Source organism: Schistocerca americana, chromosome 3 (genome assembly GCF_021461395.2).
Source record: "Schistocerca americana isolate TAMUIC-IGC-003095 chromosome 3, iqSchAmer2.1, whole genome shotgun sequence".
Lineage (NCBI taxonomy): Eukaryota > Metazoa > Arthropoda > Insecta > Orthoptera > Acrididae > Schistocerca > Schistocerca americana.
The window spans coordinates 493,153,494-493,297,672 of NC_060121.1; the positions used below are offsets into that span (position 1 = coordinate 493,153,494).

Here is a 144,179-nt window from a genome sequence, read left to right on the forward strand (position 1 = left end):
TTCAGTTGATTGATGAAAGGAGGAAGTACAAACATGTTCCGGGAAAATCAGGAATACAGAAATACAAGTCGCTGAGGAATGAAATAAATAGGAAGTGCAGGGAAGCTAAGACGAAATGGCTGCAGGAAAAATGTGAAGACATCGAAAAAGATATGATTGTCGGAAGGACAGACTCAGCATACAGGAAAGTCAAAACAACCTTTGGTGACATTAAAAGCAACGGTGGTAACATTAAGAGTGCAACGGGAATTCCACTGTTCAATGTAGAGGAGAGAGCAGATAGGAGGAAAGAATACATTGAAAGCCTCTATGAGGGTGAAGATTTGTCTGATGATGTGATAGAAGAAGAAACAGCGGTCGATTTAGAAGAGATAGGGGATCCAGTATTAGAATCGGAATTTAAAAGAGCTTTGGAGGCCTTACGGTCAAATAAGGCAGAATGGATAGATAACATTCCATCAAAATTTCTAAAATCACTGGGGGATGTGGCAACAAAACGACTATTCACGTTGGTGTGTAGAATATATGAGTCTGGCGATATACCATCTGACTTTCGGAAAAGCATCATCCACACAACTCCGAAGACGGCAAGAGCTGACAAGTGCGAGAATTATCGCACAATCAGCTTAACAGCTCATGCATCGAAGCTGCTTACAAGAATAATATACAGAAGAATGGAAAAGAAAATTGAGAATGCGCTAGGTGACGATCAGTTTGGCTTTAGGAAAAGTAAAGGGACGAGAGAGGCAATTCTGACGTTACGGCTAATAATGGAAGAAAGGCTAAAGAAAAATCAAGACACTTTCATAGGATTTGTCGACCTGGAAAAAGCGTTCGACAATATAAAATGGTGCAAGCTGTTCGAGATTCTGAAAAAAGTAGGGGTAAGCTATAGGGAGAGACGGGACATTTACAATATGTACAACAACCAAGAGGGAATAATAAGAGTGGACGATCAAGAACGAAGTGCTCGTATTAAGAAGGGTGTAAGACAAAGCTGCAGCCCTTCGCCCCTACTCTTCAATCTGTACTTCGAGGAAGCAATGATGGAAATAAACGAAAGGTTCAGGAGTGGAATTAAAATACAAGGTGAAAGGATATCAATGATACGATTCGCTGATGACATTGCTATCCTGAGTGAAAGTGAAGAAGAATTAAATGATCTGCTGAACGTAATGAACAGTCTAATGAGTACACAGTATGGTTTGAGAGTAAATCGGAGAAGACGAAGGTAATGAGAAGTAGTAGAAATGAGAACAGCGAGAAACTTAACATCAGGATTGATGGTCACGAAGTCAATGAAGTTAAGGAATTCTGCTACCTAGGCAGTAAAATAACCAATGACGGACAGAGCAAGGAGGACATCAAAAGCAGACTCGCTATGGCAAAAAAGGCATTTCTGGCCAAGAGAAGTCTACCAATATCAAATACCGGCCTTAATTTGAGGCAGAAATTTCTCAGGATGTACGTCTGGAGTACAGCATTGTATGGTAGTGAAACATGGACTGTGGGAAAACCGGAACAGAAGAGAATCGAAGCATTTGAGATGTGGTGCTATAGACGAATGTTGAAAATTAGGTGGACTGATAAGGTAAGGAATGAGGAGGTTCTATGCAGAATCGGAGAGGAAAGGAATATGTGGTTCAAAATGGTTCAAATGGCTCTGAGAACTATGGGACTCAACTGCTGTGGTCATAAGTCCCCTAGAACTTAGAACCACTTAAACCTAACTAACCTAAGGACATCACACACATCCATGCCCGAGGCAGGATTCGAACCTTCGACCGTAGCGGTCGTGCGGTTCCCGACTGTAGTGCCTATAACCGCTCGGCCACTCCGGCCGGCGAATATGTGGAAAACACTGATAAGGAGAAGGGACAGGATGATAGGACATCTGCTAAGACATGAGGAAATGACTTCCATGGTACTAGAGGGAGCTGTAGAGGGCAAAAACTGTAGAGGAAGACAGAGATTGGAATACATCAAGCAAATAATTGAGGATGTAGGTTGCAAGTGCTACTCTGAGATGAAGAGGTTGGCACAGGAAAGGAATTCGTGGCGGGCCAGCATCAAACCAGTCAGTAGACTGATGACAAAAAAAAAAAAAAAACACAAGAATAATTAAGTTAGAACAGATTAAGGTACATGTTGAGATTCCAACGCACATCAAAATTTTCTTAAGGTCATGGCCAGAAACTAACGAATACAAATTCAGAATTATTCCAAGTATAAACTTGAACAGGAACATTAAGTAGTGCGGCTGCGGTTGGAGGAAACGGCTCGAATGGCAGACAGCGGCGAGAGCTGCCGAGTGTGTGCTCCCCAAATGATGTAAACACTCGGCAAAGCAAGCCGATGGGCCCTGATCAAGTGGGGCCCGATCCTGGGTAATACGTAACAGCAACGAGATATAAAAGATTATTAACGACAATTCCCTACAGCACAATTTTAATCAGCCGTGCATCAAAGAGAGTAGAATTTTTTTAGCAAACCATTAAAGCAGCCACGAGGACATTCATGACATTCAAAACTCATCCGTACACACATTAGTCCATAGCAGTTCGGAAAGAACAGATGCGTCCTGGAACAGACTAAATTATCTGAGCCTCTTAAATGTAACAGACGCACTATGTAATGTCTTAGCCAGCATAAGCCTTTAGGATTAGCTTCAAGGAAACGAGAACAATAGCAAATTATAAATAGACGAGTTAAATAGCACAACCGACACACATTCTGACATGAACAATTCAACACCCGTGATAACTGGTAATTCTAAACATTTCACTGCCCCTCCAATTGGAAATTGTATGAGCAATGATTTATTTTAAAGATCGGAAGAATTAATGGGAAGCGGACAGGAACAGGTACTCACTGGCAACCTTCCAAATAAGCTTTCTTCTGGAACATGGCTCTGTACACTGGCTAAAGGTTCACCAGCACCAAGCGTACCTAACATATACAATAAATTGTAATAAAATATCAGCCTATGAATCAGTGTAAAATATGTAACAGATACTGGAATCTCATTGCCCTTCGAATACCATGGATGCACAGGCGTCCATACCCAACAAACAGACGGAAGACAGACCAAAACGACAGTGAACACAGCCCTGACAGCTCGGCGCCCTTCTGATAACTCACACCACAAGTCACGTTGGAACTCAATAATTTACACGGGATAACATGACCAGAATATTGGTGGCCCGCCAACAGCTAACACCACGGCGAAGCGGCCGCACAGAAAGCTCGTTACAGCTTCGTTCCCCTGTTCATACTGCCCAGAAGAACAGCCACCACGCTCGAAGCCGCCACACCAAAGGGCGCTGCGCTCCAACAGCAACATATTAGTCAATGATCATAAGAACAGTGAGATGTAAACGTCGCGAGAAGCCACCGTGGCTCAGTCATAGGCTGCTTTCATAGAGCGCCCACCTCAGCAGTAGTAGCGGAGGAATATCTGAGGAGAAACGAGAATATTCCGCGTAAGTTTGCTGGTAATGTTACTGTTTTAGGTACAGATTTAAACCTACCAGCTATATACTGGGATACTCAAGTGAGTAGGATGGGTAGCAGCGACACAGTTGTTTACAGTTGTTCTAACTTCCTTACACGGAAATTACCTTCAGCGGTTAATTAGAGAACCGACTGGTGAAGAAAATATTTTAGACCTGCTGGTGACACCGAACCAAACTTTCGACTCAGTTAACGTATATCATCAGTGATCATGAAACGCCAATAACACGTGCATTTTACAGTACGGTCATGGGAGGCATGCAATAGCTAAACTGGAACGACACGCTAAGAGTTCACTTACAAGATACAACACAGTGTCAGCATGACGTCAAAATCACTGTAACGGCCCACTGTCTATTCCAAAAGATGTAGATAAGTTAAGATTACAGATGACAAGTCACACCGATACGACCAACCAAGCACAAAATACAACTTCGACATCCTCTATCACAGTACTCACAAAATGAAAAGCAAAGTGCAGTCACAGTGCAGTACTTTATAATTCACTGCTAGTTAACACACGACGTTCCACGGACTGCTTAGCGAAGCGCCACAAATCATACTGTCCACATTCGTGCTCTCCCGCACAAAAATACGTCAGTAACTGACAACTGTTATAAAGGTCAGTCGATTCATCACACTGTAGTGTAAAGCATGTCGATTTCCTTACTCTAGAAACCAAGTTGCTCCTCGATAACATTTGACGTTTGTCGAGTTCAAGCTCTTACTACGTCGTTCGATAGATCGATAGATGTGTTTCTTTTAGCTCTGTACTCTTCCTATAAAAAATAAATAAAAATAGAAAAGGCGACTAAAATTTATGTGGCAGTTCTGATCAGGTAAGGTTTCACTAGTGTTTCTTGCAAGGTGTGAAGCTTTTTGGATTCCGCTATCGATCTTGATATCCCAAACGACGTTACTAATGTTTTTTTCATTGAGACATCGATCATTTACCATCCTCCTCCTGTTGCACTGAGTTATTAATTTCAAACGGACAAAAGTTGGAAATTTTAAATGTTTCGCGGACACATTTTAGCTCTTGCCAGCTGCTGTCGTCACCAGAGCAGCTAACTGGATGAGGCGGAGCAGAAGTTGGTGGCATTACAGCAGCGCTGGCAGCCAGCTAGAGGCTAGGACCAGGCTTGAGTGTCGTCCGTTCCTGTTCGCACAAATGGACCGCACTTGCTTCCTGCGACTGCCCTGTCAAGTTATTATTAGCCGCAGTATGTGTTCGCCTATGGAGTTCAAAGGAGCCTGTCGGTTGTGTTCAGTCAAAACCTTTGCCGCGCCGACGACTTTGTCTGGCTCGACTAAGTTAAATTCTGCAAGAGGTCACATTGCTATTATGGAGAGGCCGCTGTAGGGTCTAGTGTGATCAGTCCTGATAATGTGCTTTTTTATTGCTTACTAGGTGCTGTGAAGTTTGATCTGTTTTATTCCTGACGTTGACTGAATTGTTCTCTCATTTACTGTGGGTTGTGCTGAGCACTAGGTGACTTGTTTGGAGTCTATAATTACTGAGCTCTGTTGTCGTATTATTTGTTCTAGTTGGGGTTGGTGGCCTTTTGTGGGGCATATTTTGGGATATTGTTTACTGAGTTAAGTTTTGGTTATTGTGTTTCTTCTTGTCATGGTTTTACCATTTCTTTATTATGTATGGCACATTACATTGTTCTCTTCTTTTTAAGGGTGAAGACATTCTGAGGGGATTAATATTTTATCGTTATTTATAGTGCGCTAGACCGTAAGTTGTTTGCAAATTGAGCCATGCATCATTTGCTTATGATCCATCTTGTGCACCCGCTCGGATGTGCTGAGTTCTTTTCATGTGAAGTTTGTTAAGGATTTATGTCCATGTACCCGTAGCCACTGTCCACTCGCAGCGTTCCCTGCACCGCGTAGTTCAGTTGGTGAGGAACTGACTTTCAAAAACCGCCAGTCATGGAAGTCTTGAAGGAAAGGATATAGGCCTAGGGCTATAGGTGGTAAGTAGATGTCAGGATGTATTTTTCGGTCAGGAAGGTAGAACCTATTGAGGTTTTCTTGGAATAGGATACGTAGGACTTGGAGGTTGGGGTATATTTATATATTAAGGTGGCATCTGTTCTTTCGGACATGTCCGAAAGAACAGATACCATCTTAATATACATATAGGTAAGGCTAACCGGCCACTTGACCATCTTCTTCTTCTGTGCGAATGCACAAATAGTGCCCGAACTCTTACGGGAATCGGCAGCGCGCCGCGAGTAATGAGTATAATGGGTGGGGGGCACTACGAATGTAGTACGGGACAATACGTTGAGAATGTGGGTTTCGCGGGAGGCGTGCCAGAGATATATCCCTTCAGTCGCGCTATCCTCTGTGTCCTCGGTGGCTCAGATGGAACCGGCACGATAGCTCAGCGTGTTCGGTCAGAGAGCTGGTTGGCGTCTGTAATAAAAAATTGATCAACTGATCAACAAAACGAACTTTAACGGATGTCATGTGCCGTCCGCAACGACCAAACCCAACGAAAAAAAAAAAGATGGATAGAGCGTCTGCCATGTAAGCAGGAGATCCCGGGTTCGATTCCCGGTCGGAGCACATATTTTCATCTGTCCCCGTTGACGTATGTCAACGCCTGAAATCAGCTAAGGGTGTTCATTTCATTGTATTTGAGGTATATTTATTTATTATTTATTTTTTTATTAATTCCTTTAACTCCTTATGTGGAGCACAGGGCTGCAATAAAGGATCACCATCTTGTTCTGTCCTCTGCTAGTATCTTCATTTCTTCCCATCCTATTCCTTGCTGATGGCCTTGTGCTTCAACTGACCGTCTCCATGTCATTTTGGGTCTGCCTCGTCTCCGTCGTCCTTGCCGGACCCAGTCAAGTGCTTCTCTCGCAATATGTTCATTTGGTCTTCTAAGAGTATGTACTAACCATCTCCACTTCTTGCTTCCGATTTGCAGATCATTTGGCTTCTGGTTTGTTCTTTCCCAAAGAGTTTCGTTAGAGATGACATTTGGTCACCGTATCTCTAGGATGTTCCTCAGGTATCTGTTGTTGAATGTCTGCAGCTTGTGGATTAACTGTTTTGTCACTTTCCATGTTTCACATCCATAAAGGAGCACAGATTTTACATTACTTTCAAATATCCGCAGTTTGGTCCTCAGTGATATTTCCTTCGATATCCAGATAGAGCGTAGAGTTGTAAAAGCTCCTCTTGCTTTGTTGATGCGGCTGTTAATGTCCTCTGTTGCATCGCCATCTGGTGTAATCATGCTTCCAAGGGAGCAAAACTTATCCACCTTTTCAATTATATGGCTTAAGCTCTGCAGTGCTGTTATCATTTGCCCCCTTGTCTTTAGTTTTTTGGGCGTTAATTTTCAAGCCAACTTCCTTCGTTGCAGATTTCAGATCTTCTAGCTTCTCTTTCACGTTGTTGAGGCTGTGGGATAGAAGGCAAAGGTCATCTGCAAGATTTAGGTCTTCTAGATGTGTCCCATTACTCCATTTTATACCTCTCACTTTATCTACTGCATTCGCCATTACACGATTAAGTACTATGTTAAAAAGCATCGGTGAGAGCATGCAGCCTTCCTTAATTCCTGTTTTCACTGCTGTTGGATCTGAAAGCAGACCTTGATGTTGAATCTGGCAGTTTTCACACATACACTTGACGAGAGCTATTTCTTGGGGATTCCAAAAGTTCGAAGTGAACTCCAAATTTTTGTTCTAGTTATACTGTCAAATGCCTTTTCAAAGTCTACAAACAGCATGCAAAGTGGTGACTGGTATTCATATGAATGTTCTGTTATTGTTCTCAAGGTGTTTATCTGGTCAATGCAAGAGCGACCTTCCATGAATCCTGCTTATTCCCTTCTTATTTTCTTTTCTACATGTGCTCTTATCCTATTTAGGATTATTCGTGAAAGGATCTTACTTGCGATTGACAGCAGGGTGATGCCTCTCCAAAGATCACAAACGGATAGGTCTCCTTTCTTGGGGAGCTTGATGAGCAAGCCTCTGTTCCAGTCCTTTGGTCATTTGGTACTTGTTCATTCGTTCATATGGCTGTCAGCAGTGGATGTAAAACTTCTGCTGTTATAGAGGGATCTGCTTTAAGTAACTCTGGGTTGATGTTGTCCAGGTCAGGAGCTTTTACGTTTTTTATTTGTTGGGCAGCTTTGGCGATTAAGGTATATGATTTCAGGTAATTAGGAGGTAGATGAAACTTATAGGAGAGTCAGAATGGATACAGCAGGAGAAGAGGGGTGAATGGTGTTCTAGAACAAGCTGTGGTAAAATTCTGAGGGTTCAGAGGTCCAGGCTACATTGGAAAAGGTGTGGATGAATCACATAAAGCTTCTGTTGGTGAACAGATGTGATTTAGGATAGCGTCCTTAACTAGTAATCGAACAGTCGCAGACTCGATCCCATCTACTGCTTAATTTCTGAATATAGCTCATCCACAATGGTGGCAAAAGACCTCTACTCTAAGGAGTGACCCCCGTTCTGCCAGCGGCCTTCTCAAAGAATACAGAGGAGCGAAGTTTGAAGCACCCTCTTCCTCTTACGATGGGAGCCGCCCCAAAAAGTTGGATGAGTCAGCAATGATCAAGGGCGTGAGGATGCAAAATCCATGGAAATCACTTCATTAATGACATACAATGTGTATCCATAGGACATGTGGCCTGTAGTTGAAAAATTATAATAATTATCTCTCCATTGACAAACGATTTCGAATTAGTTCCTAATTCAGATCTCCAGAACTGCGGAAGCGGAGGTGACTACGCCAAAAAGATAGCGTAACCGACAAAACAGTAACTTTCTAGCAGTCAGAAGTAGGGCAATAAGAAAATCTCACAACGGAAATGTATATTTTTCAATCATAAATTAATAGCTTCTCACTGAAAAAATGGCGCTGATTTTCTTCAGTCACCAATTTTTTCAGTCAGGGACTATACATTCACAACTAGAAAACTGTCATACGGCTGCGTAACCACCATCCACTACGATGAAAAGTGGATATGTAAATACTCAGTCTAGATACAGTGAGGGTCATTGAAGTGAAATAGGAGGAGGATAAGGATTTCTAGTGTGACGACTTTAAGATACATTCAACAGAATCAGAATGTGGTGTAACAGGAGTGGGATTAGCTATGAATAGAAGAATAGGGAAGAGACCTTGAGAACAATTCGATGGCAGGATAATTCTCATAAGATTGGACAGTTAATCGACGCAGACAACAATACTTCAGATATACATGCTGACGTCACAAACAGAAGATGAAGAGATAGGGAAAGGTTGAGGGCACTGAACCAATAATTCAGTATATGGAAGCATGACTTACGAAAAATCAAGACACGTTCATAGGATTTGTCGACAGAGAAAAAGGTTTCGACAGTTTAAAATGGTGTAAGATTTTCGAAAACCTCAGTAAAGCAAGTGAACGTTATAAAAAAAGACATATAATGTACAACATGTACAAGAAAGAAGAGGAAATATGTCCTGCAGGGAGACAGATAACAAAGTTCTCGAATTAGAAACGGCATAAGACATTCAAGAAGCGATGACGGAAATGAAAGAAATATTCAGCAGTAGGATTAAAATTCAGGGTGGAATGGTATCAATGACATTAGCTGATGACATACCAACCCCCAGTGACTGTGAGCAGTAATTGCAGGACCAACTGAATGGAACGAAAAAATCTAACGAACACACACTATAGACTGCGAGTGAACCAAAGAAGACGAAAGTTATGAGCAGTAGCAGAAATGAGATGAACTACAAAAATTCAAAGCTGCGTAGTAGTCTACGTGAAGGAATTTGGTTACTTTGGAAGCAAAATAGTGCAGGATGGACGAAGTTAGGAGGACATAAAAATAGGCCCATAGGCCAATAGGGTATTCCTGGCCAAGAAAATTCTACTAGCATCAGATGTAGGCCTTAATTTGACGAAGAAATTTCTGAGAACTAAGTTGGGAGCACAGCATTGTGTGGAAGTGAATCATGATCTGTGGGGACAGTGGAAAAGAAGAGAATCGAAGCGTGTGCTATAGATGGATGTTTAATATTATGTGGACTGATTAGAAATAAGACGGTCCTCTATATAATCGGCGAGGACAGGACTGTGTGAAGAACTGTGACAAGAAGAAGGGACAAAGTGATTATACATATGACAAGACATCAAAGAATAACTTGAGGGAGCTGTAGAGAACAAAACCTATTAGGGAAGAAAGAGATTGTAATATAGCCAAGAAATAATAGAGGACGTTGGGTGCAAGTACTAGGAAGAGATAGTCATAGGAGATGAATTCGTGGATGACCGCATCAAACAGGTCAGAAGAAAAAAAAGTAGAGGGAAGTGGAAACTTGCAACTCCTGTAAACATCATGTTAATAGTTCTAGTAATTATGTCTTTTATGGGCTTTTAGTTGATTGTTTAGCAAAGAAGAAAGCTAGTTTCACTGAAAGCTGAAGTATTAGGATAGATTAGATGTTTTCTAGAGTGGGAGGGAATGAATATATGATAGAGATCTCATGGATAGTATCGATGGAGAAGGTGTTGAAGTGTATGTTGGAAAGGAGCTTGGGGTTTTGCTACAGTCATAATATGAAAGGGTATGGGAGTATGAAAAGGTGAGGAAGGGGGGACTGGATAAAAGGAAAAATGAGAAGGGGAACGATGAGGTGAGAAGTGGGATAGGTGATGTGGAAGTTTAGTTGGTAGGATGGTTAAATATTGCTACAGATCTCATTATCTGGAAGAGAGGTGCGATTCAAATGTCGTAGAAGATTGTGGAGTGTCTTAGGTGTAGCGTGGGTGGAATGGCAGCGCACCAGGATTGGAAATTAGAGGTGAGACGATAAGACTGACAGAACCCAGTTCTCGGATCTTGTAGGTTCTTCAGAGATGTCAATTTGAATGAGAAGAAGTGGAAATTTTGATGAGATGATTATTTCGCGTTTTGAATCTAATCTCACTAGATATTATAGTACTTCTTATTGATATAAACACATTTCTACCACAATGGTCGACCTATCTTTGCGAACAACATTTCCGTCGCAGTTTAGAAGTTCATTGCCGTTGATATCTGGTTTCAGCCAGCTTTCTGTCCGTAGTATTATTCTGTAAGCGAGACTAGTTCTGGGACATTTCCATAGACGCTTCTACAGTTAGCTAGTACTACGATTGTATTAAATTTTCCCTCTATGATCTTCTATGACGACAGATAACCTGGCTGGAGTAAGAATGCATCTTATAGGGCCTTTGGAGGGATTCATATAGCCAATAAAACCTATATGGGCACACCACACGTATTGTGCTAACCTGGTAGCCGCTTCCTACGTGTAGAGTGCGTCTGACCTGTTAAGGCGGTCCTACCTTTCTCCACCCCATGGTGGAGACCGAGAAATTTGCATCCGATAACGTGGCACAATCATATGAGCCTCCGGTTTAGACCTTCCACTCTGCTCCAAACCAGGGGACCACAATTTGTATTGGGAAGGATGGTGCAAAACGATAGCTCTACTCCCGCTACGTGGGCGAGGCTAGCTGCCACCAAATTTGTCAGATGGCTGGAGGAGCCGAGCACGACCTCTGAACCCAGGCGACAGGCGTATTCGTGCCGACATGAGCCATGATTTACAGCCGTGTGCACACAGTGCACTCACTGATTGCAGTCAGAGCCTCTTCCTCATCTCGGACAAGACCCCCTGGCAAGCAAACAGCATTGACACTGGCCTTCTTTCCCAACCTACCCACTATTTCCCTGAGCTCTCAATGATAAGCCTTCCCACTCTGTGCGCTTGTCCAGACTTCTCACGAACACAGGACACTGTCTCATCAGGCGAGGTACCCTGCTCTGGCTCAGAAGTATTTTCAACACTGGGCAATAACTCAAAACTTGTTTTTGAGTCATAACAGGACATATGTGCCGCTGGTACCCACTTTCGACTCCCACTCATTCACTATCGGGCGTATGTCGACTATCAGGGGTGCGCGAAGCAAAGCAATCATAGATGCAACACTTGCAGGTATGCATGATAGTGAAGGGGTGTAGTCCCAAATTTCTGCCTGTTAGTGGTTTTAGTCTATTCTCAGCTTCTCTTGAATGCTCAGCAGACGGTTTACCATGTTAGTTTCCATTCGAGTGTTAGTTCCAAATATTTTAATGCGAACTACCAAGATCATAAATGTTAACGTAGAAGCCATTGGGGCAGAAACCGCAGGTGGTTCATTCTCCAGTTTTTGCCTGGGTTCGGAATAATTTGTCTTGAAGAGGCATTTGCTACATGAGGATAAACTGATTAAAGTAGATTTGGAGGCACCTTCGCTATTTTTGGAATTTAGGGTACAGGGCTAGGAAAGTGATGTCATCAAGATATGAAGGAAGTGAAACAGTGGAGCTGATTTGGGTATATCAACAATGTAGAGGATATAAAGAAGAAGAAAGGTGATAGAGCCATAGGGATAGAAAGCATGTAAATTCTTATTGTTAATAGTGACAGAGGATGAGCGATTAGATAAGAAGGATGCGATAAGGCGGACGCAGTTAATTGGAAGCGGATAAGTCTGGAGTTTGGAAAGGTGACCACAATGCTGTTTACCATCGTACGCTTCCTCCAGATCAAGGGATGAGATACAAAAATAACAGACTTCTGATTGCAGAGCTAGTGGGATAGTAGATGAGTTACAAGACTTGGTTGTTGGAAAAGAAACAATAGAAGCACACAGGTTAACATGAAGGAGTTGGAGTTGGGTCAGGGATTGATTGATGTACTAGGAGAAGATTGACTCAGAGACTTAGTTAAAAACTGATCAGGGTGGTAAGAGAAAGTAAGAGGTTTGGTCGGTTTGACAAAAAAAAGGATTTCGAAATTTTTCCTTATTTAGGACGGTAAATTGAGGAGAGGAACGGACTTGTGGTCTGGACGTAGCGTCTTTGATTAGTAATCAATACGTCATTGGTTCTGGGTTCGAAATTCGCCATCGCTTAAATTTTTAGTAACAACCAACATTGGCAGCCGAAGACTTCCGAGATAAGAGGTCACCCTCTGTCTGCCAACGGCGGAGCAGCAGAAAGTGGTTCAGGGCACTCTCTTGTCCTTGGTGTGGGAAACTGACCCTAAAGGAGGGTGAATAGGCAACGATCACCAGCATGAAGATGTAGAAGGCAACTGGAATCACTGCATTAAAGACACATAACGTGTATCGACAGGACTTGTGGCCTGTAATTGAAGAAGTGTTATAATGATCTCTCCATTTGCAAAAGATTCCTGATTAGTCCTCCATTCGGATCTGCGGAAGGGGACTGCCAAGGGGGAGGTTACCACGAGAAAAAGATTGAATAATCAATGGAACAATAACGTTCTACGAGTCGAGGCGAGTTATGTCAGAAGCTTGAACGTGGTAGGGAAGCCAGAAACTCTACAAGGGAAATGCACAGGCTCAATCTAGATATAGTAAGGGTCAGTGAAGTGAAACGGAAAGAATACAAAAATGAGTATAGGTTAATATCAACAGCAGCAGAAAATGGTATAATGGGAGTAGGATTCGTTATGAACAGGGAGGTCGGGCAGAGACTGAGTTAAATGAACAGTTCACTGACAGGGTTGCTCTGATCAGAATGGGCAGCAAACCAACACCGACAACGATTGCACAGACGTGCCGACGTCACAAGCGGAAGATAAAGAGAGATACAGGATATTGAAAAGATAATGTTGTGTCTAGACAAGACAGCCTAGACACAATGAGAGGAAGCCGAAAGGCACGCGCTACGCTCACGCAGATGGGCGTGAGGTCTGAAACAGGATACGTAATGAATGCTATAAAGAAAAGTACGTAGCTTCTGGAATACTCAACTTTAATCAATCCTTTTGGTACATCTGGAGATTGTGGCGATATAAGTGAGACTCTTTAGATACATGCAATGTTACTAATGGCGCCTTGCTAGGTCGTAGCCATTGACTTAGCTGAAGGCTATTCTAACTATCTGCTCTGCAACTGAGCGAGGCTTCGTCAGTGTAGTCGCTAGCAAAGTCGTCCGTACAACTGGGGCGAGTGCTAGTCCGTATCTCGAGACCTGCCTTGTGGTGGCGCTCGGTCTGCGATCACACAGTGGCGACACGCGGGTCCGACATGTACTAATGGACCGCGGCCGATTTAAAGCTACCACCTAGCAAGTGTGGTGTCTGTCGGTGACACCACAGATAACACAGTGCGTAAAGGGATATGAAAATCTACAAGCAATAGTCATGGGGGACTGGAACGCAGTCTTAGGAGTAGGAGTAGAAGAAAAGGTTACAGGAGGAGAATATGGCCTTGGGACAAAGAAAGAGAAAGGAGAAAGATAACTGAGTTCTGTAATAAATTTGAGGTAGTAACAGCGAATACTCTGTTCAAGAATCACAAGAGGAGGAGGTATACTTGGAAAAGGACAGATGATACGAGTAGATTTCACTTAGATTACATCAGGGTCAAGCAGAGATTCCGAAATCAGGTATTCGATTGTAAGACGTACCCAGGAGCAGACAAAGACTCAGATCACAATTTAGTAGTGGTGAAGAGTAGGTTGAAGTTTAAGAGATTAGTCAGGAAGAATAATTTGTAAAGAACTTGGATACAGAAGTACTAAGGAATGACAAGTCACGCTTGAAGTTCTCTAGGACTATAGATACAGCAATAAGGAATAGCTCCGTAAGGAGTACAGTTCATGAGAAATGGACGTTACTAAAAACGACAGAAAAACATTGGCACAAAGAAGGTAACTGGGTATAAACTACGGGTAACAGAAGAACTACTTCAGTTGATCGATGACAGAAGGAAGTACAAAAATGTTCAGGGAAATGCAGGAATACAGAACTAGAAGTCACTGAGTAATGAAATGAACAGGAAGTGCAGGGAAGCTAAGATGAAATGGCTGCATGAAAAATGTGAAGAAATGGAAGAAGAAACGATTGCCGGAAGAACTGATTCAACATATAGGATACTCAAAACAACCTTTGGTGAAATTAAAACCAAGGGTGGTAACATTAAGGCTACAACGGGAATTCCATTGTTAAATGCTAAGGAGAGATCGGATAGTTGGAAAGATACACTAAAGAGCGCTATGAGGGGGAAGATTTCTCTGATTTGATAGAAGAAGTATGTAGAAGAGATAGGGGATCCAGTTTTAGAATCAGCATTTAAGAGAGTTTTGTAGGGCTTCAGATCAAATACGGCAGAAGGGATGGATCACATTCCATCAGAATTTCTAAAATCACTGGGGGAAGTGGCAACAAAAAGAATATTCAAGTTTGTATATAGAATGTATGAGTCTGGCGACATACCATCTGCCTTTCGGAAAAATATCATTCCGAAGACTGTAAGAGCTGACAATTGCGAAGATTATCGCACCATCAGCTTAACAGCTCATGCATCCAAGTTGATGACAAGAATAATATACAGAAAAATGGAAAATAAAATTGAGGATATGTTAGACGACGATCACTTTGGCTTTGGGGAAGGTAAAGACTCCAGAGTGGTAATACTGACGTTGCGGTTGGTAACGGAAACAAGACTAAAGAAAAATCAAGACACGGTCTTAGGTTTTGCTGACCAGGAGAAAGCTTTCGACAATGTAAAGTAGTGAAAGATGTTCGAAATCCTAAGAAAAATAAACGTGAGCTATAGGGAGAGGCTGGTGATATACATTATGTTCAAGCGCCAAGAGAGAATAATAAGAATGTACACAAAGAACGAAGTGCTCGGGTTACAAAGAGTGTAAGACAAGGATGTAACCTTTCGCCCCTACTGTTCAGTCTCTACGTAGAAGAAACAGTGATGGTAATAAAAGAAAGGTGCAGGAGTGGAATTTAAATTCGTGGTTGAGGGATATCAATAACAAGATTCGCCAATGCTACCCTGAGTGAAAATGAAGAAGAATTACATGATCTGCTGAATGGAATGAATAGTCTAATGAGTATAGAGTATGCATTGAATGCAAATCGAAGAAAGACGAAAGTAATGAAAAGTAACAGAAATGAGAACACTGAGAAACTTAACATCAGGATTGATGGTCATGAAGTAGATGAAGTTAATGAATTTTTCCATGTAGGCAGCAAAATAACGCATGACGGACGAAGGGAGGAGGACATTAAAAGCAGACTAGCACTGGCAAAAAGGGTATTCCTGGCCAAGAGAAATCCACTAGTATCTAACATAGGCCTTAATTGAGGAAGAAATTTCTGAGAATGTACATTTTGAGCACAGCATTGTATGGCAGTGAAACATGAACTGTAGGAAAATCGGAACAGAAGAGAATAGAAGCATTTGAGATGTGGTGCTACAGACGACTGTTGAAAATTAGATGGATTGATAACGTAAGGAACGAGGAGGTTCTGCACATAATCGGAGAGGGAAGGAATATGTGGAGAACACTGACAATGAGAAGGGGCAGAATGAGAGAACATCTGTTAAAACATCAGGAAATGACTTCCATGTCTAGAGGGAGCTGTAGAGGGTAAAAAATGTAGAGGAAGACAGTGACTGAAGTACATCCAGCAAATAATTGAGGACGTAGGTTGGAAGTGCTACTCTGAGATGAAGAGGTTGACACAGGAGTGGAACTCGTGGTGGGCCGCATCAAACCAGACTGAAGACTGAAGACAAAAAAAAAAGTTGAGGAGAGGTCTGTGTTGTAAAGTGAAGGCATATTGTAGTGCTTTACATTTCTTTTTTTATTGGAAGAGACAGGTGTTACAGAGCTGTAGTTAGTTTATTCTCCGACGTAGACCTGCTCACTTAACCGAAAATGGTCAACGTAAGGTTGGATAATAAAATTAACTGGCTTCTTCATAACAGTTGTGAACGTCTGATGCAGTACTAGGAAAACCGAAAGGCACTGAAGTATCCCTTAGACTACGAGTTGACCCGTAGAATGCTGATGTCACTTAAGGTCTAAACATCGGCCATGAAAACACGCAATTTGCGAAATTAACAGCCATATAAGTTTCCTGAACGTTATACATCGGCTTCCATTCCATATAAGTGTAAGAGATTAAATAATCGTCTTGATCACTATATGATATCCGTAGTTCCGAGGAAGTCCTTATGCACACCGTGGCGAGATGCAGTCAGGAAAGCTAGGAAGAATTTTGCAGGGGAGGCTGTGCTGAGAAATATGTGACACATTGTACCGTTTCCGAGTTATTTATCATTGAAATTAACCAGTCAAGTTGTAAAGAGCACAAGTTCAGTCAGCCTGCCAGAGACACTGTTGCCAAACGCGTTCTTCTTTTGGCTTCCTCGTACCCAACAAACGTAGCTTTTGCTCACCTACCTTATATTCCGAATAAGGCACATTTTAACAACTAACGAGCATTTGAACAAGTGGTAACTCACGCACCCACAGATGTCTGTGCTTTACAACATTCTAGCGTGTGCAAGTGCTTCAATTTGCGCTGGCAACGATCTGATGGGCTAACCTCAATTACAAATAACTCGGAATCAGCGCATCGTATCGGATTGTCTCCTTAACAATTATTTTCTCAGCACGGCCTTTTAAAACTGTTTCCAAATACTCGGTATATTGTATACAACAGCTGATTGACTTCGGTCCTTATACTGGAGGAACGTTAGCACAGAAAGGATGCCCAAAATGGTAGTGCAACTTGTTCGTTATCACATTACACTGGGGTAACAAAAGTCATGGGTTAGCGATACATACATATACAGATGTCAGTATTATCGCAGACACAAGGTATAAAACGGCAGTGCATTGGCGGAGCTGTCATTTGTACTCAAGTGATGCAACTGAAAAGGCTCCCGACGTAATTGTTGTCGCACGACGAGAATTAACAGACTTTGAACACGGAATAGTAGTTTGAGCTACACGCAATAGATACTACATTTCGCGAATCATCAGGGAATTCCATGTTCCGGATCCACAGTGTTAAGGGTGTGCCGAGAATATCAAACTGATTGTAGACATCACCTCTCACCACGATCAAAGCAGTGGCCGACGGCCTTGTTTTCAAATGTGTGTGAAATCTTATGGGACTTAACTGCTAACGTCATCAGTCCCTAAGCTTACACACTACTTAACCTAAATTATCCTATGGACAAACACATACACCCATGCCCGAAGGAGCACTCGAACCTCCGCCGGGACCAGCCGCACACTCCGGGACTGCAGCGCCTCAGACCGCTCGGCTAATCCTGCGCGGCTACCGACGGCCTTCACTTAACGATCGAGAGCAGCAGTGCTTGCGTAGAGGTGTTAGTGTTAACAGACAAGAAACACTCACTCTTTGAAATAAACGCAGAAATCAATGTGCGACGTACAACGAACGTATCCGTTATGACAATGACGGGAAATTTGGCGTGAATGGGCTATGTCAACAGAGTATTTACGCGAGTGCCTCTGCTAACAGCACGACGTCGCCTGCAGCGCCTGCCCTGGCTCTTGACCATATCGTTTGGGCCCTAGAAGACTGGACAAACGTGGCGCAGTCAGGAGAGTGCTAATTTCAGTTGGTAAGAGCTGTTGATATGGTTCGAATGTGGCGCAGACCCCACGATGCCATGGACCCAAGTTATCAACAAGCACTGTGCAAGCTGGTGATAGCTCCATAATGGTGTGGGCTGTGTTTACATGGAATGCCTGGGTCTTCTGGTCCAACTGAATCGATCAATGCCTGGAAATTATTATGTTCGGCTACTATACAGCCATTCGTGGATTTCATGTTCCCAAACATCGAAGGAATTTTTATGGATGACAATGCAACATGTCATTGGGCTACAATTGGCCGCAATAGATTTGAAGAACATTCTGGATATTTTTGAGCTAGTGGTTTGGCTGTCCACATCACTCGTATGAATCCCATCGAACATTTGCAGGACATAACCGAGAGGTTAGTTCGTTCACAGAATCTGGCGCTGCTAACACTTTCACAATTATGGCGGCTATAGAGACAGAATGCCTCAATATGTCTGCAGGGGCTTCTAACGACTTCTTGAGTCCATGCCACGTCGACTTGCTGCACTACGCCAGTAAAAGGAGGTCGGGCACGTTATTAGGAGGTATCCTGTGACTTGTCACCTCAATGTGTATTGCGGAAACCACATTCCATAAATAAATATCAAAGTATGAACCTATTTGGAGACTTTTTTGCAGGAAATTTTAGCCACCAAATTCCTGTAATACATTGTTATACTCTGACTGTTTTCTCCCCACAAGTACAGTTTCCCTCAAAACATTACCGAGAAATATATTAGTGAATCAAAATATGCAGTATTAACTAGCTCATTATACAAAATTGTTAAGGTTTTCGTGGCCACTTGTTGACAAACTGCCTATTGGCTTCTGTCCCGGGTTCTTCGGCTGACGTTCATCTAATGATTTTTCTGACGTTTCACTAGCACGAGTGGCTGGCATTGTCAAAGCTTCACCCTCCATTGCCGGTGGTGAACTGGAGGCGAGCTCGCGGCCGCAGACTATATGCACCTGGCGCGCCAACGTCCGAGGGCTTCTCCGCGGTCATTTCCGGTGCGGTTCTCCTCTTGCTACCTGCGACGGTCGTTCGCTGCAGTACGGGAAGCCAGGATCCGTTTACCTTAAGGCTTTCCTCTTTCTTGTTGAAACTGTTCGCGTGTTTTTGGATTTCTACACCTTCTCTGAGCAAGCGCGTGTGATAGTGCTTCTCTACAGCCAGAACTTCCGTGTAGGCGAATTTTATTACGTGGTCGGTCTCATTCAGTGCGTGCTCTGCCCCAACCTGCAATGTCGCTTATGCTCTTTGATCCTGGTGTTAATTGATCGTCCAGTAATTCCGACATAAACTTTTCCGCATGTGCATGGTATACGGTATATTCCCGACGTTGCAAGTGGGTCTCTTTTCTCCTTCGCCGATCTAAGACACTCTTTGATCTTCCTTGTCGGTTTGAAAATCGTCTTTACGCCGTGTTTGCGCAATATACGGCCGATTCTGTCCGTCACTCTGGGAATGTATGGCAGAAAGGCCGTACCCGACATTCCTTTTTCTGGTTCCTTACTTCGCCAAGTGTTTGGCTCTGTTACACTTCTAATGTAATTTGTGGAGTACCCATTGCTCCTCAGAGCAGTTTCCAGGTGTTGCATTTCTCGTTCTTGAAACTAAGCTTCTCAACATTAATCTTGGTGCATCTATTTGAGTGTTGTCGAATTTGCAGGATGGGTTAAGTGACGAAGAGCTGCACTCCACCGAATTGCGTTTTGGACTGTTAGCGGTAGTTACTGTCTGTTCTGTTCAAGTAACTTCTTGAATGGAGACTAGTTTTTCGACGTGTAACCACTTCTCAGATCTTGCTCTTGGATTTTTCTGAGTAGTACTGAGTTTGTCTTCCATCTTTTCGCGTTGTTTCTAAAAGATCTTTAGGTCGGTGCTAAGAGGAGGTTACTGTGATTGCGAACGTAATTAACGATGCAATGAGACCACTTCTTTGAATCATCATTGTAGGTGTCGTCAGTGAATGGTACATTACTCCTTTGTAAGGTGCTGTATATTGAGCGAAAGCTAACTCAACTGACTGCTGTGCTAGCTGACTTAAGATGTGGGATCATAGAGGTGCACAGTATGTGTAATAAACTACTTCTAAGGAATTATCTTATGTACAGGGTGTACATAAAGTCCGGGAACACTTTCAATTGCCGGCCGGGATGGCCGAGCGGTTCTAGGCGCTTCAGTCTGGAACCGCGCGACCGCTACGGTAGCAGGTTCGAATCCTGCCTCGGGCATGGATGTGTTTGATGTCCTTAGGTTAGTTAGGTTTAAGTAGTTCTAAGTTCTAGGAGATTGATGACATCAGAAGTTAAGTCCCATAGTGCTCAGAGCCATTTGAACCATTTTTGAACCCTTTCAATTACTTATTGCACAAGAACCAAACATTGTACAGATATCAGACATATATTTCATTTTGAAGAGAGACCCTGAAAGTTGTTTTTTTTTTTTTTCATGTATACCGCCACAGCGCAGTTTGGAAATTTGCAGATAGTCGGCGCTAGTCGCAAACATGGCGAGTGCAGGTGCGGAGCAAGCTTTTTGAGTGTTGGGGTTCCACAAAAACTTGGAGATGTTGCAGCAATGGCTGATGCCTCAAATGCAATCGGACTCTCCGTTCATCTTTAGGCAGAATGGGGCTCCACCCATTTTCATCGTCAAGTTCGTGGGTACCTGATCACGAAGCTGCCGCATCGATGGATCGGCCGTGCTACAGAAGGGGACAGCTGTTTCATGAAATAGCCTCCCCGATCACCAGATCTCACTCCGTGTCACATTTTTCTGTGGGGACACATTAAAGATCTGGTGTATGTACCGCCTCTACCATGGAATGTAGCAGAGCTCAGGCAGAGAATACGGGAAGCGACTGCCACGATGCCATGCCGGGACGGTTATGGCAAGAATTCGATTACCTTATTCACGTCTGCAGGGACAATCATAGTTCGCATATCGAATGTTTGTAAAAAAAAGACTTTCAAAGTTTCGCTTCAAAATGGAATATGTATGCAACCGGTACAATGTTTAGTTCTTGTGCAATAAATAATTGAAAGTGTTCCCAGACTATGTACAGCCTGTAGTTACTTTATGTATTTACTTTAAGCATTTGTATTAAGCAATTTTCTGGCGTCAGTTAACTGATTGAAGTGTGGCTCACTCAGGGTTCGAAGGATTCTTATGCCATTCATATTAGTTATTTTACGAAGAGTATTTTAAGGTGTTTCACTGACACGTGTGTTAAGCTTTATATCCGAGTTGGGAGTCACCTTTCAAACAATGTGTATATACTCGTAATATGTCTGAAAGGTTTGTATGTTTGGATTGGGACTGAAAGCTTATATCGTGGCGAAAATCTAATGTAGCCTCTTTTTCAGATAAGCATAGAATCCATTGTGTATAATTTTTCAGTGGTTAGCAAGGACCACATATATAGGCTACCTATAAACTGAGAAGCAACGTTCATGCCCCAAAAGTGAAGGGTTTGAGAGGTTTGTAGGTTTGACACTGAAAGCTTATATCATGGGGGAAATCTAATGTAGCCTGTTTTTTAAATGAGCAGAGAGTCCATTGCGTATAATTTTTCAGTGGTTAGTCAGCAAGGACCAATATATAGGCTACCTATAAACTGAGAAGCTACGTTCATGCCCAAAAAGTGAAAGTGACTGTTCATTGTTTTTGAAGCATCTGTCTATTATTATTATTGTTCTGGCATTAAAGTGTTAAAATTTTCATTCTCTGAAATTGTATTCTTTATTAATAAATGTTAATTAGTCATTCCGCATTTATTTACCCAGTAATCGTTCCTACTACCAACCCTCAATATGATTTTCTGGTGATACCTGTCTGCATATAGGCGGAATTCGTTCTTAATCACTATACGCTGCCAGACTATAACTCTTATTTACTCGTTGACGTAGCACCGTTCGATCATTTGCTGGTGATGAGAACCGCAAATGATGCGTCGCAATCGGCACTGCCTTACTATGCTATCTCGTTGCAGTGATAAAATTAAGGAGCTGATGTCCCCTCTGGTCTAGAGATGTTTGAAAATAAGGACGATCGCTGATCCAAAGCGTTACGGATACTCCTCGGTTCCTCCCTGCGTCTGCTTTGTGCACGTCTACCCTCTCGAGTTTAGCTAATCCTATCATAAGCGAACATTCCTCTGAAATATATTCCACGACAGATGTATCAGATACAGATCTTTTGCAGCTGCTGAGTTTTGTAGTGGGTTTCCTTATATCATATTTGTAACAGAGGATGTTATTGGTATAAGTACGGATATTATGATTATTGTACCTTAAAATGTACCCGCCTCGGCGTTTTAGTTGTTTTTCTCTGAATCTAGCAATCTTTCTGCAAACACATCGCATAATTACATGATGTTTTCTGCACGAACGTAATTGTGCTGCGAAGTGGACTACGCCTGTCGACATACACAATCCGTTTTGCGTCCAAGAGTCCACACTTCAGTATCTGACTTGCTCTCCAGAGGATACAGAAACATTAATGGCTTGCTTGTGCCACATGTACTTGTATGTAGCAACCAATCTAAATCAACTAATCGTAATCGCTATAACTATTAGTCTGCAAATGAAGTAAATAGCATTGTAACGTTTTGAAGTACACTGTCCTCGGTCATCAATAGAAATGTCTACATTGATAAGCCTATCACACTGTATAACAACGTTTGTAAAATCTTCTAGGATATGAGACTGTCGCAGTTTCGTGACGGATTGTTTAAGCTCTGTAAAAATATTCTTATTTTCAGCACCACTTGTCGCAAGGTATTACTCTCATTTCTGGGAATGACGCCTGTATCCTAAACGTTCTGAAATATTTTAACAATTATTTCTAGAGAATTCCATTTAGATTCCTGCCACTAGTCAGTTCCAGTTGAGTTACCCAACTGTGTCTCAAAAAGTCGTTTCCTTGACTTATTTTAAAGCTTTAATGTGTAACATAATCGGAAAACCATTATGGATCAAAATACGTTGTCATTCTGTAGAGTATGAGAGTGATGCTAGAGTCAACAGAAAATAACTTATTTTTCTAATAATAGTTACGTGACATTGTGCTAGTTTCTTTTGTATTCATCATATCAGATACGTTACTTCAATTACAATTTCTGAAAAATATTGCTGGTATTAGACTTAGAACACGTTCGTCTTTTTTACTGCATGTTAATAGTACAAGTAACTTGAAGACATCTGAGCAGCCACAGGGCTGCTGTGATGTAACATTTAGAAGGCACCAAATATACCTGTCCCTCAAAATACAAATGTATAGATTAGCGTCTTGGAGAGTGCCTCTGTTCCAACATACTATGCAACTATATTCTTCTTAAAACACTACTCATTCTCAGGTTACATGTTATCAATATCTTGTGTCGAAATGATTACACTGTCTCTATTCCGCTATTATTCTGTAAAATCTGTACTTTTTTCTTTTCTGTCTCTCTGCCTTGAGCAGTTCTAAATGGTCTTATACATACCACCTTTTAGATGAGCTATCTTATAGTAACACGATAGCATTGTATTTGTATGATTAGGTAGGTGCAGCACTGAAAATAAACGTCAATTGTAGTATTGAAAATGCTTATGGTAACACATGTAGGTAGTAAGGTATGGTATTAAATGAATTTTATATTTTTGTATTACATTTGTATATTTTATAAAAGATCAAATTATACATATAAGAGATATGAGTATGACTAGATTATACACTGATGATACTGTTAATCGTATTTAATTACAACATTCTTTGGCAAGACTCAACCGTCTTTGGTTCGAATTAAGTACAATCGTTTGATAGTTGTAATGGACAACAACAAGAGTGTTTGTGACGTACATGAATTTTCCAGCAGGCTTGCATTGCCCTATAAAAATATATTCTAAATTTATATAATCGAATTATAGCTCAAAACTGTGAATTTCGATGTACATGCCAAACAACAACATACATGTAACGTTTCTAATGTCCATAATATGTGCACTATATCTGACACAAACATCGTACAAAGATTTATTCTCAATGCGATGTAACAACAGGAATAACATCTATTTACCTTGAATACCTATGGCTTAATGTAATTAAACATTTATCAAAACTGCATATAATAAGATTCAAAATACAATTCGTAGCCTACAATAGAAACTGTTTATTTTCTGTTATCAACATGCCTAAACAAGTCACACATTTTTTCACTTTGGTAATTTTCATTTGGTGTTGTTTGTCTTTCTTCATCCTTAGTCCACCCTCAAAAAATATAAAAAGAATTCTATATACAGCACAATCCTATATAGTAAGTCTTTGGAATAACTTAAAATTCAGATACTGAATTATATTTTACTGCCCTGGCATAATATCACATATTATTCGAGAATTTACATATTTGTACATGTGCAGATAGATATAACACACTATAATACTTCGCAGTCGCTACAAGGGATCTTCATTTCTAAATTTATGACGTTAATAACGTCAGCGTCTGTGATTTGATATCCAAATTAATAACATAAAAAATGTCATTGTTGAGATTCGATGTTTATGTAAAGCGCCTTCTTGTACTCCTTTTGAGAATCTTTGATTTGCATATTAAATAACATGTGTATAATTCTTATTTACTCATGAACACTTACAGCTTGCCAATTTCATTAGTATTCAATTAAGAAACCATTTCCACCTTCTTTGCTTGCTATAAGTAATGTGAGGCAAAAGTGTAGTGTGCATTGTTAATTATGTACCTCTAAACATAATCTAGTGTCAAAACAATGTTGAAGAGCAGGGTGATTAAAAATTTCATTAAAGGTACAGTTGATAGTTGTCTGGAGTAAGTAGCTGAAGTTTATCTGGAAATGAAGATGATGTATTGAATCTTCTTTGCTGCAAACGAACTCTGACTTTTCATATCCTTACTAGGAATTGAGACGCAGTGCGGTTGTCATTATCCTTCCCACAACCAGAAAATGGTTATAGCTTGAACAGGCTGAAATTAGTTCTTAACAATTATATTTGCGATAAAACTTTGAACATAAAGTTGCCAAATTTATAGTTGACTGCATCCTGTATTAATATGGATTTAAACAGTCAGACAACAGGTTGTCTTTAGTAAAACCTGCTGCTTAAGGTTTCTGCAGTTATTTTTTTCCCTTGTCAGACAGCGAAAGAGGCCCTAATTTGCTACAGGTATGTTTTCAAGGGGCTACTGTAATAAAAGTAGTTTTGGTGGGTACATGGAACAATTGATGGCGTGAGTAAAGCGGTTGAAGCAAACAGACTTGGCTTACTGATCCATAAAAAGAGAAGTAGCAATTGTTGATGAAGGCGTGACTGACACCACTTCAAAAGCAGCTGCTAGGCAATGGTTATGAAAAATTGTGGGTAATTATCTATTTCAGGAAGTGAATGGATAATAGAAACGTACGCGATATTACCAACTGATCCAATCTTCCAGCAATCAGACCTCCTCAGACCTACTCACAGTGGATTTCACATCTAGTAGGAGACGCTTTGTGCACTTGTCACCTGTTCATAATGAACATAAGACACTCTAGTTCCGTTGTGAATACACGTAATGCTCCGAAATGCAAAGGGCTGCCAGTGTAAGTACTTCAGAGTTCCTTTTATTCTAAAGAGAAATTGGAAAGGGGTTGACAAATATATTACGTCATCAAGTTAAAATTTAAGATTTTTGATTTTGGCATTTTGTTCGATAATATGAATACATTCTTCTTGCTATAAATATAGAAATAGCCTCTGATTATATCACGTTAGATTTACTAAGTGTAACCAACGAGTCATCACTCTAAGGTCGACATTTATCATAAATTTGCACCCCACAAGACTAAGACGCTTCAGAGACAACATGCCATAAACAGAGTGCAAATGAAGAAAATGCCATTTTTATGTTACCGGTGCAGCTAATACTATGAAAAATAAATTCTCTTAGTATTTTATAACATGTACCACCGTTTCATATTTCTGCATTATCCCTGTTTCCAGATGATTCACACTCTGCTTGATTTTCCTGTAGCAGTGGCATTCGAACCACGAGAAGGCCTAGGAAAAAAAATTCCACATGATCCAATAACAGCCACAATTTTGTTTAGAGCAGTGACAGATACTTGGTTAACTGGCATCAGAGAAAGACCTTTTTACAGTTATAGTGCATACAGAATTTAGCTAGGTCACTAAAGAAAAATATTATTAGAAAGCTGCCACATAATCTTAAGACCGCAACAGTTATTAATCATTTCGCGAGAACAACTGTTCATAATCATTTACCGAGTTCTCAGTTTAAGATTAATGCACATCTTGGTGTATAGCAACAACATATCTGTGATATGAAGTATATAAATAAAAAGAATTAGTTATTTTCAATTACATCAAAAACATCTGTATTATACCTTTACGTTTTCATTTGAATTAGACGCTTACAAAAAGGGTTTTCTTTCGGACGGCTCAAACTATGCAAAATCAAAGATAATTCCACTGAACTCACCGCAGTTCTTCAAAAGCGGCATATGTGAAAAACTTCCGTTCACATTACTGAAAAACTGAATTTAATTCTTTAATTTATGAACTTCTTATATGTATGATCGAGAGAGGACTTAATCAAAAGATGACTACTATCCTGAAAGCATTGGTGAAAGCTCAATCGACCTATCCGTTATCATTCCACGGCGACTTAGTTCATTAGATAAAGCATAATCATGTTGGGATTGTGTGAAAGGCGTATTTGTAGTTTCATTTCAGATGCCGAAGGTGCAAGCTGGACATCAGCGATGTTAGCATGCGTACGATAATGTGAACTTTAACTTCTGATGTTTGCTTGTTGTAACACGGAGCGTATAAGCCATATCTTTTCTTCTGTTGTTTGTCCTGTAGAGAAGCTCCGTTATTTATGGTGTTGCAGTGTATTTTACAGAATTTTGAATTTGAAGAATTCGAGTTTATAGTCCATTAGAGCCACGCTATTAAAGTCAATAGGAAATCGCATACATCTAATGCAACATCCGTATGGTATTCACTACCATTGCATCGCACATCGTGAGTTCTCCAGCAAAATTCAAGAACAGTCCGTTATCAGTTTCAGAATAATCTGTCGGTAAAGTTTACGCCTACCTTGTAAGTTTGGATAAGATCTCCAGGTAAATGCGACCTTTTTAATGTGCGATTGTAGATTCTACCAGAATACATGCAATAAGATTAGATGGAAAAGGAACGAGGCTGTTCTGCTTCAAAAAAGAAATGGACTTTTGGTACCAACTAATTAAATTATTAAGTCAGCAATATTCAGATTAAATACTCCATACCCTTATTGGGACAGCACTTATTTGTTATGTGATAACTAAGACATTAATTTTTGCGGTAATTTGTGATCTCTTTGGTTTGTTGGTAGTTTTTATCAACAGTTTTTGACAAGTTATCAACGTTTGTAGTATTATGAGACACTTTAAAAATGGATTACAAACAGTCTCGACCGAAAAAACATTTATTTCGATGGTAACCGGGTGCGGTCAGTATTTGACCACCCTCAGACTCTCGTACCACGATGGTTGACGGTGGCGGTGAATGGAGCGGGTGTTGAGATTGCACGAATGTCAACAGTTGAACAGTTGACGTTCGTGGAGCCACAACAACCCCTACATTGATCGTCACCACCTACCACCATGGTATGAGGGTCTGAGGATCGTCAAATGCTGACCCAAACCTCATACCATCGAAATAAATGTTTTTGGGGTCGAAACTGTTGGAAACCCATTTTCAAAGTACTTTAAGCCAAATCACTAATTGTTCACGAGAAATGTTCTCAAATATTAATTATTGTGAGCCAGACGTGAAATCTGTGTGTGTGTGTGTGTGTGTGTGTGTGTATGTGTATGTGTGTGTGTGTGTGTGTGTGAGAGAGAGAGAGAGAGAGAGAGAGAGAGAGAGAGAGAGAGAGATATGCTTTCCTTCTGTTTGTTGTAGTATCCGCGGTCGTAATGCGAAATATTGCAGTAGTTTGGCTTAAATTACTGTATGAACTATCACAATGAATCCCTCTATAGGTCACTATTCCATCACTTTCTCTTTGTCTCTCAATCGAACGGTGAGGAACAACAAAAGGGTATCCGAATTTCACATATACTCTTCATCTATAGCTTATTGATGGTGGTTTTACATCAGTACAACCGATTTTAGCATATATGAACTTATTCTTTAGTGATCGCCTCACTAGTTTGGAAACTGCAGAAGTCGCAGTGTTTCGATCATCAGGTGTTTCTCCTCCTGCCACTGTTAACTGGAGAAATCACCTCAGACTGTGCCCAATCACGCTGTAGCAGCAATATTTGACCGCGTTATTTTGCTCCGGTTTCTTTACGGTGAAATAAATAATGAAGCAATTCCTGGTTCATCGCACGTTCCACTCATAACTCCTCCTTGAGAAGGTAACTCGACTATCACAGCTCTAATATTTGCTGGGTAAATCACTGAACACATGATGGCCGCCCTGCATGAGGAAATGGCAGTTTTCGCTCTCCAGGCCGCCTCTTTCCTTGCCACAGTCAACGCGCGGAGCTTGTCTCTTCCGCTACCCGCAACCCAGCACTGGCGCTCGTGAAGAGATGTGCAGTAAGTTGAAACCGGTAGAATAGTCGTCTTTAGTGTCCTCCTTACTTTCTGATCAATATTTTTTTTTCTTTTCTTGTATAGGCGTTCTCTTCCTTTCATTAGAAGAGGTGCATATGGGTGGCAGTATAAGAGTACTTGAGGCTGTGTGCAGCGAATGCAGGTGAATCTACACATTTTCGTCCATCGACACTTCCACGAGGTATTCGGGCAACGCTGCACGGAATCGGTCGTCAGTGTCGTCGAAAAACTGCGAGCGTGAAGGAGGCGGCTGCGGCGTGTACAGCAGATCCTCGTCGGCTCTGGAACACAGGACGCACTTGCAAGGACGGCGCAGCGTCGCGGGGGCGGCAGACGGCACGGGGGCGGGAGGCGGGGGCGTGGCAGCGCCCAGGGCCAAGCCTCACCAGGAGGCCAACCGTCAGGCGGGCACGCCGCCCCCGCCGGCGCCGGCCGCAATGCCGCCCCCGCCGCCGCCCCCGCCGCCGCCGCCCCCGCCCCCGCCGTGGACCCTCATGTGGCGGTTGAGGTTGCCGGACTGCGAGAAGCGCAGCAGGCACAGCTTGCACTGGTAAGGCTTCTCGCCGGAGTGTATCCGCAGGTGCTTGGTGAGCGTGCTCGAGTCGGAGAAGGCCTTGCGGCAGAGGCGGCAGCGGTACGGCCGCTCGCCAGAGTGCGTGCGCATGTGCGTGGTGACGGACGACGACTGCGAGAAGCGGCGGTCGCAGATGGCGCAGCGGAACGGCTTCTCGCCCGAGTGCGTGCGCACGTGCGCCGTCAGGTTGGCCGCCTGGCTGAACGACTTGTGGCAGTCGCCGCAGCGGTACGGCTTCTCCCCGGAGTGCGTGCGCAGGTGCGTCTTCAGCGTGCTCGGTCGCGCGTACGTCTTGCCGCAGATGCGGCACAGGTTCGGCCGCTGCGACTGAAAGCACGACAAAAAGTACATAGAATCGGTTATGATTGTTCCAGTACAAACGTGCCAGAATCAACAAATTTGTCGGTAAAAAAGAACTAATTCCATTAATACAAGCAGGTTTGCGCAAAGGACATTCCACCGTGGACTCAGTATTACCAGCAACACCACCCAGACATTAAATTTCGGACTTTGCTCACTGACATTAATGTTAGATATAGAATGCTCATTTGATAAAAGTGTGGCACTCTGGAATACGTAACAAATTGGTAAATATGGGCTCTCCAAGTAAACTACTCATACTAACAGCAAACTAACCCAACTATGGGTTACATACACTCAGGTGACGAGTCAGAGGACAGCGATATGCATATATACAGATGGCGCAGATGGCGGTAGTACTGCGTACACGATGTACTCGTATAAGAGTGAACTGCACAGACGAAGCTGTTACTCGTATTCAAGATGATTATTGCGAAAATGTTTCCAATGTTATAACGGCTGCACGACGGGAATTAACCAACTCTGAATGCGGAATGATAGTTGGAGCTAGACACACTGGACATTCCATTCGAAAATCGCTAGGGAATTCAGTATTCTGAGATCCACAGTTTCAAGAGTGTGCCGGCAGTACCATATTTGAAGCATTACATCTCACCATGAGCAACGCAGTGGATGACGGCCTTCACTTAACGACCGAGAGCAGTGGCGATTGCCTAGAGTTGTCAATGCTGACAAACAAGAGACACTCACAGAGTAAAATAACCGCAGAAATCAATGTGGGACATATGACGAGCGTTTCTGTTACTAAAATTCGGCGTAACGTGGCATTAGTGGGGCTATGACAGCAAGCAACCGAAACGAATGCCTTTGCTAGCAGCACAACATCGCCTGCAGCACTTGTTCTTGACAGCGGCCGTATCGGTTGGACCCTAGGCGACTGGAAAGCCACGGCCTGTTCAGATGAATATCAATTGGTAAAAGCTGATGGTAGGGTTCTAGTGTGGCACAGACCCCACGAAGGCTAAGACCCCACGAAGCAATGAACTGAAATTGTTAACAAGGCACTGTGCAAGCTGATGGTGGCTCCATAGTGGTGTGGGCGATGTTTAGACGGGATGAACCTGGTCTTGCTGGTCCAACTGAACCTATCGTTCAGTGTAAATGGTTATTTTCGGCTACTTGGAGACCATTTGCAGGCACCCATCGACTTCATTTTCCTGAACAATTTTCATATATGACAATACGTTATGCCACCAGGCCGCGACTATTCGTGACTGGTTTGAAGGACATTCTAGACATTTCGAGCGAATGGCTTGCCCACCCGGATCGCCCGACATGAATCCCATCGAACATTCATGGGACATAATCAAGAGGTCAGTTCGTGCACAAAATACTACGCAGGCAACACTTTTGGAATTATGGACGCCTATAGAGGCAGTCTGGCTCAACATGTCTGCAGACTCCATGTCTTCAGAGTCCATGCCACGCCGAGTTGCTGCACTACGCTATTATATTAGGAGATATCCCATGACTTTTGTCACCTCACTGTATGCAGCAGATCCATTCCAATAAAATGGAAGGAATATCTGACTTTGTACGCAGATGACACTGCCTCCTAGTGTCATACACCCACGGCAGAAAGTCTACACCGACTTACTTCTCAGTATATTAAACTTACGAAACCTTGTGTAGCTAAATGGAGAATACGTCCCAACTCTAAAAAAGCCAGTTTATAGTTTTCCATCACAAAAGCTTAACTCAATATAGGCCACAAAATACGAAGATATGGAGAAAGCAAATAGCATCAAAAAAACTCCGTAATGTGTCTTGGACGACGGTTGAACAGAAAATCCATTACTATATTATTTATGAAATCGAGGAAAATATTAGGAATTTATAAACTGATAAAAGGATTATTTAATGGTGCAACGACCCAGCACTAATTTACCCCTACTGCAGTTTTATAAGACCAACCCTGGAATACGTTGCACCAATATGGATGACATCAAAGAGTCATGCACCAAAAATTTTGAGCATGGGAAGAAGAATGTTACGAATAGCTGTAAGAACTAGTGCAAGCACCAGTAGAGGAGAACTGCATAATTTAGCCGATATACGGCCATTGGAGGGAATACTGATACCATTGACAGCAAACTATGTAATATCAACATTAACAACACAATAAGATAACAACGCAGCTATTAAAATAACCACCAATGAAACTTAATTTTCCAAGACGTAAACCTCCTTATCCACCATATACTATTGCACGAGCGATACATATAATACACCTGGGAGTACACAAGTTCAAGGGAATCCAGCAAGAAGAAGATATACTCCAGTATTTAAAGTACCATAATAAACAAGGAGATTAATTGAGAATATAATTTAACAACAAATCTACTGAGCTACGAATGCAGTTTCAGTGTTGAAATATCCACCTACCAGCTAACAGGAAAAATAAATAAAAAGTGCCACCACAAAACAAATAATTACGCTTGACTCAAACGAATTGATCGTCTGCTCGAGCAAGAAAGTCGTAAACATCACACTATTTTTTTTCTGGTACAACTTACCTCCTATTCCACATTGTCAAGGAGTGCTTTCTGCCATGACTAGTTGAAAAAGCGTACTGTTTGCAGGCGGACGAGAACTTGCATTCTGTCAGAGAGATTTCATCGTAGTTACAAGCGACTGGATCCAAAGTTTGAGGATTTTTCTGATTCATCTACGTCCATCAGTCTTTTATCATGAGGAAAATGTCATCAGTGAAAAGTACATACAGCCGACACCTGTGGCACAGTACAGGTCAGAATGGGGCAGGGAGGATTCATCTCAAAATGAATTATAGCGACTGTTCTTCTTCATCTTATCAGCTGCCAACCAGCAATCGAATTCTCGGTTTCTTCCTTGACAAAACGAAAAAAGGAGCATGTTGAAATATAACAGTGATACCTCACTTTTGAAACTTGCTAGTAGATTAAAGCTGTGTGCTGGACAAGGACTCGAACTTTCCCATTCGCCGGCAAGGGCCCTACCGAATTTTTTTTCTTTAAACTTGAAGGTAAAAGTCTTCTGTGGAACTAAAAGTTCTTCCTTTCTTAAAACAGAGACATAATTTCTACTCGTAGAAAAGGCGTACTTCTTGAAATTAAAATTTGTCTCGTACGAACAAATAAATCCTGGCTCCTCTGCCGTTGTGCATCTGCTATTTAGCGAGGAAAACAGATAAGAAAAGCTTGCCAACAGTTATTTCAAAAAACTGGAGACTTAGCCAAAACCTTTGTCCAGTTGCATGGGTCAGTATGGTAGTACAGCGGTCAAATATCAGGCAAAGTTATCTTCGTTTTTCGTACAGTGTAGTAGTTTGTTGTGCCCCGTTGTCTGGTAACAGGAGCAATCTTCCATATTCATTTCAGTTTTCTTGCTGATTAAGTAGTAGCTATCACTGGTTAGCATCCAGATAAATTCATTGCGTTGCATTTTGGATAAAAGGACTTGTCCAGAAATATAATCTCTTCTGAATTTACGTGGATGGCGAAGTACGTATTATGATTGCAAGTTTTTGTGTCGCCCCTTGCCATTTTTCAGCCTTCTGATAGCATATTAGGCGGTGAGGTATCTTATCCTCTACGTTGCAGTGAACACACATTGACGAGGCGCTAATCCCTCTGCATTTCGCTGTTTCTGGAACTCTTATGGTGGATACCCTTGTGCCAAAGAGTTCGTGAATTTGAATTGATCGGAGAGTAATGGAAATGTGCCCACATCTTTCTCCGGACCTTGCAAATTATACTCAGTTTTAATTTTACTCGTTTATTGTTACTCTTGAAATTTTCAAGGCGTTAAGAGTATTTCGTGAAATTGCGGGATTGCAGCCGGATGACGTCGACTTTTTGCCATGACATTTCGCTTGACAACTAGTCAGCCATGTTCAAGTGAGTGTTTAGCACTGGAAATTGCTGGTCCACACCGATAACTTTGTACCAAGAAAATGACGAGGAGACGCATACGCAAAGGCAGCAGCTCCATGAACGACCTCTGTCGAAATTGGCGCTCTCTTCGAATATTGCTGGAACAATGGTGAGCAGGTGCATGCGTAATGGTGATATTACATGCGTGCTCTCCATCGGAATTCGGGCTTGCGGAGCTAAAATTCAGATGTCAGATTAGATGTGTCCCTAGTCATAAAGTTTCCTCTCCGTAGATATTAAAGAAATCACGCGGTCCCGCCGTTATCCAACTGAAAGCCTCCATCACCATTAATAAGATCTCCCGATGAATGTATTTCCTCTTACTTCGTAATAACTGAATCCCAGGAGGATCTCGTCGAGGCCAAAATTTACGTGAATAATGAATTCCGCAGAATAATCCACGGAATGTGCTATAGAGGTACAAAGCTCAGCTACGGCTGACTTACGGGGCTGCTAAAGGCGAGTATGGCGACCATGTCAGCAAACGTTTCACGCCTAGTGCACGCTGTCTGACCAACGTGGGCTTTGCCACACTGGCAAGGCTTTCTGTAGATCCCAGCTCTCCCAAATCCCAGATCGTCCTTTGCCGAAAAGAGAAGAGCACAAGTCTTTGTAGATGGGAATAATGTTTTGACATGATGTTTCCTTAAGATTTCGTCCAATTTCGACGAAATATTGTCAGCATGTGGGAGGAACAAACTGAGTTGTACCGTTCCTTCTTCTCTTGATTTTGTGGGTGGTCATGTTTCTTCCTCCTCAAAGTTGTGCAGATCTGATGTGGAAAATGTCCATTCTCTTTGAAGACAGACTGTAGGTATTCCAGCTCCTTTGCAAGGTTGTTTGGATAGGATACATGTGGTTGGTGAGGCAACGTTCGAAGGACGCCCATAATTCCTGATGCTTGGTGGCAGCTAGACGCCTCCGAATGCAGGTCTGTCTGTGTGGGCTTCCAGTAAACGGAATGCCCCAATAATCCATCCATTTTGCGACTGACCAAGACATCCAGAATCTGCAGACAATCGTCCTTCTCCACTTCCAGCGTAAATTTGTTAGTCTCGTGGCTTAGTTCATGTGCCGCAGAAAGCGCAACAGTTCTTCTTCGCCATGGGAACGCACTACAAAGTTATCATCTAAATATCGTCAGAATACTTTTGGTTTAAGTTCTGCTAATTCAAGTGCTTTGTTCTCAAATCTTCTAGAAAAATCTTAAGAAAACATCATGTCAAAATAATCTTCCGTTCAGAGACCTGTGCTCTTGTCGGTTCGGCAGATGACGATCTGGGGTGGTGGAGAGTTGTAATCTACAGAACACCTCGGCATTGTGACAAAGCCTAAATTCGTCAAAGAACGCGCATATTGCGTTGAACATGATCTCCATACTCGCCTTTCACAGAGATTAGGTCAGCCACAGCAGGGCATTGTAGTCCATAGGACATTCCATTGGTTAGCGTGCCACGCAGATCTTGTCCTCGGCGAGATCCTTCTGGGGTTCAGTTATTAAGAAATCGGTGGAGATACATTTGGCGGAGGTTATTAATCGTGATGGCGGCTGTCAACTGGGTAAGGCGTGGGAACCGGTGATTTCTTTAATAGCTACAGAAAGGAAACATTTTATGACTACTGACACGTTTAACGACAATTAGTTTTCTTAATTTTACATCTTAATTTTAAATCTGCAAGTCCACATTCCGACAGAGTGCGCGGACGGTGTACCAACATTATGCATCGCCTGGGCGTCTTAGATGGAGCAGTATTCAAAGAGGGTGCAAAAGTCGTTTATGTAGCGCGGCTGTCTTTCCGCATGCATCTCCGTGGTCCGCGACAATTATCTGGTATAAAGCTAGCGATAAACTGTAAATGTCGTGTGACTAGGGCCTCCCGTCGGGTAGACCGTTTGCCGGGTGCAAGTCTTTCGATTTGACGCCCTTTCGGCGATTTGCCCGTCGATGGCGATGAAATGATGATGATTAGGACAACACAACGCCCAGTCCCTGAGCGGAGAAAATCTACGACCCAGTTGGGAATCGAACCCGGGCCCTTAGGATTGACATTCTGTTGAGCTGACCACTCAGCTACCGGGGACGGAAAAGTTACCGATCTCGACTAGCAATTTCCAGCGCTAAAAACTCATTTGAAGAAGGCTGAACGGCGGTCATCCGAAATACCGTGCCAAGAAGTCGACGCCATCTGGCTGTAGTCCCGAAACTGTATGGAACTGCACGATTACTGTTGGCATATTTCATTTTATATCTTCCTACCTGTTGGATTTCCTGCAATTGATTGTTTTATATAACTTAACGGAGGACGAGGATAGACATCTAAGATGGGGACTGGCCACTAAACTATCGAAGTACGACTCATGTGTTGCCCTCAAGATCGATTTCTGGAGTACTTTCCAAACTACACGGAATTTCTCCTGCATATCTTGTGGCACTAGCACTCCTGGAAGAACGGTTATTGCGGAGACAGGGTGTAACCAAAACCTGCGTGTTGTTTCCAGAATTAAATGGCTACGGCAGGCAAACGTCCCAGGTTCATGTCCCGGTCCAACACAACAATTTTTATCTGCCAGGAAATTTCAGATCAGTGCACACTCCGCCACAGAGTGTGAATTCACTCTCTGGATACTGCATGAAAGACTAGAGAGTACTTCGAAACTAGAATGTATTAAGTTAACATAAAAGCTTTCTGCATATATAGCCGGGTCCCATTGTAAAATAAGTATCACTGAATAAAACTGACGTTTCGCCCACGGTTGCAGAGGCCTTCTACCGTGTCGACGTGGACCCGTAAGGACCGCGGAGGCTCTCGTACTTACATTAGAATGTAGGAGACATTAGTCTGAGACATGACATAAATGGCGGCATGGATCAGAAATCTGTAGAACCATCAGATTACTGAGCCCTAGGAATGATGGCACTAACTTTTTCCCTATATTTAAAGTAATTTTTCCTGTAACAGATGAAAGCTACAGTAGATTAAATTTCAGCGTAAAATTTGCGGTGCGTGAGCCAATATGGAAGTTATCAGCTGTTTTCTCCATGTGTAATCTCATAGAATTTATGAAACTTCTTCTTTAACTAGCAGCGTTTTGTTGTTGTTTTTTACTTCAGTTTCTCGCGTATCCACTAGACAATCATAATTTGTCACCCAGCAGAAATAACGACGATTTACTTGCAATTCCCCAAGACATACAGGGTGAAAAGTATTTAAACCGACAAACTGTGGGAGGGTGTAGGGGACATCAAAACAAATATTTTTCCCTAAGGTTACTTAGGTGACCTCAGAAGTTGAGTCCCATAGTGCTCAGAGTCATTTGAACATTTTGAGCAAAATATAACTACAGGACAACGTGACGACCTTCAGGTAGAAAACTATACTCTCAAGAATACTCCTAACTTCAAATTAATGTAAATGATTGCAATAGAAGCAAGTCGAATACCAAACAAGACTACAGAACGCAAACAAAGTTTACTTTTCCCTTCAAAAACTTGTCCTCTGAGCCATGGTGGCTTTCTCGCAGTGTATCTATATCACTATTCTAATGATCTTTGACTAACACGTTGCTGTTGGAGCGCAGCGCCGTCTGCTGTGGCGGCTCCGGGCATCGTGGCCTGTTTGGTGGGCAGTATGAGCTGAGGAACGGAGCTGTAACGAGCTTCACGTGGGGCCTCTTCGCCGTGGCGTTTGTCGTTGGCGGGCGAATACACTGGGGTCATGTTATCCCGTATAAGCTACTAATTACCGAATGGCTTGTGCTGTGGTTTATCAGAAGGATACTGAGCTGTCAGGGGAGTGTTCACTGTTATTTTGATCTGTCTTGCTTCTGTTTATCGGATACGGACCCCCGTGTCTCCAAGGTAATTGAAGGACAATGAGAGTCCAAGATCTTTAGACGTTTCAGACTGAGTTATTGGCTGATATTATAATTTCTTTTATGTGTTGTCTTTATGTAACCGTGGTGATTGTCAACCTGTAGCCAGTGTAAAGCGAAGTGTTGCCGAAGAAAGCTTATTTGGAAGGTTGGTGGTGTGCATTAGCGTATGCGTTACCTGTTCTTGTCTGCCTCCCATTAATTCTCCTGATTTTTAAAGTAAACGATTAGTCATGTAGTTTTCAATTGGAGGCGCAATGAAATGTTTCGTATTACCAATTACCACGGATGCTTGCTTAGCTAGAGTTTACCTCATTTGAAGCGCATACACTCGGAAGCTCTCCCCGCTGTCTGTCTTTCGAGCTGTTTCCTCCAACCGCAGTCGCACTACTTAATGTACCTGTGGAAATTACTTTTGTACTTGGAATAATTCTGAACTTGTATCCGTTAGCGTGTGGCCTTCACCTTAAGCAGACTTTGATGTGCGTCGGAATCCTAACATGTACCTCATTCTGTTGTAACTTAATTACTCTTGTGTTACTGGGAAAGTGTTAAATCTTCAACAGATGTATGTTTCTGGGGTCAAAATTATGTTGCTTAGATACTGGAGATAAATTGCTTTTCATTGTTTTAGTTTTTTATTAGTCAAGTTTAAATCATGTTTTATTTTTGCATTTGGTACTTAAGGCCCTTCTGATCTGTTCTGGTAGTGTTGTTTAGATTTACGTCTGTCTTTATTACAACTTTATCCTTTATTTCATTCTGTGTCTTACGCAAGGGGTAAAAAATGGAAATGAGCATATGGCATCGTTGGCCGGGAGGTCCCATCAGGGTAAGTTCGCCCGCCAAGTGCAAGCCTTACTTCAGTCGACGTCACATTGGGGGACTTGCGCGCCGGTGGTGAGGACAACGCAACACCCAGTCCCCGAAAGGAGAAAATCTCCAACCCGGCCGGATATCGAACCCGGGCCCGCTTCCATGGGAGGCGAGCAAGTTACCACCTATCTAAGCAAGCAAACTATACAAGGGGTGCCTCGCCTTAATGAATGTTAAGTCATACTGCCTTAAAGTTAATTTTAAATTTTCTGTATATTATTTAAATTGGGATTGAATTTTAAATGAGTCTCATTACTTGGGCTTTTAATTATTTTAAAAAAGCCTTAACTGGCTGTTATGTGATTGAAACTGTGTAAAATAAGTTTGTGTTCTCCCAGTGAATGAAGTGTGTAAAATCCCCGCTGGTCCAGCCCTTTCCGGTTTTGCTACCTGGCTGAATTAAGAGGTCGTAATTATTACATTTCACCTCCAAAATCTTGGCCAGGAAACCAAACCGAAGCTCTACAACAAACTCACCAGGCTATTTATTACTGCTACACAGAGTCGAAGTGTGGGGCCTGACCGAAAAAGACCAGCACTAACTCTGTCTTCGGAAACAAAGTGTACAGAAAAGTCTTTGCAAAAAAATTGACCAAGAACTACAGACGCTGGGTTTCGAGATCCAACCAACGAAGAACTAGCAAAGCTAATCGACCAACCCTCGGAAGTGAACGTTGCCAAAGCGAGACGTTTTCAATGGGCAGGCCTTGTTGTCATAATGGACCATGGGGAATAGGCCTTCAGATATATGACAAGAAGATAGAAAGCTCAAGACCCTCTGGAAGACCAGGAAGCAGACGGCAAGACTAGTTGACCTCAGACTGCAGAGTGCTGGATATCACTGGACGGGAGTAGACCTTGTTCCATTTAATCTTAATACTATCAACTGAATCTTAATGTGCATGTTGCAGTGAGTGGCCTGAAGTCTTTGGGAGACACCCGATGTAATGTCGGTCGTCGGCTCGTGACTGCTTTGCGAAACATTTTTCTCCGCACATCCCTGATTAAAAAAACTTTCCTGAGGCCGCACATTCAAGTCGGCGGCGATCTGAGCCACAATAATGGTCGTTCGCGCAGTCTGGTTTTGTGGAGAGGACGTGATAATCTTCTGGCAAACAGTTTGGGCCCTCCTGGGCGACATTTAACGAGTGTGGGAAAAATTTTATTTGTGGCATTGAAGACATGCCCGAGACACCGTGGACCGCGGTAGCCCGAATTCTTGTGTAATCTCCGGTCTGTTAATATTCATGTGTCTTGCATCGATAATCCCACGTGCAACATCAGTTAACTACCGACGTACTGTCAGGTACAATATATAATTGTCTGCAACAGAATCTTGAGATATCGCGCCCCACGCCAACATTCCAGCATCATACCAGGTACATCTTCAATGGGAGAACCCACCTAGCGACTTTTGCCCACTTAGTTTAGTAACAATAACAAAATATAATTCACGTAGTTACCATGAAAAAGGGTTGCGAGAGGACAAATTTCTCCGCAATTTGACGGTACCAACTGAACCGAGAAGGCATGTCAGTTGTTGGAAAGGAATTGAGGGGAAGCGGACATTCGGCAGGAGTGCACCTGCCCTATCGCCGTGCATTCCCATACACCTTTTCTCTTTGGCGTGCCTCTGGGGTACAGGGTGGGGGATAGCCTGTTTGTGCGAAATTGCTGCTGCCGCTGAGGACAATGAACTCGTGTTCTGTCTCAGAGAAATGTGTCAAACACCAGCGGCATTAACATTCAGAGTGAACGGCCATCAGTGATAAGATTCGGTGATGAAATTGTTATTCTCAGAGAAAATGATTAAGAGATGTACTGACGGTAACTCGAATATAGATGAAAGTAAGGTGTAGAGGAAATATAAAACTAGGGATAAACCTAAGATCAAAATTGGGCTCCAAGAAATGTACGAGGCAAAGCAGTTGTACTGCACAGCATGGAAGAGTAAGAAGAGAATAAAAAGCACACTAGCACAGCTAAAGAGAGCATTTCTGGCCAAAAGAAATCTACTAATAGGAAATATCGACCTTATTAGGAAAAATTTCTGAAAATATACGTTTGGAGGAGAACATTTTATGGAGGTGAAGAATAGACTGTGGGAATACCGGAATAAAATGAGAACCGAAGCGTCTGGGATGTGGTTCTGTAGACGGATGTTGAAGATTAGGTGGGCTGATAAAATGAGAAACGAGGAGATTCTCCGCAGAATTGGAGAAGAGAGGAACATGTGGAGGACACTGCAAAGAGGAAGGGGCAGGGTGATAGGACAGGATGATACTTTAAGTAAAAATCGTACTCGAAGACAGAGATTGGAGTATGTGCAAGAAATCATCGAGGACAATGGGCGCAAGTGTTTCTCCGAGATGAGGAGGTTGACAAAGGAGAGTCCATCAAATCAGTCAGAAGACTGCTGACAAAGAGAAAAAATATTTCTTTTTTCAGTTACTGTCTTTGTTAAGCAGTGAATGTGAATGGTCAATACTAGTCCACTCTTTTCCTGCAATTTGAGTAAAAAATATTTGTACGTTGAACAAAACGTAAATCCTGGGTGCACAATATATTTTTTCAATTATTGATTCTAAATTTTAGATCTTCCCGGTCCGTCTGCTCGTTTACATTCCCTTTATTAACCTCTGATCATCAATGTAAAAATTGACTGTTTATTTTTCACTCCTGCTTGAGGATCTAGTACGTTGCTCTAGTTGCTGTACGTAACGGAAACTCTTACCCTGTGAATTTGTTAGACGGGCTGCAGGTCAGGTTAAAAGTCAGCGTGCCAATAAGATACTGCAGAGTAAATGCAATTGGCACGTGACAGTGTTACTTCAGTTTTTTATTGTTATTATAAGGTAGTGACGAACATTTCAGTCTCCACCACTATCGCCCTGGATATGTCTGAATCGTTCACCATGTAGAGGTCATAGTGGACCAAAGAGTTCAGCGAGGCGACGGTAGGTTTCAGGACGCATATCAGTAATATATATTTATAATCGATGCAGCTTTGTGGTCTTTCGCAATGTTAATGAATAGTGTATGGACGAGGACATGGTGAAAAATAATGCATCCGAATTTTTTATGTGAAAATTCTTTAAGACCCTTTAAATAAAACAAACGTTATTAACATTCTACATCCTTATTACTCATGTCTACGTGTTTATTTCTCAACATAGTCACCTTGGCGTCGAACACATTTCTTCCAATGAGAGACCAGTTTGTTGACACCTTCACTGTAGAAGTTTGACTTTGTTGGCGAAGCCACAACCTCACCTCTGATTGCACTGCTTCATCACTATCAAAGTGCAGTCGTCGAAGTTATTTTCGAAGTTTTGGAAACAGATGAAAATCGGATGGGGCGAAGTCGGAACTGTATAGAAGATGATCGATGACAGTAAACTCAAGGTGTCAGATAGTTATAGGTGTCAAATGCTCGAGTATTATTTGGAATTGTCACGCTGAAGAAGAGGGCGCTCTATGTGTGGACGAACTCTTAGAATTCGATAGTCGATTACAGGATGCTGTTTCTCAGGCACCTACATAGTTAAGTAACACACCGCCGTGTTCACGCTACAATTCGGTGCCCTCTGGAGGCAGAGGGGTTCAAATATGTAGACAAGAAAAATAAAGATGTAGAAAATAATGTTTGTTTTATTTAAAAAGGTGTATAAGTTTTCACATAAAAAATTCGGAGGCGATACTTTCCAGCACGCCCTCGTAATAGGCAGATACATGCAAAGCTTTGTATTCTCACTATAGACCGCTTGCCCTCTTACCTCATCAAGAACGTGGGTCGGCGGAGGCGGCGGAGGGGATACAGAGGCGGACAGCGTCATGGTGGCGGCCATCTTGCCCGGCGGGGGCGGGAAGCGGCGAGGGGAGGCGCGCGGGGCCACGCCCACCGACGCCCGCGACGCCGGCGACGCCATGTCGGCCGTCAGCACCGGCAGCGTCGGCGCCGCTCCCACCACCTCGCAACACACGACGCCCTCACTGTAGCAGCTCTCTGGGTCAGACGTGACGTGACAACACACTCTATGGACTCCACCTTCTTGATGGGAGAGAGGCTGGCGCTAACTTCACTGCACACTTGGAAAATAAAAGTCACCGTTGTACTTGTCAGAAAGCCCACTGATTTTGCTCCTACCATTTCAAACATAAATAATATGAGACAACACACCATTATCCCTCTCAACAGCCGCCCGCTGTGGCCGAGCGGTTCTAGGCACTTCAGTCTGAAACCGCGCTGCTGCAACGGTCGCAGGTTCGAATCCAGCCTCGAGCATGGATGTGTTTGATGTCCTTAGGTTAGTTAGGATTAAGTAGTTCTAAGTCTAAGGGACTGATGACCTCAGATGTTAAGTCCCATAGTGCTCAGAGCCATTTGAACCATTTCTCTCAAGAACTCCGTATTATTAGCAACAGGGTGACGATATCGTCGCTTTACACTAATCAGGTGATAAACATGAGATTTCGTGTTTAAGAAAAGCAATTTATCTATTTTACATGGTTTCATTCATTCTTTCCACGTCTACTGTGGTGTCACCGCCAGACACCACACTTGCTAGGAGGTAGCCTTTAAATCGGCCGCGGTCCGTTAGTACACGTCGGACCCGCGTGTCGCCATTATCAGTGATTGCAGACCGAGCGCCGCGACACGGCAGGTCTAGTCTAGAGAGACTCCCTAGCACTCGCCCCAGTTGTGCAGCCGACTTTGCTAGGATTGGTTCACTGACTATATACGCTCTCATTTGCAGAGACGACAGTTTAGCATAGCCTTCAGCTACATAATTTGCAACGACCTAGCAAGGCGCCATATTCAGTAATTAGAATGAATTCTGAACAGATAATATTGTGAATAATGTGCCGTCAAGAGCGACGTTCATCATTAATGGATTAAAGTTAAGTAGCAAACTAATTACGTCCGCTTTCTGAATTCTAATTCCTTGTCATGTTCCAGACCTCACGTCAGTATAGTTCTTTCCTCCTCACGTCAGCCTGCGTGAGCTAAAACGCGTGCATTTCGGCCTCCACTAGTAACACGGTGTTGGCTCTTATGCCAACGCAACATCTACGAGTTACGATCAAAAAGTAACGGGACATTTCTTTAAATTTCGTGAGCTTTATACATACGATTTCCGCTTAGTTTTATCTTGTTGGTACACATGGCCCTGATGTATGTTTGCATTTTAAGCTGTTTGAATATTTACTTTATTGCTGGCAGTCGAAGAGATTATACATGTTTTCAAGTGCTCGATTTTTACTTTCAAAAATGATGGCTCAAAGAATTTGAGTTAAATATTGCTTGAAAAATGGAATGAAGTGCAGCACTGCATTCGAAATGTTGACCGTGGCCTTTGGCAAATCTACTATGAGCAAGACACGAGCCGGCCGTTGTGGCCAAGCGGTTCTAGGCGCTTCAGTCCGGAACCGAGCGCAGGCTACGGTCGCAGGTTCGAATCCTGCCTCGGCCTTTGATGTGTGTGATGTCCTTAGGTTAGTTAGGTTTAAGTAGTTCTAAGTCTAAGGGACTGATGACCTCAGATGTTAAGTCCCATAGTGCTTAGAGCCATTTGAAAGCAAGACAAGAGTTTACGAGTGGTATGAAAGTTAGGAAGAGGGTCGAGAAGACGTTGAAGACGACGACCGTCCTGTACGCTGTAGCACATCGGTTGCTGACGACAATACGGAAGAAGTATAGAAAACGTGTCTGGAAAATCGCCCTATCACCATCAGAGGGATGCTGATGATTTCGGCATAGCCTGTGGTTCATTCTAATCAATTTTTCACATGTTTTGGGCATGAAACGTGTTGCAGCGTACTTTGTTCCGGAATTTTTCAATGTCGACCAAAAACGACGTTGCATAGACATCTCTCAGTAATTGCTGAATGACGTCGACATCGGTCCACAACTTATAAACATGGTTCTAACAAACGACGAAAGCTGGGTACACTGGTATTAAGTCGAAACAAATGCCCAGTCGTCCCAATGGAAACTGTCTGAAGAGCCAAGACTGAAAAAATTCGAGAAGGCTTTTCTTACCGTTTTCTTACATTACAACGAGACAGTGCATCATAAGTTCGTGTCTTATGGTCGTATGGTCAGCGAGGAGTACTTCTGTCTTATGGTCGTACGGTCAGCGAGGAGTACTTCCTGGAAGTTATGCGCCGTTTGCTTGAAACAATCTGAAGAAAACGACCAGCACTGTGACAAAACCATTCGTCAAAATTGCATCAAGATAATGATCCCACTCATAACCCGATGCTTGTTCGTGACTTTTTGGCAGAAAACAAAACCATTATGTTGCCTCAACATATTTGATGGGCATGGCCCCCTGCGACTTCTTTCTATTCCCGAGGCTGAAGAAAAACATGAAAAGACGTCCGTTTTGCCACTATTGATGAGATGAAAAGAGAATTGCTGATGGAACTGAATACCACAACGAAATGTGAGTGTGTTGTCGTCTGTCTGGAACATTATTACACATATGAAGATACAGACCAGTTCTAGTATCAAAACTGCTGAAGACGTCATTAGTGAGCGACTTTGTCTTTCGAAAACGTTGCGGGATTTTTTGTTTCCTTTATCTCTAAGCACATTCCACAGACCAAACTCATTGGAGTAATATTAAGTGAACTTGCTGCTGATTTTATAGTGGTAAGATGTTGTATAACTCCTTAGATGAAAACACCATCATGGTTCAATCTTCTATACATTTGCAGCGGGGTCACCAACCATACAGTACGGCCTGTTTATACAGCAAGATGCTGCTGCTTCCCAAACATATCTGTCTGTTTCACAAACTTCTTGCCGCAACGCACTTTGTGGGTTTTGCAAGTGTCGTCAAATAGAGTTATGCAGATTTAACTTTATCCGTTTAGTAGATAATTTATGATGAGTTCTGAACTGATCTCGAACTTTGTATTTCAGCATTGTAATTTCTTATTTCGACTAATAAATGCAGACTGCGTAGTTTCACGTGGTCTTTGTGTACAATCCGTCGGATCGCGAAATACCGGAGTATTTGCATTTTATTTCGATTCTGTACCACTGGGCAGCAAATAGACAACTTACTTTCTTTATTAGGTGCTGTCCTTGATTGCCCAATATGCCCTACGTCGATAACAGTGTCTTTCGGTCGATTGTTTCTTCAACCACTGGTCTTGCAGATTAAGATGAAGTCCCAAGGTGGATTGAAGAAAAATGTTCTACATCGAGAAGGTTGGAAACATTTGGTGCATTACGTAGTATTAGTTGCTAAGCAACAGTTAAAGAGAGTGACTTAGTACTCATCATCAGTGGCACACGTTTGTTTTCCTCTAGCAGAAAATTTTTGATAAGCATTCCTTTTGCTGTGTTACTATCCATTACTGTATTGAAGCCTTCATATCTGTGTCAAAATCGCTGTTATCAACTGAATGATATATAACGGACGAAACGTTTCGAACCTTCTTTCGGGCATGGATGTGTGTGAGGTTAGTTAGGTTTAATTAGTTCTAAGTTCTAGGCGACTGATGACCTCAGAAGTTAAGTCGCATAGTGCTCACAGCCATTTGAACCATTTTTGAACCGTCTTGCTATAGAAGGTGTCTCCTCCTCAACACCGTTAAGGTTTTCACGATAACTTCCAAAACGTAGAACTAGTACTGCCAGCTTCACTTTTGTATTCACTTAACATGTAAAGCAACAGCCAGAGATTAGAATGATCTGCAAAGTCATTTGAATGTGAATTATGAATCCAGTGCGTAACAGTAGTTGAAGGTTATTTCAAGCCTGAAACTGTTATTAAGATTTTAAACACGTTATCAACAGTTTGTTGTTTATATTTTGTTCCATCTGCAACATATTTTAGCCCTTGCTTACGGCTGTTTCCCTTATGGAACTATTTATCGAGATCATCGTGTTTTGTACGGCTGTAAAGCTTAATAATGTGACTTGGTGGATCAGTTGTAACATTCCATGCTATCAATTCAGAAGTCTTGGTTTCGAACCTTGGGTAGTCGTATAACTTTTATTTGTCAGTTATCATTTATTTTACGTCTGAAATTGCTAATGTGGAAAATTCCGAGTTCCACCATGGATTGGAGATCGGAGGAATTCAGCAGCCTAGTAAGGCATACTTGTGTTCAAACGAACCTTCGGGTTCCACAATGAAATTTTCACTCTGCAGCGGAGTGTGAGCTCATGTGAAACTTCTGTACGCCGGACACAGACTCGAACTCGGGACCATTGCCTTTCGCTGGCAAGTGCTCTACCTATTGAGCTACCCAAGCCCGCAAGTGAACAGTCGGCACTCAGTTGGTCGAGGTCTTACCCGCGAAAGCCAAAGGCCCCGAGTTCGAGTCTCTGTCCGGCACACAGTTTTATCTGCCAGGAAGTTTCATATCAGCGCACACTCCGCTGTAGAATGAAAGTGTCATTTCGGAAATATCCCCCAGGCTGTGGCTAAGCCATGTCTCCGCAATATCCTTTCTAGTTTTCCAAGGTTCGCAGGAGAGCTTCTTGAAGTTTGGAAGGTAGGGCACGAGTTACTGACGGAAGTAAAGCTGTCCTAATTCCAAATTTACCTTTGCCTTTCCTTTTCATACCCTTTATGAGTATATTAATAAATACAACATACTCAATATTACAGAGATTTATTTGCAAGTAAGTAACATAAAAACTGAAAAAAGATATTTCTGCACATGGACTCGACCACACGACCCTGTGATTACTGTCGTGCACTCTTTCCGCTGCACCAATCGCTGCCTGGATACTGCGAACATAAGTGACTGGCGCCTCGCCCGGCTCGCACCAAAAATGCTATTTTTTTCTAAACACTTGGCCATCTGAAACCGCCAGTTCCGTCACTTTCATTTTTGACCAAACTCTACATATTTCGTAAATTTAGGTGAAATCTGTGATGGGGAGTAGGTGCGATGCATTTGTGAGTTGAAACATCAGGGAATGATTAACCCATATCTATCGTCGCAATTCGGTTCGACTCGATGTCCAGTCGAATGAGAAACATTGCTGCTGCCCGAGGTGGCAGTCCCATGAACTATGTCTCGCATCCTGTATACCACTATAACATCTGAAAATTCAGTCATGTACATTATCCACTGTACTGTTTAAGCACAGTATGTAAACTAACGTAAAGTTTCATCCTTCCTGGCGTTACAGTTTTAACGGCTAGTGGCCTGTATATTCTATAACAGAATTTTTTCTCTGTTTCATATAATTAAAACGTCGTTGAATCTCTGGCGATTTTGTCTGCTGCGAGTATTACTATCCTGTTGGGGAAGAGAAGTAACAGAAAAGAGAAAAAAGAAGATATCGCAGCAGCAGCATCGGGCTCTTTCTGTCATCAACATGTCATTCCCATGAGATGTAGGAGCCATTCTCTCACTTTTCCCCCCCTTCTAACTTGTTTAATGCGGCTCGCCACGAATTCCTCTCCTGTATCAACCTCTTCATCTCAAAGTAGCACTTACAACGTACATCATCAATTATTTGTTCGACGTATTCCGATTTCTGCCTTCCTTTACAGTATTTACCCTCTCTAGGTCCCTCTAGTACCATGGAAGTCATTCCGTGATGTTTTAGCAGATGCCCTACCATCCTGTCCCTTCGTGTTACTCGCCGATTGTCCTGAGAACCTCCTCTTTCTTTACCTTATCAGTCCACCTAATTTTAACATTCTTCTGTAGCACCACATCTCAAACGTTTCGATTCTCTTCAGCTACGGTTTTCCCACAGTCCATGTTTCACCACCGCACAATGCTGTGCTCCAAACATACATTTTCAGAAATTTCTTCCGCAGTTTAAGTCCTATGTTTGGCACTAGTAGACTTCTCTCGGGCAGAAATGCCACTTTGCCAGTGATATTCTGCTTTTTACGTCCACCTTGCTCCATCCGTCATGGGTATTTTGCTGCCTAAGAAGCATATCTCTTTAACTTCGTCTATTTCGTGATAATCAATTATGATATTTAGTTTCTCACTGTTCTCATTTCTGCTGCTTTTCATTACTTTCGTCTTTCTTTGACTTACTTCCAATCCATATTCTGCACTCAGTAGACTATCCATTAACTTCTGAGGTCATCAGTCCCCTAGAACGTAGAACTACTTAAACCTAACTAACCTAAGGACATCACACACATCTATGCCCGAGGCACGATTCGGAACTGCGACCGTAGTGGTCGCGCAGGTCCAGACTGAAGCGCCTAGAACCGCTCTACTACTTACAACTGATTGCAGAACTCAATTAGTCTTTATACTCTCTCATTCACTCTGGCAAGTCCATATTCAACCATGACCCTTTCGTGTGCTTCTCTCCCTACAGCTGCATTCCTATCCCCGATGACTATTAGATTTTCATCTCCCTTTATGTACAGACTTACCTGTCCAGTATCCTCACATACTTTCTCTATCTCCTCATCTTTGGCTTGCAACGTCGGCTAGCATACCTGAAATATCGTTGCCGATGTTGGTTTGCTGTCGATTCTGATGAGAACAACCCTTTTACTGAACTTTTCACTGCAGTTCATTCATAAGAAATCCTATTCATGTTATTCCTTTTCCTCCTGCTGTTGATATTATCTTATGTTCACCTGACTATAATTCCTTGTCTTCTTTCCATTTCACTTCACTGACTCCCACTATATTTAGATTGAGCCTTTGCTTATCCCTGTTCAGATTTTCTAGCTCCCCACCACATTCAAACTTCTAACATTCCACGCGCCAACTCGCAGAGCGTTATCTTCCGTTTGCAATTCAGTTTACTTCTCATGGTCTCCTCTCCATTGGCAGTCCCCTCCCGGAGGCCCGAAAGTGGGATGGACCAGAATATTTTGCCAATGAAAAGATCATCATGACACTTTTTGGATTGCAGACCACATTTCCTGTGTATACAAATTGTGTGTGTCTTTACTTCAGTGGTTTCCATTGGCTTCCGCATCCACATGTTGTTGAACGTTGCAGCCTCTTCCGCCTTTAGGGGCAGTTTCCCACCCCAGGGGCAAGAGAATGCCCTGAACCTCTGCCCACTCCTCCGCCCCTTTTTCACCATGCCGTTGGCTGAATGACTGTGACTTCTTATGCTGGAAGTCTTCGACCACCGCTGCTGAAGGGCTTTATTCTAAATTTAAGCGATGGCTGGGTTCGAATCCCGTACCGAGGACATTTTGATTACTAATCGTAGACGCTACCCTCTTTTTTCCCAACAGCATTCGCAGATGTTTTATTGTCCTTCGTGCCGAAATATTTTATTTACAATGTATAACAGGAAAAACTAATGCCACCACCACGTTTCCCTAAATTTAAAAATGAGCCGAACCCCCCCACCCCCCCCCCCCCCGTCCCTCCAAAAAAAAAAAAAAATAATGCACCACTTCAGGCGTTGGCCCCTATCATTAAGACCCCAAGACGTCTACCAAAAACAGAAAACGATAGAAGGAAGGCCTTAAGGTCTTTTATTATTTTTTATTTTATATTTATTTTTTACTCATTTGTATTATATTATTAATCCGTCTCCCCCTCACCAGCACATCCTCGATAAGACTAGCGATCGCCTTCAACAGCAGCGGCAGAAACCCTGCATGCTGACGACGCATCAGTAGACCGTCGATGTACGGCTTCTCGCAAGGGTGTATGAATAACCATTGAGGGGACCGAACCTGTAAAATGGAAGAAGGTGTATGTGTCAGCTGCTCATAGCATGTATGATTCAGCTGCGAGGGGAGTTGTGGAAAGCACTGCGGAGAAAGTTCTTAAAATATTGTTGATATTTATCGTTCTTGACAACTTCACAATGTCAGTCATTAAGATTTTGACAGAAATCGAGGGCTGGTTTGGCACCAGCCCCAAACAGGTAGTGGACAACATGCCCGCTACTCCAAGTCACTGAGTGGCCAGGAAGAGAAGCATTTGTACGACGACGTTGTCAGGAGTTGTGCCTATGATGAACGTCAGCATCTAACGGACCAAACGTCAAACTTCGCTCGTGTCGCGGTAGGCAAGTCTGTGGCCATCTTCGTCTTGCACGCCAAGCGTGGTACATAATGGCGAAGCCGCCAGATCCATCCGGTAAAGACGTGACTAGCATACCAGATTGTCACGTACCAGGTGGACGCAAGAGTAGGGACGAGGGGGTGTTTTCCTTTAACCACATTCGCCGGAAGCTGCGATTGCAGCGAGGCATACGCTATCTTGGCCGTCCGTAGACGTGGAGCGAGAAGCATGGTCCGGATGCAGCTGTGTTCAAGAAATAAATTGCCCAAGCAGAAAACGGGCGCTGCGACGTCTGTCAGCGACTCTGGGGCCACGACTGAGGCCACTGAGACAAGTCGGAGTACGCCACATCTTGACAGGCGTACTTAGAAAGAGGGTTGTAGCTCGGTGACGGACTTGGTAGAGATCGAGGCCTCCTTTGATCCTCAGGAGGGTGAAAGACTCATAGCTGACTTTAAATAACATGACTGACAAAGAAACACAATGCGGCTAACATGCACCTGGCTATTGACGGCGGGATGGGAAAATTCTGGGCCACTTGCGATATTCGCGACGCGACATAATCGTTTGCATACCGTATCCTTTCCAGCATATCCAAGTTTCGGAGCCGATGGTCAAGGAGCTCCGCCCGAATTCGGCGAAAATGTGCCTACTGTTGTCACAGGTCACATCAAATCACCGTAAAATTGACATCTTATCACACCGTAGATCCTTGGGGAGCGGTGCATTCATCGGGCGATCCACATCCTATAGGCAGCGCAAGAGATTTGCGGATGTTAATGACGCTACCTGAAGCAGAGCCGTAGGACACCACTCATCCAGGGGGCCGTAAAGTAGCGGTCCCACGGAGAAAGCGTACAGGAACGCAAAAAAAAAGGTTCAAATGGCTCTGAGCACTATGGGACTTAACTTCTGAGGTCATCAGTCCCCTAGAACTTAGAACTACTTAAACCTAACTAACCTAAGGACATCACACACATCCATGTCCGAGGCAGGATTCGAACCTGCGACCGTAGCGGTCGCGCGGTACCAGACTGTAGCGCCTAGAAGCGCTCGGCCACCACGCCCGGCGAACGCAAAAAGAGGGCATCCTTGCCGCACTGATCATTGTATCAGGACAAGCGGCGTAACACGACCATTGTACAGGATCCAAGATGTTGCACACAGTAGCAGACGCATTATCACCTCCAGGAAGCTGTCTAGGAATAACGCATACCGCATCGCTTCTGCCAGATAGGAGTGATCAACTCTATCGAAAGCCTAGCTAAAATCTAGGGAGGCCAAAATCCCGCCATGCGCTGTGTCCGCGCAAGAGCGATCGTGTCACGGTATTGACGCAAGGCAGTCTAGATGTAGTGATCGCCTCCTAAAGACGCCTGATCGTGGGAGACCACGAAACGGGCGACACTTCAGAGACGTGCCACCAAAAGCCCCGTAAAGATCTTCAAGCCAGAGTTAAGGAGGGAGTGACGTCACTGTTGCAGGTTCCACCGTTTGGTTTATGGACAGGAACGAGCAGCCCCTCGACGAAGGTACCAGAAAGCTGTACCGCAGGAGACATCAGGTCACGGCATACGTTAGTCCAGGCCGGCGTCAGTAACTGGCAGTAGGTCCTGTAGAACTCGAACAGAAGGCTGTCGGATCTTGGCGAACTGTGGGGCACGCAGGCAAGTATAGCTGCAGTGACCTCCTCCTCCTCCATCAAGTCCTCTAATAATTCCATTTGCTCGTCCCGTGGTAACGTGCCATATGTAAGGCAAGACATCTCCTGTACCGTGTCCAGGGAATGATGGTGGTCTGCGAGCAGCTGACCGTAGTGCACGTGGAGAGCATATCCGATCTCACGCAGCAGCCGACGACCAAAGTTAGACTATGGATCAGCGCCCGTCGCCGACACCGGTGTCCAGCAATGGACCACGAGCGCATTTCCTCCGGAATTTCTCAAGTATATGCTATTGATTCTGGCTGGACTTGTTACTGTACTTTTTCGATGGTTGGCTGTTCTTCAACTACCTTTTATCCCATCAGTGATCACGATGTGCTCTTTAGGCAGGACAACAACTGTGCTATTCATTCAAAGAGGTCTTCGTTGACTTCCTTGAGCAGCACTTCATTGGACTTGTGCCCGACTGAGCATGGATGGAATATGTGTCGTAAATTTGAAATTTCGCGACACATTTTGTATTCCCTCCCGCCGAGCTAATCGCTCCCAAGGAGGTGAAAACAAAAGAGAGTTGGCGTTATATATGCTGTGCACAGACATCAGTTGAAGCCTGTCAGCCAAGTTGGGGAGTTTTAGAAAAGTTTCTCCATTAAAGCCCTATGTTAAACCAATCCCCTTAGCATTAATGCGTTGAACTGACAGTCAATCCTGAAACACAACGTACTTCCGTCGATGAGAACCCATTGTAAGACAGTTGGAAACTGAATATTTCAACTCCAGTTCTCACTCGAGCATGGCTTACGTCGCAGCTTAACAGCCGAACGCTTGATTTCCATTTTGAGTGAGTTCAAAGAGCAGCACTGCAATATAAATCACCAGACTCACATGGCAGACACAGGCTTTAGGCGCTCAAGTCCCGCGAGTGGGAGCTGTTGTCGGCTTATTGGAGGAGGCAGCGCCACGCCGAGTCTCGCTGTGACAACGCGACATGGCGATTGGCAGTCTTGTGGTACGACTTGAAAGCAGAAACAGTTTCAAGGCAGCTCCGGATCCCATGGGCAGAAGTGGCGGACGAGCTTTGCGTGCAGTACCGGGTCATGCAGAGTGTGACGCAAGGTCTTGTTTACCTCTTGCAGTCACTGACTCTGAGAGCCAACAGGCAGGTGAATCTGGGCAGACGGCTGGAGTCGGCTGCGGGCAGGCGATAGCATTTGGACTTGGAGTCCAGGGCGGTGGCTCCGACATCGGACTGTCATGGCGCATCATCCGTGCTTGTCTTTCTTATCGGCATGGCTGGTGTTAGGTGACTTGTTTTTTCTGAAACTGTCACCTAGCACATTTTGGAACATTTTTAAACTCATTTATCGTGATCAAGTAGTCTATCACTGACGCTGCATCGAGATTCAGTGCTCCCAGTGACTCTTCCATCTTTTAGGTACAGTGAAGGGACTGCGCAGTTGGGAACCTAAAGGCTGGCTATCAAAAGATAAGTATCCCTTTAAGAAGATCTGGCTACCATAAAAAGTTCAGAATCAGAGGCGGAGTCGCATCCTCAGAGATACAGACTGGTATTCAGTTCCCTCGTGCCACGCTCTGTGAACAGGACATGCGACGGCCTCTTTCTGTGGGAAAAGCGCAGTATTACTCGTAAAACCTTTCGGCAAGATAAGAGATGTCTCTCCAGGTGTCGCCTCCCAGAGCTCAGCATGTGAATCATCGTTACCTGAGAAGCGACGTCGCGAAATAGCGTTTGGTTTAAATTTTCGTAATACACAGTTATTTTCCATAGAACATACAGTTGTGCCTACCTGTTAGCCATCTCATAGATTAGTTTGGAAATTATATCACGTAGTAGGAGAGATTTTCTGTCTGCCTCCTCACCTCAGAGCACTATTAGCAGGAAACAGCAAATCAGAAAGAGGAGATTGTTTACAACTTTACTTGAGTTTCACTGGACGTAACTCACAATGTCTGCCACCACTGACCAACGAGTTCCTGCTCTGGCGAAAAGCAGCCAAGTTACAGAGCGTCAGGAAGATAACACTTCACACTAGGCGATGAAAAAGTAAAGATTTTATGTTAGGAGATGGAGGAGTAAACTTCAACGCCAAATGTCGGAAAAGACAAGTGACGAGGCAAGCCTTGCGGGCGCAGAAAACTTTGTTTCTTTTCGAGTTCTGAGGACAGAAAGCGAGCTGAACTCTGAGTATCCAGAGTCCATCGATGCTGCCTTCAGCATAATGCCAAGAGTATGATAAGGTACGGATTAGATGTGATCGGCAAATCCATAGGGACGCGATATTAGTTCATTCCCTTCAGGATCCAGCTATTCTGTTTTAATACCTCACAGCCTGCCCCTGTAGCAAAACTCATCGACAACCTTTAGCGTCCAATATTACAATTTATTTATATCAGTGATAGCTGTTTTAACAGTTTTAATTTTGTTGTATTCCTCTTATGATCTCTTTTTAAGACATTATCCACTCCATTCAAATGCTCTTGCAAGCCCCTTTTCGTCTCTGACTGAATTACAATAGCATCAGCAAACTAATGGATCTAACATTGCATACACCAGCCCGCAAAACGCCAGTTTTGTTTTTTCAGATGACAAAAACTTCCTGATTAGCTCCTTTCTGGATATCCAATTGACTATTTTAGCTTGGGAATAATTTATCCAAGAGAATTCTATCGTCGTTGAGCCATACAGTGGAGCTGCATGTATTCAGGAAATATAATGGTTTTAGGTTCCTCTTGTTTTCAGCCGTTTTCAATATCAACATAGAAAGGTCGTGTTAGCTAATGTTACAGGGCCAGATCACTCCAAAAGCAAAGATCCCTCTTCAGGAACCACATGTTTATCTGGCCTCTTCACAGTTGCCCCGCTAATGTGGTTGCACTTACAGTACGACTGTATGTGTCGTAAATATACGTGAGCCATCCTACCTCAATTGGATCCTAGTTCGTGGGGCCGCGAGGTGTGAGGTGGGGGTAAGCGGTCTACTGCTGCAGGACGGTAGTTGCTAATGCCCCACTAGTGCAAATGTGTGCCTGTACGAGGTTCGTATGCGTGTGGTACCTGGTGCGTGGGCTGGGTGGGTGCGGCAGCGGGGACCTGCGGCTGCTGCTGCTGGGCCGGCGGTCGGAAGTCGGCCGTGAAGGAGTAGGTGGCGCCGCCGCCGTAGCCCTGCGGACTCAGCAGCGCCTGCGCCTGCGCGGTCTGCATCGGGTACACCGGCGACGCCGTCGGCCCGGGCGCCCACTGCATCTGCAACCCGCGCAGCAAACACACCTGCAGCTACCGCCACAATCGAACGCACGTCACTTCAGCTAATAAATTAAGTCACTTGTTGATATTCACCTCTCGAATAAAATGGTCCGCAATAACAACCAACCTGTTTACTATCCAGCAATCAAATAAATCATTTGCCCTCATTCAATTACAGTTTTTCTTAAATTCCCCACAAATTTCCACAATCATTGCAGATTATCTACGATTATAGATCCACGCTAGAAAATAGTTGTTGTCATATCATGTGTTATCATTACTGCTTCAAGAATTTCAAACGTCAGATGAAATATTTGTTGTAATTTTCTTCTTTTTTATGAATGTCACGTACTCAGTAGCACATTGAACTTACGCCATAATCCACAAAGTTATTTAAGTGTATTGGAATAGTAATAGTCCTATAACACTTCCTAGGAGACCGCACGAAATTATTTTTGCGGTTAAATTTTTCTCTGTGTTCAAATGGTTCAAATGGCTCGGAGCACTATGGGACTTAACAGCTATGGTCATCAGTCCCCTAGAACTTAGAACTACTTAAGCCTAACTAACCTAAGGACATCACAGAACACCCAGTCATCACGAGGCCGAGAAAATCCCTGACCCCGCCGGGAATCGAACCCGGGAACCCGGGCGCGGGAAGCGAGAACGCTACCGCACGACCACGAGCTGCGGACTCTGTGTTCTGTTTACCAGGGACTCTTTAATCTGATTACACAACTGGTCTGATATTCCGTACTCATAATTTGTTCATTAGGTGGCAATGTAGATCCGTATCGAATGCTGCTGGACGCCGGCCGCGGTGGTCTAGCGGTTCTAGGCGCTCAGTCCGGAACCGCGTGACTGCTGCGGTTGCAGGTTCGAATCCTGCCTTGGGCATGGATGTGTGTGATGTCCTTAGGTTAGTTAGGTTTAAGTAGTTCTAAGTTCTAGGGGACTGATGACCACAGATGTTAAGTCCCATAGTGCTCAGAGCCATTTGAACCATTTGAATGCTGCTGGTAGTCAAGGAACAGGGCATTAACCTGGAGCGATTTGTAGTGCAACGACCACAAAAACCTAATCGCTGGTAAGGAAGGTGTCAGAATGAGATTAATTTGAAGAATCCTGAAGACGTGTGATACAACCACAAAAGAGGTAGCCTACCAAAACCTCATTGAACCACCATCCCAATACTGCTGTCAGTCTGGGATCCGTACCTGATAGAATCGACAGAGGAAATATAGAAGACATAAACAAGAGCAGTACGTTCCACCCATTACAGGTTCATTTGGTAACACGTCCTCAAGAAAGTAGTGCCCCAACAAGCGACGGGCTTCGCCGTTTGATAGATTCTCGTTTCCAGCCGCAGCGCCACAACAATGTGCCCTTTGACAAAACGACTTATATCAGTGGATTCGCTACAATGCCTATCCATTCGCCTCTCTCCCGCTTCCATTCTTTCCTTGCTGCCTCTCATACCCGCAACACGGCCAAGAGGCATTCAGCCTCGTCGTGGGCAGTGGGCAGTTTTGGATCATAAGCGTATTTTTAGTCCTGTTATTAATGATGTAGCATTTATTAATATTACTTTTTCGTATTATTTATGTTACCGGCAAAAGCAGAAGACAAACCGTTTTCCAGTGAAACTGGAGCAGAACACGACTTTCTATCAGATGCTGAACAAGCAATGATGTTTCCAGCAGTGGCCAGGCGGGGTAATGAGTCCTGGCTCGGATCAACATTGAAAAATGGTTCAAATGGCTCTGAGCACTATGGGACTCAACTACTGAGGTCATCAGTCCCCTAGAACTTAGAACTACTTAAACCTAACTAACCTAAGGACATCACGCACATCCATGCCCGAGGCAGGATTCGAACCTGCGACCGGAGCGGTCGCGCGGTTCCAGACTGTAGCGCTTAGAACCGCTCGGCCACCCCTGCCGGCTGATCAACATTGAAAGGCAGCTGTTTTCTTGTAAACAAAGTGTGCATCAGCTAAAACCTTAAAAGTGTAAATGTTTAGAAAAATAATTGTTAGTCTTACTTAGGTTCGACGTGTATGATGGAGGACATTGGTACACTCAGTAACTGTGATTAGATACTGTGTCGTCTATATTTTCCTCTAATTTGGGTTGGGTTTGATGTTTGTCCGTTGCACAGCTTACCACTACAATTACTCCAGTGTAGCCGAATGCGCCAGGAGTTATTATCGGTCACGACATTCAGTAGAACCAGCTTAGGTGGAAAGAATATCGTGCACGTCCCGTAGAAATGGACTGTATTGTAATTCTTCGTTTTCTTGTTATTATCAGGTGTTAATAAGTAGCGGTGTTCCTCGACATTTAGTAATGTGTAGACTGAATTATTTGGGTGAACTTTGCCACTTCTTTAACATTTAATATTTTTCGACAGTAATTCATACTAATGAAAGAGTCGCTTGTTTCATTCTACAGAAAGCATTAACTAACATAAAAGTTGAAGGAGACAAAAATAAACTGGGATGATAGAAAGGACGAGCTAGATATCTGCTGTTACTACGCCATTGTGGCGAGCTGGGTGAATGCAGCGTACCGTAATGGCTGGCGTCGGCAGCTGCCGTGCTGCGCGTCACCATTCCTGACCCGAGCACCAGAAATTAATTGTTGGTTACTATTAATGAGTGTTGGGAAGCTCTTATTAAACTTCTTCTGTTTGTGTATCCTGGAATATTCGATGTCTTTATGAGTAGCAGCGTTCTGGAATACTCCATGTTTGTATAAATACCTGCTCTCTACGGCCTGGAGGTCAGTTCCGTTCTGGCTGTGTAGGTGTTTTCAGTGCTAAGTGTTGTATTTCACTGACGAGCCTGCTTTCGGATTTGGACTAGATTCTGGTTAAGACGAGACAATATTAATACACGGTAGGTGTAAACTTACAAATCATTCAGTCTTGGTTTAAGATGGTTTGTTGTTTCTGATTCTTCTTTGTTTCTTCCTCAATTGTGTTTTACTTGGAAGACAATGTGAATCATTTCGTGCAATTAAATTTTCCACTGGGAAAAGTAAAATGCATCTGTGGCTGTGACAAGAGTAGTTTCCTCACGTTACGTGATAGATTGCGCCCAAATTTTCTCAGAATCTTTTTTAATACGCGGGTCCCATCAGTAAGCATAGTGAATTTTTAAACGCTACATGAAAACTGCCGACAGTATTGACTTCTGCCTATGACTACACTGCTAATTACGTACTTCTTCTCCTTCGCTTCCCACGTAACAGACGACATAGGAAAATTGTGCAAAGGCTTTGGCAAAGAGGATCAGGTCATTATAGTAGGTGGAGCAGGAAATACCCAGGCTAAGAACAGTAGCTACGGCATTAGGGGTGAGCTGGATAAAATAAGAGTAGCAACTACACGCACATATGCGAGTTTCACGGAGGTCCTGCAGTGCCATGACCAGCCTGGGGTTAATACTGCTGTGAGCCGTTTTGACTCTGAGCTGACCAGGTTACTGCTGACTGAATTCTCATGTGAATGCAGTGGCCGTAGCTACAATTGAGATATGGGTTTATGCTCGACATGGCGTGCACCTGAATAGGAAAGGGAAGGATAGGTTGGCTGAACCTCTTGCAGGAAATGTACGGGGGGCCACCATCACACAATGCAAGATCCCTGTGGTTACTGGTGTCAGAGGGGCACCTGTTTTAGGTCATAATCAAGTTTCAGGCACCCTGTTTTGAAAGAAGTCACTATAACAGAAGAGCGCCACAAGAACGCACAGAAAAGTGAGGTTAGCTTATTTCACCAGATTGAGTAATAAGATAGAAGAGCTTCTTGACTGCTCGCAAAATTCAGAGGGAAACATAAGCATCATGTGTCTGTTTGAGCACCACATAACCACAGGGTTACATATAAAAGATTACAGTCTAGCAGCTTACTCATGCAGAACTAATATGGGAAAATGAGGACTTGTTGCATATATTAAGGCAGAACACGAGTTTAAAACCATTGACACAAGTAGATTTTGTAGAGATCAGCACATAGAACTGCGTGCTTGTGAATTAATGCTGGAAAACAGATCACTTTTAATTATAACTGTATATAGATCGTCACTGGGAAATTTCGAATTATTTATAAGGAACCTTACTGTGCTGTCTGTCACACATCAGCAAGCAGTTAATAGTCTGTGGTGATTTCAGTGTAGATTTTCTAAAGGATTCTGATAGGAAAAATGATATGGAAACCTTATTTGGATTCTACAATTTGCTCTCAGTAGTTAACTTTCCAACATGGGTGGATAAAGACAATAGGTCCCTAATTGATAATGTTTTCTTTGATGAGGCACAAAGCAAGAAAATAACTGTTTACCCAGTAAAAAATGCTCTCTCTGATCATGATGCACAGTTCGACAGGATAAATGACATAGTGCCTTACAGTGTGAATACCCCTCGGTGGAAGTCAGTTTGAATCATTATTGACTACAGGGCAAATGTTTTTAAGATAGTTTACAAGAAACAACCTGGAATGAAATTTATAAAGACCTAAATGCCAATATAAAATTTAATATATTCCGTCATAAAATCACATCAGTATTTGAAAATAGTTTTTTGCATAATTTAATAAGATGGGCATTAATCAGCCATGTAAAAAACCACAGATCACTAAGGGGATTGAAATATCTTGTGAAACGAAAAAGGAAATACCTACTTTGGGATGAACAAGTAGAGACCCTGCAGTAGTTGTGCACTACAAAAACTACTCACTATTATTAAGAAACGTTATTAAAAATCATGAAACATACACATAATGTCAGAAATCAGTACGTCTGACAACAGAGTTAATGCAATAAGTAATATAGTGAAGCAAGAGGATAACGTTACTACTGAACTGGATGGAAGGTTTATAAATGACAGTCACAGGTAGCAAATGTATTTAACAATCATTTTACAACACAGTAGAATGATATGGACCAATTGTTCAAGAGAAAGACCCCATCAATATGCTGAAGAAGTAACTCTCATAAAATTACATCATATGAATGTACCACCAACTTGTACTTTTGAAATTAAGAGTCATACATTTTCTCAAGAATACAAGAATAAAACCTCTTCTGTTTCGATGATGTTTCCAATAGAGTACACAGCCTGGGGGATGTTTCCAGAATGAGATTTTCACTCTGCAGCGGAGTGTGCGCTGATATGAAACTTCCTGGCAGATTAAAACTCTGTGCCGGACCGAGACTCGAACTCGGCACCTTTGCCTTTCGCGGGAAAGTGCTCTACCAACTGAGCTACCCTAGCACGACTCACGTTCCGTCCCCACAGCTTTACTTCCGCCAATACCTCGTCTCCTACCTTCCAAACTTCTCGTTCTGGAAACATCTCCCAGGCTGTGGCTAAGCCATGTCTCCGCAATATCCTTTCTTTCAGGAGTGCTAGTCCCGCAAGGTTCGCAGGAGAGCTTCTGTAAAGTTTGGGGGGGGGGTAGGAGACGAGGTACTGGCGGAAGTAAAGCTATGGGGACGGGGCGTGAGTCGTGCTTGGGTAGCTCAGTTGGTAGAGCACTTGCCCGCGAAAGGCAAAGGTCCCGAGTTCGAGTCTCGATCCGGCACACAGTTTTAATCTGCCAGGAAGTTTCATATCAGCGCATACTCCACTGCAGAGTGAAAACCTCATTATGTCATGTTCAGTTCTGCACGTTCAGAGGTACTGCACCAGTAATGAGTGTAACACATGGTGATAAAATAATACAATGGGTGGAAAGTTCAAAATTCTTAGGTGTCCATATTGATGAGAATTTAAATTGAAAAAAAAAACACTTTTTGGAACTCCTAAAACAAATTAATGCAGCCACATTTGCACTTAGGATCACAGGAAATTTCGGAGAGAAATAAATCAGTAAGTTTACACATTTTGCTTATTTTCATTCGCTAATGTCATACAGATTAATGTTCTGAGGTAACTCATCTTTAAGAAAGAAGGTTTTCATTATCCAAAACCGTGCTTTAAGAATAATATGTGGTGCTCACCAGCGATTATCTTGTAGACATACGTTTAAGAATTTCAGTATTCTGACTACTGCTTCACAGTATATTTATTCCCTCATGAAGTTTGTTATACCTAATCCACTACAGTTCAAAAGAAACAATGAGGCACATAAATACAATACTAGAAGAAAAAATGACATTCATTATTCAACATTAAGGTTGTCTTTAGCACAGAAAGTGGGTGCACAACGCTGTAACAAACATTTTTGACCACTTACCCAGAAAGGTAAAATTTGAAAATAAATTGAAAAGGTTTCTCCTTGGCAACTGCTTCTATTCCGCAGAAGAATTTCTGTGTTTGTAATGTGTAAAAGGTGGTGGGCAGGAATTGCTAACTCAATCTGTATATCTTGTTTTCATTTCGGGAAATAATAATAATAATTAAATATAATATGTTGATTTTTAGAGTACAAATAGATGTAAAAATTAATCTGCAATATGAATGTAAATTGACTCGTTCCACATCACGACGATTTATCGTGCAAAATGAAAAATGGAACATGAAAGTAACTAACTAACTAACTAACTAATGTAGTGTCGATGACTTGTTATTTCTGCAGCCTTGGGGGCTTTCTTTAGACGGCTCACCACAGGGAACATAACACTGCTGAAAGTTGCCTCTGAGTAGGTATAAAACAGGGAAATGGCAGTCTCCCATGTCCACACAACAGGAGCATGCAAGAGGTTGGACTGCTTTCCGTAAAAACTGCATTGATCGAGACACTAAAAGAAATCCGTTTGGCTACGTATGAGCTGAATAGCAGGTGCAAACACAGAGTTTCACACCATGGGACCAGCTGTAAGACGCTACTGTGCCACGTAGGAATGTTTGTTCAGATACGAGTAAGAGGTTCTGTGATTGTACCAAAGTAATTATTTCAGCGGAAGACGAGATTTCCCACACGTGCCTACATGGAAGGCCTTTGGCTGGCCATAGCTGGAAATCTGTCATGTAGGGGGACACTTTTTCTGCTTTTTATCCTACGCCATACCATTATTAGTTAACCACGACAAAATCCGTGAGAGTATGTAATTGTTAAACTTGTTTATGAAGTTATTATTGATCGGAACTCACAAGGTCTACTGCAATAGGCCTGTGAGATTCCGATGCTGGCAGAATGAGCTAAGTTTCGCAACGTTAGAACACACTTGAGGCGGGACATCGAAGAGTACACTTGCTTCAGGGACGCTGAAGAATATACTTGTGGGGGCGAGATCATATCTCTTACTTAGAGAGATGTGCGGAGGCCGAGCAGGACTCAAAATTTCCTGCATATGTCTTTCATACTAGCACTATATGTCACCGATGCTGCGACCGAGGTGAGGGGGACGTGAATCTAGCCAGTTTGCATCAGGGTTTCATTGCGCAGATTTAACATTCACAGACAGCTAGCTGCACCCATCATACAATTTTGAGAAAGCGTTGGTGTTCGCTTTTTCTTTTCCAGCGATCATTCTTTAAATCACTAACCTTTCTCGTACTCATTGGCCATATCCACGATGTAGTTCTATATTATCCTCTTATGTGTCTATCTACCTTTGCCGAGGCTATAGTTGGAATCTGCAAACTCTTATCCATTCATTAAATGTTTAAATGCTTGCTTCAATGGGTAAATCGTATTATAATATGTCTCATGGGAGTAAACCAAATTGCAATAGTGACCACCTGTTTGCTTTTCTGGTTTGCTGAGTCTCTTTACTAATTTATCTGTGCGAGGTGTAGTATCCGTATTTCCGTGTTTAATTGAATCATCCTAGTAATTTTCTTTTACTAAGACGTTATCTCTTGCACGACATTGTTTCTCTTAATTTTGCATGCCCTTGCAGGGAGCCTGCCTTCCCTGTAGGTCATCGGGGCCCTACATCTATGTACTTGTAGATATTCAGCAAGTCAGAGGTTGCTGTCGTTTATCGTATAGTAAAGTCATAAGAATATCAAAACAAATTGCGAAAATTGGCAATAGACTTTAAATAATTCAAAGTGTGATGTCATCGACATGAGTGCTAAAAGGAATCCATTAAACTACGGTTACGTGGTGAATCAATCAAATATTAAGGCCGTAAATTTAACTAAGTACTCAGGAATTACAGTTACGAACAACAGACATTCGAAAGAACACACAAATTATTTGTGGGGAAGACTTCGTTTCATTGGCAGTGCTGCTGCGGGATATGGGATCCTTAGCAGATAGGGTTGATTGAGTACATCGAGAAATGTCAAAGATGGGCAGTGCGTTTTGTATTATCGAGAAATAGGGGGGGGGGGGGGGGGAAGTATTACGGACATGATATAGGATTTGGGGTGGACATCATTCAAACAAAGGCGATTCTCGTAGTAGTGTGATCTTCTCACGAAATTTCAAACACCAACTATCTCCCTCGAATTCGAAAATATTTTTTTGATACCCGCCTACATAGGGAGAAAAGACCATCATAATAAAATACGGCGAAATCAGAGCTCGCACGGAAAGATATAGGTCTTCGTTTCTTCCCCGAACTGTTCGAGAGTGGAAAAGTAGAGAATTGTTGTGAAGGTGGTACGGTGAACCCTCTGCCAGGCACTTAGGGTGATTTACAGAGTATCTATCTAGATGTATATGCAGATGAAGAGAAACAAATTTTTTTTATTTCTTTATAGAAAATAAAAAGAGAAACACAAAGAGAGCAGATGAGTTGCAAGGACCTTTGTTGTGCAACGAGAAAGTTCAGGGAATTTGCATATGACTCTTGCTGGGAAGACAATATACTACGCAAACCTGCAACGAGCGGAGCGAACGAAATTGATCTTCTGACAGCTGAACATATTTTACGCGCAGAAAACTTCCATCCACGTCACGTGTCACTTCATCAGCATATTAACCAGCGGGAGTGCAGGTGCATTTAATTCCGTCGCCTGGTTGTCGGGCGACGTGAGAACAATAGGTTTTTTCCAAATAATTCTCTTTACTGGTGGATCTACATTTATAAATCATGAGAGCTGAATGTAAGAAGTTCGCTTTATTGAATGGTTGAGAATGCGCACTGGCTCGGTGAGGTTGAACATTAGAGGCAATATAGAGTGAACTTTCGGTGTGGGACTATTGAAGACCACGACGCAGCGGAGAAGGGAGCTAAGTTTTCCCGAGCTGAGGCTGTCATTTACAGGGAAAAATACGAATAGTGGTCTAGTGATTTGAAGGGTATGACAGACAAGACAAGGGAACAGAAGAAGAAAATAAAATAACGTTACTTCACAACTCCTACTGACCAGTCACGTTTGCCTTAAATGAATGTAATTGCTAGTTTTCTACATTAGGACTGCATCAAAAGACGGAAAGTCGTAGGTATCTTTTCAAGAGTGTGAGTTTCTTTTCTTAAAAGTAGAAGCGAAAATGAGGCAAGTTATCGATTCAACAAAGTTGTTTGAAACTTACGAAGCAGCAGACAGTGAAATTCTTTTGTCATTTACTACTAGTACTCTCACTTTCAGTTCTCGTTTAATATTTGCTGGCACATCCCCTAGGTTTGTCTCTCGAGCTTATTTTCAAGTGCTTAATTTATATTTTTACGGCACGATTTTATCTACCTTCCTTTCCACAATTTTATCCTATTTTTAGTGGCTTGAACTTTAATAATTGGAATCTTCGATATCACTTGAAACACCGGTTTCATTTTCACACTTCTTTCCACCAGGGATACGAAGTCGTTATGAACGTTTGCGTCCGTTAAGTGAACGTGTATGCAATGTTTCATCAGATATTTGACATCTTTTACGAAGTTACCATGCAGATGGCGGCATTCTGTATGGGAAAGTTATAGTAGCACCAGTGAGCGGTCTAGTTATATTTGTTAAGTCTTTAGTCTTAGAGTTTTGTCTGACTCCCCGACATATTGTACCGGCGGCCATTTTGCAAACGTTGCTATGGCAGCAGCACACGTCACAAGCAGTGTAACTTCGTAAAAGCTGCTGTATTGATCACCCCAACAGTTTCCGACTAAGCCACCACTCGTAAATACAGTCGCGCGTCAAATCTTCGACTCATGTACGAAACATATCTACCTCTTTGTGCTACGTTCTTTGGGAATGATATGTGCCATTAATATAACAAGGTTAATTTAAAGAAAAATTGTATCAGACTAACGGAATTCATTCCCACAATGACCTTTGAATGAAAATTCTCTCAAACTGGCAAAATTCATTCCTATTGTGGATTTTGTTCGAAAATGAAATTCAACAATGCTAAACTTCGCTGGAATTCTTAGTCCGTTCAGCTGTCAAAGTGGAAGATTTCGACAATATCACCCAACACAAAAATTCGAATAACTTTAAATTTGAAACAAGAGTTTCCAGAATGTATGCACATTTTCGCTGGTGGTTCGAAACCATAGCTCACGGGAAAATTGGACGTGCAGAATATAACCCTGCAGAAAATTTACAGTTGAACATTGTCTGCTTATGAACCAACAACGCGTTATGTAGAAGACATCACAACTAGAAAAGCGCAGTTAAATATAACAAATCCAACACCGAACATTATGGTGAATTTAACCGATTCCATGAAGGTAGCGGAGAGTCTCGAAACCCCAAATGGCACTAAAACGCCTCGCCTGTAAATAAAGACATCATTACGAAATTTAAGTAAAAATAACGAAGATTCCGGGGAACATCAGCATTTCTCATATCGAAACATCAGCACATGCTCATTTTAATTTCTTAAGCGAAAAACTGGAAGATGAAATAGAACTCTGCCATGAAAATAATTACAGTGGAGTGTTTTAAGAAATGTCGCCATTGTTATGGTTTACTTTTTTGGGTACAATCAGGCAACGAATGACAACGATTAAGTCAATGCAATAAAATAATGGTAAATTTTCAAGTCATCTGTTCTCCATAGGACTGAAGAAACAATAAATATGCCATTTTCGCAACGAGGGAAGAGATTCAACTTCTCAAATTCATGTACTTGTCACAATAGATCAATTTTTTTTGTTTTCTTTGCATTTGTTAAGACGAGGTTTCCTCTTGTCACATTACTCGTAGTCTATCTATCGTTCTATGGCAAGTGACCCTCTCTTTCAGAATACTGTATTTTTATTTATTTATTATTCAATTCTCTTTCGTAGAGGTACCATTTGTTAATCATTTATCCCTATGTATATTTTTCGTAAATGGACTGCTGGGCGAGATACATGTTAATAATAGTTGCCTGGCAAATGCCAATGCTAATAAAAAATTGAAAAACTCATTTCTTCTCATTATTACATAGACGATGGGTAGTGGTAATTAATGTTGAGGCTCCTCCAATGAAACATGTATTTCTCTGGTATGGAGCTTAAGTAACAACATGACGAATGCGACAGTATAAAATGGTATTTTCTGTCTTAGAGGTAAAATCCTTCAAAACAACCTCAGAATATACCTCTACTCCTACATTCGAATATAATGTGAACAAATTATTCATTATATAGGTGTTAGTATATTATTAATTTTGCGTAATTAATGTGACGACTATAGGTTAATAGAACGACTGAACACTTTGAAAACCAAGCAGCGTAAGATTACTTACGAAATATCACAGTCTGCTCCTCTGATGTCTTATTTTATACAGAACGTCTTTTAGTCGCCATAGCTGAAGTTCAGTCCCACGTTAAGTACACATTTAGTTTCATGGTATCATCAGACATTTATAAATAAGATCAGTGTGCTCTCTGCGTTTATAAATAAGGCGCTAATAGCCCAAAACCATTGGGTCTGAGTACTAGTTTTTTATTCGAAAATGGTTACCGTTCGTGCAAACTGTCATATGCAATAGTTAAAACTTTGACATTTTCTTCATCGGTGTACACTGCGTCTGTAGACCAAATGTGCCCCCCCCCCCCGCCCCCCATATACAATTTTATGATCTTAAAGAGCCCGCCACCAATAGCAGCGCCGGCCACTGGTGGCCGATCGGTTCTAGGCGCTTCAGTCTGGAACCGCGCGACCGCTACGGTCGCAGGTTCGAATCCTGCCTTGGGCATGGATATGTGTGATGTCCTTAGGTTCGTTAGGTTTAAGTAGTTCTAAGTTCTAGGGGACTGATGACCTGAGATGTTAAGTCCCATAGTGCTCAGAGCCATTTGAACCATTTTTGAACCAATAACAGCAATAAATCCAGTCAGAGTACACTCTCTTTGCCTGCCACACAACCTGCAATTGATCAACGCGTGGAAGCAATGGTAATCACAGACCTTTCCTCTTTTCTTCTTGATTTTTCCAATATCAGTTACATCAAGCCACACCACCAACAATTTATTTATACCTTCTCTGCTCTGTTAGACAAAATGTTACAATTGCGAAATGATATTAGGGCATTCTTACGAACACAATGTTGATAATTAGTGTTTGAACACTCTTTTTTTTTTTTACAAAATTGGAGCTCCCCTTTATTTCAGTTTACTGCATATATTCAACTCACACAACTCACGATTTTCGCTGAGTAATTCTCTATTTATACTGATATGATATTTTCACAAACGATTATTTTAATGTGGTCGCTATTAATTCGCAGTTTTGTCTAGTGCAGACCGCACTAAATTTCTCGTCATTTTTACAATGGCTTTCCATAATGAAATTAAAATTAAATTTTTTATTTGTCACTAATAACTTGAGACAGGCTACTTTACTTATTAATGAATGAACGTTATTCGAGTAGCAAAGATATCTTGTAAGTTTAATGGTCAAAGTCAGTTATGTGTGACATGTTTACAAAAATGCCTCTGAGCACTATGGGACTCAACTGCTGAGGTCATTAGTCCCCTAGAACTTAGAACTAGTTAAACCTAACTAACCTAAGGACATCACAAACATCCATGCCCGAGGCAGGATTCGAACCTGCGACCGTAGCGGTCTTGCGGTTCCAGACTGCAGCGCCTTTAACCGCACGGCCACTTCGGCCGGCGACATGTTTACCTGCATCGTGTTTACGGGACATTGTGATATATTCTTGAATGGTTCTTGAGAAGAGAAAGCCGATTACCGAATAAAAAATACAGGATGATATTTATAAACAGAGTGCCACTGCTCACATCTTCGTAACCAAAGAATGTTTGTTTCATACGTATTTTCTTTTGCTTGTGGCGAAAGGTTATTTCGGCTAATCGTGATAAATGGCATGCACGGTATACTACGTTAGAGAATTCTGTGGTGCAGCGGGAAGATACCTTTTCATGTATATTTCATTTCGTTAACTTCGCCTAAGTGTCTGAAGATGACCGCCTAAAAGGCTTCGAAATCGATTCCAAATAAAGTACCCTACTGTTTGTGAAAATTGCAACACCCAAAAGGAATGGTCTGAATCATTCCAGAATCGAAGGATATGAAGAACAGGGGAACCATAACAAGTGATTAAGACTGTAGAGAGATGGCGTGCAAATAAGCGCAGCGGCGCTTTCTTTTGTGTGACCAGCCAGGTCAGCGTTACGCCAAGCTCATTGGGTGTAGAGCCATCAAACCAAGTGGAAGCGTCCAAGCAAATGCCGGTGTGCCTTCTACATCTACATCTACATCTACATGATTACTCTGCAATTCACATTTAAGTGCTTGGCAGAGGGTTCATCGAACCACAATCATACTATCTCTACCATTCCATTCCCGAACAGCGCGCGGGAAAAATGAACACCTAAACCTTTCTGTTCGAGCTCTGATTTCTCTTATTTTATTTTGATGATCATTCCTACCTATGTAGGTTGGGCTCAACAAAATATTTTCGCATTCACAACAGAAAGTTGGTGACTGAATTTTCGTAAATACCAAAAGGTGCAGTATCTGCATGTGGTTGAGTTCGAACGAGGCAGAATGACTCCTCCCCGGGAAAAGGGTTTTTCGTACCGTGACAGTGCGGTTCTAACGCGGCACGCTGGTGCAACCGTGACGCATGTGTGGAATCAGTGGTTAGGAAGAGGTGATAGACAGCGATGGGCAGGTACTGGACAACGCAACGCGATCACCGCGATGGATGACCGCCGCTTCGACCGCGCAATCGTAAACAACAAAACAGCTACGTCCAGAATATTAGCCTAACGTTGGCGCACTGAAACACGTGTCGACATGTCTGCGTTGATGGTTCAACGCCGTATGTTGAGGCTGGTGTGAAGACAATCAATCCACGGCGTCGGCTTCCAAAGAACAAAAACCAGTAACCCTTCAGCCACGTCAACGCCATCGCTGGCGTGCTGGGTGTCAAACTGTATTGCTTTTGAACGAATACTCTTCAACTTATCTTACATTGGTAACTACATACTTACTACACGCTGCCGTGGAGAACGCAGTCGGGCAGGCTGCATTTTGAGCGGCATAGCGGACACAAGCCAAGTTGATGGTTTCGGATTCCTTTGGCTAAAACACGCGAACTCTCCTCCTCTGTATTGAGGACAATCTGAACAGCAACTGCTGCATTGGGGACGTTTTAAAGCCCGAGACACTACTCCTCCACACGGCATATTCCAGCAGGACAATGTCTGGCCGCATATCTCAAGGAATGTGCAAACCTTAGAAAAACGACTGGTACAGTTACTTCCCTGGTCTGCACGTTCGCCTGAAATATCGCCAATCAAACATGTTTGCGATATGATCGATCGCTAATTTCTTCGTTTTGGTCCTCCTACAAACACTGTCGTTGATACGTGGATGCGCCTACAAACTGTATGCCAGCGTGCTCCTCAGCGGCACATCCAGGCATTCTTTGATTCCGTGCCACGATCTCCAGAGGCTCTGACTGCATTATGAGCCGACTCATTCCATACTGAATTGTCATTCTCAAATTGCATGTATAGTTTTGTAATTCTGATCATTCGTGCATTCTCATGTACCTAATCTGTGAAATAAATTCTATTTTAATAATATGTCTCCTTCTTGGTGTTCCAGTTTTCACCAACAGTAATGTAAACGGTATCTGTGCCTCGTGATGACTGGGTGTTGTGTGTTGTCCTTAGATTAGTTAGTTTTAAGTAGTTCTAAGTTCTAGGGGACTGATGACCATAGATGTTAAGTCCCATAGTGCTCAGAGCCATTGTAAACGGTAAACATAACTGAATTAAATGAAAACAGTCCGTGTGCTCCTAAATAAATATAATGTACACTGTATGCCCCCTTCATTAGGCGTCATGGAAGCAACACAACTAGGTAGTGTTTGGAGATGAGGTTGCGGTCTCACCTGTGAACAGCCCATGTTGTCGGGCGGCGGGTAGCCGTGCATGGTCATGTTCATGGAGACGTTGACGCTCATGCTGGGGAACATGTTGTGCTGCTGCGGCGCCGGCGTGGCCTGGCAGAAGCCGTTCTGCTCGCAGAACTGAGAGCCGCCGTAGCCGCCGCCGGGCGACAGCATCTGGCGGCAGGAAAAGCTTGCATCGGACGGTGAAAACAGGCAGCACCTGTCAAACGCTTCCTGAGGACAGAGCACACGGCGCGCGCCTCTCGTTACTGTCTCGCTGCAACAACAGGAAGAACTCACATCTAGGACTCACTGATTCACACATCAAAATTTTAAAAATAGGTGACTCTCGTAATGAGGTCGAGGACATCTTATTACGAGCAGCTTAGAAACGAAACTTTGTCTACTGACAGAAAATACTTAACCACCAAAGGCAGCTACGGTGATTCAAACATAACTGCTGAGTTATCCTTCTCGTGCGTGATGATAATTCAAATGAGCTGCGTCAGTTAACTGATATACATTACAGTACCTATTTACGGTACAAGCAGGCTTTCAATGAGTATGGGAGAGTGTTGGACCTAGTAGATAGAGTATATAAGAACACACGTTGTTTTTTGGTATATCAGTCTAGTGACTAATTTTAGAACCACAAAAAGGAAAGCGCACATCGGACATCCATAAGGGGTTTCCACCATTTTGTTAAACATGAGGTTGTTCGTTGTGCAGAATTTGTAAATATTTCGCGTTCTACACATTTAAGTGCTACACAATATATTAAGTGGACTAGTACGTGAATAAGTGTCAAAAAACCGATTTTTAAATTTTTGTCTTAAAAATTCCTTAGTTTTCTGAACAATAAATAGTTTATTTCGAGGAGACTGTACTGAAGAAAGCCCCAAAATTAAAGGAATTTAAAAGTTTTTGCACACATCACGACAGCCCCATGTCACGCTGACTGCTCTGCTACAAAAGGGTTTTGTTTTCACTTGTTTGTTTCTTACGACTTTTTAGTCTCTAATGAAACCGATGACGTCGCTGTTTGGTCTCTTCCCCCCAAATCAACTCTACCCAAATGAGAACTTGTACAACCGTGTATGGGAACGTACACAAAAAACTGTTCCCGTAGGACTAAGTACTTTGGAAATAGATGAGCTGGATGCTCTGCTATATTCCAGTGATGGTCAGTGTCAACGTTTAAGGTTATGGAATTGATGGGAGCGCTTGGTGGACTAAATATGCAAAGAACTTCATTTACCATTGACCGCTGAAGACTCTTAAAAGCAGAGAAATTAGAGTTGGAAGCCATCGGAGAAGCAAGAATAAGAAGAAGTAGTCTGAAAAAGAAAAGGGATGGAGAACAACACCAGAAACAAGATTAATATGTTTCGGGAGTTCGTTATTTTTGTGCTGAAAAGGTATAGAAACAAGCTTTAACTTAATTTCCCGGAAGTTCACTTTTTCGATGTTCTCGTACGCAATGGTGAAAAACTGCTACAGACTGAGGCCTGAAATTTTGCATACTGTTTTAAAACACTTAACTGAAAGCAGACTATTCTTATGACTTAAATTTGAAGATTAAAGACTTTTTAAAGTAAAACTATGAGCTAATTAATGGAATTTTGGTAATCATCATTAAAAATTTGTTTGAACCATAATATACGACAGCAACATATTTTTAAAAGCCTGTTTTAAACATAATAGTGTAAACAACTTACAGGAAAAAGTCGAGCTTCTACTTTGTTTCTTTTCTAGATTTCTGCATCTGTGCTGTACATAAATAATTAACATGTTTTATTTCACATGCAGCACAAAATACAATTCAGAAAAATGTGTGAGACGAAAATCTGTGGTTCATACATCAAATTGTTCACAGAAGGTCTCTTAAAAGACGGTAAGCATTACATGGGCTTACGAATCTTATTCTTTGAACTACATTATCCGTGAAACTGACAAATTTTTCAAGAACCAGTCCCCTTAATGCTACTTGGAATGCATTCTTGACTGATGACCATAGATGTTCAGTCCCATAGTGCTCAGAGCCATTTGAACCATTTGAATGCATTCTTAACTCTTCAGGTACAAAATTTTATGTTGATTAAACTGCTGTAAGTTATTGGAACTAATTACGTAACACGTGGACAGTTATGCCGTACTTTCTGTCTAGCAACTCTTGTACCTGCAGACAGAAAACGGTCTTTTACCACGGAACCTGTGAAGCTTGGACAAAATGTGCATCTCTTTAATGTCTCAACAAATTTATCTTTTTTTAAAAAAAATATTAATTATATGTCAGTTTCCTATAGTTTCCATTTCAAAAAGTATTAAATTTCTAACTGAGTTTTCATAATACGTCTGCTTAATTTGATTTCACTTACTGGTAATTGGTGTGTAGTAGAGCAGCAGTGTAACACATAGACTACAAAATCTAGTAGTGACAGTATTTTCTCGATTGCAACGCTTTTAAATTTCAATCGAATGTTCGTCCCTGGGTACATAACCATTTTGTACTTTGGAAAATGTTTTCCCATTAAAAAAGAAAGACATGAATTTTCCGGAGTAATATTTGTTATCCCCGAGTACGACTGCAGAACATAAAAAGGGAATGCCACCATTAGAAAATACATTAAACTTCTGTTGTAAGGCCGGCTAGAGGCGAAAATCTGAAAAGTGTATCTTCAAGCTGTGGGACACGACGTACTAAAACTATGTCATTAATAACTCCAGAAAATTTGTATGTTACTTAACAAAAGCAATTAATGCAAGAAAATATGGATATACCTCTATGTATTGGAAAGTAAACAAATGCACAATAACGTGCATTTCAACGAAAATACTTGCTTAAGTTTTTTATGCTATTTGTGAATATTTTTTAACAATAGAAAAAGGATATTGGGAGTAAGATTTACATAAAAAACGCACAGATAAAATTATACCAGTGTTCCAATTAACCACAGTGCTTTCCATAATTGTTAAAAACTGTATATGAGTCACCCAGTGAAAAAGGTTATCGATGTTCTGTATCGAATTGTTACGGTAGCATCGGGCCTTTTGCTTCCTCGTGTATTTGAGTTGCGAGCTATTACACAGATGAGTTTCCCGTCAGCTGCCATCTGAAGAGACTTTCGCGTATGGCAGCAACTGAATGGGACCTTCTGATATTCTACATCTATATTTACATACACACTCCGCAAACCACCGTGTAGTGTATGGAGAGAGTACCATGCGCCACTACTAGTCATTTTCTTTCCTATTCCATTCGCAAATGGCACGACAGAAAACGATTGTCTATATGCCTCCATACGACCCCTAATTCATATTATCTTGCCTTCGAGTTCTTATTCGAAATCTGCGCTGGAGCCAGCAGAATCATTCTTCAGTCAGCTGCAATTGCCTGTTCTCAAAATTCTCTTAATAGTTTTTCACAAATGAATTCTTACAGCTGGGCTACTCACATCAATAAAATCTTTCTGGCAGAAGACGAAATCAGTTCCATATTCTCCTGGGTTCTGCCGAACAGAGCAAAACAATCTAAGAGCATCAAGAAACAATTTTCTGTTGGCCACGACAAGAAAGACGCTGGGCAGGCAAAAGGCTGACTGGACGCGGCAGAAGGACCATACAAAGCATTGCGAACGCTTCACCAGACAAACATCCTGTAAGCTTTTAATTTGCAGGAAACTGCATGAACTCTCTATTGTGGTCCATTTTCTCAAATTTAATATAAATTCTATTCGCGCAGTAGAATTTACCACTGCGAACTTCATTTTTATTGCTCCGTGTGTTTTACGATTTTTGTTATTATAATACGCACATCTGACGACGAATAAAAGTATAATATCATAATACTATCTTGTAATTTTTTAAATCTTATATTCTATATGCAAAAATAAAAATGTCGGAGTCATGCCAAGAGTTCACCGAAGTTGCAGATCCAAAAATATAGGGATCTCAAAATAAAAGTGATTCGAAAAGTATTTTCCGCATGTCGTAGCAAATAAACACGGAAATGATCATCAGAAATCGAGATAACCATTGCTTAGAATCACAAAACCTCGGACACCACATGTAGGGGATACTTATTTCTCAACAAAACCGTAAAAATCTTCCGGGTCGGCTCTAATTTGCAAACCTTACTAATCCACCCGTAATAAAGTCTTTCGCTACGTCAATTCGCCATATTTTCTTCCAACATTTTTCTATCGGCTAATGCCGACACCATTCATGTAATTTGTCATTAATCACTGAAAAGCCCGATGCCGAGCATATCGTTTATCATTATTTCGTAAGATATCATGAGGTGATCTGAATTTTTCCTTCCTGCTGGTGGTCTGTGATTAATTTTTATTTAATGTTACGTTATTTATAACATCATGTGTAGTACCACACTCCCATGGAATTCCTTCCCTTAGGAGGATTAAGAAGTAAATGACTACGTCCTACCTCAGAAGTGGCCTCCAACAGAAATGTTTCGAGAGTCCAAATTCTTCATTCCGTGCTCGGGAATATCACCGCTTCTATTGTCGTTTTTACATACTTATTTCACTACACCTCTTGTTTAAAAGAGCTTAAATAGATCAGCCATGTACTAGGGTTGGCGTCTTTCACTACTAATCAGAACGTCCAAAGTCCCGGCTTCCCAACTCCCCGCTGATCATCAGCAATGGCGGCCGAAGATTTCCAGCGTAAAGAGTCACCATCGTTCTGAAAATGGCTTTGACAATGAGGACGGAGCAGCGGACAGAGATTCAGTGGACTGTATTGCCCTTGACGTGGGAATCTGCCCCTAAAAGAAGGAAGAATCACCAATGAGCAATGGAATGAGGATGTAGAGCGCAATTGCAACCACTGAATTAATGACACATAATGTGTATCCACAAGACACGTGCCTGTAATTGAAAAAGTGTCATGATGATCTATTCATCCGCAAAAGATTCCTGACTAGTCCTCCGTTCGGATCTCCGGGAGTGGGAGGTGACCATGAGAGAAGGACAGAATAAGCAACGAAAGGATAACGTTCTACGAGTCGGGGCATGGAATGTCAAAAAGAAATCTCAAAAGGTAAATGCTAAGGCTCAGTCTAGATACGGTAGGGTCACTGAAGTGAAATTGAATGGAGACAAGGATTTCTAGTCAGATGAATATAGGCTAATATCAACAGCAGAAAAAAATGGTGTAACGGCAGTAGCTATGAATGAGAGCGAGGGCCAAAGAGTTACTGTGAACAATTCAATGATATGTTTGTTCCCATCATAACTGACAGCAAACCATCACCGGCAACAATATTTCAGGTATACATGCCACCGTCGTAAGCAGACGGTGAAGAGATAGAGAATGTATATGAGTCTATTGAACGGGAAATTAAGTGCGTAACGGGAGATAAAAATCTAATAGTTATGGAGAACTGGAAAGTGGTTTCAAGGGAAGGATTAAAAGCAATGGTTACGGAAGAAAGTGGACTTGATAGTAGGAACGAGAAAAGAAAGAGACTAAATCTGCTCCACAACAAATACACTCCTGGAAATGGAAAAAAGAACACATTGACACCGGTGTGTCAGACCCACCATACTTGCTCCGGACACTGCGAGAGGGCTGTACAAGCAATGATCACACGCACGGCACAGCGGACACACCAGGAACCGCGGTGTTGGCCGTCGAATGGCGCTAGCTGCGCAGCATTTGTGCACCGCCGCCGTCAGTGTCAGCCAGTTTGCCGTGGCATACGGAGCTCCATCGCAGTCTTTAACACTGGTAGCATGCCGCGACAGCGTGGACGTGAACCGTATGTGCAGTTGACGGACTTTGAGCGAGGGCGTATAGTGGGCATGCGGGAGGCCGGGTGGACGTACCGCCGAATTGCTCAACACGTGGGGCGTGAGGTCTCCACAGTACATCGATGTTGTCGCCAGTGGTCGACGGAAGGTGCACGTGCCCGTCGACCTGGGACCGGACCGCAGCGACGCACGGATGCACGCCAAGACCGTAGGATCCTACGCAGTGCCGTAGGGGACCGCACCGCCACTTCCCAGCAAATTAGGGACACTGTTGCTCCTGGGGTATCGGCGAGGACCATTCGCAACCGTCTCCATGAAGCTGGGCTACGGTCCCGCACACCGTTAGGCCGTCTTCCGCTCACGCCCCAACATCGTGCAGCCCGCCTCCAGTGGTGTCGCGACAGGCGTGAATGGAGGGACGAATGGAGACGTGTCGTCTTCAGCGATGAGAGTCGCTTCTGCCTTGGTGCCAATGATGGTCGTATGCGTGTTTGGCGCCGTGCAGGTGAGCGCCACAATCAGGACTGCATACGACCGAGGCACACAGGGCCAACACCCGGCATCATGGTGTGGGGAGCGATCTCCTACACTGGCCGTACACCACTGGTGATCGTCGAGGGGACACTGAATAGTGCACGGTACATCCAAACCGTCATCGAACCCATCGTTCTACCATTCCTAGACCGGCAAGGGAACTTGCTGTTCCAACAGGACAATGCACGTCCGCATGTATCCCGTGCCACCCAACGTGCTCTAGAAGGTGTAAGTCAACTACCCTGGCCAGCAAGATCTCCGGATCTGTCCCCCATTGAGCATGTTTGGGACTGGATGAAGCGTCGTCTCACGCGGTCTGCACGTCCAGCACGAACGCTGGTCCAACTGAGGCACCAGGTGGAAATGGCATGTCAAGCCGTTCCACAGGACTACATCCAGCATCTCTACGATCGTCTCCATGGGAGAATAGCAGCCTGCATTGCTGCGAAAGGTGGATATACACTGTACTAGTGCCGACATTGTGCATGCTCTGTTGCCTGTGTCTATGTGCCTGTGGTTCTGTCAGTGTGATCATGTGATGTATCTGACCCCAGGAATGTGTCAATAAAGTTTCCTCTTCCTGGGACAATGAATTCACGGTGTTCTTATTTCAATTTCCAGGAGTGTACTTCGTTACGTAATCGCAAGAGAAAGAGATATATCTGGAAAAGGACGAAATATAAGGTCAAATTTCAGTTGGGTTACATCGCGATCAGAGATTTCATAATCAGATGTATTGTTAGGGGTATCCAGGTGCAAATATAGACTCACATCATAATTTAGTAATTATGAAGAGTAGGCTTAAGTTTAATAACTACTCAGCAAGAATAAATGTTCAGGGAAATTCAGGAATACAGAACTACGAGCCGCTTAGGACTGAAATAAATAGGAATTGTAGGGAAGCTAAGGCTAAGCGCCCGCATTAAAAATGTGAAGAAATCGAAAATGAATGCTTGTTGGAAGGACTGACTCAGAACATAGAAAAGTCAAAACAAACCTCGGTGAAATTAAAAGCAAAGACAGTAACCCAAAGAGCACAACGGGAATTCCAGTGTCAACTGCAGAAGAGAGAGCGGAAAGTTGGGAAGAGTAAACTGAAGGCCTCTATGAGCAAAAGAACTTGACTTATGACGAGACAGAAGGAATAACAGGAGTCGACAGCGAGGAGATAGGTGATCCAGTATTAAAACCAGAATTTTACAGAGCGTTGACTGACTTAAGAGCAAATAAGGCAGAAGGGATGGATGACACCCGATCAGAATTTCTAAAGTCACTGGGAGCAGTGGCAACAAAACGACTGTTCACGTTGGTGTGGAGACTGTAAGAGACTGGAGATCTACCACCAGGCTTTCAGAAAACATTATCCACACAATTTCGAAGCTTGCAAAAGGCAAAAAGTGCGAAAATTATCGCACTATAAACCTAACAGCTCATGTATCCAAGTTTATGAAAAGAATAGTATACAGATATACAGAAGAATCGATGTGTCATATGACAATCAGTTTGTTTTTAGGGTAGTTAAAGGCACCAGAGAGGCTTTACTGACATTGTGGTTGATAATGGAAGCAAGACTAAAGAAAACTCAAGACACGTTCATAGGATTTGTCGACCTGGAAAAAGCGTTCGACAGCCTAAAATGGTGTAAGATGTTCTAAATTATGAGAAAAATAGAGGTAAGTTATATGGGAAGAAGGGCAATATACAATATGTATAAGAGCCAAGAGGGAACAATACGACTGGAAGACCAAGAATAAAGTGCTCGGATTAAAAAGGGCGTAGGACAGGCATGTAGTCTACCGCTCTTACTGCTCGAAGAAACAATGACGGAAATAAAAGAAAGGTTCAAGAGTAGAATTGAAATTCAAGGTGAACGGATATCAGTGATCAGATTTGCTGATGACATCGTCATCCCCAATAAAAGTGAAGAAAAATTGCAGGTTCCTCTGAAGGAATGAACAGTCTAACAAATACAAAATACGGATTGAGTGTAAATCGAAGAATGTAGAAAGTACTGAGAAGTAGCAGAAATGAGAACAATGAGAAACATCAAGCCTGGTGGTCACGAAGTAGACGAAGTTACCTATGCAGCAAAATAACCCACGACTGACCGAACAAGGAGGAAATAAAAAGCAGACTAGCCAGGACGAAGAGGGTATTCCCGGCCAAGAGATGTCTACTAATGTCAAACATAGGCCATAATCTGAGGAAAAAATTTCTGAGAACGCGCGTTTCGAGCACAGCATCGTATGGTTGTGAAACACGGACTGTGAAAAAACCGGAACAGAAGAGAATCGAAGCATTTGAGATGTGACGCTACAGAAGAACGTTGAAAATTAGGTGGACTGTCAAGGCAACGAATGAGGAGGTTCTCCGCACAATCGGTGAGGGAAGCGAATACATGAAAAACGCTGAAATAAAGGAGGCACAGGATAATAGACATAAGTTAAGACTTCAGAGAATAACTTCCATAGCACTAGAGGGAGCTGTAGAGGATAAAATCTGTAGAGGAAGACAGAGACTGGAATACATACAGAAAATACTGCAAAAGTTGGAAGTGCTACTCTCAAGTGAAGAGGTTGGCACATGAGAGGAATTCGCGATGGGCAGCATCAGTCCAGTCAGGAAACTGATGACCCAACAAGAAAGTTGCACAGAAGTGTTTATCAAAGACTGCGACAGTTGTCACGACTGCACACTCACTTGTTGGAACGTCTAGCTGTTGATAGTTGCAGAGCCTCTTCAGGTAAGAATATGTCGAATTGTAGAATGGAAAATCAATGCATATTCTTCGTGGACTTATTTTTATCTCCGGCCGGTAAGGGAATCAAAATGTCGATTGCATGGAAGAAACGCAAGGAGTCTCCATCCTTAAGGTGCCAAGGGATAATTTTGGTTAAGCTCTTGAATAATTTCTGATTCTACAACACAATTTACAAAACGACACAGTCTGCATTCAGCAACAAACAATGAATTAGTTTCATCAATGCACATCACATACCGTATATGTCATTGGGAGCTTGAAAACATAGAAGGTTGCTCGCATTTCGTGCGGGGTGGTTGTGAGAATAAAAGAAGTTACTGTTCATTTTGCAGTTGGCAATCCACTACATTCCAAGCACCATAGCTGGCCCAACCAGACATCGGCGCTGTGTCCCACGTTGCCCTTGGCGAAAACCTGGTAATAATACCGTTTTGAAATTTGACTAGATCATGACCCTTAGCCATGGCAGACAAAAGTGGAATGCGGGATGACCTTCGTGTAGCTTCCCTTAGATACGTCTTTGGCCAATGTCTTCAATTGAAGTATACCGTAAGCTACCTTCTGTTGTCAACATCTTTACGATTTGCGATGTGGTTCCGAAAGTGACTGTAATTACTCCCCTGAGTGTTAAAATATATTTTCTGAGGGGTTAAAAATAAATTATTTAAAAGATTCCTAATAACCTAATACTTTGCTGGAACATAAATAACAAATCCTTGTCTACTGTAGGATAAATGCCTCCTTTAGACTTTACCACTCAAAAGCGTCTATGTCGCCTCTCCCTGTTTTCTGTCGGAACGTCACTGTCCTTCAGGACGTCATCTCGCTCGTTTCTTATGTCTTGCAATTCATCAACGACATTCCTTGGTCCATGTTCGCTCTATTGGTCTGGCTATATGTATCAGATTCGTCCATTTCATTACCTGTGAGATCATAAGTATGTCTTCGACTGCAGTCAGTTCCCAAGACATTTGTTTTTAATAGTAACTTCGAAAATGAATCTCACCATTTTTTACTAATAACCAATATTTTCGTGTGGTTTTCGCCTTAAACGTTCATGTCTCACTGTCACCAGTCAAAACTACTGATACATACTGTTTATAAACCTTTTTGGGTACACTGGAAGTTCGGTTTCCAAAATCCTATGCACTTTACTAAAAGTGTCCCAGTACATTTTTATTATTAATTTTGTTCTGTCCATCCAATCATAATACTGAATATACGATGTTGTAACTGCTCTTGTTATTGTGGTCTTCAGTCCAATGGCAGAACTGATGCAGCTAACCACGCTAGTCAGTCAAGTGCAAATTCACTTCATGTTTGCACAAATAGTGCACCCTAGATCCATTTCAACCTTTTTATTGTGGCCAAAGCCCTGGTCACTAATTACCCCCAGATTTATCCTCCATTCTCAAATTCACGAATCCCTAGTGCCTCAAGATGCGTTCTCGTATGAACGAATTCCACCTTTTAGTCCAGATTTGTTTTTCCTATTCAGTACTTTTTCACTACCCATCGACCCAGGTACACTTTTACATTCCTCTAAAGCATCACATTTTAAAAGCTTTTGTTCTCCTTTAGTCACGTTTCACTTCCGTACGAGGCTACACTCAGGACAAGTGCTTTCACTCAAAATCAATTATTATTTCTACTTACAACTGTTTTCTTGTTTTAGAAAATTACTATAAATTCGTGATCCACGACACCATTTTCAGTGAACAAAGGCTATTTTCAGATAGTGAAATTGAAAGCAATGTCAAACGCCTTGACGCCGTGGCAACACATTAAAAACAGATTCTGATAAGACATAACTAGCAAGAGCAGTCACTGACAAGCATTTAATTTTTATTGGAGAAACCCTAACATCTTCAATTCATTTCGTCACAACTTTCAGGTATGAAAGATTTTTGGTGCAATGCAGTAATGAAAATATGAGCGAGGAAATGAATGAACTTGGAGTATGACTTAACGATATGTATCGGTCGCTTGTTGTGGATCACGAAAGACAATATCGAAAGACATTTACAACTTGCACAGAAACTAGACCGCAGTTATAGAATTCGTAGGGTCCTAACGGCAAACAGCAGTTGAGAAAGGAGTAAAATAAGATTGTAGCCTATCCCTCATGTAATACTTGGAAATTTACCGATGACGCTGTAACTGGGTCAGAGTCGCCAAAGGGCCAGGGAGACCAACTGAATGGAATTTATTGTGTCTTGATATATCAAGTAAAACAAGGGTAATGGAAAGCAAGCGAAATAAATGAGGTGATGCTGAGGGAATTAGATTAGGACAAGAGACACTAAAAGCGATGTATGACTTTTGTTATTTGGGCAGTAAATTATCTGATGGCTGATGTTGGTAGGACATAAAATACAGATTGACAATAGCGAAAACTGTTTCCATCGAATATGAAATTAAGTACTACTAAATCCTTTCTGAAACTATATGTTTGGCGTAAAGCATTGTACAGACTTGAAACGTGGACGATAAGCATTCTCGAATGGAATAGCCGGCCGGAGTGGCCGAGCGGTTCTAGGGGCTACTGTCTGGAACCGCGTGACCGCTGCGGTCGCAGGTTCAAATCCTGCCTCGGGCATGGATGTGTGTGATGTTCTTAGGTTAGTTAAGTTTAAGTAGTTCTAAGTTCTATGGGACTGATGACCTAAGAAATTAAGTCCCGTAGTGCTCAGAGCCATTTTGAACCGAATGGAATAGCTTTTAGACTGTTGTATTGCAGAAGAATTATGAAGATTAGATGACTAGGTAGGATATGTAATGACATACAGAATCGAAAAGATATTTACGGCACAACTTCATCAAAAAGTGGATCGGTTGATAGGACACATCTCGAGGCATAAGGAAATTGTTTTATTTGATAGTGGAGGGACGTCTGGATGTAAAAATTTCAGACAGAAACCAAAACCTGACAAGAGTGAAGGTTTCGTCTGGATGTAGGTCATGCACGCTACGCAGAGATGAAGAAGCTAGCACAGATAGAGTGCCTCATACGAGTCTTTGGACTGAAGACTACAACAACAACAGGCAGAATTAATTAGGACCTGTAACAATATTTCTAGAAAACTGTAAGTGTTTTCGTCACATTAAATGTAGGCGTGTTTCTTTCTTAATTCGTTTGGGGACATTGGTTGAAATGTGACCACATTCAGGGGAATCGCTCTCAGAATAGTTGGGGGTACCACAGATCAAAGAGGTGCTAATAGTAGTAAGACTAGCCAGTGTACTTAAGCCATAGATCACACAGGCGACTTACCTGGTGTGGGTGTACGGTGTAGGAGAGACTGGCGCCCTGGTAGGCGGCGGCGGCGGCGGAGGCGGTGGAGGTGGGCGGCGCGGGCAGCCCCGGCGACAGCGGGCCGCCGCCCACCTGTCCCGGGTGCACAACGGCGTGCTTCAGCGACAGCAGCACGTCCGCCATGTCATGCGGCTGCTTCTCCGTCCTGCGGAACCACAGTGCTCTCAGTAGGGGTCGTGAGTATTCCTCCTACATCTACATTAGCATCTATATAACCCGAAAGCAGCCTTACAGTGTGTGGTGGAGGGTACACCTTGAAAGACTAATCTCATTGGACAAGAAATTAGTCACGCTCAAGTAACCTCATCCTAGTACCGTATATCTCCGTCTCAGTCCTTGACAACGGCCTCAACCTACGACGAAATGTACTGCTCGTCTTGTATCTTCTCTATCTCCCAACTGCACTTGGTAATGATCCTAGGCTGACGGGTATACCACCTTACGCATGGATCGGTCAATTCACTTTACACCAGATAGGTTACTAAGCATCAAACCGCAAGGAGCGGGATATTAACCATTTCAGTAGACATATTTATGCTATAATTTAAGCCTTATGATTAGACTTACAACCTTCTGACTTTCGCTTGTGATACGTGTACCAAACAGCATATCAGTTGAATTATTTTCTTCCGATCAGCAATAATGGGTTACAAGCAAAATTACCGCCACAGTTGAAAAGGCGCATTAAAGCAATACTAACGAATAACAAGGCAATAAAGCCCAAAGATATTCAGTAGAGCCGCTTATTGACTACAACGCGTAAATAACATTCAAAACTGTCACATAATGTAAGATACACATATTCATGGAACACATAATTTACTAAATTTCGTATTTCAATAAGTAATTATCTTTTCAATGACTTATATCTCGCTAGAAAGATTATGTGGTGGAGAATCCGGAAAACGTTCTGCATTTCGTCAAACTTCCTAGACTGGGGATTTACTGAAATAAGAAGTAATTAAACTGCGTCCTAATTCTCAGTTTTAAACCCCAAACGTTTTCTGATTTTAACAACAAAAACAAAATTATATCTTCAAATGGTTGAAATAATTAACTAAGAAAATTGACTCTAAAATTCATCTTTTGAGGAGGAGATGAAAAATTCACAATCTAGACAAATTACCTCGTTTTTAACAACAAAAATAGCGAAAACATATTTCTATAGTTAATCGCCAATTCACCAATATATATTTTATTTAAAATAATCATTCATATCTGTCCTATTTTTAACACTAACATTGTTTCCTAATAGACTCTGGTGCAAGGAAATCACATTGTACTTGATATTTTAGTACTGGTAGTTTGTAAAAGACTTCAGTCATTTCTGATGCGAATATTACATGTGATATCGATGTCCTAAAGTAAGGACATAAATGCATAGTTGTGAAGTTCTCTGTGGTTTACTTACTGTGCAACTCTGTCGAAGACTGTGCAGCGTACTACACAGCGTAAAGATTTTTCTACCAATTAATAAATAGAGACATTTCAAAATTTACCGAGCCTATGATCTTGTTTGCGACGCAACTAAGGGAATTAAACTTTTCTACGCAAATTCGAGGACCTAGGAACAAACAACGCAACTTTTCACCTAGGAACAAACTGCACAACTTTTCACCTCTGAAGAAAACATCGCAACTAAAAATAAGCATTAATATTTAAGTTTGGCCCCATTCAATTACCTTGCAGTAATAGAGTTTGTAATTCCAGTAAGATTGGACTCTAGACATCTGTTTTGGATGATACAAATTAAGTACTCTTCTAACAATAGTTTTCGTTTCAGTGTTGCATTTTGTTAGATTAGTGAACAGTGTTCGCTACCGTAAACATTTAGCCGAAATTACGAAAGTAGTATCAGTCAAACATTATGAGATGGGTTATCTATGAGTGTCTTTAGTAGACAATAAACAGGAATCTGTGAATGAAGTTGAGGAAGAAGCATATCAAGCAACATCGGAAACTGTTGCACCTGATCACTCATGTGTAGAGCAAGTAAGATACGCCAGGATGGATCAGAAAAAGCAAGAAAGGTCAAACTGAGAGTAATAGGGAACTAAGTTTTCAAGACGTATTGGAGCAAACGTGTAAATAAATTATATGGTTTCAGGCTCGAGTGGCTCATTTCCAAATAACTTAGCAAAATTAATAGCGAACTTTCAATAATAGACTGTTTCTAACGTTCAAAAACAAGTACAATTATTACAAGAGTGTGCTTATTCAAAAACTTACTTCAATTCTTACAGCAAGCAATGACAACATCTGAAGTCAGTGAGGCACTATTTAACCATTGTTTTCTTATGATTCTTAATATCATCGAACATTCTTGTAGTGATTCGTTATGTAAAGTAAATGCACTGTTGAATCGGAGAGAGAAATCTTTTTACATCATTAGCCAAGGTTTTAATGTAACTCAAGAAAAATTCCTAGAAGGGAATAGTGTATGCTTAGAAGAAATAATTAATAACTTGTGCTGTGCAAATCAAAGAGATCACATAAGCAAGAACTATAAGTAGAGAAGAAGAGAAGGTGAACATTTCAAGAAATTAATTGAGAAGAAGGTGTCTCTAGCTAATGGACTAGATGAAGTACAAAGAAACACTTTTAAATCATTAAAATGGAAGTATTGGCATATATTTAGCAATGGTCATTATATCATGAAAAATTCTGAGTGTATGCTAAAATTAAGGCCTCATAAACCATTATTCCTTAGACCATACAGAATACCTATTGCAAAAAGACCTGCTGTTGCCATAGAATTGAATAAACTTAAGAGCTTTGGCATTATAGAAGCAAGTAACAGTGAATACAACAATCCAGTAGTTGCATCTACTAAGTGCGATGATGGAGTCACACTGATGTTAGACTCCAGACATCTAAATAAGAGTATCCAATTAGAAAATCGAACATCAATGAATTACTTCATAAATTTTGGTGTATAAAATTAATGACTGTAGGGTTTTACCAAACACCTTTAGCCACTAAGTTAAGAAAGTACACAGTTTTCACGCACAAGGTAAAATGTTACCAGTATAAAGCTATTCGACATGGGCTGACTCTTTCACTAGACAAGTTTACTAGAGTCTTGGATTATGTGTCAGGACAAGAGTTGTCTAAATTAACCATTTACCTAGATGATATCCTTGCATGCAGTCAGAACTGGGAAGACTATTACTGGCTCATAATAGAGATCTTTCATAGACTTAAACAAGGAGGAACTTCGACCCTAGAAAATTCTGGAACAGTATATACCTCTGGAAGATATTTTTCCTGGCTCAAAAGATGGTAACGTTATTTCCGAATTTTCTGCTCCTAGAAACTGTAAACAACTAAAGTCCTTTTTCGGATTAAGTGGTTTCTACCTAACAAACGTAAACGGACAATATATGAATGTTCCATGTTTAAGTAATGTTTCAAGAAAGAACGTCATCTGTAAGTGGAACTGGAATTGTGAAGAATCTTCTGACAAAATAAAACGAACCACAAATAATTGTGATTTTCTGTCAAGACATAGCTTTGTTTAACTTTCTGTTTATAATGCTACTTTTCCGATAACAGACTGGGGGCCAGTCTATTCCAATTAAGTGTAGAGAATGGAGGACCACAACATTATTCTATCGTCTTTTCCAGTATAATGTTGCTCAAACATGAGAGAATGTATACATTTATGGAAAAGGAATTACTTGTTGTACACTGGATCTTTAGTAAGTTTAAAAGCTATTTGACATGGCATAAGGTGACAGTCTATTCTGACCACAAGGCAACAAGTTATATACAAGAATGCAGACCTCATAATTACTTAACAAGGTGAGCCATGTTCCTCCAACAGTTCGATTATGATATAAAATATGTCAAAGGTTCTGAAAACAAGGTAGCCAATGCCCTCTCAGAATCACCTGTAGGAGCAGATCAGAGTTTACTTGAGACTGAAAATGAAAAGGAATTTAAGTGTATGTATAAGACACGTGTAAGCACGTGTAAGAGATAAAAAAATCTAGTAAAGCATTCTGTACTTGCACTCACAGAAACCAAAATCATGACTCTAACAGCAGGTGAAGACAAAGTAGTTCGTTTTATAAATATTCACAAAATATCTTCTTTAGAAGAACTAACCTAGACTGACTCTCGGAAGCTATGTTTGCCAGGGTACTTTACCAAAAACAACTTTTAACCTACACCCATGATAGTTATGGTCATTGTGTCATACGAAAGTGTTTATGAAAGCTGCAGGAGAATGTGTAGGAGAATGTGTACTTTTAGAGCATTATCAAATAGATAACAAAGTACGTTGATAATGTTATAAATGTCAGAGAGTCAAAGTGAGGAAACAAACTTGTCAGTGGCTAATGTAAAACATAATTCCTGTCAAACACACGAGCCTCGTCGTCTTCCATCTATATGACCCACTCCAGAGTTCAAAAGGTGAATTCAGTTTCATCCTATTTACAGCAGATGTGTTGTCAAAATGTATTAAAAGGTTTTCCTATCTGACAATGGCTCACCATTTATCTCCAACACTTGTAAATTCTTCACTGACAGGATATCCTGATCTCAGTCTACAACCCTATATGGTAATCCAGCAGCGAAGTACATGAGAGAAATAGAGATCTTATGTGAAATCTACTGTAGCAGAAACATCCATCTTGAACTGAACATGTTTGAGACTTTGAAGATGTGGTAGAAAGTCTAGAACATTCTTCTACAGATTCCTGTCCATTAGAGATAATGTGTCACAGGAACTCTACAATATTTTAATGAACTTATTCATTTTTCTGTTTGTACATCTATGTCTGCCTAAAAAAGGAAAAAAAGACAAAAATGTTATGAAGGCTAGAAAGAAAAGACTTGAGAATTAAGTAAAGATGAGTCAGGTAAAGGTTGACGATCACATTAGGGATTAAAGGCAGTTACTCAGAATTAAAGATATTCTTTCGTATTTATACTATACTTTTTGAAGATATAGAAGACCCTAATCAAAATGCTTCTTGTTGGTCTAGCGAACATCCGAAAAACTGCTTGGTTACAGAACCACTGCAGCATTGAAACCCTACGTAAAAAATCTGAAGATTGTTCTCTGAAATTTTATATTTGACAAGTGGAAAAAGAAAAATCTTTAAACAGACATATTAACTCGGGGTAGGAGGGCGTAATGGCACTTATTGGTGGGGATACCATGTGCCTGGCAAAGGACCCTGGCTACACAATGTAGTTCATCTATTGTTATTATCAGACACCGTACCGAAATTTTGACTTTTGAATATATTTTGAAAGCTTAATGTGTATATTATCTTAAAATCGTCTTGTACTTACAACATTGTGATTGGAAACTTCAAATATACTATTTTATTCGTACTCTGTTCTATAAATGAAAAACTTAATGTTTAGAATAATTATTGTTTCTGAAGATAACTTGTTACTCATCAAACATAACAGTTTCTTACACCGCTGTGGTTTAAGTATATCATGCTTGGCAAAATGTCATTATTAAAATCGGTGCCGAGGCAACTGTGAGGCAGCACCTTGCCATAGATGACATGGGTGAACGATGGCTGCAGGGGTGTACGTGCAAATAGATGTGCAAATGTTGAGTTACTGACCGCACTGATGAACCAAGGGGTACCAACTGTGTTTCGTCAACGACCATTCACCAAACATTGATGCGTATGAGCGCCTCCGCAGGAAGCGCTTCGTTCGTGTACCTATGCTGAGTGTTGTTCAGCGGTGATGAAAGCTGGAATTTCCACGCCAATATCGCAACTCGACTTCCATTAAGTGCGCACAGGTGGCCTTTCCAGATAAATGTTTATGTTCCTTTCGACAGATGACTGTTGGCACGTAAAGCGTGAAGCGTCTGAAAGCAAACACACTGCAACAATCACAATACTAGTTGGGAGAGTCTGGGTCTGAGGAGGTAGCTTTATGGTCTGGGCAATGGCCTGCGGCAGTCCCTGGGTGATCTTGTCATTCTGGAAGGCACAGTGGATCAAGGAAAGCACGCCTCTGTACCTTGGTCACTACTTCCATCCCTACACGCAGTTTGTTTCTCCCTCCCGCGATGATATCTATCAGCAGGACACTGCAAAATGTCACACATTTCGCAGTGTGTGTGCGTGTTTCTAAGAGCACCAGGATGAGTTTAAAGTAATCCTCCGGCCACCAAACTCCCCGAATTTAAACACAATAGAGAAACTGTGGATCCACGAAGCGGTCTGCACCGCAAAAGGTGGCTATTCAGGCTTTTGACGTTAATGTGACTGGACAGCGTATTTCCCTTACGGTGTCAGGTGCCTGCAATGACTGCAGACAGCATTCAGTCTTGCGACAGGCATTGATTATGACGTTTTGAATCAGCTTATGTCCTGAAACAATTACTTGGACTACGAGTATCCTTTCCTATGACAGCCACGTATCAGTTGACACTACAAGATGTGCTCCATTAGATTAAAATTATCGCCCATTCTTATACAAGTCTCGGATCTCCTTCTCAAACAAGCATGAACTCCTACACACAAATCTGGCATCCCTATGATTTGATCATATACAAGTATAGGATGACGATGCTAGTGAAATAGAGCAATTTCTTTGAAAGTTCCAATAACCAGAAATCTGAGGAAAATGGGGTGAACGAGAAGTCATGTAAAGGCCATGGACTGCCTCAACCAAACCATCGCTCCTTAACCGTTTGTTTGGATACTATTGAACGAGGTGTAGTAAATGGGATGGTGCCCCAGCCTGCGTAAACCACATCTGTTGTTTTCCTGTAAGAATACTGTTACCCAATAGCTCAGGTAATTTGTTTTTGAATAAGCACACTCTTGTAATAATTGTACTTGTTTTTGAACGTTAGAAACAGTCTATTATTGAAAGTTCGCTATTAATTTTGCTAAGTTATTTGGAAATGAGCCACTCGAGCCTGAAACCATATAATTTATTTACACGTTTGCTCCAATACGTCTTGAAAACTTAGTTCCCTATTACTCTCAGTTTGACCTTTCTTGCTTTTTCTGATCCATCCTGGCGTATCTTACTTGCTCTACACATGAGTGATCAGGTGCAACAGTTTCCGATGTTGCTTGATATGCTTCTTCCTCAACTTCATTCACAGATTCCTGTTTATTGTCTACTAAAGACACTCATAGATAACCCATCTCAAAATGTTTGACTGATACTACTTTCGTAATTTCGGCTAAATGTTGCGCAGGAAATTATGGATAAATACAACCAGTCTGATACATAATGTGACTGTATGAGTCACATACAATTCTTGCCCATGCATGGACGCTGAAGTGTACCTGGTGCCTGGCTTCCACGTGGACTTACGTCTGTCCATACTTGTTTATTGCAGTAATTAATTACATCCCGAATCATTCTTAGATCCAGTACAAGCTGTAAAGTGCAGATCTTCAGTGTTCCAGCTTATAATCAACTGAGAGATCTAACCTGGTGTGGTGGTTTTGTTGCCCGACAATCTGAATACGACTTGAGCAATGTGGATGAGGTACTGCACGTGCAGAACTGGCAACGCAAGAGTGTGAGTTATGCATTCAGCTATTATAGTTCTTTGCATACTTGTTTTGGTATCGCCTTCTACTCTCCGGCATCGTGATGTGAACTGTATAAGGTCCTCCGCTAAGCCATCTTATTGTTGCCTATGTTCCCTTGTCTCCAAATTGCTGAAACAACAACCTGCTGAATATATTTTCAGATTTAAAACGGCGTTAGGGATGCTGTACGCAGCACATGAAGCAAAATTCCTGTGGATTAACGGAGGTCGCTAAACCATAGAAAAATAACATATTTGCAGTTTCTCTGTGTAATAACAAAACTCCACTCACTGCTAATGTTGATCTCACTCCATGCCATCGCTAACATTGTTCTGATGCTAACACTACCTCAGACTGAAGAATAATATAATAGCCAAGATTGTATTCAATATTATTTATTCCTGGCGATCGGTTTTAACAGTGAAAACGAGTTCTGTAACGCAGTTCAACATGTAACAAGCATCAGTGGAATGCTACGTACACTATGTGATCAAAGGTATCCGGGCTCCCCAAAAAAATACGTTTTTCATATTAGGTGCTTTGTGCTGCTACCTACTGCCAGGTACTTTATACGAGCAGCCTCAGTAGCCATTAGACATCGTGGGAGAGCAGAATGGGACGATCCGCAGAACTCACTGACTTCGTACGTAGTCAGGTGATTAGGTGTCACTTTTGTGTCATACGTCTGTACGCGAGATTTCCACACTCTTAAACTTCCCTTGATCCACTGTTTCCGATGTGATGGTAAAGTGGAAACGTGAAGGAACACATACAGCACAAAAGCGTACAGGCCGACCTCGTCTGTTGACTGACAGAGACCGCTGACAGTTGAAGAGGGTCGTAGAGTGTAATAGGATCTATCTAGACCATCACACAGCAATTCCAAACAGCATCAGGATCCACTGCAAATACTATGACAGGCGGGAGGTGAGAAAACTTGGATTTTATGATCGAGTGGCTGCTCATAAGCCACACATCACTCCGCTAAATGGCAAACTAGGCCTCGCTTGGTGTGAGGAGCTTTGAACAGTAGAAAAATGTTGTGTGGAGTGATGAATCACCTTCTTGCTTGATGTAGCACCTTTTTGCTTCCCACTGTTGAAGAGCAATTCGAGGATGGCGATTGCATCTTTCAACACTATCGAGCACCTGTTAATAATGCACGGCCAGTGGCAGAGTGGTTACTCAACAATAATATCCCTGTAATGGACTGGCCTGGCCAGAGTCCTATCCTGAATCCTATAGAACACCTCTGGGATGTTTTTGAACGCGGACTTCGTACCAGCCGCACCGACCGACATCGCTACCTCTCCTCGGTGCAGCACTCCATGAAGAATGGGCTGCCATTCCCCGAGAAACCTTCCAGCACTTGATTGAGCGTGTGCCTGCGAGAGTGGAAGCTGTCGTCAAGGCTAAGGGTGGGCCAACACCATACTGAATTCCATCATTACCGATGGAGGGCGACACGAACTTTTAAGTCATTTTCAACCAGGTGTCCGGATACTTTTGATCATATAGTGTATGTGGATATCCGCAGTTACAAAAGATACTTTTCAATTGTACGTATTGTTGGTATACGCGACAAAATTGTTTTTAAGCTTATTTCAACGTGTGCGGAATGTGCTAAATACGTATCCACTATTATGTCAACATGGCATGTGTGATACAGTTGTAATGGAACAGGACGTACAACAAAACATTTTTTGAAAGCAGAAGATAACAGACTTAACTGTTGAAAATAAATGAATTGGTCTTTTTTAAAAGGGCATGTCAAAATACGCAAATTAGTGCGAAACTGAAGAAAACTACACTCCTGGAAATTGAAATAAGAACACCGTGAATTCATTGTCCCAGGAAGGGGAAACTTTATTGACACATTCCTGGGGTCAGATACATCACATGATCACACTGACAGAACCACAGGCACATAGACACAGGCAACAGAGCATGCACAATGTCGGCACTAGTACAATGTATATCCACCTTTCGCAGCAATGCAGGCTGCTATTCTCCCATGGAGACGATCGTAGAGATGCTGGATGTAGTCCTGTGGAACGGCTTGACATGCCATTTCCACCTGGTGCCTCAGTTGGACCAGCGTTCGTGCTGGACGTGCAGACCGCGTGAGACGACGCTTCATCCAGTCCCAAACATGCTCAATGGGGGACAGATCCGGAGATCTTGCTGGCCAGGGTAGCTGACTTACACCTTCTAGAGCACGTTGGGTGGCACGGGATACATGCGGACGTGCATTGTCCTGTTGGAACAGCAAGTTCCCTTGCCGGTCTAGGAATGGTAGAACGATGGGTTCGATGACGGTTTGGATGTACCGTGCACTATTCAGTGTCCCCTCGACGATCACCAGTGGTGTACGGCCAGTGTAGGAGATCGCTCCCCACACCATGATGCCGGGTGTTGGCCCTGTGTGCCTCGGTCGTATGCAGTCCTGATTGTGGCGCTCACCTGCACGGCGCCAAACACGCATACGACCATCATTGGCACCAAGGCAGAAGCGACTCTCATCGCTGAAGACGACACGTCTCCATTCGTCCCTCCATTCACGCCTGTCGCGACACCACTGGAGGCGGGCTGCACGATGTTGGGGCGTGAGCGGAAGACGGCCTAACGGTGTGCGGGACCGTAGCCCAGCTTCATGGAGACGGTTGCGAATGGTCCTCGCCGATACCCCAGGAGCAACAGTGTCCCTAATTTGCTGGGAAGTGGCGGTGCGGTCCCCTATGGCACTGCGTAGGATCCTACGGTCTTGGCGTGCATCCGTGCGTCGCTGCGGTCCGGTCCCAGGTCGACGGGCACGTGCACCTTCCGCCGACCACTGGCGACAACATCGATGTACTGTGGAGACCTCACGCCCCACGTGTTGAGCAATTCGGCGGTACGTCCACCCGGCCTCCCGCATGCCCACTATACGCCCTCGCTCAAAGTCCGTCAACTGCACATACGGTTCACGTCCACGCTGTCGCGGCATGCTACCAGTGTTAAAGACTGCGATGGAGCTCCGTATGCCACGGCAAACTGGCTGACACTGACGGCGGCGGTGCACAAATGCTGCGCAGCTAGCGCCATTCGACGGCCAACACCGCGGTTCCTGGTGTGTCCGCTGTGCCGTGCGTGTGATCATTGCTTGTACAGCCCTCTCGCAGTGTCCGGAGCAAGTATGGTGGGTCTGACACACCGGTGTCAATGTGTTCTTTTTTCCATTTCCAGGAGTGTATTTTAGAAGCAAACTGTCTGAAAGTATATAATACTGAATATTATAACTGATAGATTTAGTGAAGATTTATGGATTTTGTGGTAACTTATTTCTGTACATAATACCCAATAGTAGTTTTAAAAATGGAAAAATTCACCCTCTTAAAACACATTGACTTAAGGACATGCAGAGGCATAACGGAAGACTGATAATTAACAATATTACAACATTCTGTTACAGAGTAAATCATTCAGAATCACACACAAAGAAGAAAACTTTAATGAAAGTGCAAAATATTCCAGTATATTACAAAAAGCATGCAATTTTATTGGAATTTACTATTTTTCAATCACTGTTAACAGCATTATTAACTGTTTGCCTTACGTTACTGTGCAATATGCTTCGTCTTCTTCAAGCCTTGCATTTTTTTCCCTTTTTGCTGCAGTTGGAACCGATATTTCTTAGATGCTATGAAGAATTTGTGGTTTACTAATCCGTTTATCTTACTGGACCCTTTGATATACCACATATATCGTGCGAGTAAACAAGTTGGAACAGTGTGCTGATTGCAAAGTTAATTCTTTCAGTTCTACACTTGCTCACTGTTTCTTCAAAGATGTGGTTTCCTTGTAGTGTTTCGTCTACAAGTTCGAGAATTTGAGATAGTTGGACTTCTCCTATTACGAACGTGCCTACTTTGTCAGCACTATAAACAATGCATTCTATAATCGGAGGGATAGTGAAAATTCTGTCGTACCGACGAAGTCGTTTTGAGATAATCCAAAAACCTCTGTCACAATTAAGAAAGCTGTGACGTCGCACAGGATAAAATTGCTGATTTTTTTGGAAACGGCCATAATCTGCAAGTGATGATAAGAATCGGCACAAGACTGATTCTTGTTCTGTCCAGAACATTTATCACAGAACAGCCTAAGCTCTGTGATGCTTTTAAGTGCAGACTTTAGACAATCAGACAGAAAGGAACAGACTTCATTAGGGCCCTTTTTAACATTTCCTTCATGGTAAACGTAATATGAGCTAGACCCTTTTTTATATCACGAATGCAAGAAACATTCACTCTAAGATTCCTTAAAAATAGTTGTTGAATTGGCACTTTCAACAGCCTGAGAGGGACAACAAATTCATCTCTTTATTTGCCTCCTCCGATTCTTCATACTTGAGAGCGGAGTAAAATTCCCTACTTCTATGATGATGTACCATCAATACTGCAACCGCTGTTCTAGTTCTAAGTTTCAATTTCAGGTCTTCACAGGCACAGCAGGTATCCACCTGTGGTAGCCCAAATCGATAACTGAAATTGTTGCCATAGAAGTTCCAGTAAAAGTCATAAGTTACGGTACGCTCTATGTGCTTCTCAAAGAATAATTTCTGCATCGTTTGCACATTTATATGTAGTAAGATAATATTCTTTCCTGGTAATGTAATAACTTTCTCCTAAGGGGAATGACTAAAGAGATTCGCGTACTGCGTTATGAACAGCAGAATCGAGGCCATGTGTAACTCCACTACCACTCCTACCTTCTGAGGCTCTCCCAGACGGCTTAAGCTGTCTTATTCTTCGTACTCCTTTCTCACTGATGTCTAAAACTGAGAGGAAAGCTTTCGTGCAAACCTCTTCACGTCTTCCACAAACCAGGGCAAAAAAACTAGCACATTGCATCACCACAGGATTATCCTTTCTTCTCGATCGCCTCTGCTTGACCTTTTGAGAGTCTATTAATCCTTGAAGAAATAGGTCTTGCTCGTTCTTGTTAGGAATGTTGTAAAAATTTATAAAAATGCGCATCAGTTTTCCTCTGCAATTGCTTCCGAACAGTTCTTCTTACATCTGGAGCAAAAATAAAATAAAATAAAATAAAACAAAACTGATTTCAGAATTATGAAAGATTTTTAATCACATCTGTTTTATTTTTTATTTTATTTTATTTTTTGTTGATGATATTCGAAGTTATGTTCGTGATAAACAGAAAATGTTAGACTGTTTATTTTTTGTTAATTTTTGGGACAATAATTTCAATATGAAAGGAACATAACAGATACGTACTGAATAAACTGCAAGCTTACCCACAACAGAATTTAGGTTTTTTTAGCTATAGTTGGGTTCCCCCTTTGAATAACATAGGCTTCACCTTTCAATAGAACTGCTTTTATTTTTTTTTTTTTTTCAAGGAACACACCACCATTTGCCACTTAACAGGTTGGCCTACAATATATGTTAAAGTCGTAAAATCCAATACTTGAAAATGGTATAAAAATCCGGAAACCTGGGTTGTACTTAAATAAACAATGAAACAGTCAAATGGCGGTGTGTTCCTTTAAAAACTGTAGTATGACTATCGCTCAGCAACATCAAAAACTGGTTGCCTTTAATTTGTTATTTTTGTAACTAGAAGGGTTTCTTCGTCTCTTTCTTTTTCTACTTTCAACTTCACATAACTTGTAGAACTTCCATCACCCGATATTCAGGTAGTAAAATTTTATAAATGAACAAGAAATAATTACACTTCCTCCATAAAATAACAAATTCTATTCGCTCTTCGGCTGTTTCCATGCCCAGCTGTTTATTTTTAAAATGGCATATGTGAGTGGCAACCGTACGTTAAAAGGTAAGTATGAAATTCGTTTTCTTGTTATAAGCCGATCAATATCTTTACTGGCGTCCTTGTAAACACAAACGATAGACCTACTTCTGTATTAGGTAAGACGCGAGAATCATTGAAAGGTAAAACTGATGACTTACGCCTTCTTGAAGAACATCGTTTCTAAGTAGTGTAGTATGTGATCCTGGCTATGAAAATTTTCTCCAAATTCAGTCAATCCTTTCTATCTCTAGCTAAGAGAAATTTCAATCTGAAACTAATGCCTACAGGATGGCTAATAGCGAAGGCAACTGTACGTGCTGCAACTGGCATAACTGAGAACAGCCAGACGACTATGTGCAGAGATAAATACGACCAGTAAGAAACGAGCAAGGAGTACTGAATGTCTACAGGAAGTCAGCCTGCACCACCGAGGGAAAGATTTCTCGGCAGAAATAAAATGGCCCAAACCTAAAGAAGCATTAATTTCTTGAGTTTATAGGATTTCTTCTAGTTTTATCCATTACTACCTCGTGCAAGAAAATTGCAGAGGTCCAAGCTGAGACCTCTACAAGTGTCAGGATAACGGAGTGTAGAGTGTGATGGAGCTGAGCTGGCGCTTAGGGCACAACATTAGTGAAATAAGAAATTGCTCATTAATGTTTACGATGCTATTTTCTCCTCTTTGTAGGTGCCCAGTTCGGTGTGAATGCAGCGTTGCGTCCCCGGAATTTGATGATGCTGTCGCATCGAACTCCGGCTGGCGCAAACCTCTGCGTGTGGTTCACGTAATCATGGCGTCGTGCAGGTAGCAGACGTCAGAGGCAAACGGCGTAGCTGACCAGGACAGAGACTGCGAATTATCAGAGCACTGTCCGCTCCGATAGCTGAGAGGTCAGCACGGCAGAATGCCATGCAAACGGGACCGGGTTCGATTCCCGGCTGGCTCGGAGATTTTCTCTGCTCAGGGACTGCGTGTTGAGTTATCCTCATCGTCATCTCACGCCTATCGACACGCAAGTAGCCAAAGTGGCGTCAACTAAAAAGACTTGCACAAGGTGACCGGTCTTCCCGGCGGGAGGCCCTAGCCACACATTTCATTTCATCAGAGCACTCTCGTTGACGTCGAAGGGCTTGTGCCCAGGTAATATCTCAGAAGCTACGCATGGCGTGGAGGTGATCCACAGCATAGCCCTTGTACCACGGAAGCCTGGGGATGTCGATAACTACTTAGAGGTACCAGTCTGAGACAGCAGGAATTTCCATGCTTCTCGAATACTGTAACAAGTGTACAGTGCGTCAAGCACCATCAGTTCGTCTCAGAAAGCCGTACGTAGAAGCCTTCAAGTCTTCTCATCGGTGTTTTCGAGGCTGGAAGCCCACTGTGACAGTGTATAGTAGACTAGACGGGTAACAGTCAGTGAGGTTGAAGTCATATTGGTGAACGGTGGCAGCGCGTCACAGTTTCGCTCTTGTAGCTGGTGGCTGAACACAAAGTCTTGGAAGCCTGGATATTTGTTACTAATGGTCTGAGCCAGTGATTTTACGTCCGACAGGTGACGAATGAATGTGGGCTACTTTTTCGGACTCATCAGTAGTCTTCATCACTCTTTATTTCGTAAGACTGGCTGTCAGAGCTTCAGCTTGTTGCTTTTCGGCCTTATCAACAGACTGATAGGTGTTCTTGTCAAACTTTTACTTTGGCTTACGAAATCAAGCTGAGCTGTTATAATGCCGTGATGTCTTCTGCTTGATTGGGCCGTGCTGCTGTGCTTACAGTCGAGCTTCTCGCTAGCGAGAAATGTAAATTCTTCTAGGTTCCTCCCGTTTTCCGCAAGGTCTGCTCTGTGCCTGTTTGCCGTTTTGACTGCACTGGCCTGGTTTGCCCTAGCTTCGTGCTGGTTGGAGATTCTTAGAGAAAATTTACATTTGTCTTGAACGTAATTGTGATTTATTCGGCTTATTACTTCAGTCACCCTTGTTTCTGTGAAAACGTGTTCACAACAGTGAAGAGCCTGTAAAGTGCAGTAACCAAAATTTACAACACAGAGTAATGCAACAGTCCTCAGACGCCACACGTACACTGTGACATTGTTGACGTCTATGCGCGCACAGCTCAGCATAGCGCCGTTGTGCGGCTCTTCCACTGCATTCAGTGAACCCATACACGATGTGTACATCGGCGAGCCTTTCATCAGTAAACTTACCTACAGCACTCCTGTGTCTCGCTGTTAACGCACAACTAACACACCCGGGAAACAAAACCCAAGACAGAATCGAGCAGTACTGAATGCGGTCGTGAGGTCAACAAAGTTAGGAAGGCGTTACTACTGTCAGCAACAGGTTTTGTCAGCGAATGTGTTATCCAGACAGACAGCGAACATTTGCACTACTATGCGCTATTTTCAGTGCATTAAAGGTACAACAAAGCTTATTATGTAATAAAACAACGAAATGCAATAATTCTTTAATGAGCCTGTGAAGACGGTGGTTTTCTTCATCTGCATCTACATCTACGTGATTACTCTGCTATTCACAACAAAGTGCCTGACAGAGAGTTCAATGAACCACCTTCAAGCTGTCTCTCTACAGTTCCACTCTCGAACGGTGCGCAGGAAAAACCAGAACTTAATTTTTTCTGTGCAAGCTCTGATTCCTCTTATTTTATTGTGATGGTCATTTCTCCCTACTTAGGTGGGTACCAACAAAATGTTTACGCAATCGGAGGACAAAATTGGTGATTGAAATTTCATTTACTCCAAAATACGTAGAAGGTATCAATGAACAACAACTTAGAGACTGTCGGCGGAAATCTGAGTCATCCTGTGCATAAGGTGGACTCTGTAAAACGAAAACCGCTGAAAGGGTCGTTAACTCGTTACCTACGAAAGTGGGGTAATTGATGTGTAAGGGCCCTGCAACGAACTTGTGGCGTCACACTAATTGGCTACACACTTCGCGAACGCTCGGCTCGGTGTAGGACCCATAGGATATCAATTTTTAATTGAAAATGTAACCACTAAAGGTCTTAATTTCGTCGTGTGCTTTCGAGAACTTGCATGCTTTTAAACACGCAGTCCAGACGTATGAAACCCGTCTGAAGTAGTTACTGGCCGCCGGCCGGAGTGGCCGTGCGGTTCTGGGCGCTATAGTCTGCAGCCGAGCGACCGCTACGGTCGCAGGTTCGAATCCTCCCTCGGGCATGGATGTGTATGATGCCCTTAGGTTAGTTAGGCTTAATTAGTTCTAAGTTCTAGGCGACTGATGACCTCAGAAGTTAAGTCGCATAGTGCTCAGAGCCATTTGAACCAGTTACTGGCCCCCCGCCGGAAAGGGCTGCTGGCTCTCGTAAGACCTGCAGTGTCACGTGCTGTGACGTACGTGCCACGGCATATCTTTCCCGTGGGCCTCGTTACGAAAGGGGGTACGGTCACTTTGACAGCAATGAGTTCCTAGACTCGTCGCTAGAGGGACGCGGGCACACACCTACTGATGACAGAGCGAGCACGCTCACTCGTCGACGGTATTCTGCACTCATCGCGCTGAAAACGGTGAAATGGAGGCTTCAGGTGATACGCAAAGGGGTGCAGTGCGTTTCCTAACAACGGGATGAGTGCAAAGAGCGCAAGGAGTGCAAAGTGCGCAGAGATCACTACATGTCCTTTGCAGATGTTAAGGCGTGGCACAAGCGATTCAGGGAAGGACCAATGTCGTTGGCAGATGATGCACGACCTGGAACGCCATTGTCCTGCAGGTGGATACACTTATTATTCAAGACCGGCCATCGCCACCTAGTTCGAATTGAGTGGTGGTATTGGAAAGGATACTACCACCATTCTTTGATGAATTTCCTCTCCCCCACTTCAGGAAACGCACCACATGCTTTTGCACTTCTTTTGAAGCCTTCACTCTGTTCTCAGTACGACTGAGAGCAAAGGACGGTCGACGCGTGGGCGAGCTAGCGCGTAGGTGTGCGCCCGTGTCCTTCTAGCGGCGAGTTTTGGACCTCAGAGCTCTTATAAACGACCTCACCACTTTTCGGCGGTTTATTTTTGGACTCCGGCTGGTTTAACTTTTTAATGAACGTTATATATGCAAGGGCATGTTGAAAAGTAATGCCTCCGGATTTCTTACATGAAAGCTTTTTAAATAAAATAAGCGTTTTTAACATTCTACATACTTGTTCTTCGTCTCTACATATCTGTTTCTAAACATAGTCACAATGGCGACATGTTTCTCCCAATGAGAGACCAGTTAGCGTCACTGTAGAATGTTTCACTTCGTTGACGGAACCACAACCACACCTCCGCTTGTACTGCTTCATTACTATCAGACTGAAGTTAAGTTTCGGAAACACATGAAAATCAGATAGGGCCACGTCGCGACTGTAAGGAGTATGATCGACGACAGTGAATTAATGCGTCGGAGTTTTGCAAATATCGCACCGCTTGTGTGTGGTGTGGCATTGTCATGCTTAAAGAATCAGTGCTCCATCTGTGTGGATGAACTCTTCGAACTCGTTCTTCTAGTTTCCTGAGGATTTCTCAGGCACCGCCTTTGTTACTTTACACACCACCATGTTACACGCTGAAATTCCGAGCTCCCTAGCCGCAGAGGATTGCAACTTGTGTCAGCAAAGCGAGTAAGTCAAGCAAGTACTACGCATAACATGTAATACCTCAACCGATTATGAGAACAAAATAAAAATTTCTGAGGTGCTACTTCCCAGCACGCTTCGTATATCTACAGTCAGAAATCTGGAAACCCAATTGCCATATTGTATCATAAGAAGTCTTTCATGAAGTTACTGACATCGCACATGGACGTTCTAATCAACACCAAGAGTGATTTTGTCAAATAACGTACATTTATTTCAATAAAATGGTATTAAACACTTCTTCCTCAATAGTTACAATAATTCGCACAATCAGCCGATAGCACAACATCCTAAAGCCGATGCCCTGGCCAGATCTCACATTTAATCTTGAAAAACAGTGTGCTCCCAAGTAGACAACGCTTTCCAAAACCACCTACAGAAGTTCCCTCTCACTGCATCCGTAATTGGGATAGCTGAGGACCTTATTCTAAAGCACGTTGCAAAACACATTCATCAAGGCTGGCCGGACCGTCTCGCTTCCCACTCGCCTCCAGGCCTCTAAAAATACCGAATCCAGATGGTACAGTGAGAAATCATTCTGACATCAGCTGACTGCTGCTGTGTGATCATCCGGCCGACATGACGTGAGCGTGTCATGAACCTCCTGCACACTGGTAATAGGGGACGACACTCTTGAAGCCGCTCTCAAGGTGCACGCTTACTGGCGCACCATCACGCAGGACATTAGGAACACCTGCGCGTCGATTTAGTCAGCACTCTGGCAACGTTTCCATGCCTGACCAACGGCGCAGCGTCCATGCGAGTGCGTCCTTGTGCACTTCTGCGGCCTCTTCCTCATATCGATGCGGCTCATTGTAATAGATTCCATTCCTATGTTTCCTTGTGTACTTTGCAGTCAATTGTCACAGGAAGATAGACAATAAGCACCTTGCAGGAAAAAAATTACAAGCAATGGGCCATAGAAACAAGCGTCTCTGTCAGTGACCTTCATTTGACGTTTCAGGGTATCTGCTTTCTGAGTGGCATAACGCACCTGACAACGGCACGGTTCGTGCGCACCTTTGAGCTGTAGATTTGAAGATGCTAACAGCCAAACCCAACATCGATGTCCTGTCCCACTACCTGGGCCACTACAGGAGTACGTCTATTACACGGGCGCACTCTGTTGAGCTTCTCCATGGCCACCCACGTTACAGCCCCCCCCCCCCGTGATCTCCTGAATCTTTTGACCACGCCAGCCTATCCGCCGTTCCCAGTACCCACTGAACACACAGGTTTGAGCTCTGGCGAGTATAATGGTCCTAGTATGAAGCCATCTGTGAATGATAAATCTCAACAGTGAACGCCAGTGGTGACATGCTGGTATAACAAGCTGACTAATTTTGCCTAATTTTATTAGTTTGCACTTCGAGACTACTACCACCTCCCCCAGACTTGATACAACTACAGACGCCTGGCAAACCCACTTACCCATGTTCAGCACTATCAGAGCCAACCCCAATGGAATAAGACCCTTTTCCACCTGGTGCACCACTGACTTTCCGAGCAGATTCGGAATCTGGAACACCCGCTACAGCCGACTTTAGCATCAGCACCATGCCTCCACCCAAAGCAGAGAACACAGTGACACCAAACGTCAAGATAGACAGTGAAGATTGCACTGGCTTGCCCATCCACACCTCCCCATTACCAGCACAACGATCGTGATACGACACGGACAGTTACAGCACTATGTGTATCTAAAGGAGATGAGACGCAATATCTCTGACTTCAAACAGGAAATAAAACACGGCCGCAACACGTCTGCAAGACACTTCGGAGCATGCTGTGTTAAAGTCTCTGCCTCACTTATACCGTAATTTCGTGACCTGGCTGTTCACTAAATTTCTATTGGGCTATGTTTTGGATTTATGTTCAACGATTACTGACGGATTTTCTGGACCCTGGGCAATGGATATTATTCTAGAAGTGGTCTACAAACATCTAGATCGAATCAATCTCGTTGTAGCTTTGCTGCAAGTGTTGTTCCACCTTTTATCCATTGAGATATTCCATAACGTATAAAGAGAATAAGAGCTCATGAAAAAACTGTAAGCTGTGCTGTGGAGGAAATTGGTACAACAAACAGATCAAAAAACGCCATACTAAAGTGTAAAATATGAGATAAATCAAGAAACTATACAATAAAGGAATAGATAATGAAAAGAACGACACGAAAAAATAAATTTTTGTGGTGTAGAAGAACAGTGGTAGAAGAATTCCTAATATTAGAAAATATGATACGAGTTAATAGCAGAGCATTATAATATAACATTAACTGATAGTGAAACTAGCAAATAATTACAGTTTGGTTCCGAGTGATCAGTTAGTATGTCAACGTTTGCGTGTGAGTGGTGTAATAGGAATTCTGCAATCGCGTTATCTTCACAATCCCGTAACGAAAAATAGCAGTAAGTGTACAGGGTCTACGTCTATCTAAATCTTCATCCTACTGCTCAAGGCGGAGCGCAGTTCCGGAACCACTTACTGATCATCCCTTCCTTGTTCCACTCGGGAATGGCGCGTGGGAAGAACGATTGTCGCTAAGCCTCTGAATTAGCTCTAATTTCTCGAATTTTCTCGTCACGGTCATTTCGCGAAATATATGTGGGAAGAAGTAATTTGTTGTGCGACTCTTCCCGGAAAGTTCTCTCTAGAAATTTTAGTGGTAGACCTCACCGTGGAGAGAATCGCCTCTCTTGTAACGTATACCACGGAGTTAGTTCAGCATCTGTGTAACATTCTCGTGCCGACTAAACGATCTCGTGGCGAAACGGGCCACTCTTCTTTGGATCTTCTGCTATCTGGTAACGGTCGCAGAAAGACGGACAATACTCAAGCATCGTTCGAGCAAGAGCCTTGTAAACCACTTCCTTCATGGATGCGTTATATTTCTTTAAGAATCTTCCTATGAACCTCAGTCTGGCATCCGCTTTTCCTGCTATTTGTTTTATGTGGTCATTCCACTTAAGTTCGCTCTTAATAGTTAATCCTACATATTTTACGGTAGATACTGTTTCCGTTAATGTGTCATTAATAGCGTAGTTACACAGTAGTCTGTTTTCTTATAGCTGCGCAATATATTACAATTGTTTTTCGTTCTGGGTCAACTGTCAGTACCTGCATCATTCATCATTCCTCGGTAGGTCATCCTGCAAATCGTTACTGTCTTCTAGCGTTTCTACTTTCTCACAGACAACCACATCACCTGTGAACAGTCTTAGAGCTTCCATACTTTCTACTAGATCATTTACAAACATACACTGTAAACAGTAACGGTCATATCACAGTTTCTTTGGGTATTTCCGAAATTACCTTTAAATCACTCGATTTTGTTCTGTTAAGAGCGATGGGTTCAGATCCTTCTGAGAGGAAGTCTTGAATTTAGTCGTAAATCTGGTCCAGTACTCGGTAAGCTCGTATTTCTTTCACTAAACGTCAGTATGGGACAGAGTCAAATGCGTTCCTGAAGTCAAGAAACCACGGCGCAACGAATTTCATGGAGGAACAGAGCGAACTAAGTTTCTCTCGCGGTTCGTTTAATACACGTTAGTTTACATGGAGGAGATTTGCGTTCCAAAAAAATTAATTGTTGAGTGTAAAACATGTTCCATAATTAAAAGATATAGGCATATAATTATGCGTATCTGTCCTACGGCCTTCTTCAAACTGGACATGACCTGCGTTTTTTCCAGTTGCCAGATACCCTCGTTCCTCTAGCGATCTGACTTCTAACAGAAGGGAAGCACTTTCTTTCACATAACATTTGTAAAATCTTACAGCTATCTCGTCTGATCCTGATGCCTTTTGTTGCTTTTCTAGATAGATCAATAAATATCTATTTGAATAATTTTGAAAGGTAGTTATCGCAATTCTACAACAAGAAAGGTAACAGATTACGACGCATTCTTTTCACAAATGTTGGAAAACAGTGAATTATCTACCAATTAATAGAAGAATTTACCAGTTAAAAGAAGAGAAAAACATAATGGACATGCCGTTATTTAGATTAAAATGATATCATCATCACAATATGCTGTTGGTGTTTCGTCATTTTAAGAATCAAATTCATTAGTCAGGATACAAATTTGATAGCAAAAAGTGTAAGAATTCATTTCGGGCCTTTAAATTATAAACTCCATTTATGTATATAAACTCTATTTATATGTATATAGCTTCAGAAAAAACGTAAAAGGAGTTACTGAAGACAGAATTCGCAGATGACATCTTTTCCTCGTTGGAAGAATAATTTTCTGACTGTATTGTTGATCAATGTACGTCCAGTACTATTTACACCGAAAATCAAAAGGTAGACGTTATAATAAGCGTACTATTATGACTGATATTAGGTAAGCATTAACACACGAAACTACAGCATGAAAGTTACAAAAATGAATAAAAAGGAAGCAGCGTTGTATCACTGTTAGAAAAGCGAAAACAATATTCGTGAGGTGAAGACTTCTTTGCGTCGAAAATCAGTTAACAGAATATTAAATAGTAAGTAAAATCTAGAAGAGGAGCAGGGCAAGTTACATAATGGTTTACAGAAAGAATTCGGGGGTGGTAGTACTGATTTCTTGTGGGAGACGGCAGTCTACATAATTATGGGGATACTTTTCTCGACAGAACAAGACGGCTGCAAAAGACTGCGATTTTTAAGATAGAATAATAATTTTCTTTTACCACGATTATTGGAGTACTTTGCCTAAACGATAAGGACATATCACTTCATGTTGTTATAATACTGCCGTCTTCTGAAGAAGATAGATTTATATCTATTGAAACCTAGGTAAAGATTACTTTATCCTTTGCAACTGGTCGGCTGCTCTTAGTGTGATTACGATTATTGGAGTTAGATTTAACTTTTGATCTCCATAAGTAGTTCTCAAGTGACAAATTTTCTGTCTTAAACATAAACAGTTCGTACCTTTAACATGTAACTTGAAGTTCAGATGTTTACAAATTACAAACGCCACCTCGCCGTTGTAGACAGCCAACATTCTGAGCAGAAATAAACTCAAGTAGAAGTTCGGAAAATACTACTGAAAACCACTCCCAATATTTTTCTTTCTTAATTAACTGCCGGAGTTACTGTCAGACTATTGAAATCAAAGCACAAGATATTATCTAACTTACTGATGGAAAGCGCCTGGTACCGATTCATTCTGTTATATGTTATACTTCCCCTGATTCATTCTTAAGCTCTTAATTTATAATATATTTTCGCATTTCTCTTTTGTCTCTTGCGCTTTATTAAGCGTTAGCTTTTACTATCATACTTGGTAGTGATATTTGTCACGCTATTCGTGAATATTCTCCGTCGCAAAAGGAACATTACGAAATGAATCGTACATAGCAACTCTAGTGCCTTAAAACTTTTTAAACTACTTCTCTCCCTTCTTCGAAGGAAAATTTCACCTAATTTGATAAAAATGAATGTTCCATGTAACTTCATCCGTATTATTCGTTGATTTTCACCTTACAGAGACACCATCCAGAGTGAATAATTATTGTAAGCGACTGACATCTTTGCTACACGGACAATCTGGAGCTCATCAACAGACAATTTGAAGGTAGGAAAATGGTATTTTTAATGTTTTCCGTGATTATTGTAAATTATATGCTAGAAAGTATTAATGCTAACGGCTCTACCTTCAAATTGCCAGGTAATACTCAAATGTCTCGCGTTTAAGAGCTATTGCAGAGTAGTAGTATTACATGTTACTTCATTTCTCTCTTGTCTCTTGCGCTGTTGCGTATTAGACCTTCGAAGTGTTTAACAGTAGAGTGGTTGTAATATACCGCTCATAAATTCGTGTTTCATTTTCGATACAAAACTGTAACGTTTTTAGTAATGGAGTCAGAACACCACAAGACCTCACCAGACATGGTATAGTTATGTCTGAAGTGGTATACTCTGCATTGTTGCAACTCTCCAGATAAAGCATAGAGGAAACTACAGCTTAACCAGCTTAACAATGTCAACTGAATTATAATTAGCTTCAGTTATGAAACCTGTTGAAAAATGAACAGGTATCTCCCGTTCTTTTAGGTCTTACAGATATATTTTCGGACTTTTTCTCTATAGTGTTCACGCGATTCAGAATTTCCTCTTAACCACAAATCGTATGATGAGGAGTATGTACTGCGTTTAGAGAGTCACACATGAGAGGCTTTTGAAAAGCATCTACTTTTTAGGATTGTACGTCTCCTTTGTAATGAATATAATTGTCTCATAATAACTACTATTAAATATTACAAAAAGATGTTAAAAAACAACGGTAACTTGGTTTTAATTGCCAGTGTCAGTAAGAGTCACGATTATTTCACGGAAAAGACACTGTGTTATAGCACATGGTGTTAATTGCTTCGACTTTCAGTGAATCTTATCACCTCCCTGAAGAACTATTCACTGATTATTTCCTTGTCTTGTGATACTGTATTATCAAATTGCAATTTTTTTGAATAACTTAAAAATCTCTTTTGTGTAAGCTACGTAATGATATTACTCACGGTACTATACGTTCAACGATTTATATAATATTTCACCTCTTTCTGTAAGAACTTATGTCAGAAATAGGCATAAAATATTCTGAACAGCTGTATAGTTTAACAGTAAACCACACAGATAGCTACACTGAGAAAAGGAATGGATAGTGAACTGAACCCTGCCACCATATCCCTTTTTATGATACCTTTACAGGCAGTAAATTCATTTTCTGCTCTTTTCCATTATACGACGACTGATTGTCTCCTAGACACTGGTATTCAGTCGGAATGAAGATTTTACTGAGTTTATTTACTAATTCAATGGTGTTGCAAATTGTGAAAGTGTACAGTAGGGTCCAAACAACCACAGAAAATTTTAAAAAAGAAAGGTGGCATCGAAAATGAACGTCATTCCGTGGAAAAGAGTGACTGTAGTATTATTTACTTATTTTTATATGAAACACAATCACAAAATATGACTGTCATTCTTCAGGTTGTATACGTTATCGGTGGCATTTGTCGAGCAAGGTGTTCACACCACTGTTTGTTGTTGATTGTTCACAAAATGCCGCTGATGTTCAGAATCTGAAGGTAGTTAACACAGAGCCGAAACCATTTATGATTGTGATTATAATATGTGGCTGTGACTAAAATTTAAAAAAAAGCCTCACTCAGGATATCTAACACTGTTGCTTATGTGTGACACCGTTTATAAACATTAAAGTGATACCTTACATGTAACAATAAGTAAACGACGAACGATCTACTTTGAAATTGTATGACTATAGTACCATAATATCTTTCGACTTTATACTATTTGACAGACAGTTCTAAACTATCCCGTCTACATATGTGTTCACATATGGTTGAAATACGAATAGCTGTTATGTATGGTTTGTGGATACCTATTCCAAGGTATCGTTTCTCGTTGCTTGTTGTTGTACGTGGATTCTTATTTTCTATTATACTGCTTTTCTCGCACCTGCAGTTACTCCATTCATATAATATTTTAGTTTGTGTCTGTAAAGAGCATTGCGATATATAACTGTGTACGGCATGTGGCTTCTGTTTTACAGTACTTATAAAGATGAAGTTCCCACGACCATTGAAAGTAATCACACTATAATTTAGTGGAAACTCTTCATCCCGTGCAGTTCCATTTAATTGTGGGGAGTTATTAGGTTTGTAGGTGTAGCTGAGAATGAGCTCACGCTATAAACTAGGCCCTAGTGATTAACAAAATATGCATTTAAACCAGCCTCCTGGAAACAATGTTGTTTTTCAAATTTATAGAATCAGTGGTGCGCGCCCAGATGGAATCAAAGGATCATTGTGTTCTGAAATTCTCAGTTCAGCCTGTCCTCACACGAAAAGGATAAATTGCGATTTATACTCATGAAACTTTCCTAGAGTTCCACTGCAAAACACGTTATGTGAAATGACAATTACTTGTTATCGTTCAGTAGATGGCCTAAACTAAAGCCTTTGGAAACACTCGTAAAGCTTAGTTGCAGCCACTCCAGACAGATTCGAATTAACAGTCTGTTTGTTGACATGGGAGAAAAACTTCCTGTTTTGTAAATAGTAATGAAACTTTCCAAAATTTTCCCTCTGTCTTTTAATTTTGCAACTTAAGCATAAATACAGTGAGAGTCGAATTATCGGTTACTGAAGGGAGACGTTTGGTGTAAATATTGTTGCAGGACAGTTCCAGTAAAGGACGTAAGGTGCCTTACCTGAGGGTGGTTATGAGTCACCGAGCCAGTTACAATATGATCGCCCGTATTTCATTCCTAAACACCTCTGTAGCGTCCTTAAAGATCTTATTGTTCACTACGAAAGAGGTTTAGCTGCAAGCCACAAAAACAGTATAGTTGGTTGAGATCCACGCTATGGACAGTAGAGCGGTACTCACTTGTAGGCGGCGGGGCTGAACGGCAGCAGACTGGGCAGCGGGTCGAGGTCGAGCGCGGGCAGCGAGAAGGAGCCCATGTCGTCGAGCCCCCAGGCCGCCGCCTCCGACAGGCCGAACTGCGGGTTGTTGGGCACGTAGCAGCCGTCCATCGCGCCGGCCCTCTGCGCAACCACACGCACACATGTACACACAGCATCGCTTCCGGGCCGCCATCTCGCAGACTGCGAGGCGACCCCTTCTCTTCAGACATGATTCTCCATTTGAAAAATATTTTAGCCAATGAAGTATTTTCCTTGGCTCGGAAACATAGTCATAACAGGCCAATACTTTTTTAATGAAATCATTGCCGCCATTTAACTCTAAGGTTTTATTGTTTATTTAGTTCACTATCCTGATTTCGTCTCTAGAGCCAGTTTCAAGTGCAAAGGTGAAAGAAAGACCCGGTATGTCTGAATGTTATATAGTCTTCTAAATATTGCAACACATTTTTGGAAAAATACCAATCACAAGATTGGTATCTGTGTTAACATACGTGTTGCAATATTTCTACGACGAAGCGTCATGCAGACATTTCGGGTGTTTACTGCCTTTCTTTCACCCCTGAAACTGGCTCTACAGCCGAAATCACGATAGTCAGCTAAATGAATAATCAAAACTTACAGTTAAATGGCGGAAATGACGTCATTAAAAAATTGTAGCCATTGATCAATTCGCAACGAGTACGTTTCATAACTGAAGGTAAAGTAATCTACGTTATAAGGCCACCTCGTGCTCCTCTTCAAATTTATTCTTCAACCGTAAACGTTTCGACCTCTTTGCTGAGATCCTTTTCAGGACTCTTCCGGAAACAACGGAAAGTTCCAGGAGAAGGCTCAAAATGTCGACAGATAAAGAAGAAATTTGAAGAATGAACATGATGCCGCCTTTCAAACCAGAATATTTTACCTTCAATGACACGGCCACGGAAATCTCTCGATTTAGCCGGCCGAAGTGGCCGTGCGGTTAAAGGCGCTGCAGTCTGGAACCGCAAGACCGCTACGGTCGCAGGTTCGAATCCTGCCTCGGGCATGGATGTTTGTGATGTCCTTAGGTTAGTTAGGTTTAACTAGTTCTAAGTTCTAGGGGACTAATGACCTCAGCAGTTGAGTCCCATAGTGCTCAGAGCCATTTGAACCATTTTCTCTCGATTTATATCCATGGTTGATACTTGTAGCCATTAATACCAACAGCGTATAAAACGCTTGTTTAGCTCTCTGACAAAACGATTTGCTCGTCTTTACAACTGATTTCATTTCGGTTTATTAAGCATTTGATACAGCATCTGTGGAATATTATTGCAGTTCTATACTATATCATGTCCTTTTATAAGTGGTTCCCATCAGCTCCTCTATTCTTCAGTTATACATTAACAATAGATTTTTTAAGTTTCAGAACAGAAATCATAGTGACAGAGGCTCAGTTACCAATATCCGTAGACGACATATCATTTGAAGTGGAAAGCAGCAACGACAGGTAGTCATCAAAGTACTAATTATCATACCGAAAACACAAATTATATAATTAATTCTCAGTGTATGTCCTGGTACGTGACTGCAGTCCAGCTACACACTGAAATTCACGCAGCACGGTACCGTAGCATACCGGTATAGAAGCCAAACCAAAATGGTGCATCTCATCTCTACTTCATCTATGACCACACTGGAATCGCTCTGCCCACTAAGCACTCCTACGCTATGTGATCAAAAGTATCCGGACTCCTGGCTGAAAATGACTTACAAGTTCGTGGCGCCCTCCATCGATTATACTGGAATTCAGTACGGTGTTGTCCCACCCTTTGGTGACAACTTCCACTCTCGTAAGCATTCGTTCAGTCAGGTGCTGGAAGGTTTCTTGGGGAATGGCAGCGCATTCTTCATGGAGTCGGTGAGGCCTGGCACGAAGTTGGCGTTCCAAAACATACCAAAGGTGTTCTGTAGGATTTAGGTCAGGACTCTGTGGAGGCCAGTCCATTACAGGAATATTATTGTCGTGTAACCACTCCGCCACATGCCGTGCATTATGAACAGGTGCTCGATCGTGCTGGAAGATGCAATCGCCATCCCCGAATTGCTCTTCAACAGTGGGGAGCAAAAAGGTGCTTAAAACATCAATGTAGGCCTGCGCTGTGATAGTGCACGCAAAACAACAAGGGGTGCAACCCCCTTCCATGAAAACCACGACCACACCATAACACCACCGCCTCCGAACTTTACTATTGGCACTACACACGTTGGCAGATGACGTTCACCGGCCATTCGCCATACCCACACTCTGCCATCGGATGACCACATTGTGTACCGTGATTCGTCACTCCACACTACGTTTCTCCACTGTTCTATCCTCCGATGTTTACGCTTCTTACACCAAGCGAGGCGTCATTTGGCATTTACCGACGTGATGTGTGGCTTATGAGCAGCCGCTCGACCATGAAATCCAAGTTTTCTCACCTCCCGCCTAACTGTCATAGTGCTTGTAGTGGATCCCGATGCAATTTGGAATTTCTGTGTGATGGTCTGGACAGATGTCTTCCTATTACACATTACGACCCTCTCCAACTGTCGGCGGTCTCCGTCAGTCAACAGACGAGGTTAGCCTGTGCGCTTTTGTGCTGTACGTGTCCCTTCGGAAACAATGGACCTAGGGATGTTAGGAGTGTAGAAACTTCGCGTACGGACGAATGACGCAAGTGACACCCACTCACCTGACCACGTTCGAAGTCCGTGAGTTTTGCGTAGCGCCCCATTCTGCTCTCTCACGATGTCTAATGACTACTGAGGTCGCAGATATGGAGTACCTGACTGTAGGTGGCAGCACGAAGCACCTAATATGAAAAACTTATGTTTTTGGGCGTGTCCGGATACTTTTGATCACATAGCGTATGACGGCGTATATTTTCTACACACTTCCACGAACTAACCTTTGCATTGTTGATGAGTTATTCCTCTTCAAATGCAGAAAACAAATTGTTGCACAAAACTGCATCTGTTCAACGTGCTGCGCCATTTTGTTTTGACACTTCCAGCGGCAAGTTACGGTATTGTGACGCAGGAATTTCAACACGTACTACCATTCCAAACATATACCCGAACTCATACAAAAAAAATTAATTACGTACCTTTGTTTTTTCGTGGTGATAATGAAAACATTACGATTATATCTTGCTAAACTTGCAACAACTGTTAAACGGAGAGGAAATCTACTTTCCACGTTATTTGCGTTATGGAGTTACGAAGGAAAAAAAGAACTGCAGAGATAGAGAAAGAACAATTACGAATAACATCAAAACTGGGGAAACAAGCTGTGAAATAAATGTATGAATCGTGTCCTGTTGGAAAAAGCTAAACATCAGAAGCATTATTACACAAATGAAAGTTTTCATGAGCGGGCGGTGTATTCAGATGTTGGATACTGACACTGAAAAACTGAAAACGACGTTTATCGATTTGTCTGGATCGCCAAGTTGTGATAAAATATTGAGCGGTTATAAATCATGAAAAGTGCGAACTGGTAACATTTGAAACGTTATGCTGTAGAATGATGTTAAGAATTAAGGGCAGAATAAAAAAACCTGTCACTGGATGTGGCCGCAAATGTGAAAAGGTAAGCAGACTGGAATCTGTCAAGAAAAAGTCAAAGATTAATGATGCGACAGATATGTAGATATGAGAAAATAGATAAACACAGACGATGTCACGCCCGTCAGAAATGTTAGCTTATAAAACAGGTGCCAAAATAGTGCTTTAACGTAGGAAAAGGAGAGCTAATGATAAATTGTTATCAAAATGGCATGGCACAAAAAATAACTGCAGTCTAAAATAATCGTCTAAAATAATCACTTAAAATATGTTTAGTTAAAACTAAAAGAAAAACAATGGTAAAATAAGTAAAGAGAAATACACGTTACACTGCTAACAAAAACCATAAACAGTAACAGTTTGCTTAGCCTATCAGTTTAAAAGCAAAAAATAAATTTTATATGTTAAATAACATCATTTTTGGCTATTTGCTGATTTTTGCAATCCTGCAGTAAATAGTGAAACAGCATATTACTTGCATCACGGACAGAATACGTAGACGTTACATTAGAATTTATGCGTGAGACTTACCCAGTATTATATTACCTCTAATATTTCCGGATTGTACCTAAGTAATTTTTCGTGTATTTTCGTTTATTACACATTCTATGACAAAAACAGTGCTCTATATAAATTAATACCGGTAAGTATTTGTCCATAACACACTTACGCGTGGTCATGGGATGTTTTTCGAACTATCTCCACCGAAGACATAATTGATAAAAGTTTTACAAAATTAAATCTGAAATTAGCATTCGCAAGGGACTGTTTAATGGCTGATATCTACTACAATTTCCTATCGGAAGCAAATTATAGTACTTCCACGCACAGCATACGATATAAAAGAATATTCAACAACGAAGCCTACATTTTAATTTGGCTCAACTAAATTTCGGTTTCAGTGTTTAGTAAATCATTATCTAGCAGATACTTTCTAAAGCTTCTGGTGTGGTGTTGTACTGTACGATATTATGATTGGTACTGGTAGGTGAAGTAACTCATATAAAAAAATACCATCGATGCGCAACCGGCTGCTCAACATGTAGGCCATAAAAATGATTATATGAAAACGTATGTAATCAGTTTCGACTGACTCAACTAACAGCTTATAGTTCAGAATATTATTTCCTCGCTATCTCATCGTTTGGTTCCTCCCTAATATATACCTTTCAGAGCTACAATAGAGTATTTGTGTGCCACGACGTAGAGTAGCTACAAAGTTTAATAATGTAACATTCTTAGCGGCTAGTTTCAGTGGTATTTAACGTGGAAGAAGAAATGGAAAGGTAAAGAAACAAAAGAAACGTAAACTAAACTCTAGAAAAAGTTTTGTATAGATAGAAGTATACATGTGCTGCTATCCATACAAACATTTCCAAAGCTACTTTCGAACAAATATGTATACGACGTGTGTGGGTCACAATCATTCCTTAATAACCTACGTAGCAACATATTTCGTACTAAATCCGTAGAACAATCAGCAGATTTCGATATTCAGAAACAATGCACAACCTCACTGATTCGGAAACAAAGACGTATTCTTCACAAACTGCGGCGACAACTGGCGATAACGTGATAAGTGTTCTTATTGCTTCCGTGTAGATATTCAAATACTGTTGCTGAAAATACACCGTATTTATAAAGAAAAATTCCCAGTATTCATCAGGCACATTAGAAACATTGCTAAGAACATCAGTTAACGGTTGCTAATTCTAGTTTTTGGTGCCAGTGGTAAGTGGACACATCGGCTCAATCTTGTTCGAGAACGCATGCTATTCTTTCTGCGGCCCCAGTGAAGCTATAGGAGTTATCTGATGATATACTGGTCGCGTTTAGAAACATTATTTGGCTGTTAATCTGAAACTTATATTTCACGAATCCATAGGATGGGCGCCTCGGGTGTTATTTTATCGAAATGTTCACTCCCTCCCAAGATTATGTCAAACGTAAAGAGACATATTGGATTTAAAGAGGCGACGTTACGGTGTAGTTACTAACCTTATATTTGGATATCAAACGCATATCTGTAGATGTGATCGAGAGAACACACAAGGCAACTGAAGTGGTGAAACCGTGCGCGGGAGAGCACTAGGATCAGATCTGCTGCAAAGGCAAACGGGCAGCTTTTTGATTCGTTATTAGAGTGGGGGCCAGGGAGTTGGCGGGAAGGGGGGCGGTAGGGTGGTCGAGGGAGCGGCGTCTACCCAGGGCGGCTAATTGGTGCTGCCACAGGTTGCACGCCGACGGCCGACAGGGGCTTCTTATTAATTATTTGAGCGCATGGTACGCCGCTTGGCGGGCTTCTCCCGGGAGATTCCGTGCTGGATGGATCCTCCGACCTGCATCTGGACGAGCGAGGGGTCCACGACGAGGCCCTTCACACGGGTGGCTGTGCGCCTGGCGTGTAGGCACCCCCGCCATCCATTCGTTGCTCCTCAAGAACCCACATCTGGGCGATAAATCGCTCGCGACTATCTCATTGCAATCGGTGGCTCGCTTCGACCCCACCAGACACGAGCGATTTACCAAGCAATTTCCTTCTAGCCAAGCAACTTATGCTTTTATGACCGGTATTTACGTCCTTGGAGATTGTTTTTATAATGAGATTAGGCCATAGTCTACAACGTAGTCTCTTTAAGCTGGAGCCATCTTAAATAAGTTCAGCAGACTCGTAACGGCGCAACTGTTGCGTCGAGAAATCATAACCAACCAGCCTAAGATGGAAACATCACCAACTTCACCCCATATTTCCACGGGAAAAAAAGTGCACTAGCAAGACATCAGTCCCGCCCGATATCAGTCCCTCCCGAAAATTTGAGCCATAATTCAAATGGCACACAGTTATGAACTGCCGGAAGTACAGATTTTGAATTTTCTCGCGCACCAGTTATCAGTCTCTCCGCTCCGCTATAACTGCCTAATGCCCGGCTCTGAGCACTGTATGGTAAAGTGACAATCATAACCCTCTCATTCGTGGGATTTTGAAGGCTAGGGAAGAAAACGTGGGAGGTGGATACATCAGCCTAATTTGTTTTAAAAAATCTTGTTCGAGAACGTTCAAGTTATTCTACTCGAAAAACAGCAGTATGAGAAAGTAATATATATAAACATCACGCACATTTACGTTCAAAATATTTTAACAATATTCTCGTACTGTTATTCTACAATTATATATACGCCTTAAAATTATAGTGAGTAGCGGTTCTAGGCGCTACAGTCTGGAACCGCGCGACCGTTACGGTCGCAGGTTCGAATCCTACCTTGGTCATGGGTATGTGTAATGTCCTTAGGTTAGTTAGGTTTAAGTAGTTCTAAGTTCTAGGGGACTGATGACCTCAGATGTTAAGTCCCATTGTGCTCAGAGCCATTTTTATAGTGAATAGACCTAAGCAACGGAAACATTGATATGAAATAAAGTTAATAGTTTTCCGTTTGCAATCACGCTAAAGAATAGCGCTTCACGTGTAGCTGGATCTCTTTGCCTATTTATCTGCAGAATATTACACTTCTTTATGTTCACGGTCAGCTACCAGTCCGTACAACGATCATCGAGCCTACGCAAGTATTCCTGCATCTCTCTACGCTCTTCTGGCTCTGGCACTTCCTCCAAAGAGCAGTATTATCGAAAAGCCTGTTCAAGCTTCTTACATGATTCACTCGTTCATTTACAGACGTTGTAAATAGTAGTGGCCCCATAATACTGCCATGGAGTACTCCAGAAGTTGCCTTAACACCTATGATTGACAACCAGAGAAGTAACAATATTCTGCACAAACCTCTCAATAAAAATTTTCCGACTGTGCGTCGTTGTGTTGCATCATGACAGCTGAACGCCATGGTTAAAAGTATGAAACTTTTTTGTTGAAAATGACAATGATCTCGAAATATTATGCTCGGATATATAAACAACAATAGTCTCAATCTTCCAAACGATTTGAGAAGTTACAGTCAACGAAAATTTGGGAAGTAAAATAACGATAATACCGTGAGGACAATAAAATCGAAACTTATGTTAGGAAGGCTCTTCTTTCCATCAGGCGAGAATTCGTAGCAACTAACAAAAGACAAAAACTCGTAAAAGCATTCCAAAATTTTCTCCAACATTTGTGTAATGTGAGAGATGAATCAAAAATTATGTTCCATAAATAACATATAAAATACTGACATAATGTACGTTATGCCAGATGATGGGACTGAAACAACGAGAGATATAAAGAAAATGGAGACGGGTCAGAGTTGATAGCTATTCAACAGAATTTTAAAACTAGAGACAAGTTCAATAGAAACTTTCGTAATTGTTTACTGAACTTCGGTCGTAGATAAAACATCAGAATTGAAAAAGGTATATTCTATTTCTCAAGAAAGGAGTCAGACGAGACATACAAAACGTAGAACTGTCTAACTCTTCTTCTTAATACATAAAAGTATTCGTTAAGATTACCAGCAACTGCGTAGTAAAAACGATTGACTTTTAGTCAGATGATAGTGTAAAGAGAAACTGATATGTCAGTGATACTACTTTTATTAGACTTCATCACGTTAGTGAGAAATTCATTACTGCAAGGAGATTCCGTACCAACAAAACTCTTCTCAACAAGCCAAGATGTCCAGATTCGATGGAACATATGTGAACCAACATTTGTTTTCGGATGACGCAGTACCTTTTGCTTCTAGGACAGGTAAACTTCACCAATGAATGGAAAAATACAGCTAGTTTTACTGTAGACTTGAGAGATATCTGTAGTACCCTTGCAATAATATAAAACCAACATTCTGAAAAAATAATACAAATTAATAAAGTAGTTACAGAAATAGATGATTGGAAGGACTATTTATTTTTGGTCTTAAGGCAGTTCAAGACAAACCTTGGGTGGACAGGAAAAGCAACAAACAGAAAAAGCAGCAATTTTTTGGTAGATTAAAAAAAGTTTTCGAAACTATATGGGGCAATCGAATGAATACAAGACAAGCGGAAAGAAGTAAGTAAACTGTTTATAATTTCAAACTTAATTGCCATGACTGTTAGTACATGTATCCCACTGTGAGACACGACGATCAGTGCAGTCATCGAAAAATGTTTACGTTTGCCTACGGAACATTGATCGTACCCAGGCGTGCTTCTTTTCATACGAAACAAATCGTGGCCACAATTATCTTTCTTCATGTCTTCAAAGATTTGTAAATCGCCTACTTCTGCAGCACAGTAGAAACAACATTGAGAACATGTGGGTGGACATTATCCTGCAACAGAATTAGGCCGTCCGTCAACATAACTGCTCGTTTGGACTTAATAGCGCGCACGTCAGTACATGGAGACTTAGAAAACAGTGAAGCGCAGAAAGTTTAATATCAGTGTTTATTATCAGTTACGATCGTGAAAAGTGGACTTTTAATTTGAAAACATTAAAAAAAGAAAGAAAAAGAGAACTTCTGATAGATGGAGAGATACATGGTGAAATTGCGGGGGAAAACAGGAAAACAAACAAATTAATCAGGGAGCAGATTGCAGTGACAGATGTGATTATGACTGGAGAGAAAAAAAAACTGCAGATGGGCGTGCTATTTGAGAAACGGATGGTACAGGGCACAAGATAAATTTTTCACTGTATTCCAGAGGATCAGAAAACGCCAAGAGGACGGCCTAATGAATCTAAAAATGTATCTAAATATACGGTAGTCAGATCGATGTATCCAGCAGACGAACTTAACATAGGTGGAAATTACCTGAATGACAATGAATGAGATTAATCAGATGTTAATACATAGGTGAAATGTTATAAGAGTGAATTTTGTAGTTAAACTGCAACATGTGAAGAGAGAGAGACGTAGAAGGTGGACTTATTTGAGTTAATCAAGTGGTGTACCTGAAGACAGTTCAAAAATGGTTCAAATGGCTCTGAGCGCTATGGGACTTAACTTCTGAGGTCATCAGTCCCCTAGAACTTAGGACTACTTAAACCTAACTAACCTAAGGACATCACACACACCCATGCCCGAGGCAGGATTCGAACCTGCGTCCGTAGCGGTCGCGCGGTTCCAGACTGTAGCGCCTAGAACCGCTCGGCCACTCCGGCCGGCACCTGAAGACAGTGACAGGATCCTGAGACTTCTGCCCAAATCGTTATACTGCATCGACAACTACAGGATCCAGTCACATTACTGTGACAACAGCCTATGGTTAACGGCATGTGCCATAACCATTCACAGATGGCAGGTGGCAGCACTAGCAGTGGAGGATGTATAAATCGTGTCGGGGAAATGCGGAAAACAGTGTAGTCGTTGTCGTAATGCGTAAACTGAGCCATTTATCTGACGTCCAAAAAGACATAATCATTGGCTTTCGGGCCAAAGGGTACTTCCGAAACGGCTAAGTTTACAAACTGTTCACGTGCCGCCGTGGTTAGAGCAAACTACGTATAGCGAAATGACACTGTTCAAATCCACTGCCGAGCCAACGGGGTGCACCACCTGCCATAGACAACAGAGGGGAACGACGGCTGTGGTGATCTGTACGGGCGAATAGACAGGCAACTGTTGAGCAACTGACTGCCCAGATGAATCAAGGGGCTACCAACAGTGTCTCCACAACGACCGTTCGGTGAAGGCTGCTGCATATGGCCCTCCACAGCTGGTGCCTACTTCATGTATCCAGACTGTCAACACCGAAACTGGATGACTACTGAATGGCGACGGATAGTCTTTACGGATGAATCACATGTGATGCTCCATCGGACAGATGTCCGTCTGGGCTGCAAAAGGTGGCTATTCAGGCGTACGACAAGAGGTCACAATAGCGTGAACGGACCGTGCAGAATCAGAGAATGATGCTTCATGAATACTAATCGCAGATACAAAATGTGTTGTGATGCTAACGAAAGGTCAGTTGACTTGAAGGAAATCAAAGCCAACGCCACTGTACGGTTGTACAGCATTTCGTCACGAGAAGGTGGTGATAAAAAGATTAATAATGTCGTAAAAGGGAGTATCATCTTCTTCTCTTAAGGAAAATGTAGAGTGGTTCGTAGAGAGTGTAGGCTTCAAGGCTACTAAAGTACGTTTTAACAAATTGTAGTAGACATCTTTCTGTAACTCCATAAATAAAGCTGAATAAATGGAAAAGATTGGAAAACACAAGAGGACAATGATCACTGCACTGTAGATCATTGGAACTTCAACATCATGAAGGTGGCGTGTGACGAACGTAAATTGACACGAAGTGTATTATATATTTGGATAGCAAATGACAAGTTTCGATGCAACCGCACTAAGTGAGTAAAAATAATGCTATCTGCATTGCCGATATATGTGAAAAGATTAGAAAGCTGTTTTCTCATCCAGAAATTGATTTCATTGTGTTTGTGAGGAGAGCATTGTACGCCCAGTATAGAAACGAGAAACGGGTACCAGCATATGTCGGAATTTGACAGTGCAGGATCTAGGCCAGTCGAGACTGTGGTTTACCCTTCTGCAATGTTTTTGCTTGTGTGCCGAAAACTGGCACCCACCATTCATCAGCCACTATGATTGGAAAAGAAAGGAAGCAACGTGAAATGACGTAACCGTATCTGTCATCAACGCCCATTTCCAGTCGATGTCCAGCCAGGCCAGAGGCATTTTTGAACCCAGAGATGCCATAGGTGACGGTCTTTCCCACTTTCTGTAGACAGCCAGCGCTGGTTTACATCTGGCCAACTGCATGACTTCCACCCATCTTCCTGCTTCTTGTCCAGCAAACTACACCAGCGGATACTGGTAAAAAAATCAGCAACTACATAGTCTTCAGAACTTCTAGCAATACGAGCAATTAATTTAAACATCAATCCATTTTTGTGCATCTATATTAGAATATTCTCCGCTGTAGTACATTCATGATTGTATTGTGTGAAAATAATACAAATTTGTTTACTCGTGGCTCAAAATTATGTATTCAACGCTATAGTAAGTTTCGTTCTGAGGAATATGCACTCTCAGTCCTGTAGAAGTCTACAGCGGTGGCATGTTGCAATAAAATCTCCTCCGTTTACTTAGATTAAAATAGTCCCTTTTACTCGTTCAGATAGCTGTCCCCGCTATAGTCACCACGAGTTAAAATCACTGACACAGCACTCATCTTTTTTTATCGTCGATATCACTGATGTCCAGTGCTTATTTGATTTCTTACTTGCATTAGTTTATATCAGTAGATTAGCTCTATAGTTTGGGAGATAGGCAGATGAGATGTACATGACATAAAAGTTTTATAAAGGAAAATTCTAAAGTATGGGAAAGCATTACTGTAATTATCGTAACACTACCAAATAAGTGAGACGTAACAAACGAGACCGCTTTCTGAGGATGATCAGAATGAGACAAAAGCGTTCGTTTTCAAGCATAAAACTAATGTGAACACGACTATACTGAAAGTTATTTTACACTGAGGTGACAAAAGTCATGCGCTACCTCCCAACATCGTGTCGGACCTCCTTTTTCCCGTGCAGTACAGCAACTCGACGTCGCAAGTAGTTTGAGGTCCCCTGCAGAAATACCGAGCCATGCTGCCTCTATAGTCGTCCATAACTACAAATTTGGTATTCTTGGCACCGTCTTGACACTATAGATCTCGGAATACTGAATTTCCTAACAATTTACGAACTGCAATCTCACATGCGTTTTTTAGCTCGAATTAACATTCCGCATCCAAAGAGTGGTAATTTCGGCACTTCCTGCTACCGTAAAAAATATACATATTCAAAAAAAGCGCTTAAAAATTTACTTCACAATCTTCACTTAGTTGAAATTAACAATGTAAGTGTTGACCAGATGTGGCCTGAATTCAAAGAAATAGTAGCGACAGCAGTTGAGAGAGATATATATCAAATAAATTAACAAACGACGGAGCCGATCCCCAATGGTACGCAAAATGGGCACAGAAGGGGAGGTACACTTGAGCCGCAATACTGTTTCCAGCATGCCAAAGGGGACCCAACCGTGACAAGAGTGCACCGTGGTACAGGATATTAATCAGCACCTACTTATGTTTTCCAATATCTGTAACGACGCGCAATTTTGAAAAGATTGCCGTTATTTTGATTATTTCACAGTAAAATTTCTACTTTTTTATTTCCGTAAGGCTTATTCTTTTACTCTCTGCTCTACTTCAGTCTAAGCCAGTACGCGTCGTCTATATACAGGTGGTGTCAAAATCATCAAAGCCACAATCCTCGTCGAAAAATAGTCACGAGATAGTATTGTACGTCAATAATTCATTAGCACTGCGAGAAACTCCTTTTGTTTCTTGTCATACTTCCTATATAGGCAAGTAGAGTCTCGTCACAGCGACGGACAAACAAGGGTCAATATGCCTCACTGTGTGAACTTGTAGGATACCAGAGTCAGCAATCAATTGTCAGGGTTACTTCTAACTGAACACTACACACAGCCTCTTCTTTTGAATAAAACAGTCTCGGTTACAAAACTGTATTTGTTAGTAACAACTACTCAGTACTTGTAAGGCATCATCAGATTATCTGAGGACAATGGAACAAAGCAGTAAATAGAAAGAGACATGAAAAATGTCGAACTATCACCCTGAGCTGCTGCAAACACACTTTATTTATACAACGATTTTCACTCGTCAGTCATGGTTCATAAAGATATTCACAGTATTCTGTGTGACGAAATATAAAATTGTTATCATCAGATGATAAAACCATGAACAGTACATTGTTATCATATCGTAATAAATCTTACGTCGTCAATCTATAAAAACTGAGCTAAGGAGCGTACTCAATCATGTTAAACCGTAGTCGGTGTTAATGCTGTAATGTAATAGTCCAAGCCCCTACGGCATTTGTGAGACATACGTCACACAGGTTGTTCCTTCGGCCAAGTCATAAGACTCCCATTTACGGATGTTTTTCTAACGTTGCTGAATTTATGTTTATCTTCCTACTATGAGCATTCTTGGTTGCCCACAGATTCCTCTTGGACTATACGTTTCCCGTGTGTGTTTAAGAGTTGTTATCAAGTTTCCGTTACTTCTTTACAGTTTTGTAAATGAAATGTTATTTGTTCCATTTTTAATGTGGTATCGCATATATTTTAACAATTTTTAAATTGTTGGCCTTAAGCAATGTAATTACTGTACTCTGTTACGTTTGAATCTTTGCGCCATCGAGCCCATTTCCTTGGTATTCGCACGCGTAGCTCTATGCTGTCACGAACCTGCTGAGCCTGCTTTACTACACGTAAGGTACTTAATTCGTCTAGTCTTTTATCTATTGTAGAATAGCATTTCTCCTACCACTCATTATTAATCTTGGTTAATTTTATATTCTACTATTACTTCCAGTTTACATCTCTTACGTATTTGATAAGACAATTGAGTACTGAATGCTATATCCTGACGCTTCTTATTCTTCTTTAATGCCCTACAGCGGCAATTTACGGACGAAGCTTATCCTACCACGTTCTTATTTTAGTATGTGCATATATTACTGTCCCTTGCATGCATGGCTGGATGTCTCATTCTATTTTCTGTTTTGTCATAATAATTTTCTGTTCTCTTTATTCCAGATAATCTGATGATGACTTACAAGGGTGAAACGCGTAATTGTTATTAATAAATACAGTTTTGGAACAAAGAGTAGTATATTCAAAAATATTCATACCCTGTTACTGCATCAGACAACCAAAATAGAGTGAAACCAATATTATCTATACACAGTCATAAATTCTGCAGGACGTTGTGAAATGTAATACCAAGTCCTTCACTACACAGATTGTCCCACAACTTGACAGTCCAAATTATACGGAGAGTCCTAGACTGAGTGTTTTGAGATAAAGGACTAATGGTAGGAAGTGAATATTTACGTTCACAACTTATACCTTTTAATAACTCACAGCAGATGTTCAAAATTACGACCGCTAGTTTCAAGTAAAGCGTTATAATGGTGCATAAAGCATGACTCACTCTTAAAAATACCCTACTGACTGCTACACAATGACACAAGTAGTTGGAACCCTATCAGTTACTTTCTCTCCAGTTCCTGTTGGAGTTTCATATATTATAGCCTTCAAGCAAACCAACAGGAAAGAATGCACAGCAGCGACATCCGGCAATAGCGCTGGTCAAGGGACAGGACCTCTCATTCTAATCCAACAATGAGGAATCCTCGGTCTACATTCGGTCTCCTAATAGAACCAGTTTTTCATAACTTTCCACGCATGGCACGAAATTTCTTCCTAACTGGATGACACTTGTTTCGATTTCCCTCGGTTCACTCGTATGACTATTTGGCTACAACATCGTGTTGAACTAAACAGTACATGCACGTCAGCAAATGCCTGTAACGACTATTTCTTAATGGTCGACAGTAACTGCTTAAATGTAGACAGTGATATGCTCGATCGTAGAACAGTAACTAGCGATAGTTTATTGCTTTTTAAGATAACACTACCAACGTAGACGCAGATGGTAGTTGTGTATTACCAGACGTAAGCTGTTTACAGTCACGCAGTGGTCATTCACGAGCTCCTACTGCTCGCATTATTTATTTCAGGCCATTGGCTCCTCACCTCAAAATGATTTAGGTCATCAACAGTCTGTATGTATTTGACGCTGAAGATTTGGAACAGCAGGTATAAATATCCTCATCAGATCTCCGCATTACCACTCTTTGCAACCAGCGAGATTTGTTCCCACTTTTGGCAAAGATCGTGACTCTTCAGACGATCTATAATTGCAAATGTGTGTATCACATGTTTGTGTACATCGAACAAAGACACTGAAGGTTAATTTATGCCAAGACCATGTAAACTTATACAGTCCCCATGGAACAATGTAATGGACGCCACATGAGAGAAGTAGCGTCAATATCCAACACTGCCAGACCTGTGCCTCATGTATTTTTCATCTTTTTTCTGAGTTATCCATCTTCTGACTGCTTTGATGAGGCCCGCCACGAATTCCTCAATTCCTCTCCTGTGCCAACGACTTCATCTCAGAGTAGCACTTGCAACCTACGTCTTCAATTATTTGCCCGATGTATTCCAGTCACTGCCTTCCTGTACAGTTTTTGCCCTCTACAGCTCCCCTAGTACTATAGAAGTCATTCCCTGATATTTTGGAAATATGTGGTAAGTTCCTATGGGACCAAACTGCTGAGGGCATCGGTCCCTAGGCTTACACACTACTTAATCTAACGTAAACTAACTTACGCTAAGGACAACACACACACCCATGCCCGAGGGAGGACTCGAAGTTCCGACGGGACCAGACGCGCGAACCGTGGCAAGGCGCCCAAGACCTCGCGGTTACCACGAGCGGCCTGAGGTCTTAACAGATGTCCTATCTCCTTGTCCCTTCTGCTTGTCAGTGTTTCCCAAATAGTCTATCTAATTTTCAACATTCGTCTGTAGCACCACAACCTAAATGCTTAGATTCTCACAGTCCACGTTTCACTAACATACAATTCTGTGCTCTGGAAGTACATTCCCAGAAATTTCTTCCTCAACTTAAGACCAATCTTTGATACTAGCAGACTTCTCTTCACCAAGAATGCACTTTTTGCCAGTACTCGTCTGCTTTTTATTTCCCCTTGCTCCGTCTGTCATTGGCTATTTTGCTGCCTAGCTAGTGGAATTCCTTAACTTCATCTACTTCGTGACTATCAATCCTGATGTTAAGTTTCTCGTTGTTCTCATTTCTGTTACTTCTCACTATTTTCGCCTTTCTTCGATTCACTCTTAGCCTATTTCCTCTACTCATTAGAGTGTTCATTTCATCCAGCAGATCATATAACTCTTCTTCACTCTAACTCAAAATAGCAATATCGTCAGTTAATCGTATCATTGACATCCTTTCATCTTGAATTTTAATTCCACTCCTGAATTTTTATTTTATTTTTATCATTGCTTCTTCAGTGTATAGATTGAGCGAGACTACATCCTAGTGTTACACCCTCTTTAATCCGAGAAATCTGTTCTTCGTCGTTAACTCCTATTATTCCCTCTTGACTCTTGTACATACCGTATATTATCCGCCTCTCCCTACAGCTTACCCCTATTTTTCTCAGAATTTCGAACATCTTGGACTATTTCACATATTCTAACGCTTTTTCCAAGTCGACAGATTCTATGAACGTGTGTTGCTTTTTCTTTAGTCTTGCTTCCATTATCAACCACAACGTCAGAATAGTCTCTCTGGTGCCTTTACCTTTCCTAAAGCCGAACTGATCGTCATCTAATTTTCTTTTCCATTCTTCTGTATATCATTCTGGTCAGCAGCTTGTATGAATCAGCTGTTAAGCTGATGGTACGATAATTCTCACACTTGTCAGCTCTTACAATCTTCGGAATTGTGTGAATGATACTTTCCGGAAGTCAGAGGGTATGTCACCAGATTCACACATTCTACACACCAACGTGAATAATCGTTTTGTTGCACTTCCCACACTTATTTCATAAATTCTGATGGAATGTTATTCATCCCTTCTGCCTTATTTGACCTTAAGTCCTCTAAAGCTTTCTAAAATTCTGATTTTAATACTGGTTACCGTATCTCCTCTATATCGACTGCTGTTTCTTCTTCTGTCGCCGGCCGGGGTGGCCGAGCGGTTCTAGGCGCTACAGTCTGGAACCGTGCGACCGCTACGGTCGCAGGTTCGAATCCTGCCTCGGGTATGGATGTGTGTTATGTCCTTAGGTTAGTTAGGTTTAAGTAGTTCTAAGTTCTAGGGGACTGATGACCACAGAAGTGCTCAGAGCCATTTGAACCATTTTTTTCTTCTTCTGTCACATCAGACAAATCTTCCCCTCATAAAGGCCTGCAATGTACGCTTTCCATCCATCCGCCCTCTCCTCTGTGTTTAACATTCTCGTTGCACTCTTAATGTTACCACCTTTGCTTTTAATTTCACTGAAGGCTATTCTTACCTTCCTATATTCTGAGTCAGTCCTTCCCACAATCATTTCTTTTTCGATTTCTTCACGTTTTTCATGCAGACATTTCGTCTTAGCTTCCCTGCACGTATTTCTGCATTCCCGAATTTCCCTGAACATTTATGTACTTCCTTCTTTCATCTATCAACTGAAGTATTTCTTCTGTCACTTATGCTTTCTTCGCAGCTACCCCCTTTGTACCTACACTATGTGAACAAAGGTATCCGGACACCCCCAAAAACATACGTTCTTTGTATTAGGTGCATTTTGCTGCCACCTACTGCCAGATATTCCATGTCAGTGACCTCAGTAGTCATTAGACATCTTGAGAGAGCAGAATGGGGCGCTCCGCAGAACTCATGACTTCAAACGTGGTCGGGTGATTGGGTGTCACATGGTCATGCGTCCATACGTGAGGTTTCCACACTCCTAACATCCCTAGATCCGCTGTTTCCGATGTGGTAGTGAAGTGGAAACGAGAAGGGACACATACAGCACAAAAGCGTACAGGCCGATCTCGTCTCTTGACTGACAGAGACCGCCGACAGTCAAAGAGAGTCGTAATGTGTAATAGGAAGACATCTATCCAGATCACACAGGAATTCCAAACAGCATCAGGATCCACTGCAAGCAGGACGTGAGGAAACTTGGATTTCATGGTCGAGCGGCTGCTCATAAGCCACACACCATGCCGGTAAATGCCAAACGACGCCTCGCTTGGTGTAAGAAGCGTAAACATTGGACGATTGAAAAGTGGAAAAAACATGGTGTGGAGCGATGAATCGCCGGCCGGATTGGCAGAGCGGTTATAGGCGCTGCAGTCTGGAACCGCGCGACCGCTACGGTCGCAGGTTCGAATCCTGCCTCGGGCATGGGTGTGTGTGATGTTCTTAGGTTAGTTAGGTTTAAGTAGTTCTAAGTTCTAGGGGACTGATGACCTCAGAAGTTAAGTCTCATAGTGCTCAGAGCCATTTGAACCATTTTTGAGTGATGAATCACGGTAAACAATGTGGCGATCCGATGGCAGGAAGTAGATATAGCGAATGCCCAGTGAACGTCATCTGCCAGCATGTGTAGTGCCAACAGTAAAGTTCGGAGGTGGTGGTGTTATGGTATGGTCGCGTTTTTCATGGAAGGTACTTGCAGCCCTTGTTGTTTTGCGTGGCACTATCACAGCACAGGCCTACATTGATGTTTTAAGCATCCTCTTGCTTCCCACAGTTGAAGAGCAATTCGAGGATGGCGATTTCATTTTTCAACACGATCGAGCACCTGTTCATAATGCACGGCCTGTGGCGGAGTGGTTACACGTCAATAACTACCTTGTAATGGACTGGCCTGCACAGGGTGGTGATCTGAATCCTATGGTACACCTTTAGGAATTTTTTGGGACGCCGACTTCGTGCCAGGCCGCACCGACCGAAATCGACACCTCTCTTCAGCTCACCGTGAAGAATGGGCTACCATTCCCCAAGAAACCTTCCAGCACCTGACTGAACGTATGCCTGCGAGAGTGGAAGCTGTCATCAAGGCTAAGGGTGGGCCAACACCTGAGTGAATTCCACCATTACCGATGGAGGGCGCCACGAACTTGTAAGTCATTTTCAGCCAGGTGTCCGGATACTTTTGATCACATAGTGTATGTTTTTGTTCACAATTTCTGTGATTTTTCTTTTTAGAGATGTCCATTCCTCTTCAACTGCACTGCCTACTGAGCTGTTCCTTATTGCTGTATCTATAGCCTTAGAGAACTTCAAGCGTATTTGTCATCCCTTAGTACTTCCGTTTCCCGCTCCTTTGCGTATTGATTGTTCCTGACTAATCTCTTTAACTTCAACCACTCTTCATCGTTACTGGATTGTGATCTGAGTCTTTATCTGCTCCTGGGTACGGCTTACACTCCAGTATTTGATTTCGGAGTTTCTGTCTGATCATGATGCAATCTAGCTGAAATTTTGCCGTATCATTCGGTGTTTTACAAGTATACCTCCTCCTCTTGTGATTCTTGAACAGAGTATTCGCTATTACCAGCAGAAACATATTACAGAACTCAATTAGTCTTTCTGCTCTCTCATTTCTTGTCCCAATCCCATACTCTCCTATAACGTTTTCTTCTACTCCTTCCCCTATAACTGCATTTCAGTCCTTTGCGACTATTAGATTTTCATCTGCCTTTACGTAGTGTATTACCCTTTCAATATCCTCATATACTTTCTCTATACCTTCACCTTCAGCTTGCGACGTCGGCATGTATACTTGAACTCACGTATTATCGCATTAAGAGCGTTGTCCTTAGCCAGGTAGTTGCCAAGCACGGCCATTTCACAATCACACATCTCAAGAATGGTTCAGTAACAATAGCCAAACTGCAATGGATGATTACCTGAAGCTACCCACAAGTGTACAAGGTACATAAAAGCTCAGCCATCATACTAATGCTGCTGGGGATACAACACCTATACCAGGCTCATAAAGCAATACGAGAGCATGGATTCTGGCTGTTAACGACACGTTTAATGTGACAACCACCTGCATTCAACGTCAATGTGCACAAGGCGCGTGGCAGCACTAGCAGTGCTGGGTATCTAAAGCTTGTCCGGGAAAAATAGCGCAGTCGATGTCGTAATGCGTAAACAGAGCGATTTATCTGACGTCTAAAAGGGGACAACCATTGGCGTTCGAGCCAAAGGTGGAAGTATTTCCGAAATGACTCAGTTTGTAATCTGTTCTTGTGTCGCCATGGTTACAGTACATCATGCCTGACAAACTGGCGCCATCGAAAGCCAGTGCTGATGCAACTGTGGTGAACCATGAGTCATAGATGACGGGGGTGAACAGCGGCTGAGGTTATATGTACAGGCGGACAGATGTGCAACCGTTGAGCAACTGAACGCGCAGATCAACCGAGGGGCTGCTAACAGTGTCTCGTCAACGGCAATTCAGGAACGTTGCTGCGTATGGGTCTCCGCAGCAGGCTCCTGTTTCTGGCACCCATGCTTACTGCTGTTCATCGTCGACGATGGCTGGAATTTGCACGCCGGTACCGCAACCATGCTCCATCGGACAGACAACCACTGGGTGTATGACGTGAAAAGTCGAAAAGCAAACACCCTGCAATCATCCTTGGAAGTGTCCAGGCTGGAGGAGGGAGCGTTATGATCTGGGGAATGTTGCTGTGGTGGCGTTACTTTGGTGATCTCACCAGTCTGGAAGGCACAATGGATCGACAAAAGTATGTTTCTATTTTTGAGGACCATGTGTACATCTACATGCAGTTTGTTTTGCCTTGGCATGATGGCGTCTATGTAACACCTACAGCGCCTCTCGGTGTTGAAAAAACAATAATAGCTCCCAAATTAGCTCCCATCTGCTAAAAATATCAATTCACAAAATAACCCAGGTCCCTACACAAGAAGTAATTACGAAAAATAAATTTAAAAAAAGCAAATAGAGGGAAATATCTAGTATAGAAAGCAAAAGAAAAGAAAAGGAAAATTTAATTATAAATTTTAAAACATGGGAAGGGGGAAAAACAGTAGAAAATATTAAAATATTAGTTATTCCAATACGTAAGAAAATCATTATAGTCATAGAACGTAGGTCTGGGACTCCAAAGATAGTGTTTATTAAAGTATAAATAGCCATACGTTGTAATTACGATACTCCAGTCTCTAGTCTGTTCTAGTTCGGGAGTTTTTTAGGACGTACAGCTTTAGAGCACATCAATTGAGACTTTATTAAACTGGGATCAAGAATAGATCGTGACGAGATTGTGTTTGAGGATTGTCAATTCAATACTTTAATTTGGACATTTACCAGATTACATAAACGGGAAGGTAAATAGTAATCTCTTTGGCTTTAATGTCAATTCGTGTGAATATTTAAACGCTTTACTAAATTGAGAATTTTAACCGGATTCGGACTTTGAATTGTGATAGTGGGAAACTTCACGCGACTAGTGATCATAGTTAATGACAGTTTGCGGATATTAAATAGAAATAACTTATTTACCGAAAGTGACAGGATATTATCTAACATCTCTGATGCTAGCGGGAATCGTACTTAGACATCTAGTCAAAGAACCTCTTTGAATGAGATCGTATGAGTGAACCTATTTATTAATAATTCTTGTCAATAAACTGACGTTTTTAATTTGAAACATAATACAAGTCTTGAACATTAATTTAACTTAGATTAATAAACGTTAAGGTTACGTGATCTACACCAAGAACAAACTAGCGATTCGTAACTAAAACAATTGAACGAAAGGTTAAAGTATCGTCGTCTGTAAACATTGGTACTACTAAAGATTTTTTCTCTCAGAGTTGGGAAGACTATACGTGTATTGGCCCACGTTTAACATCGGGTTTTAAAAGTAATCAAACTGATACTTAGCCGGGACAATATTAAATAAAAGTAAAACCCTTCGACGACAGTCAATGTGTAAAAAATAAAATCAAACTTTCACCTACTAGAGGAAAAAGGGAAAACAGAAAAAGGGCCGCTACATCTACCAGCAGGACGATGCAACGAGTCACACAGTTCGCAGTGTGCGTGCATGGTTCAAAGAGAATCAGAATGGGTTTACTTTATTCCCCTGGGCACCAAATTCTCCGGATGTAACCCAATCGAGAATCTGTAGGGCCACCTCGATCGTGTTGTTCGCGCCATGGATCCTCAGCCGAGAAACCTAGCGCGGCTTGCCACTGCACTGGAGTCGGCATGGTTCCACATCCCTGACGGTACCTCCCAAAACCTGTCTGACTCTCTACCTGTACGTGTCGCAGCAGTCCACGCAGCAAAATGTGGTTATTCAGGCGTTTGACAGGTGACAACATTAATGTGACTGGATGACGTATAGTGTGGATTTTTACACAGTTTGAGCCTAATGAAAAATAATGTACAGGATTGAGTGCTTCTATTAGAGACCTTGCAGCATCACAACACCTACGTATGCAGCCACTGAAGCAGAACATCCCACCACAGCTTAATAGGACTCTCAAAGTATCTTCGTATTAGGGTAGTCTTATGTATCGGATTCTGCAGTCTTTCGTCTTATTCTATGAAAAAATAGTAGAAAAAAAATGGGCGGAAATATTCAATGTCAGTAACCTCCTAACTTGCATGTGTTCATAACAACTAAATACAACATCTGTATACGGTTCTTGTTCGTCTTTTGCATCTCAACAGAGAGATCAGATAGTCATAGATTTGCCGATCAGACAGGCTTTACGCCGAGGCTATTTTAGATTATTTATTGAAAGTAGATATTGAATCGTGATGCTAATTCTCAAGCGCTCTTCTGCTTGTTCCGCAAAGACGTTTCACACGCCATAACGGCTCACAGTTCTCCAAGTAGGATTAGTACCATGTTTTAATGATATTGTAACACAATGAGCCTCGTAGCTCTCCGACTTTCAGTTGAAAAACAGTGACATTGTCACATTTCATCTGGCATGCTATTTGGCAAGACTGGCTGTCATAAATATTTATTATGCAACAACCAAAACTAGTGCCATCATTTAGAGGTACAAGGCTGCCTCTACCAGCTACTATGACTTTCTAAAGACTTCTGTATGGAGCGATTCAGTCATTGCTTATAGTTGGGTACAAAGCAACATGAAATTTCTGGAAAAATATTGTTGAGCTTCGAGTAACACAAATCACGTAACTCATAATCATCGCAGTGATTTCAAAAAATGGTTCAAATGGCTCTGAGAACTATGGGACTTAACTTCTGAGGTCATCAGTCCCCTAGAACTTAGAACTACTTAAACCTAACTAACCTAAGGACGTCACACACATCCATGCCCAAGGCAGGATTCGAACCTGCGACCGTAGCGGTCGCGCAGTTTCAGACTGTAGCGCCTAGAACCGCTCGGCCACCCCGGCCGGCGCAGTGATTTCACTGCTCAAGTCCTGCATATACACACTTTCGAGAGTGCCTCCTGCAAAGGAACTAACATCATATTCTGAATGCTGCGTAGAGCTCCATAACCCCATAAATGTTACTCATGTTGGCGTGGAATGTGTGTACCTCACTCCGTACTTCAGACGTCTTGAGTTGTGCCTCGCCAAGTACTCACGATAGGCATCAAGAAACCCATTTTTGACATTACTAAATAACTTTACGTACACTGAAATGACAAAAAATAATGGGATACCACCTAATATCGGGTCAGATCTCCTTGTGCCCAGCGTATTGCAGCAACGCGACGTGGCATGGTCTCAACATGTCGTTGGAAGTCTCCTACAGAAATATTGAGCCATGTTGCCTCTATAACCGTCCATAATTGCGAAAGTATTGCCGGTACAGGATTTTGTGCCTGAACTAATCTCTCGAGTATATCCCATAAATGTTGTGTGGGATTCATGGTGGGTCATCGGGGAGGCCAAATCATTCGCTTGAATAGCCCAGAATGTTCTTCAGACCATCGCGAACAACTGCGGCCCCGTGACATGTCATCCATAAAAATTCCATCGTTGATGGGGAACATGAAGTCCATGAATGGCTACAAATGGTCTCCAAGTAGCCGAACATAACCATTTACAGTCAATGATCGGTTCATATGGACCAGAGGAACCAGTCCATTCCTTGTAAACACAGGCCACACCATTATGAAGCAACCACCAGCCTGTACAGTGCCTTGTTGACAATCTGAGTCCATGGGTTCATGGGGTCTGCGTCACACTCGAGCCCTACCAGCAACTCCTACTAACTCTGACCAGCCCACGGTTTTCCAATCGTTTAGTGTCCAATCGGAGGTCACCACGGTCTAAGGGTGATCACGAATTAGATGAAGTTAAGGAGTTCTGCTACCTCGGCAGCAAAATAACCCATGACGGACACAGTAAGGAGGCCATAGGAACCAGACTAGCATAGGCAAAAAATGCATTTATGGCCTGCTAGTATGAAACATAGGCCTTAAATTAAGGAAGGAATTTCTGAGTTTGACATTTGGAACACAGCATTGTGCAGTAGTAAGACATGCACTCCGTCTTCAGGCCACAAGTGGCCCATGGGAACCATCCGACCGCAGTGTCATCCTCAGCTGAGAATGCGGATAGGAGGGGCGTGTGGTCAGCACACCGCTCTCCCGGTCGTCATGATGGTTTTCTTTGATCGGAGACGGTACTATTCGGTCAGTAGCTCCTCAATTGGCATCACGAGGGTGAGTGCACCCCGAAAAATGGCAACAGCGCATGTCGGCCCGGATGGTCACCCATCCAAGTGCCGGACACGCCCGACAGCGCTTAACTTCAGAGATCTGACGGGAACCGATGTATCCACTGTGGCAAGGCCGTTGCCCACAGTAGTAAGACATGGAATTTGGGAAAATCGGAACAGAAGAGAGTAGAAGCATTTGAGACGTGGTGCTACAGAAGATTACTAAAATTTAGATAGACCGATAATGTAAAGAATGGGGAGCTGCCCCTCAGAATTGTCGAGGAAGGGAATATGTGAAAAACACTGACACGAAGAAGGATGATAAGACATCTGTTAAGATATAAGGAAAGGGCTTCCACTGTATTAGCAAATAATTGAGTAGATGAGTTGTAAGTGCTACTCAGAGACACAAAGGTTGGCACATGACAGGAATTCCTGGCGGGCAGCATCAAACAAGTCAGAAGATTGATGCCTCAAAAAAAGGTCCAATCAATACGGTCACGAGCGCAGGAGTGGCGCTGCAGGCGATGTTGTGCTGTTAGCAAAGCAAAGGCACTCGCGTCGGTTGTCAGCTGCCTGACCATTAACGTCAAATTACGCGGCACTGTCCTACTGAATTCGTTCGTCGTATGCCCCACATAGATTTCTGCAATTATTTCACGCAGTGTTGTTTGTCTATTAGCACTGACGAAAATACGCAAATTCCGCTGCTCTCGGTCGTCAACTGAGGGCTACCTCTCAGTCAGTTAGTGTTACAGGAGAAAATATGAAATCTACCGCCTCGGATCTTAAGTCGCCGATAGATTTGTGGAAGTTGGTTCTCCAGAAATAGAAATTTACAAGAGTTTTCTGGATACGATAGGAAATGAAATACTACGGGTGCTTCGAAGTTCACATGAATTTACCTACAACAGCTAGATAGACTGAAGACTCGGGCATGTGGTTCTATTGCACAAGGATGTCCGTCCATGCCTCATATGGAAACAAATCGGTGTCGACCATATCCAGAAAGGCCAAACTGGTCTCCTGCAGATCACGCTTGATAAAGATTTTGTCGACTTGTACACAGCCCTCTCCGTACAAATATAAAATTTTTGTTTGTAAAAAATCCTGAAGAGAATAACTGTGGTGTAAAAACTGTAATTGCTCGTCCCTACTGAAGGTCAAGCAGGCATCTCCGCGCACGAATTAGTGACATCTAAGACCAGTTTTGTATAGACGAGTTTTGTATAGACTGATTATTTTTTTCGTGAGCTCAACTTTTCAGATTGAGTAGTTTTTATGAGGTCGACTCAAGGAAAATGGCAGACTGTCAATGTTTTCCTGCAGCCATGACCATTTTCAGAGCTCATTCCTCTTCAGTGTAGTTGGTTGCGGCAGTGGTCACAGCCGAGCGGTTAATAGCATTACAGGTAATCTGACTTTACGTCACTCCTCGGCAGAGGAAATCAGCTTAACTGTCGGCGTGTGACGCCGTGGCTGCCACGAATAGAATGAGATAGCTGCACAACAGAGACGAACTAAAAGCTCAGCCCACGATCAACACCATTCTTATTTTTTAAATCATTATTTAAAGTGTTGTTACATTAACCGTCGTTTTTGCATTTGACAATAATTGGTTTTCCATTTTCCTGTAGCACCTGTTGCCCCTAATAGCTTCTGACACATACAAAGATCATTACAGTCTTTTATTTGTACAACACATTTGAAACAACTGCTACGTCCATCGTCGAATTAATTTGACCTGAACAGTCTTACAGATACTTAATATATCTATCCTCTCTTACGATATTAGCTACTGACTTCTTTCTTCGTTTATTTTGTGGAACAGATATTTATTTCGTACTTTACCTATTTTCTTTCCTCTAACAGGGTGCATTATGAAATAGATCTTTATTACGTAATTTACCTATTTTCTTTCCTATAACATTGTGCATCATCCCTTTCCCACCACCTTCAGTTTCTCCTTTTTCTGTTTTGCCATTTTCCACATTGACCTCCCTACACTGCTGTGTTAAAAATGTCTTGTTTTCAACAGTTTTTTTACTGCTTTTCTGCCAATGTTTTGACTGCTGTAGCTATCTTCAGTTGAAGAAAACTTTTCTTTCCTCGCCTAGGCCAGCCTTCTCATTGGGTTTCCGATACTATAACCACCTTAAGTATTTCTTCTATTGTATTTTTCGTAGCCGTGATGCTAAGCAGGCTATTTTTGTTGGGCCTTTTGCATTCGATTTATTTATTCTCATTTTCTATTCATTTTTATCCTCAACCGTAATTCAGCGCTAAGCAGGATCTTTCTGTCAGTAGAAGTACTCCATCCTTTCATACGGAAGGGTTCTGTCCGCTGCGAAGCTTAGCATTTGTATAACTTCATCTTGCACTGTCTTTCCTGTCTTGCTCTTCTTTCTTGCGTAGCTGCCTAGAATTGCTCTTCTCAAAATATCTTTCCTGAAAGTGAACTATCCTTAATTTCTGTGCTCGTTTGTTTTTTTGTTCCTTCGTTAAGTGATGAATACCGTTTTCTCCTAAGCTGATGGTGTCTGTATAATACGGTAGATTTCCAAAGCAAGGAAAACATAGAAAGCAGATCAGCAGAGGCAAAGAGGGCATTTCTGTCCAGGATAAATTTTCCAGTATCGAAAATCTGGCTTAATCTGAAGAAGAAATATCTGAGAATGTATGTTTGGAGTACCGTGAATCATGGACTGCGGAAAAACCGGAAAAGAATAGAATCGAGATGTGGTGCTACAGAAGGATGTGAAAATTAGGTGGACTGATAAGTAATGAGGAGATCCTCCGAAGAATCGGCGAAGAAGGGATCATATTGGAAAACACTGACAAGAAGAAAGGACAGGATGCTAGGACGAGTGTTGAGACATCAGGAAATAACGTCCATGGTATTAGTGGGTGCTGAAGGGAGGACAGAAATTAAAGCACATTCAAGAACATAAGAACGTTGGGTACAAGTTCTTTTCTGAGATGAAGAGGCTAGCAACAGAGAGACATCCGTGGCGAACGGACTCGATGTCAGAAGGTTGTTGAATCAAGGAAAAAAATTCAAAACCATGTAGCTCACAAATACCTCTAGCGCTTTTCTTTTCTTTTTTTTTGTTTTTTTTTGTTTTTGTTTTTTTAGTCTTCTGACTGGTTATATGAGGTGCGCAACGAATTCCTCTCCTGTGACAACCTTCCTTTCCTCTCCGATTCTGCGCAGCACCTCCTCATTCCTTACCTTATCAGCCCACCTAACTTCCAACGTTCGTTTGTTGCACCACATCTCAAAAGCTTCGATACTTTTCTTTTCCGGTTTTCCCACAGTCCGTGTTTCACTACCATACAATACTGTGCTTCCTCAAATGAAGGCCTATGTGTGATACTAGTAGACTTCTCTGGGCCAGGAATGCCCTTTTTGCCAGCACTAGTGTGATTTGATGTCCACCTTGCTCCGTCGTCATTCGTTATTTTGCTGTCTGGGAAGCAGAATTCCTTAACTTCATCTACTTCGTGATCATCAATACTGATATTAATTTTCTCACTGTTCTCATTCATGCTGCTTCTCATTACTTTCGTCTTTCTTCGATTTACTCTCAGTCCATATTCTGCACTCTTGAAAGCATTCATTCCATTCAGACGATCACGTAATTCATCTTTACTTTCACACAGGATAGCAATGTCGTCAGCGAGTCGTATCACTGATAACCTTTCATCCTGAATCTTTCTTTCATTTCCGTTACTGCTTCTTCGATGTACAGATTGAACAGCAGGGTCGAAAGAGTACATCCCTGTCTTACACCCTTCTTAATCCGAGCAGTTCGTTCTTGGTCAATCAGTCTTATTATTCCCTTTTGGCTCTTATACATATTGTATATTACTCGTCTATCCTTATAGCTTACCCATATTTTTCTCAGAATTTCCCACATCTTTTTCCGGGTCGACAAATCCTATGATTGCGATTTGATTTTTGTTTAGTCTTGCTTCCATTATCAACCGCAACGTCAGAATTGCCTCTCTGGTGTTTTTACCTTTCCTCAAGCCAAACTGATCGTAATTTAGCCGATCCTCTATTTTCTTTTCCATTCTTCTGTAAATTATTCTTGTAAGCAACTTGGATGCATGAGCTGTTAAGTTGGTTATGCGATAATTCTCGCAATTGTAAGCTCTTGCAGTCTTCGGAATTGCGTGGATTGTATTTTTCCGGAAGTCATATAGTATGTCGCCAGACTCATACATTCTGCACACCAACATGTTCGTTTTGTTGTCACTTTCCCCAGTGTGCAAATTCTGATGGAATTTTTTCTGCCCCTTCTGCCTTATTTAATTCTAATTTTATCATGTATTTCACAGCCTCAAACGTGCCTCTTGAATGAAGTGACATGCATGTAAAAGATGGAGAAAAGAGTGTATGCTGTAGCTAAAAATTTATGAACGCTTTTATTGGATTATGTGGAATATGCATTTCCCCTCATTCAAGGGAAAAAATAAATCATGTGTTAAGGCAAATTACACCTGGTGATGGACCCACAGGGTCCGAAGTGCATCTTGTACTTAATAAAATACGGAAAGTTGTGACTGAAGGCGTTTTGTAACATGCCTCCAGTGATCCCAAATCGGTCACAGCTCTTTTAAATTCTGGTTCTAATACTGGATACCCTATCTCTTCCTAATTGATTCCTGTTTCTTCTTCTATCACATCAAGAATATCTTCCTCCCCCCTTCCCCCCCCCCCCCCCCCCCCCCATGGTGGCCTTCAATGTACTCTTTCCACCTATCTACTATCTCCTGTGCATTTAGCAGTGGAATTCCCCGAACGCTGTTTTGCCTTTCCTATGTGCTGAGTCAATCCTTCCGCAATCGTTTCGATTTCTTCACATTTTTCATGCAGTCATTTTGTCTTAGCTTCCCTGCACTTTTCATTTATTTCATTCCTCAGTTACTTGTAGTTCTGTATTCCTGTATTTCCCTGAACATTTTTGTACTTCCTTCTTTCATTGATCAACTGAAGTCTTTCTTCTGTTACTCGTGGTTTCTTTGCAGTTACCTTCTTTGCACTTATGTTTTTCTTTTCAGTTTCTATGATTGGAGATTCGTTATGAATAGGAAGATAAGACGCAGACCCTGTCACTGTGAACAGTTCAGGGAATGGTTGTTCTCATCAGAAACGATAGCAAACCAACACCGACAACGATAGTTCAGATATATACGCTAACCTCGCAAGCTCAAGATGAAGGGATAGAGAATATATAAGGATAATGAACAGATAATTCAGTACATAAAGGGAGATGAAAATCTAATAGTCATGGTGGACTGGAGTGATGTCGTTGGGGAAAGAGCAGAAGGAACGGTTGCGCATGAGTGGGGGAGGAGAAAGACTACTTGAGTTCTGCAATAAATTTCAGCTAGTAATATGGAATACTCTGTTCAAGAATCACAACAAGAGGAGGACACTTGGAAAAGGCTGGCAATATTAGATTACATCATGGTCGAGCAGAGATTCCGAAATCAGATGCTGGATTCTAAGGCGTACCGAGGAGAAGATATAGACTCAGATCGCAGTGTAGTAGTGAGGAAGAGTAGGCTGAAGTTAAAGAGACTAGACAGGAAGAATCAATGTGCAAAAACTGGAATACGGAAGTACTAAGGAATGAAGGGATATGCTAAGGATATTGTGCTAAGGAATGGCTCGCTAGGCAGTTCAGATGAAGGGGAATGGACAAATCCAAAAAGGACAATCACATAAGTTGTAGAGAAACACATAGGTACAAAATAAATAAGTACGAAGAAACCATGCGTACCAGAAAAGGCACTTTAGTTGATCTACGAAAGAAGCAAGATCTAAAAAGTTCAGGGAAATTCAAGAATACAGAAATACAAGTCGATGAGGAATGAAATAAATAGAAAGTGCAGGGAAGCTAAGACGAAATGGCTGCATGAAAAATGTGAAAAATCGGAAAAGAAATGACTTTGAGAAGGACATACAGCAAAGCCAAAACAACCTTCAGTGAAATTAAAAGCAAGAGTGATAACATTAAGAGAGCAAAGGGAATAACGCTGTTAACTGCAAAGCAGAGAGCGAATAGTGAGGAAGAGTACATTGAAGACCGCAGTGAGGGGGAAGATTTTTCTTACGTGACAGGGGAAGGAACAGGAGTCGATTTAGAGAAGATAGAGGTTCCAGTATTAGAATCAGAATTTAAAACAGCTTTGGAGGACTTAAGATGATATAGATCACATTCCATCAGAATTTCTAAAATCATTGGGGGAAGTGGCAACAAAATGACTAGTCACGTTGGAGTGTAGAATGTATGAGTCTGGCGACATACCATCTGACTTCCGGAAAATATCATCCATGCAATTCCGAAAACTGCAAGAGGTGACAAACGCGAGAATTATCGCATCATCAGCTTAAGAGCTCATGCATCCATGTTGATACGAGAATAACATACACGGTGGTCCATTGATCGTGACCGGGCCAAATATATCACGAAATAAGCATCAAACGAAAAAACTACAAAGAATGAAACTTGTCTAGCTGTAAGGGGGAAACCAGATAGCGCTATGGTTGACCCGCTAGATGGCACTGCCACAGGTCAAACGGATAACAACTGCGTTTTTTTTTAAATAGGAACCCTCATTTTTATTACATAATTCGTGTAGTACGTAAAGAAATATAAATGGTTTATTTGGACCACTTTTTTCGTTTTGTGATAGATGGCGCTGTAATAGTCACAAACATATGGCTCACAATTTTAGACGAACAGTTGGTAACAGGTAGCTTTTTTAAATTAAAATACAGAATGTAGGTACGTCTGAATGTTTTATTTCGGTTGTTAGCCGGCCGGAGTAGCCGTGCGGTATTAGGCGCTTCAGTTTCGAACCGCGTGACCGCTACTGTCGCAGGTTCGAATCATGCCTCGGGCATGGATGTGTGTGATGTCCTTAGGTTAGTTAGGTTTAAATAGTTCTAAGTTATAGGGGACTGATGACCTCCGATGTTAAGTCCCATAGTGCTCAGAGACATTTGAACCATTTTTTTCGGTTGTTCCAATGTGACACATGTACCTTTGTGAACTTATCTTTTCTGAGAACGCATTCTGTTACAGCGTGATTACTTGTAAATACCACATTAATGCAATAAATGCTCAAAATGATGTCCGTCAACCTCAATGCATTTTGCAATACGTGTAACGACATTTCTCTCAGCAGCGAGTAGTTCGCCTTCCGTAATGTTAGTACATGCATTGAAAATGCGCTGACGCATGTTGTCAGCTGTTGTCGGTGGATCACGATAGCAAATATCCTTCAACGTTCCCCACAGAAGGAAATCCGGGGACGTCAGATCCGGTGAACGTGCGGGCCATGGTATGGTGCTTCGACGACCAATCCACCTGTCATGAAATATGCTATTCAATACCGCTTCAACCGCACGCGAGCTGTGTGCCGGACATCCATCATGTTGGAAGTACATCGCCATTCTGTCATGCAGTGAACATCTTGTAGTAACATCGGTAGAACATTACTTAGGAAATCAGCATACATTGCACCATTTAGATTGCCATCGATAAAATGGGGGCCAATTATCCTTCCTCCCACAATGCCGCACCTTACATTAACCCGCCAGGTCGCTGATGTTCCACTTGTCGCAGCCATCGTGGATTTTCCGTTGCCAAATAGTGCATATTATGCCGGTTTACGTTACCGCTGTTGGTGAATGACGCTTCGTCGCTAAATAGAACGCGTGCAAAAAATCTGACATCGTCCCGTAATTTCTCTTGTGCCCAGTGGCAGAACTGTACACGACGTTCAAAGTCGTCGCCATGCAATTCCTGGTGCAGAGAAATATGGTACGGGTGGTGCAATCGATGTTGATCTAGCATTCTCAACACCGTCATTTTTGAGATTCCCGATTCTCGCGCAATTTGTCTGCTACTGATGTGCGGATTAGCCGTGACAGCAGCTAAAACACCTACCCGGGCATAATCATTTGTTGCATATCATGGTTGACGTTTCACATGTGGCTGAACACTTCCTGTTTCCTTAAATAACGTAACTATCCGGCGAACGGTCCGAACACTTGGATGATGTCGTCCAGGATACCGACCAGCATACATAGCATACGCCCGTTGGGCATTTTGATCACAATAGACATACGTCAACACGATATCGACCTTTTCCGCAACTGGTAAACGGTCCATTTTAACACGGGTAATGTATCACGAAGCAAATACCGACCGCACTGGCGGAATGTTACATTATACCACGTACTTATACGTTTGTGACTATTACAGCGCCATATATCACAAAGGAAAAAAAGTGGTCCAACTAAAACATTCATAATTTTTTACGTACTACACGAATATGTAATAAAAATAGGGGGTTCTTATTTTTAAAAAAACACAATTGATATTCGTTTGACCTATGGCAGCGGCATCTAGCGAGCCAACCATAGCGCCATCTGGTTTCCCCCTTCAAAATAGACGAGTTTCCTTCTTTGTAGGATTTCGTTTGATGCTTATTTGCTGAGATATTTGGCCCGGTCAGTATCAATGGACCACCCTGTATACAAGAATGGAGAAAGAAAATTGAAGATGTGTTAGATGACGATCAGTTTGGCTTTAGAAAAGGTAAAGGCACCAGAGAGGCAAGTCTGACGTTGTGGTTGATAAACAACACGTTCGTAGGATTTGTCGGCCTGGGAAAAGCGTTCGACAATGTAAAAGGTAGAAGATTAGGGGTAAGATATCGGGAGAGACGGATAATATGTGCAAGAGCCAAGAGCGGATAATACGACTGGACGAAATAACGAATTGTGCGGACTAAAAAGGGAGTAAGACAGGTATGTAGACTTTCGCCCCTACTGCTCAATCTGTACATCGAAGGTGCAATGACGGAAATGAAAGTAAGGTTTAGGAGGGGATTAAATTTCAAGGTGAAAGGATACCAGTGATACGACTCGGTGACGTCATTGGTATCCTGAGTGAAAGTGAAGAAGAATTACTTGATGTGCTGAATGAAATGAACACTCTAATGTGAACAGGAAATAGATTGAGAAGACGATCACGAAGCAGATGAATTCCACTACCTAGGCAGCAAAATAACCAATGACTGACGTAGCAAGGATGACGTCAAAAGCAGACTAGCACTGGCAAAAAGGGCATTCCTCGCCAAGAGGATTTACTAGTGTCATACATAGGCTTCGATCTGTGAAAGAAATTTCTGAGAATGTACGTTTCGAGCACAACATTGTGTGGTAGTGAAACATGGGCAGTGGGAAAACCGAGAGAGAAAAGAATCGCAGAATTTGTGATGTGGTGCTACGGAAGAAGGTTGAAAATTAGGTGGACGGATAACGTAAGGGATGATGAGGTTCCCCGGAAAATGGGTGACAACATGAATAACATTTTTTTCTTTCTTTCCTTGAGTCATCAGTCTTCCGTCCTGTTTGATGCGGCCCGCCAGGAATTCCTCTCCTGTGTCAACCCTTCCATCTCAATGAATAATATACATACTGTAAAAGAAAATTTATAAGTTGGCTTTAGAAATAGTAAAGGCACTAGTGATGCATTGCAGAGGTTACACTTGGTAATGGAAACGAGACACTCACAGTGGATTTGTTGATCTAGAAAAAGCGTTCGACTGTGTGAAATTAAGTAAGATGTTCTAAGTTCTCATAACGATGGATGTGAACTATAGGTAAAGACGGGTTATCACTAGACACACTGACGGGAAGCAGATCGAAACACCAAGAAGTAATTAATGCTTAGTAATGAAATTTCGGGAATACGTTTGTCTAGGTAACATATTAACTGATTAGCATTGTAAGATCACAGGTTAATGTAAGAGTGAGACATCCATTGCAAATGCGAAATTCTGGTACATTATCAACCTGTGTGACCGCCAAAACGTTGAACGCAGGCATGCAAACGTTTATGCATTGTGTTGTACAGGTGCCGGATGTCATTTTGTGGGATGGAGTTGCATACCTGTTCCACTTGGTAGCTCAAAACAGGAACAATTAATGGTGCCATATGTGCTCGATTGGAGACGGTTCTGCTGATCGAGCAGGCCAAGGCAACATGTCAGCGCTCTATAGATCATGTTGGATTTCAACAGCGGTATGTGGGCTAGCGTTATCCTGTTGGAAAACACCACTGGAATTCTATTCATGAATGCCATGACAACAAGAGCTCTCTCGTGATTATCCCACGCACCAAGATTGCAAATCTGTACGTCAGCCTGGCATTCTTTTCTTATTTTGGTCCATACTACCAGTTCCCAAAATATGGAAAGCAA

The 144,179-nt window shown here is 42.0% G+C and overlaps 1 protein-coding gene and 1 pseudogene across 1 annotated transcript; both read right to left on the minus strand.

The window, feature by feature from the left end:
* Positions 1 to 28,804: 28,804 nt before the first annotated feature.
* LOC124606167 (protein glass-like) lies at positions 28,805 to 109,336 on the minus strand. Its single transcript, XM_047138134.1, has 8 exons — positions 109,188 to 109,336; positions 82,812 to 82,919; positions 70,390 to 70,666; positions 55,006 to 55,194; positions 49,798 to 49,932; positions 42,052 to 42,246; positions 29,119 to 29,557; positions 28,805 to 29,037 (listed from the first exon to the last, which is right to left on the minus strand). The coding sequence occupies exons 1-8, from the start codon at positions 109,334 to 109,336 to the stop codon at positions 28,805 to 28,807; spliced, it is 1,725 nt and encodes a 574-aa protein (XP_046994090.1).
* A 24,576-nt stretch (positions 109,337 to 133,912) lies between these two features.
* On the minus strand, positions 133,913 to 134,030 carry LOC124608777 (annotated as a pseudogene).
* Between the last annotated feature and the right edge of the window lie 10,149 nt (positions 134,031 to 144,179).

Bases quoted from the DNA above. Each gene is read 5' to 3' on its own strand.
- LOC124606167 (XM_047138134.1), bottom strand. From the start codon at position 109,336: ATGGACGGCTGCTACGTGCCCAACAACCCGCAGTTCGGCCTGTCGGAG. The intron at 82,920-109,187 runs GTGAGTACCGCT...GTGGTTCCGCAG, and splicing joins TTCAGCCCCGCCGCCTACAA to GACGGAGAAGCAGCCGCATG. The intron at 42,247-49,797 runs GTGAGGGGGAGA...GTGTGTTGCGAG, and splicing joins GTCTTATCGAGGATGTGCTG to GTGGTGGGAGCGGCGCCGAC.